Below are 142,355 nucleotides of genomic sequence, written 5' to 3'. Positions count from 1 at the left end.
CCTGGGGTGATTAACAGAAGATATAAACAAAATCATTAATAATAAAAGGTAAAATAAACAGAGTATAGTGTATAATTATTACAACACAAATAACAAGATGTGAAACATGCAGAAGATGTGTTTGTTAATTGCCCCTCAGTGTGAGTGTATGAGTGAGTACTGTCCTGTAGTAGATTGGTTTATTGGTGTATTCCACGGTGGTGCAGTGTTTCCATATAAGATCTGGACTTATTGCAACTCTGATTGGGATGAATTATTTATTTAAAAAATAAAAGGAATAGTAATTTAGGTCAAATAGTAAATAACAAATGAATAAATAGTTATAAAAACCACAGTAATTGAACACCAGAATCAACTCTACCCCCTGTACCACAAAGAATCATTTCATCTCTGTAACCCAACCATAAGAATTACTTCCATTTTACTCCCTCACTAAGCTTTCTGACACCCATAGAAAGGTCTTCTTTAACCGCACCCACAATCAGCACCATGAGAGAAAAGGAAGCTTAGAATTGTTGACGGGACACAGAGGGACCCTCCTGTATTGTCATGTACTGGGTCAAGCCTTGTGCTTCATTCTGCTAGAGTGCAAAATGCTCACAAAAGCTAAACAGAAAAGAAAGGGATCTATTATAAAAGCTGTACAGGAGGAGCTGGCAGCTCCAAATACTTATCCCAAGTGCTTGATAGAACACTGTGTGTGGTGAGTACCATTTTATACACTTGTTTTAACATGAAATGGAAATTATGTTTTTGTGTAATACATTGTCTAGTCTTAAATGAAAATGAGTGTAAATGAACTGCATGACAAAAGTCTTTATTTTCTATTGGGTAACAAAATGTAAATTGACACTGAGATTAGATAGGACACTCAGATGGACACTGGTGCCACAACTGCAAAGCTGCCATGTCTGTCCTCGTTAATCATACAGTTTTTGGTATACCAAAACATTTTAATGTGATCACAGTTATGTCTTCAGCTGCAGGTGCCTGTGATATGGCTTATATGTGGGGCATAGTGACTCTTTTCCTAATCATACCAACTCCAGGTAGGTGTTTTGATAACTTGGTTCCTCTACACACACACACACACACACACACACACACACACAGAGAGAGAGAGAGAGATTCAGTGTGTTCTTCCTATAGAAAATAAAAGTGATATATACAATGTAGTCCAGTGGAGAAAGTGCAATGCTTTATTTGTACACATGAAATATGTGTGTGCAAATGAGACATACAAGGTAGCTAGACAGCTGGAGTTCCGGCTGAAGCTTCATCTGATTCGGTTGTTTATTTGTTTAAAGAAACTGAATTAACAAGTGGAATCACCTTAAGTTGTTGCCTGTTGGCCTGAAAACTTACTACCACACAAGCCCCATGTGGATAAGATTGTGCACTGTAACTGTAACTGTGCACTGTAAATATAAAACTCTTACCTTACCAATAATGTCTCATTGTTTTTAAACATCTTTTTAATTAATAGACTTACTGGCACAGAGGATCATTGGAGGCCAAGAGGTCGTTCCTCACTCCATAAAGTACCAAGCGTCCCTTCAATATGACAGAACGCACTACTGCGGTGGAACCCTGATTCATCAGCAGTGGGTGGTATCTGCTGCCCACTGCTGGAGGCCGTAAGTACAACACTTATATTTACCATGTTCACCATCTTTGCAGTGTTTATGTTTACCATGTTTAGCAATGTTTACCATGTGCATCATGATTAACATCCTCACCATACTCTTCTTTAATGTATTAATATATTCAAATGTTTATAATGTTCATCATCTTTATCTGGTTCTTTGTGTTCATCATGTACACTGCATTTTTATAATCGCCATATTTAACATTTTTACCATAGTTACCATTTTGTCCATGTTCAGCAGCGCCATTTGCAACATGCGCACCTGTATCCCTGATTTTATACAGTAATACAAAAGGGAAAAAAAACTAGGTTCCTTTGTTCTTGACCTGATGCAATAGAACCTGAGAAACATCTTAATGCAGGATTCTTTGAAGAACCACTTTAAACTGTGCCACAAAAACAGAAACACTATTTTACCAAAAGCCTTTCAGTCCTCGCACCTCTAGCATGTGGGAAAATATATTATGTTTTGGTTTGAGCTAGCTGGGTACATTATAAAAAATATTGAACCATTGTTTAATACAGCTTTAATAAAGCTAAATTAACCGTACACTGCACAATATGGTTCACCCATATTCCTAGTAAAACCTTAAAAATAGTCCTAATAGAGCCACTTCAGCAATTGTCTTAAAATGGTGCTACATAATTCAGCCCTAGTAACAGAGCTGCACACTAAACATTACATTTAACTAGTTTGGGTAGAAACAAAAACTGAACTGAGCATATATAGACTGGACACAACCTATAAATATACCATCCATCCAACTGAATACAGGACATCAAACACTCACCAGTCACTCCAACACTCAGACCAAGGGGCAATTTATAGGGTTCTTTAAAAACCTTCCACCATAAAATTGCCCAAATTTTACTTTATTTCTTAGCTTGTTAAAAGTATTTTCTTTTGTATTTGCAATTTGGTGTATCATTATTAATTAGATTTGCAATATGTTGGACAGGAGTAGCATCATTCAGGTTGTATTGAGTGCTCACAACCTTGCTGCTGAGGATGGATCTGAGCAAGTGTTCAATGTGTCCAAGATCATATACAACCCAACCTACAACCTGAAAACATACAACGGTGACATCATGCTCCTCAAGGTAAGAAGTGTAACAAAACTTGTTATGTGTTCATTAGTCTAGTTTAGAATAGCTGAAAAACATTAACACTACCCTAGCATGTATAATGCGTAAGATATGTAGGCATTTTAGGGAAATGTGCCCCACTATACCCAGTTTATTGCACCAATGAGCTCTGCTGCATACAAGTGGTATATGAAGGTTCACTTGTATGCAGATGAGGCTGTATGAGGTAAGAATTTATAATGATTCATAACCAGACAGACCCAAAAATCAAAGAAACAAAACAGGAGAGGTGGAAATGCAAGTGGACACTTACCATCAATGTAGGGACAATGTGCCTTTATTCCAGTAAACAAAATAGACTGCATGTTTCAAATAGAGTTTAAATTTTATCCTTCAAAGTTGTGAAACCAGCTTAATATCAGCAGGATCCATAACATCAGTTAAATACATGTACTCCATCTACTGGTGCATGTTAAAATGACAAGGAGGGGAATCATTTACTCTGTTCTCCTCCCAGTAAGGTTTCTCTACAACATAGCAGAAGACCTTGTAGGTGACTCTTGACTCACAAGGTCACGCGGAGCCAGTGGGCCTAGCACGTGCATAATATGTCTATTTTTTAACAATGACCAAAGTTTTTAAGTTTTAAGTTACTTATGGTTAATAATCTCTGGCCCACACCCTCCAGGTCCTTACAGACCTTTAGTTCTGCTCACATTCTGCCAGCACAAAAAGGTTTCCTCTGTAGCATGATCTTCACACGTATTACAGTTCTCTGTAACAATACACTGCTGGTAATTTGTTTTCAATGACCTGGTCATTCACTTCCCAAAAACATGCAAGAGGTGAACTGACTTCTTAAAACATTTACAGATTTGAGTTCTTGTAGTTCATTGTGACGATTTCTAATACATCCTGGGTCAATTATATAAATTCCAGAGTTTGATTCTTAGCAATGCCACTAGTCTGGTTGGGTAATCAACACACATGGAATTTCCTCCTTGTGGCTGCTATGGCAACTCCTACTGTACTTAAACTAGACCTATTAATATGGGTACATACAAGTGACAATCTGGAGTCAGTCATGATCACTAACGAGTATGGCCCAATATGGCAAAAAGGACAAGTCATCTAAGATTTTAACTCGGATTTAAACAGTTCCTTGGCCTTCCTGGCTTGTTTTTTGTCCTGACATTGTGGTGTAAATTGCAGAGGTGTGCCTTTCCAAACTATGTCCAAAACATTGACTTAACAGGTGGATATCTAGACACATCTCAATGATAGTCTGAGCAAACAAGATGCACTTGACCCTAATTTGGGGAGCCACAGCTTAGGGTCTGAACATGTCTGTGAATAAGACATTTCAGTTTTTGATTTTTAATGAATTTATCATTATGTGTGATAGACTGATGGACAAACTAAAAAATTCAAAATCAAATTTACAACACAATAGTGTGCAAAAAGTTAAAAGTCTGAATACTTTTTAAATCAACTGTACATGTTTCAAGTGTATAAAAAACTTTTAACCACAAGTGTAAATAATTAAAAGACACATTATTGTGTTGTACTTTTTAGCTAAGCCGTCCAGCCGTGCTAAACTCATATGTGCAGCCGGCACCTATTCCAGATGACACTACAGCTCCGCTGGATGCCAGCACCAAGTGTACAGTGAGTGGCTGGGGTGTCACACGGATCTACAGCTTCTACCTGTCGCCTGTGCTGCGTGCTGTTGATGTGGATTTCATCCCCAACTGCTATTACTACTACTCTGTCAGAGTTAATGAAAACATGATCTGTGCTGGCTCTCGCTTTGGCGGAAAAGACTCTTGCCAGGTAACCTGAATCCTAAGTTATGGTAGAGAGTTTTAATTCAAGTAATATTCCAAGATTCCATTCGGATCTTATATCATATCTCATAATAAACTAGCAATTTAGTGCATGACCTTAATATATATACACCCACCTGTTCACAGGGTGACTCAGGTGGACCCCTCATGTGCAACGGCATGCTGGAAGGCATTGTGTCCTGGGGCATTGGTTGTGCCAATCCCTACTACCCAGGCGTCTACACCAAACTGAGAAACTACCAAAAATGGATCACTGGGGTCATCAACAGCAACACAAATGACAACAATAACAAATAAGCAATAACAAATTAAGTATAATTGTAGAATGCAGGAGTTAGAAATGATGCATGTATTGTATTCCACTGTGACAAATAAAAGGAAAATGAACATAAAGTCTTTTAAGGTGTTGGGCCAACACAAGCCACCAGAACACTGCACTCTTTTGTGGAACAACCTGTTACTGTATAGACAGATTTTTCTTCCACTCTTAGGGTTGTCAGTCAGCTATTGGTAAATTTTAGGGCAAAGACAGCCAGAAAGCTGCTGGTAATACATTAGCTGATGAAGTTGCCACATGGTCCGCAAAAGCGGACTCACAGTGTCCATATGTTACTACTGATCATGTTTATTCTGCTGTCACATTCTTTAGCCCCCTGACATTCTAATAGTGACATTGCTGATCTAAAAACACAAGCCACACCCAAAGACCCCACATTTTGGGCAGAACACATCTGCTCCCCAGGCTCTGTTGTCTGATAGGAGATCATGGACAGCATTTTAAAGTTATGTTATATACACAATATACTGTACATCAAGTTACAAATCTTCACCCAGGTTTAAATCACTTAATGATGCATTCCCACCACCAGAGGCATCATTTCAGCATCTCAAAATGTATTTTACCCACATGCCAGCCTGTGGACAGATAAAAAGTCTACTTGTGATAAAGATAAAACATTCTTGCACATGAGAGACAATGCTGATATGATAGTACAAGCTTTTAAATAAAGAGATAATACCTTGATATGACAATTTGTTGGACATCGATAAGGATCAATTAATGCTTATGTACTGGCATAGTTTGAGTCACTTAAGCAGGAAATGAGTTACCTGATTACGCTCTATACATGCCATATGAAAGTATGAGATCTAACGAGGGCCAAAAAATCTTTTTTAAATTGTAAATTATTATATTGGTTCCCCTTTGATTGTGAATTATTATACAACAAACTTAATAAAAATGACCAGCATTCTGGCTAATGTGTCATGTAAACACGTTTCATCCTGGAACAAAGTGCTTATCAAAACTTTAAATTCTATGATAGTTGGAGAGGCCATGTATGAACCGCCGTGAGATGTTGTTGCTGTACCCAGAACTGCTGTATTAACCTAATTTAATCCAAAGTGGATTCAATGTTGTGGCTTCATGTCACAGTGGATTCATGCATGCAGGGCTTTACATATGATGTATTATAAGCTATGTGTTGTGTGTATCTACCCAAACATAATAATCTTTACATTATAAAGGAAGTGACTAGTCTGTGACTAAAGTCAGCAAGCAGGTTTTAAAATCCACACTTGATGTTCTGGTAATCATTACATCAGTATGGCACACCATTACCCCTCCCTTTCATGGTAACAAAGGCACACTTTCACATTTACTCTCTCACACTCACACATTCATCTCTGGGCTGGAGTGTGCAGGAGCTGAAACACATCAAGTGAACATCATCACTATGGCAAATGTCAACTGGAGTCCTGAAGATCTGATCAAAAAATCTCACCAAGCAAAGGAATTTGCCTACAGTCTATACAGCAAGTTCAGAGTTGGAGCAGCACTGCTTACACATAATGGGACTGTGTTCACTGGTAAGAATTTACACCAGTGGGCTATATATACATGCATCGGTTCTAAAATTGTTTAAATAATATGTTTATGTTGTTAAACAGACCAGGTGACATTTGCAAAGAATAAGGCAAAACAATTCATTCATAATATTCATAACTTGATTAAATAAATTAGAATGTTCTTTAGTCTTTTTCAGTATTAAGTTTTAAGTATAGCTTTATGTGCCTTATATTTGTACACATTTTTCTCTTACATAATCTCAAAACAAAACTCACACTAGTGACAGCTATTATTTCCATCAAAACTAAAAATGTGTTTGTTGAGTCCTCTTGTAAACTCAGTATTTAAATCTACAGTCAACTTTTTGTTCTCATCTGCCATTAATTGTTTCAAGTTTTTTTCCTCAATCTATTCTTTCAATGAGTTGTGTGTTTGTGTTTTCACACTGTATGAACAGTTATAAGTGGTGGAATTGTTTTTTTCCCCCATTTTCAGGATGCAACGTAGAAAACAGCTGTTATAATCTGGGCATCTGTGCTGAGAGGGTCACTATCGCCAAGGCTGTGTCAGAGGGACATCAAAACTTCAAAGCCATTGCTATAGCCAGGTTTTTATTCTATTAATGATCCCTTTAATCTTTTGATTGAGTTTTTTTATATGATTTAATATTTAATTAATAAAGTAGTAGCTATTTTACTAAGTTACATTTTGTATAGAATCCCTCAAAAGTATTTAGAGATATAAACTTCCTATGACATAATAATAATAGATCTTAATAACAAAAGAGTTTATAAGCCATTTTATTAAAAGCATGAACTACAGGACACAGTAATTCAGTAATTCAGGACTGTAATTCAGTGCATTTAATTGCTGTTTAATTCAGCGCCTTTAACTGCTGGAGCAGCTAGTTGCTTTACTTTACTGACTGACTTTAGTTGGAAAGCTTAGTTCATATGATGTGCTTAGAAAATATGTTTAAGTAAAACCAAGTAAAACTCTATTGTTAGGCCTACATTAAATAAAATACAAACTAAAATGCTGTAATAGTTTAAAAGTAGCATTTTAAAGTTTTAAATAATTAACTTAGGTGTCTATAAATGAACTATAAAGCTGCTTACAAATTATAAGCATTTTGCGCTTTGTTTACTGTGAGGCCAGGTGCATTCTACCACTTACCAGAGCGTTTAACCCATTCACATAACATGTAATAAAACCGCTGATGTACCAATGGAAGTGGCACCACCTCACTCCATGGGAAACAATAGCACAGCAGCACAAAAGGAGCTTTGCCACAAATAATGTGAATGCAGCCCAAGTCTGCCGACAGCTCAGTTTAAGAGGTTACATTTTTCTTAGAATATAATGTGATTTGTCTGAACCTGTTTGAACATCACATGTTCATTTTACATTGTCTGTTTAATTAAAATCTTTTTGTTACAGTGACATGGTGGACAACTTTATCTCACCATGTGGTGGCTGCAGACAGTTCATGAGAGAGGTCAGTTAATTAAAAACCCTTCTTTTCACTTCATGAATGGTTAACCAGTGGTAAATTAACCAGTGTTGTTGTAAAGACTGTAATAAAGTCAAGACCAGGACCCACACCAATAATGTTCAAAACAAGACCATGAGTAAGGAATAAAAGATCAAGACCATTCACAGTTTACAGCTGTTGTGGTAAAACCTTTATATATTATGAAAAGCATTTACTGAACCTATTCATTTAGAAAAAATAGTTTACCAATGTGAACTGTTTGGGGGCATTGTTTGGCTTTCCACAGCATCTTTGAAGCTCTCCATAATGGCTTATTTTCTTGTCCTATTGTGTAGAGTACCTGTAGTAAACCATGACTTAAATGTCAGCTCTTGTACTGTGTCCTTTTCTTCAGTACTGCAAAAAATAAGAAACAAAATGAAGATGATAGTTTAGCCTTAGAAGTGCAACAAACAGCTTGTGTTTTTACCTAAACAAAATATCTTAATTCTTAAGCAAAATACAAATCCTCCTTACAAACGTCTATGTAGAACCATATCTATTAACAATTCTATTGTTATATGGTACCCGTGTTCCCATTTGAAGTTTTATACTGTAATTCTATTTTTACTTACATGATTATTATTGTGTTGCAGTTTGGCCTGCAGTGGGATGTTTATTTGACAAAACCAGATGGCTCTTTTAAGAAGATGACTGTGGAGGAGCTCCTTCCAGTCTCATTTGGACCTGATGATCTTAAATATGAAAGGAAACAGATAAAAAGCAATTAGATTTTTTTTTTGCAAAATAAATATGCAACAAATTGAAAATATTTCAGCATTTTGCCTGTGCATGAAATGTGTATGTCAATGTTGTCAACTATTAGCTGTAATCCTCACTGGTATTAAATATTAAAATAATATTAGAATGGATGTTGTGCTAAGGAATTTTTTTAATGAGATACAAAAGTCTGGTATTGCACTACTACTCAGCAGATTCACATTAAGCCAGGACAAGCATATTCACTGACCCCTGAAATCTGAAATGCTTCATTAGTTTTACCCCTTATATAACAATGCGGTGTACTTTCTTATTATAAAACAGGGCAAATGTGCCTCAGAATGTAATATGTTGGGTGGATTCTAAGAATATTGAGGCACAGTAGTAGGTACAGTATTGTTTTGTTTACTGTTGAGCTTACCTTTTAAAAATTAAATAAGCTTACCTTTTGAAAAATTTAATGTTTGTACCATTTGATCACAAAGGTCTTGTTTATTGTGCTTTAAGAATCTGCTTTTGAAGCAGGGGGCTTACAAATGCCAATAAATTTTATCTCATTAACTTTGACAAAGAGACCACTGGTCCATGCACTTTATTCCATACACTTACAGGACGTTGTTTGTACCAGTTGTTTGGGGACATAGTGTTGGTTAAAGGGGCTTCAAAGGCCATTCCTGGCTGAATCTACGACCTGCTTTTTGAGATTTGTCTGGCACTGGAGGTCTGGCAACATTCTCAACACCATGGTTAAAGAGTTTGTAAGAGGTCATCAAAACCCTGAACAGAGTTTTAGTTCCCCTGGCTGGCCAGAGCTGCTGAGCCTCATCATAAAAGGTACCATTTTTGTTTCAGTAGGCTGGGGGGTCACTACGGTTTTGAAGGTAGAGCTGGCACTGGAAAAGGGTTACTACCATCATAGGAAGTTGGTTTACTTAGCGGACAGGTTCATGGAACCAAACTCCATGTATGGAGGGGTGCACAGGGTCATATCTGCCGACAAACGTCTTGCTGTGTCCTTAGTCTGGTTGGTCATTATGTAAAGGACCTGGGAGTAGGGGGAAGGACATGCAGGTTGGCCATCTGAATATTAACATTTATAGAAAATACTCAAACAGACAATGAGCTATATACAAGACACGGGGAAACTGAAGATAAGATTTGAACCCAGGTCTTTGGTACCCTGGATATGTGCGGCACCCACAATACCTGCTTCGAGGTATCAGCTTAAATAAACTTGTATAGGCCACCTGTGACGCTCTTGTTTTGACGTTACCTGACAAACAGGTATCACGTGACTGAGCGCGTTCACTTTCAGCCAATAGGAATCAAGTAAACATTGCCCTTGATATGTACTGAGAGAGCTGAGCGTTAGTGTGTGATTGTGATTATATATGAGAATTAAATCAGTCATTTGGTGAAACATGTCGGTTAAACACGCTCTCAGTCGCGGGTTGGAGCTGGGCAGGTCGCTTCTCCAGTTGGGAATCCTGAAACCTGCCGCCCGAGTGGCGATAAAGTTCCGCGGTGAGCGACTGCGCGTACCTCATCCAGGCCGCACCGTACAGCCTCGGACTTTCCTGCCTGCTCGGTACCGCTATTACCGCACCTCCCTCAGCGGCATTGCCGCTCAACTCCAGTCAGCCGGTGTTAGACGATTTTTCGGGGGCGGCCCTCCTAGAAACAGAGCCGTGTCTCTGGCTTTCGGAGTCGGGTTGTGTTTGATAGATCAGCAGCTGGAGGACAACCGGAGGAGCGCAACGACATGTCAGGAAATTCAGGTAGGAAAGTGAAACTAAAAGGAATAAAGGTGCAGTCAGTAATCTGTGGCTTAGACATGGACCTCAGTCTGTAGGTCTGGAGGGTGTTTTACTGTGTTTTTTTTTTTACTTAAATGCTGTGAAAAAGGTCAATTGGAAATAGTTTTTAAATGAAAGAAGTAAAAATCTGAGACATATTTGTTATTCCTTTTATTTTGCTGTATTTGTTCGGAGCAATTTTACTTGTTTTTTGCACTGTCGAGCTGTTCCATCATTTAAATCAAGCCATAGATTAGTGGTTAAGGCACTGGACTGGTGATCAGAAGGCTGCTGGTTCAAGCCCCACCACTGCCAGGCTGCTGCTGTTGGACCCTTGAGTATGGCCCAATCGCTCAGACTGTATACTGTAACTATAATGTAAATCGCTTTGGATAAAAGCGTCTGCTTAAATCAGTGGTTTTCAACTAGGGGTCTCGGGGAGCCTAGAGGGGGGTCCTGTTGCATTTCATTGAGGGACATGAAAATCAATAAGATATTGGCATACTGGAGATATCCTGTGATGCCATATCAGTCTTGTAGAGAATGGGCGCATGTTTGATTGGTCCACCTCAAAGTGCAAAGATGAACGGACCGCCAATACAGGTGATTCCAATTCGGTTGTTGTTGCAGATCCTGGTGAATCTGACCCAGATGAATAAGCTCCCACTGTCAGTTCACCTGAAGTGAACTCACTACATCGACCAAAATCATTCACTGAATTTTCTATGAGCAAGAAAACAGTACCTTTAGCCATCCTCGCTAATTGCTTAAGAATAATATGATGGCCCCTGTCAAGGGGGTCTCAAAAAATAAGTATGGGCGTCTAAGAGAAAATAGGTTGAGAATCTCTGATTTAGATAATTTAGGAAGGTTCAATATACAACTAAAATTACGCTTAATTAGCAGTTTGTAAAAATGGTCATAGTATAGTAAGACAAAAAACCCAGTGGGAAAAAATCAAATGTGGCACGATATCCAGCTAGTTTTGTTTTATGAGACAGTTTAATGTTAATACAGTAAATGTTAATGAATTAAATTGTCTGTTGTTGTCTCTACATGAAGGCACTATTCAGGAAGAAGAAGCACCAGACACCTCTAAAACCATTCACGTCTGGATATAAACTAGAGGATTATAAAATTGGGACGCAGATAGGAAAAGGCTGCAATGCTGCTGTGTACGAGGCCGCTGCGCCATTTGCACCCCTTGCACAGGGCAGCAAGATTTCCCTGGTGGAGCTGGAAAAAAATGGAGAAGAAAGCAACATCACAGCACCCATAAGATGCTCCAGCGCAGGCAGATATCCACTGGCTATGAAAATCATGTGGAATATTGGGGTATGTTGTCACTCTACTGCAAATGATCCAGAGTGTTTAAAGCTTTAATTTTTATTTTGTTAGCAGTATTCTGAAGGACATTAACCTGTTTCTTAAAATATTTAATTGCAGGCAGGTTCCTCTAGTGATGCGATATTTAAATCCATGTCCCATGAGCTGGTACCTGCAATCCCTCAGGCTTTGATGAAGGAAAAAAGTGAGCTAGTACTGAGTGGGTAGGTCTGGTCTAAAATTTTGGGTTATATTACCATACGTTCTGTTGCCAGCTGTTTTACTTGATGTTCTGTTTGCAGCCATTTTGGGACGATTCCCAAGAGGGTGACGCCTCATCCTAACATCATCACAGTGTACAGAGCTTTCACTGATGATGTGCCACTGCTGCCAGGTGCTGTAGAGGAGTACCCTGCAGCACTGCCTGCCAGACTTAACCCCACCGGCCTGGGCAACAACCGGACACTCTTCCTCGTCATGAAGAAGTAAGGCAACAAAATAAACAATACTTTTTAAATATATTTATTTTATATTAATACGTACATCTTTCTGGCACAGCCATTCTTTCATTATTTTATATGTGGGCATACAATTACTGAATGTAGCCTATTTGTAATTCTGTACAACTTCTTTCTCAACCTCCTGTATCCCATTTATTATCAAAAGGGACCCCCATAGAACGCCCTTTCTGTCCAGATGATGACACTGCTGTGGTAATGACATGGTAGTGTGTGTTGTACTGGTATGAGTGTTTAAGGTGTGACCCATAAGTGGTCATGCTGGGAGAAAAATATAACTCCAACCAAAAATATAAAGCCAACAGCATCCTGCGATCAGAAATTGTCCACTGATAATCCACACACATGGTGTTCCTTTGGTGGAAAATTGGGTATAGAGGGATGACAAAGTGTACAGAGCAACAGATAGGCTACAGTCACTCATTGTATGCCCATAAAGTTCATCTATATGGTAGGTGTAGCTTACAAAATGAGTGAACTTAGGTGATGCAGATCAGTAAACATAAAACACAATGTAGTATTTCTAATATCCTGCTCTGATTTATTTTGTCCTGTAGTTACCCGTGTACGCTGCGCCAGTACCTGGATGTTTGTGTGCCAGGTCACAGACATGCCACGATGATGTTGCTGCAGCTGCTAGAAGGTGTGGATCACCTGTGCAGACAGGGCATCGCACACAGAGACCTCAAATCAGACAACATCCTCCTGGAATTAGACTTCAGTCAGTGCGCCACATGCTTATCCTAAATAAAGATACGATTGTGTTGTACTACTGGTATAAATGTTACCTATATTTTTAAACAGAACTGTACTTAATTTATGCTTGTCTATGTTTCCTCTGTTTTTTTCTTAAGATGGCTGCCCCAGGCTGGTCATCTCTGACTTTGGCTGCTGCCTGGCAGAGGAGGGTTTGGGCCTAAAGCTGCCCTACAACAGCAGCTGGGTGAGCAAAGGGGGGAACTCCAGCCTCATGGCACCTGAGGTAAGATGCACTTAGCATTACTATTCTATTTATAGACCTTACACAGTTAGAACATGGTGGAATGGAAAGAGCCATGCAGCTGGTAACAGCAGTGCCTGAGTTCTTTAGGTTTTGGGCACACAAATAGAGAACCTAGCTATTGTGGGAACACGTCAGTGCGCCTGTAGTTCACATGTGACTGAAGACAATAATTACATGGTCATATAGTGTACTTTCTGCAAAATCAAGGTGCATTTTGATATTTTTGGTAAAATTAACCAAATGCAGAATGGTTCTAATCCAGTATAACTCTCCGTAGGTTGCCAAGGCCAATCCTGAACCAGATACTGTGATTGACTACAGTAAGGCGGACGCTTGGGCAGTGGGGGCCATCGCCTATGAGATCTTTGGACAATCCAACCCGTTCTACAGCCCAACAAACCTGGAAAGTCATGGAAAGGAGAGGGAGCTGCCACCACTGCATGCTGATGTTCCAGCACATGTGCACCTGGTGGTGAAACTGCTTCTGCGACGGAACCCTAACAAGGTGGGCACTCCTTCACCAATTTTCCTTATTTTCCTGAGCTACCATACAGTCCTGTTACTCTGCTGAAGCAGGCTTGGCAGTGTTCAAGAAGGACACATTTTTGCAGCTTACAGCACCAAGTCTTTGATTCACTAAGTCCTTACTCTTTTTTTCTGTAGCGTTCCAGTGCTCGCGTAGCTGCCAATATCCTGCACCTCAGCTTGTGGGGCACACAGGCACTGACCACCCTAAATCCATCCAGCATGGCGAAGATAGCTGAGTGGCTGCTGTGCCAGTCAGCTGTGGTGCTTCTTAGGGGCTGTGGGCATGTAGCCAGTTCAGTGGAGACTGAGCTTCAGAGAGGATTCCTCGCCAACCTGAACCTGGGGGAGCTCAGAATGGCAGTAGTTTACCTTATGTTGGACGGCTACTTTAGACAAGCAGAACTGTCTAAAGAAGCACTACATGATGTTAAGCTACTGAAGTAATTGAAGTGTTTCCCTTAGAAATAGACTTGTGCAGCTTGTCGTGTGCTCTGACATGATTAAGTCTAGGAAACGTTTTTGCAAAAACAAACATGACTACACCCACATACTTTTTAAAACTCACTTGTTAAATTTTGGAAGGCTAAAAATTAAAAATACAATTAAAACAACATCCCAAAATGGACAAACAAGCCAAGTATTTAAAGTGAATGTCACAGGGCACTTGGGTGGTGCAGCTGTGAAACAACTGACCAAAGAAATTCCCCGACCTCTGCTGGCTAATCGATGGCACCTGCACAGAGACGTTGAATAATGGAGGTCAGTGAGTGAGTCTCTGTACGCGATACTGATCCCTGTGTGAACCTGCCTTGTGCAGGTGAAAAGAAGCATTTGGCAACCACACACATGTCGTTAGAGGTGTGTGTTAGGTTAAGCCCTCCTCAGTCAGGGTAGAGGTTTACATCAGTAGAGGAGATAGAACTGGAAATTGGATATGACTAGATTGGGGAAAAAAGGGACAAATGCATGAATAGAATAATAAACATGTCCCAGAAGTAGGCTTACTAGAAGGTGTTTTGAAGCTCTGGTGTATTTTTGTCTTATGGCTGACAGCAAACCGTTTAGGTCCCGTTTATCATCATATTTCTGTGACTGTAACTGCACACTCTGATTTGAGATTTATTTTAATGTTACAGTGCAGTCTGCTTTAATTATATTTACTTTTAATAAGTTTAATGTTCTCTCCACACTGGTGAGACAACTTCACACTTAATTTATGTTTTCATATTTTTTGAGCCATGCGTGCTTGGATTTTTGTTGAAGACTGGTAGACGTTTACACAACATATGTGAGTTTACTGGCTGTTTTAAATTTACTGGCTGGTTTAACACAACCTAACACTGCATATTGTGTAGTTATACCACTGGTAATTAAATATAATAATTAAATATATTAATAAATAAAAAAATGCTCAGGTGCAGCACCAGTCTATTACTCTAGCTCACTACCACTAAGATCCAGGTTCGCACCTCAGAGGTGCTTTTGGCTGGCTGGGCGTCTACACATACATGTTTAGCTATGTGTGGCGCCCAGTGTTTCCCAGTTGAACCAGACTCACCCCAACCTTTGAAGTTTCTCTAGACTTTAAATCATGTTAGAGGTAAAGCCCTGCATGGTATATTTTTGAACTGCTATGAAGTGTGGGTACTGTCCTGTCAGAGCTTCTTTTTGATAATTTTAAAGTGATGCACTTTATGTACTTACGCACTTTCACCACTTTGGATGGGGTACACTCTGACCTTGTATTAAAAACTTAAATTATATATTAAGGTGTATTAAACATTAGTTAGCCAAATTGTTCTCAGTTTTGTGGGTATTTACAACTTATTAAACTTATGTAATTGAAAAAGCGCATAAAAAACTTGGTTAACAATATGGCAGTTCTATTCTTGTTCTTCGCAACACTGAATAAAACAAACATAACAGGTTCTGTTTTTGTGTCGTGTCATCTGTGAAAATAATCCCAGTTTATAAACCATGTCTGTGAGTACCTTGCTGGCGCAGCAGTGAAATACAGTAGCCCACTTCTGCTGATACTGGCAAATCAGGCATCTACGCAGACATGGTTGTCTATGTCTGGGGGCGGTGGCAGGTGGCCCTTCTGTAAATTTCATTTTCTTTGATTAAAATTAATTTAATTCAAAAGACTTCACTGTTTATACATTAATACATTTCAAAAAAATTTTATTTTCATTGGCAAACATGATTTCAAAAGTTAAAGATTTTATTTGTGATGTATTTGACGAATGTTACCCTTCATTTATTTAATCTGTGCATTTTATGTATATGATTAATATGCGTGTAATATCATATTTCGTATTTCAGTATCACATATAAAAGTAAGCTTCATATTTTTAAAGTAACACAAAGAGACACAAAACAGTTGTTATTGTGTATTAAATTATTTAAGTAAACACACTGTATAAACATTTAGCAGCAATAACAGCAGACACCTGCCTGCAGTGGACATGTATCTGTTCTCAGTGTTATTGAATTACTATTTTGATTTTATGATATCAATAGAACATCTGATTAAAATGCACATCACTAACTGAAACACCATCTGTAAGTTCTCACAAATGCTCTTGTAACTAAATGGATGTAAATGCCATATGCTTGAATCACAAACAACGCAAACAGTATAAGGGTTACTGTCCAAGGTTTTAAATGCGAGGTTTGGTTATCAAAAATATTGCTTTTTAGAGTGCAGTATACAGAATAATGTAGTTTGAATGAACTACATTTCCCATGATGCTTAGGGAGCTGTAACGCCCACATGTGCAGTACTAAAGTTCAGTCCGGTTCAAGTTCAGTATAGAGCTCAGTTCAGAAACGATTTATTAGAATCAGCACTGGTATTTAAAACAACTGTGCATCTTTTTAGATAGAAATCATCAGTGTTTCCGACATGTTGAAGTTAGTAAAGCTGCGTGTTGGTGCGTTTCGGTGCAGCTCTGCAGTTCGGATTAAATGTGCAGGACAGAGTGTGAATGGAGGAACTTATCTGAGGAGACAGATGTCCAGTAACCGGTACAACGTTCCACCGAGTGCTGAGCATGTAGCACGAGTGTCTGGAATCGCCACCATGGCCAAGTTACCCTATCAGTCCACAGCCGAGGGTCTGGACGCTGCATTCATCGGAGTGCCCATCGATACTGGCACCTCTAACCGACCTGGTGCAAGGTTTGATCATGAATCACTTTCACCTCACTGCCTGAATGTAAGCATGAATATCATGTCATGAAAACGCTGAAATATTTCAGTATTTACAAACCACAGGATAAACCAGATGTTCCCCGAGTCCTAAAAAACTTTACTCATTATTCAGTATTGTAAAAGAGTGGCTTCTGGTTTAGAACATGTGCATAATTTAATGGTTTGTGTTATGGAATGTTACAGTATTCAGGGGCTACGAAAAATTCTGGTTTCTAAGTGATTGGCAACTGTATTCATTCATTATAATAAAAATAACAGGACATCAAGGTGGTCCAACAAGTCATCCAACTTTCCTACAAAGAGCTTCTGCGCATGTGCATGATGCAGTCACTTAGTCCAAATAATCCTATTATTTTGCTTAAACTCTGTGTGCACCAAAAAAATGTTAAAATCTTTAGCATTTATTATTGTTATATTTATAATAGGTGAAAAATGGCTTCAAATGTTTTAACCAAAATGAGCATCTGATCAAATCCACCTGCTTAAACTTCAAGTCTGATTAGGTTCAATAGAAAGAATAAAATTTAAGAAAATCTGCACTTTTGTACAAAAGTGGGTAGCACGGTCGCCTCACAGCAAGAAGGTCCTGGGTTTGATCCCCAGGTGGGGCGGTCTGGGTCCTTTCTGTGTGTTCTCCCCGTGTCCACATGGGGTGCTCCGGTTTCCTCCCACAGTCCAAAGACGTGTAAGTGAGGTGAATTGGAGACACTAAATTGTCCAAGACTGTGTTTGATATAACCTTGAGAAGTGATGAACCTTGTGTAATGAGTAACTACCGTTCCTGTCATGAATATAACCAAAGTGTAAAATATGACATTAAAATCCTAATAAACAAACAGAGGAACGGACATTTGAAATTGAATTGAATTGTATGTTTGATTGTTAAGATTGAACCTTTTTATTCAAATTATTATTCTGATTTCTTAAAAAAAATGCTAAATAGAAGCTCTAGAAATAGAAGCATTTTCATTGGTGGTCTCAGAGTTTTGTCCCCTACTGTATGTTATTTAAATCACTTATACTGTCTTACATGTATATGAAATAATTTAGAAATATGGATATGATGGTAAAATCTCTGTTTTCTAGGTTTGGCCCTCGTCAGATCAGGGCAGAATCTGCCATGCTGAGGCTTTACAGTGGTACAGGTGCAGCACCCTATGAGTCCCTGAATGTTGCAGACATTGGTGATGTCAACGTCAACTTGTATGACCTCAAAGACACCTGCAAACGGATCCGGGAGGCATACCGCAAAGTCCTCACAACCGGCTGTATACCCCTTACACTGGGTGAGTGAGAGATTTTCAACTGATTAGGCCATCAATTCAGGCAGAACTGTGATTTAAATGAATGTTATATTTATTTTTTTATGCAAATAAACCAAATAGGTCAAATACTCAGCAGCACTAACACACCTTCTGAGAACCTTTACAGCTTAGTAATGCAATTAAATACGATATGAAACTACAACTACATTACTATGCTTGATAACAAGCATCACAGCACATCCTCTGTCCTTCTCAAACCATGTATCATTCCATTTCCAAAGTATGTGGACTCCCCTTCTAATTTTTAAGCTCATGTGTTTAATCCACATCCATTGCTAGGTACATAAAATCACTTCTAAGCTTTTAATTTTGTGGCAATAGTTTAGGAAAGGCCCATTAAGTACTGTCATGTCTGTGCCTCTGGACACAAAATGTCATGAAGACATGGTTTGATGAGCACGGTGTGGCTGAACGTTTTGGATGAACTGAAGTTACAGTCAGATTGAACTTTCATCTTCTGTTCTGTGTCTCTGAAATCTCTCCTTTAATGATTAACCCTGTTGCTGTATTTTAGCCACAGATGCAGCAGGTCAGTCAATGGTTTGCTCTAAAGTAAAGGTGTTTGTGTGATGTGACCCTCTGTTTATTTTAACAGGGGGCGATCATACAATATCGTACCCGATTCTACAGGCGGTAGCAGAAAGGTAGGTGGTCACAAAAAATTGTGAAAAATTATGCAATGATAGTAATAATGTATTTGGTAAACAGACACGGTCCGGTGGGTTTGGTTCATGTGGATGCTCATGCTGACACCGGTGATGTACTTCTGGGGGAGAAGATTGGACATGGCACTCCATTTAGGCGATGCGTGGAGGAGGGACTGCTGGACTGTAAGCGTGTGGTTCAGATCGGCCTCAGAGGAACCGGCTACTCACCTGACGGCTACACATGGAGCAGAGATCAGGTCTGACATCACACTGATAATCATTAATCATTAATTTTTTTTTTTACTTTTATACATGTAATGAAATACAGTTAAGGTCTAAAGTTTGCATTTTAAGTAACATGGATAGTGAGATAGCATACTGGACTAGGAACACACACACTTTTAGCACTGGTTGTAGGTGTTCGGTTAGACACCCTAAAGCACAATGAGGCAGACACAATTTGTGTTAGTCTTACTTTAGTCTTTAGTCAGTAGACACTTTCTGATCACAGGACACAGTTTAGCATTACTATCCAGCTGCTAATACTGGTGTTTACAAGCTTGTCTTGGTAACAGTGAGCATCTAAAGTGCTTCAGGCTGCCTGACCTAGGCAGTGTCTCTGTAGTTACACTTTTTCCTAATCCTTTGCCTTTCCTGCAGGGATTCCGTGTGGTGCGGGTTGAGGAGTGTTGGCACAAATCTTTAGTGCCACTCATGGCTGAGGTTCAGGCTCAAATGGGCACAGGACCTGTATACATCAGCTTTGATATTGATGCGTTGGATCCTGCGTATGCCCCTGGCACCGGGACACCTGAGATTGCTGGCCTCACACCTGTTCAGGTAATGGCAGTCTATACAAGGGCGTTCCAGTCAGTAAATGTTTCTTGTTGCTTTGTCCCACAGGACCAGACATTTTAGACAGGTTTTACATTTAGGTAAGATGTTACAATCAGAAGAAACTGGAAACTACTAGATTGGGGGAAAAGGGAACTTTTTTCATTCCAGCTTTCCTGGAAACAGGGTTTGTATTCCAACAGTATGGCAAACATCAAACACACTATTTACTGTGCTAGTGTGCAAACTGAGATGAATCCACCTTCAGTTTGCATTTACAAGCCATTTAACTGGTTTGTTTTCCATATTTTGCTGAACATTTTTACTGAATACGGATGAATTTCTGTGTATATTTAGGGGTTGGAGATCATTCGTGGCTGCCGAGGTCTAAACATTATAGGCTGTGATTTGGTGGAAGTCGCCCCACCATACGACACTACAGGTAATACAGAACGTAATAAGATCACAATATTGGAAAAACAGTCCATTTTTTTTAAACACAATGAATTGAAGTACTATTGGGTTATACAACAAAACAACAATTAGAAGCACATTAGAAGCAGGTTTTGGAGTTCATGTTGCTAATATTTTTAAGAAATTGAATACATTACCTTAGCTAATACAAGTATGGAATGCTGAAATCAGACTTTTTGTACAAACCACAAGGTTAAGAATCTGTAATTAGTGTGAGTAATATGCAAAACAGAGAAAATCATTTTATCAAAATACATTTTCATGGCACTGTAGTGACACGCTTTTTATTGTTGTTTTTTTCTTTAACAGGAAACACTGCTCTGACTGCTGCTAACCTGCTTTTTGAAATGCTGTGTGTCCTTCCAAAGATCAAATATCCCTGATTTAAATAAAGTGGTAAAAATATCTGAGATTAGAGATCTTAACAGAAACACAATTAAATAAACTTTTTCTAACATAATTTATCCATCAACAATTTCAAATAAAAGCAGACACACACACACACCTAACAGCCTATACACAGGAAGTGCATCCAATGATTTTTAACTACTGTAAAGAAATCCAGAAAAAAAACATATGATCAATGCATTTATTTATTCTTTCTTATTAAAACCATTGTTTAACCACAATATGAAGATAGTACACACTCTGCCATCCAGGCAATTACAAGATCAAATCTTCACAATGCCAAAGCCCCTTATTACTGAGAGTCTTAGAGAGCCTAACTATCCCTGTTCTCTGTGAAAATTCAGATTCATTCAGAGTGACACTAACCAAGCTGTTATATGCTTGGGGAAACTTGAATAAGACTGCAGGGGATAAAATGGGACACTCTTGTATATAAGTTATGTTTATAAACTTTCATTTTAAAGAGATTTTAGAAATGCTCGATGCGAATATTAGCAAATGAAATAAATAAAACAGGCTACAAACACAAATATGTGAACATCCTGAACACGTCATGGTGAGTTACCGGCTTGACAGGGATCAATCTAAAACATGGCATCTTATTCACATGTAACTTGTGTTTATTTGATGAATATAAGTAACATTCTGATAGTGTTGGATAGACAGATGTTTGGACCAATATTGCAGTATTATAGTATGGTTATGTATCCAATCTTAGTACAACTAAATATTAAAGTCAGCATAAAAAATTGCAGCAGCAATAAGCCCATTAGACCTTACCCCCCTCAGACACAGTGTGTGAGGACGCCTGGCCTGTTTAAACTCGGGGCTCAGCGGTATGGTTTACAACATACTTATGACCATATAGTGTATTTTCAGAAAAACACTACAGTTTTCAAAGTAAAAGATCATATTTTTATATAGTGAAAAATAAATGTACACATCACTTTTTACTATTTTTATTAGCATTTCACATACTGTCCAAACTTTCTGGACAATAAATAAAAGTTTGCATTATTCAAGTAGTCTAGTAAACACACAAAGAAATATCAATTGATTTTCAAGCCAGTGATGCTAGAATTAGTACAGTTATAAATCAGATTTCGTGCAAAAATGTCTAATTGGATTTTAAATGTTTAATAAGTGTTTTAAAAAAGGAAACTCAAGGCAAGGCAGCATTATTGCACAGGCAAGACGCTTGTCTTCTCACTCTGTGTATTCAGGACATGACATTTATATTTACACGTATTACACTTATTAAAAATGTTCTAAATACTAAGGACCTATTATTATGGTTTAGTGATTAAACTGAAGTTGTAGGAGAGTCTTCAGGTGTACAGTGTTTCAGTTCATGCTACATTTACAGGTTTGCTGTTCCTGCATGTGTGAGGTGCATGTAGGATTTGGGTTCAGGTTACACTGAAATGAGTTACGTTCACTGACGTCCTGACTTAAAGGTACGTTAAGTAATCACGGCTGCATTAAGCTGGATATCACAACAGGATGTCAATGTAACAATAAAAGTTAATGCTTTTGCTGACAGATCAAATATGGAGTACAATCAGGGCACCATAAAACACAGAATGTTGTTTCTAAATTACTAAAGGAATTGTGGTAACGAACTTATGTGAAGTAGCACAGGATCACAGTTTTGTGATTAAATGCTACATACCTCACGTCCTTTGGGGTGAAAGATCATGAGATATGTTGTGCAAGTATTAAAGACCATTTTCAGATCCACATACTGGACCTAAAAAGCGGTCTAATGCCAACCCACCAGCACAGAGATCTTGGAAGTGCTATCGGGCAGCCTGGCTGGGTCTCTTTCAGTGGGGGGTTGAGGATATGGGGTTTCCTTATTGCAGCTGTAACTATGATCTCTGGTGTCTGTCTTACCCTTGCAAGAAGGTATAGCATGACTCTCTGAATGAACTGCTCTCTGTGAGCTTCTGCTACTGAGGTAATGAAAAAAAATGTGAAAACAAACAATAAAGACTGCATGCATGTCTGAGGGAGTGCAGGGGTGGTGCAATAAGCAGCAAGTGACAAAGCGGGGAAACAACCCCCTCTAGTCTAAAACTATAGCCAATCAGATCATCCATCTTTGTGTTACCCAAGTCCTAATTCCTAGCTTAGGCTGGACTACACAATATCAATATTATACCAAGTTGTGGCACAGTTAAGAACAGACCTGTAACCATTTTTTGTTATTCGTGCTTTTAAACAAACAGTTTTGTAATCGGTGGGCTGAAAATCCAAACAGCACAGAAGCAATGTCCTAACGTGTAGTTCATAGTAATGTTTACTTTGCAAACAAGTCTCTTTTTTTGTGCCAGCTCTTTTAGGTGAGCTAGTTCATTCTGGTTAGAGTCCAAGGCTGTTGCAGCAAGAACATAATAAGACTTTTGACTAATGTATTAATTTAAGAGATTTACATGGCAAATGGGTCAGCTACTATCAGTGTCGCTTTAGCCTGGTCAGGGTCATAGCAAGTCCAGTTCCACTGGGAAACAGTAGGCATAAGACAGGAATATACTTTTTTTATAATTAATATTTAAGGTCTCATTTTATTTGTAAATATTTAACTACTAAACCTTAATGTGACCATAAAAAGTAAATAATAAATAGAATCATGCTTCAGTTCGATACAGATCATATACATGATGAGCCAAAACATTTGAACCACCCATCTTACATACTGTCAAAACAGCTCTGATTCGCAGAGACATGGACTTCACAAAACATCAGAGGGAGTTCTGTGCTATCTGGTACCAGGCCATGACCAGCAGGCATTAATGAGTCATCTGGCATCCATGAGTCCAACTACCTGTTGGCGGTTCATGGCTTACCCCTTGTATCTACAAGTATCTACCATCAGCCCAACATTTAATATTTCCCAACACAATTGTTATCCAATATTTTTTGCTTTGGCTCATTCATGTGTGTATTGACATTACTTTTTATTACTCAAGACTAAATTTTCTTTAGCTGAATTTCAGGTTTCTTATGTTGAGCTTATTAATGTCTGGTGGCCAATCTTCATTAATTGCACATTGCACCAGTAAGAGCACAGTTTTGCTCAAAATATTGCAATGCACACAACATTATGGGTGACATACCAGAGTTCAAAAGAGGACAAATTGTTGGTGCACGTCTTGCTGGCGCATCTGTGACCAAGACAGCAAGTCTTTGTGATGTATCAAGAGCCACGGTATCCAGGGTAATGTCAGCATACCACCAAGAAGGACAAACCACATCCAACAGGATTAACTGTGGACGCAAGAGGAAGCTGTCTGAAAGGGATGTTCGGGTGCTAACCCGGATTGTATCCAAAAAACATAAAACCACGGCTGCCCAAATCACGGCAGAATTAAATGTGCACCTCAACTCTCCTGTTTCCACCAGAACTGTCCGTCGGGAGCTCCACAGGGTCAATATACACGGCCGGGCTGCTATAGCCAAACCTTTGGTCACTCGTGCCAATGCCAAACGTCGGTTTCAATGGTGCAAGGAGCACAAATCTTGGGCTGTGGACAATGTGAAACATGTATTGTTCTCTGATGAGTCCACCTTTACTGTTTTCCCCACATCCGGGAGCGTTACGGTGTGGAGAAGCCCCAAAGAAGCGTACCACCCAGACTGTTGCATGCCCAGAGTGAAGCATGGGGGTGGATCAGTGATGGTTTGGGCTGCCATATCATGGCATTCCCTTGGCCCAATACTTGTGCTAGATGGGCGCGTCACTGCCAAGGACTACCGAACCATTCTGGAGGACCATGTGCATCCAATGGCGGTGACAATCTCAGGATGACAATGCACCAATACACACAGCAAGACTGGTGAAAGATTGGTTTGATGAACATGAAAGTGAAGTTGAACATCTCCCATGGCCTGCACAGTCACCAGATCTAAATATTATTGAGCCACTTTGGGGTGTTTTGGAGAAGCGAGTCAGGAAACGTTTTCCTCCACCAGCATCACGTAGTGACCTGGCCACTATCCTGCAAGAAGAATGGCTTAAAATCCCTCTGACCACTGTGCAGGACTTGTATATGTCATTTCCAAGACGAATTGACGCTGTATTGGCCGCAAAAGGAGGCCCTACACCATACTAATAAATTATTGTGGTCTAAAACCAGGTGTTTCAGTTATTTTGTCCAACCCCTGTATATTGGCCCTATCACTCCTACCCATGTCTCCCTTCTGGTTTTAATAGCCCATCATACTTATTGTACCTTCAAAAGACCTGAAGTCAGGAAGTCAGTGCAGCATCGTGGATGGATAATGCTACAATTTGCTTCAGTCGTCTACAGCATTGGTGTCAAATTAAGCACGCTATAACTGTGTGAGGTCCCAAAATCAGCCTGCAGTGCCACTCAAAGTCTGCAGGGAGTGTCTGCAATGGGGGGTCACCAAAGAACAAACTCTACCCTGCTTAGTAGTCTTACCGATCCATCCAGTTTATATCACCCAGTGTTTTAGCAGCGAGCCTCCTAGCTCTACTTACTGACTGTGATCTTGTCTAGGCCGGGCCAGGCCGGGATGTAGTAGTGAGGCAGAGTGCCCTCCATCAGCCGCTCCATCCACAAGCCAAGTCGGTCCAGTTTGTGGTGGATGTGGAGGGTGGTGGAGCGTGAACGTGCCCCTCCTTTTCTGTGCTGGTGATCTTCTCTGGAGCTCGACCTGGACCTGGATTGCTCCGGCTCCTCCTCGGCCTTCCCATAGGCAACCTCACCTGTGTAGACTGGCTTAAACAAACACAGGTACTTTTTGTGACCGTTTAAAGCCAGCACGTAGCCTGTGTAGTCCGTTTTGCGGTTGCTGCCCTCCTCTTCCTCGTCCGCCTCTAACTGCATGGCATCCTGGGCATATTCCAGCAGAGTGGCCATCCACTCACTGTGCTTGTCCACATTCAGGAAGGAGAAGTGCAGCGTCTGGCTCCTGGAAGCATGAGAAAAAGCATTGTTAGGGGAAAAAAATCCTCAAGATGTATTAAAAACAAAAAGTGTGTCTGTGACAGCAGCCTGGACACGTGTCAGAGGGGACTTGTAAAGATCTAGCTCTAGCTTGATCAGACTGGGGTTTGTGCAAGCAGATTCACAATCAGGACTTGACGATTTTGAGCTGCATTGACTTGTAAAAAGGTAAAAGCTTAATCTTACACTAAAAATATGAACTGAGGACAAAGTAGGTGTCACACTAAAATGGTTTAATTCTGGTTTAAATAACATGGCAACATGGTTTAATTCTGGCCTTTAATCTCCCATGTTCTTCCTATGTCCACATTGCTTTCCTTCTTCGCTGTTTCTTTTGCCTTTGATTTGGATAGTTTCTCATCACCAGAATCACTGAAACCATAAACATGTAAAAAATAAATAAAATAAATAAACAAACAAATAATAATCATGAATAAATAGCTGTTTCAAAAAGAGTACAGAACTGTAAAAAATCCCACCTGAAAGCCTGAATAACCACTGTGCCAAACAGGATGAACAGTGCAGAAAAAATCAGAGAAAGCAGAGGCATCATTTCCCGCCTGCAAGAAGAACATTATGTAGAAATAACAGTGTTTCCTGGTGTAACTGGGCCTGCCATGACCCTGATCAGGATACAGCGGTTGACAAAAATAAAAATAAAAGATTTATATTTGTTACTTACCAATTATTGTGAAAAAGATCATCAATGATTTCAGATAGGTAGTCATATGCTGTAGAAATCCATCTGATTAGAAACATCTAGAAAACAAGCACAAAAAATGTTTCCAATTCTTTTATGATCTAATGTATTCACTATTTATCTTTTAAACATGAATATCATCCTTTCAGTGAAGCAGAAACATTACATTACAGCTGTTTCTTAAAAAAGCAGAACTAATCCAGTTACTGTGAGCTAATGGCTGTGTAGTCTTCACAAGCCCTCGGGGAACGTAAAACAGGCCAAGACTAATTTCTCATTTAACATGGTTTCGTTATAAAAAGAAAAGGCCGAGACACTGACTGAAGCGAACTCGTTGTTGAGCTCTGGCAAGGTGGCATCATGGGTAAGGATGGAGGGATCTTTCTGCAGCCGCTGCAGATCCTCCAGCAGTCTGTGTTTGTCCTCTTCACTGCCATTCCAACCACCCAGCACAGGCTTGTAGAGCACCTTACCGGCTCCGTTACGCCGCTCTAGGATCACCACCTGCACAAACACACATGTAGTGTTTTATTTTTAGTACCGTTTTGACTTTTAGAATAACAGTAGAACATTAAAACTACAATTCATCTAAAATTATGTAGTAACCCCAGGTAAACGAGACATTTTTAGATCAGGGTTTTCCAACCTTTTGCAACTCACCCAGCTTACCCAAAGGCTTTCAGGCACCTAAAGATAATTCATTAATTTAAAATTTTTTACCGCCACTTTATCCTGGCCCGGGTCACAGTGTGTCCGGTTTTCCTGTAATCACAGTCAGCATCTCTAGATAGGTTCAAGCTGACAGGAAAGCTATGATAACATGACTATCCACTCTAACCAAGCTTTGCCAACATAAGACATCTCAGAACACACAACACATGGTTCAGGACATATGGTTACCTGTGGTGGAGTGCTGTCTCTGTTCTTCAGAAGTACAGCACACAGAGGCTGCTGCAGACGCTGGTACACATAAGCAAAGCGCAGAACATCTTCAGTGTTGGCAGAAGCCAGAGACAGGAATGCTTTGTTTCCTGGTACAAAGGCTTCCTCCTCGCCAGTGATGAGCAGAACACAGTATCTGTAAAGTAAAACAGCAAATAAGCTTTGAAAATGCATTGCTGCACAGGGCAGAGTGATAGCTTTGGGTAAGGTACTTTCTGCTTACTTTCTTCGCTTCTGGTTCACCAGATGAGGAGCAAGTAAGAATTTGTTGTTGGAGATGAATTCGTCAATGATTGGCTTTCTCATCCCTTTAGCCTGTAAGAAATATGGACAAATTCTTAAATCCCATGTTTATTCATTAAAGACATAAAACAATAACAGACTGTTTTATTTACAATTGTATATGACTTTGAGCTTGATGAAAACCCTCTTTAACTAAATGTTGTTTTGAAGGAAATGAAAATATGCTTATAACAAATGTGGGCATTCATGTGGCATTTTTTTCATTTTCTTTGATTAAAATTCATTTAATTCAAAAGATTTCACTGTTTATACATTAATACATTTCAACGTTCTTTTATTTTCACTGGCAAACATTATTTCAAAAGTTAAAGATCACATTTTATTTGTGATGTACGAACAGACGAATGTTACCCTTCATTTATTTAATCTGTGCATTTTATGCATATGGTTATTATGTGTGTAATATTTTAAACATTTAGTGCATGACATATTGAGTTTCAGTATCATATAAAAGTAAGCTTCATGTTTCTAAAGTAACACAAAGAGAACAAGTAGGACACAAAACAGTTTTTATTGTGTATTAAATTATTTAAGTAAATACACTGTATTAACATTTAGCAGCAATAACAGCAGACACCTGCCTGCCTGCCTATGAACTTCTCCTTTTGATATTTTATAATATCAATAACACATCTGATTAAAATGCACATCACTAACTAAAATAACACCATCTGTAAGTCCTCATGAATGCTCTTGTAGCTAAATGGATGTGAATGCCATATGCTTAAATCACAAACAGTACAAGGGTTAATGTCCAAGGTTTTGAATGTGGGGTTTGGTTATCAAAAATATTGCTTTTTAGAGTGCAGTATACAGAATAATGAAAGACTCTGATGAGCATTAGCAATTCTCTCGCCACTACAGTACTAAAGTTCTGGTTCAAGTTCAGTATAGAGCTCAGTTCAGAAACGATTTATTAGAATCAGCACTGGTATTTAAAACAACTGTGCATCTTTGATAGAAATCATCAGTGTTTCCGACATGTTGAAGTTAGTAAAGCTGCGTGTTGGTGCGTTTCGGTGCAGCTCTGCAGTTCGGATTAAATGTGCAGGACAGAGTGTGAATGGAGGAACTTATCTGAGGAGACAGATGTCCAGTAACCGGTACAACGTTCCACCGAGTGCTGAGCATGTAGCACGAGTGTCTGGAATCGCCACCATGGCCAAGTTACCAGTCCACAGCCGAGGGTCTGGACGCTGCATTCATCGGAGTGCCCATCGATACTGGCACCTCTAACCGACCTGGTGCAAGGTTTGATCATGAATCACTTTGTGCATAAATATAATGGCATTAAAACGCTGAAATATTTTAGTATGTACAAAACACAAGGCAAACCAGATTTTGGATGTACAGAGTTTAATGTTTTGTGTTATGAAAAATTCCTGGTTTTTGATTGGCTGTCAGATGTATTAATTCATTATAATAAAAATAACAGGACGTCAAGGTGGTCCAACAAGTCATCCAACTTTCCTACAAAGAGCTTCTGCGTCCAAATAATCCTATAACTTTGCTTAAGCTCTGTGTGCACCAATGTTAAAATCTTTAGCATTTATTATTCTGTTATATTTATAATAGGTGAAAATGGCTTCAAATGGTTTAACTTAAATGAGCATCTAATCCACCTGCTCAGACTTGTCTGATCATTAGGTTCAATGGAAAGAGTAAAACTTAAGAAAATCTGCACTTGTACAAAGAAATGGGGGTGGCACGGTGGCTAAGTGGGCAGCACTGTCGCCTCACAGCAAGAAGGTCCTGGGTTCGATCCCCAGGTGGGGATCCAAAAACATGCAAGTGAGGTGAATTGGAGACACTAAATTGTCCAAGACTGTTTGATATAACCTTGAGAAGTGATGAACCTTGTGTAATGAGTAACTAATGTTCCTGTCAGGAATATAACCAAAGTGTAAAACATGACACTAAAATCCTAATTAACAAACAAACAGAGGAACGGACATTTGAAATTGTTTGTTTGATTGTTAAGATTAAACCTTTTTATTCAAATTATTATTCTGATTTCTTTAAACAATGCAAAATAGAAGCTCTAGAAATAGAAGCATTTTCATTGGTGGTCTCAAGAGTTTTGTCCCCTACTGTATGTTATTAAAATCACTTATACTGTCTCACATACTGTATATGAAATAATTTAGAAATATGGATATGATGGTAAAATCTCTGTTTTCTAGGTTTGGCCCTCGTCAGATCAGGGCAGAATCTGCCATGCTGAGGCTTTACAGTGGTACAGGTGCAGCACCCTATGAGTCCCTGAATGTTGCAGACATTGGTGATGTCAACGTCAACTTGTATGACCTCAAAGACACCTGCAAACGGATCCGGGAGGCATACCGCAAAGTCCTCACAACCGGCTGTATACCCCTTACACTGGGTGAGTGAGAGATTTTCAACTGATTAGGCCATCAATTCAGGCAGAACTGTGATTTAAATGAATGTTATATTTATTTTTTTATGCAAATAAACCAAATAGGTCAATTACTCAGCACTAACACAGCTTCTGAGAACCTTTACAGCTTAGCAATGCAATTAAATACAATATGAAACTACAACTACATTACTATGCTTGACAACAAGCATCACAGCACATCCTCTGTCCTTCTCAAACCAAATATCATTCCATTTCTCAGAGATTTAGGTTTTGTGTTTTTTTACATCATGTTACAGACTATTGGCAAAAGTATGTGGACTCCCCTTCTAATTATTAAGCTTATGTGTTTAATCCACACTCATTGCTAGGTAAATCAAATAAATTCTAACCTTTTAATTTTGTGGCAATAGTTTAGGAAAGGCCCATTAAGTACTGTCATGACTGTGCCTCTGGACACAAAATTTCATAAAGACATGGTTTGATGAGCATGCTGTGGATTAACTTTTTGGATGAACTGGATTATTGATTGTGGGCTTTATTGAGATTCATTCTCATGAAGTATTCTTTATAAGTTACAGTCAGATTGAACTTTCATCTTCTGTTCTGTGGTTCTGAAATCTCTCCTTTAATGATTAACCCTGTTGCTGTATTTAGCCACAGATGCAGCAGGTCAGTCAATGGTTTGCTCTAAGTTAAAAGTGTTTGTGTGACGTGACCCTGTTTATTTTAACAGGGGGCGATCATACAATATCGTACCCGATTCTACAGGCGGTAGCAGAAAGGTAGGCAGTTACAAAGCATCTCTTCTGCAGACTGCACTATAATTGTGCAAAAATTATGCAATGACAGTAATAATGTATTTGGTAAACAGACATGGTCCGGTGGGTTTGGTTCATGTGGATGCTCATGCTGACACCGGTGATGTACTTCTGGGGGAGAAGATTGGACATGGCACTCCATTTAGGCGATGCGTGGAGGAGGGACTGCTGGACTGTAAGCGCGTGGTTCAGATCGGCCTCAGAGGAACCGGCTACTCACCTGACGGCTACACATGGAGCAGAGATCAGGTCTGACATCACACTGATAATAATCATAATAATAATAATAGATTTGTAAAATATTTTACCTTTATACATGTAATCAAATATAAGGTTAAGGTCTAAAGTTTGCATTTTAAGTAACATGTATAGTGAGAGCGCTTACTGGACTTTTTTTGGTTGTAGGTGTTCGGTTATAAACACCTCAAAGCATGAGGCAGTCAACACACAGTTAACGCAAACTAGCCCATTAAGTGATTAAAGCTGAGTTTTTCCTATATAAATGATACCATGCGGCCTGACCTAAGCAGTGTCTCTGTAGTTTCACTTTTTCCCTAATCCCTTGCCTTTTCTGCAGGGCTTCCGTGTGGTAAGGGTTGAGGAGTGTTGGCACAAATCTTTAGTGCCACTCATGGCTGAGGTTCGGGCACAAATGGGCACAGGACCTGTATACATCAGCTTTGATATTGATGCGCTGGACCCTGCGTATGCCCCTGGCACCGGGACACCTGAGCTCGCTGGCCTCACACCTATTCAGGTAACAGCAGTCTATACAAGTTTCACTCTCAAGGCCTGTTGTTGCCTTGTCTCACGGGACCGGACATGAGCTCAGAATAAAACAACAGGTTTAAGTAAATATTTTAGGAATAGTCAGTTAATTTCTGTTGGAGACATGAATGCACAAATGAATTTGGCCAAAATCACACTAATTATTTATTTGTACTAATTATCACTATTATTATCAATTACAATTATAGATGAGGCGTCTTTACAAGCGGCAGTGTGTAGCTCTCTATACACAATATTGCACTCTGTAAGAAAGAACCAGTTTGTGGCTGTGCACTTATCAGGAGTGGGGGGCTGCAGCAGCAGTAAGATATTGCAATCAGAAGAAACTGGAAACGACTAGATTGGGGGAAACAGGGTTTGTATTCCAACAGTATGGCAAACATCAAACACACTATTTACTGTGCTAGTGTGCAAACTGGGATGAATCCACCTTCAGTTTGCATTTACAAGCCATTTAATTGGTTTGTTTTCCATATTTTGCTGAACATTTTTACTGAATACGGATGAATTTCTGTGTATATTTAGGGGTTGGAGATCATTCGTGGCTGCCGAGGTCTAAACATTATAGGCTGTGATTTGGTGGAAGTCGCCCCACCATACGACACTACAGGTAATACAGAACGTAATAAGATCACAATATTGGAAAAATAGTCCATTTTTTTTTACACACAATGAATTGAAGTACTATTGGGTTATACAACAAAACAACAATTAGAAGCACATTAGAAGCAGGTTTTGGAGTTCATGTTGCTAATATTTTTAAGAAATTGAACACATTACCTTAGCTAATACAAGTATGGAATGCTGAAATCAGACTTTTTGTACAAACCACAAGGTTAAGAATCTGTAATTAGTGTGAGTAATATGCAAAATAGAGAAAATCATTTTATCAAAATACATTTTCATGGTAGTGACACGCTTTTTATTGTTGTTTTTTTTCTTTAACAGGAAACACTGCTCTGGCTGCTGCTAACCTGCTTTTTGAAATGCTGTGTGTCCTTCCAAAGATCAAATATCCCTGATTTAAATAAAGTGGTAAAAATATCTGAGTTTAGAGATCTTAACAGAAACACAATTAAATAAACTTTTTCTAACATAATTTATCCATCACATATAGACAATTTTAAATAAAAGCAGACACACACACACACCTAACAGCCTATACACAGGAAGTGCATCCAATGATTTTTAACCCTTTAAATGTGATTTATTTGAACTAATAAAGAAATCCAGAAAAAAAACATGATTCCTATGATCAATGCATTTATTTATTCTTTCTTATTAAAACCATTGTTTAACCACAATATGAAGATAGTACACACTCTGCCATCCAGGTAATTATAAGTTCAAATCTTAACAATGCCAAAGCCCCTTATTACTGAGAGTCTTAGAGAGCCTAACTATCCCTGTTCTCTGTGGAAAAGGTGGAATTTGTGTCTCTACTGGCATTCACAGTGACACTAACCAAGCTGTTATATGCTTGGGGAAACTTGAATAAGACTGTAGGGGATAAAATGGGACACTCTTGTATATATGTTATGTTTATAAACTTTAATTTTAAAGAGATTTTAGAAATGCTCGATGCGAATATTAGCAAACGAAATAAATAAAACAGGCTACAAACACAAATATGTGAACAGCCTGAACACGTCATGGCGAGTTACCGGCTTCACATGGATCAATCTAAAACATGGCATCTTATTCACATGTAACTTGTGTTTATTTGATGAATATAAGTAACATTCTGATAAAGTGTTGGATAGACAGATGTTTGGACCAATATTGCAGTATTATAGTATGGTTATGTATCCAATCTTAGTACAACTAAATATTAAAGTCAGCATAAAGAATTGCAGCAGCAATAAGCCCATTAGACCTTACCCCCCTCAGACACAGTGTGTGAGGACGCCTGGCCTGTTTAAACTCGGGGCTCAGCGGTATGGTTTACAACATACTTATGACCATATAGTGTATTTTCAGAAAAACACTACAGTTTTCAAAGTAAAAGATCATATTTTTATATAGTGAAAAATAAATGTACACATCACTTTTTACTATTTTTATTAGCATTTCACATACTGTCCAAACTTTCTGGACAATAAATAAAAGTTTGCATTATTCAAGTAGTCTAGTAAACACACAAAGAAATATCAATTGATTTTCAAGCCAGTGATGCTAGAATTAGTACAGTTATAAATCAGATTTCGTGCAAAAATGTCTAATTGGATTTTAAATGTTTAATAAGTGTTTTAAAAAAGGAAACTCAAGGCAAGGCAGCATTATTGCACAGGCAAGACGCTTGTCTTCTCACTCTGTGTATTCAGGACATGACATTTATATTTACACGTATTACACTTATTAAAAATGTTCTAAATACTAAGGACCTATTATTATGGTTTAGTGATTAAACTGAAGTTGTAGGAGAGTCTTCAGGTGTACAGTGTTTCAGTTCATGCTACATTTACAGGTTTGCTGTTCCTGCATGTGTGAGGTGCATGTAGGATTTGGGTTCAGGTTACACTGAAATGAGTTACGTCCACTGACGTCCTGACTTAAAGGTACGTTAAGTAATCACGGCTGCATTAAGCTGGATATCACAACAGGATGTCAATGTAACAATAAAAGTTAATGCTTTTGCTGACAGATCAAATATGGAGTACAATCAGGGCACCATAAAACACAGAATGTTGTTTCTAAATTACTAAAGGAATTGTGGTAACGAACTTATGTGAAGTAGCACAGGATCACAGTTTTGTGATTAAATGCTACATACCTCACGTCCTTTGGGGTGAAAGATCATGAGATATGTTGTGCAAGTATTAAAGACCATTTTCAGATCCACATACTGGACCTAAAAAGCGGTCTAATGCCAACCCACCAGCACAGAGATCTTGGAAGTGCTATCGGGCAGCCTGGCTGGGTCTCTTTCAGTGGGGGGTTGAGGATATGGGGTTTCCTTATTGCAGCTGTAACTATGATCTCTGGTGTCTGTCTTACCCTTGCAAGAAGGTATAGCATGACTCTCTGAATGAACTGCTCTCTGTGAGCTTCTGCTACTAAGGTAATGAAAAAAAATTTGAAAACAAACAATAAAGACTGCATGCATGTCTGAGGGAGTGCTTGATAGTTTATGGCTCTTCTCAGTTAAAGCAGGGGTGGTGCAACAAGAAGAACTTGCTAAATTAAGTTACAAAGGGGAAAAACAACCCTCTCTAATCTAAAACTATAGCCAATCAGATCATCCAGTCATCTTTGTGTTACCCAAGTCCTAATTCCTAGCTTAGGCTGGTTTACACAATATCAATATTATACCAAGTTGTGGCACAGTTAAGAACAGACCTGTAACCATTTTTTGTTATTCGTGCTTTTAAACAAACAGTTTTGTAATCGGTGGGCTGAAAATCCAAACAGCACAGAAGCAATGTCATAACGTGTAGTTCATAGTAATGTTTACTTTGCAAACAAGTCTCTTTTTTTTTTGTGCCAGCTCTTTTAGGTGAGCTAGTTCATTCTGGTTAGAGTCCAAGGCTGTTGCAGCAAGAACATAATACAGACTTTTGACTAATGTATTAATTTAAGAGATTTACATGGCAAATGGGTCAGCTACTATCAGTGTCGCTTTAGCCTGGTCAGGGTCATAGCAAGGCCAGTTCCACTGGGAAACAGTAGGCACAAGACAGGAATATACTTTTTTTTTTATAATTAATATTTAAGGTCTCATTTTATTTGTAAATAATTAACTACTAAACCTTAATGTGACCATAAAAAGTAAATAATAAATAGAATCATGCTTCAGTTCGATACAGATCATATACACGATGAGCCAAAACATTTGAACCACCCATCTTACATACTGTCAAAACAGCTCTGATTCACCGAGACATGGACTTCACAAAACATCAGAGGGAGTTCTGTGCTATCTGGTACCAGGCCATGACCAGCAGGCATTAATGAGTCATCTGGCATCCATGAGTCCAACTACCTGTTGGCGGTTCATGGCTTACCCCTTGTATCTACAAGTATCTACCATCAGCCCAACATTTAATATCTCCCAACACAATTGTTATCCAATATTTTTTGCTTTTGCTCATTCATGTGTGTATTGACATTACTTTTTATTACTCAAGACTAAATTTTCTTTAGTTCAGGTTTCTTATGTTGAGCTTATTAATGACAACAAATTTCCCATGACTACTCTGACAGTATCTTTTAAGACTGTAATATATATTGGTCCTATCCCTCCTACCCATGTCTCCCTTCTGGTTTTAATAGCCCATCATACTTATTGTACCTTCAAAAGACCTGAAGTCAGGAAGTCAGTGCAGCATCGTGGATGGATGATGCTACAATTTGCTTCAGTCGTTTACAGCATTGGTGTCAAATTAAGCACGCTATAACTGTGTGAGGTCCCAAAATCAGCCTGCAGTGCCACTCAAAGTCTGCAGGGAGTGTCTGCAATGGGGGGTCACCAAAGAACAAACTCTACCCTGCTTAGTAGTCTTAAAGCTCAGCATTGCCGATCCATCCAGTTTATATCACCCAGTGTTTTAGCAGCGAGCCTCCTAGCTCTACTTACTGACTGTGATCTTGTCTAGGCCGGGCCAGGCCGGGATGTAGTAGCGAGGCAGAGTGCCCTCCATCAGCCGCTCCATCCACAAGCCAAGTCGGTCCAGTTTGTGGTGGATGTGGAGGGTGGTGGAGCGTGAACGTGCCCCTCCTTTTCTGTGCTGGTGATCTTCTCTGGAGCTCGACCTGGACCTGGATCGCTCCGGCTCCTCCTCGGTCTTCCCATAGGCAACCTCACCTGTGTAGACTGGCTTAAACAAACACAGGTACTTTTTGTGACCGTTTAAAGCCAGCACGTAGCCTGTGTAGTCCGTTTTGCGGTTGCTGCCCTCCTCTTCCTCGTCCGCCTCTAACTGCATGGCATCCTGGGCATATTCCAGCAGAGTGGCCATCCACTCACTGTGCTTGTCCACATTCAGGAAGGAGAAGTGCAGCGTCTGGCTCCTGGAAGCATGAGAAAAAGCATTGTTAGGGGAAAAAAATCCTCAAGATGTATTAAAAACAAAAAGTGTGTCTGTGACAGCAGCCTGGACACGTGTCAGAGGGGACTTGTAAAGATCTAGCTCTAGCTTGATCAGACTGGGGTTTGTGCAAGCAGATTCACAATCAGGACTTGACGATTTTGAGCTGCATTGACTTGTAAAAAGGTAAAAGCTTAATCTTACACTAAAAATATAAACTGAGGACAAAGTGGGTGTCACACAGCATCATGGGTTATGAGGATTTGGGTTTAATTCTGGCCTTTAATCTCCCATGTTCTTCCTATGTCCACATTGCTTTCCTATGGGTGCTCCAGGATCCTTCCACCTCCCAAAAACACAGAAAAGGTGAACTGGCTACTCTTAACTGCCCCTAATACAGGTTAAGTGAATGGGTGAGTGTGTCTTGGTTCACCAATTTTGTACATAATGTTCAATGAATAATAGAAGACAATGAGTAAAAACTGACCCAGTGAAGGAGTACACCTCCTTGGCAAACTTGCTGAGCAGGATGTTTTTGGTGCCATCTGTAAGCACCAGCACCACGTTGATGTGTCCAGGTCTCAGCTTCACCAAATTACTGGTGTAAGTGATGTCTGTCAACTCGGTCACCTCCACAAAGTTCTTTTTTGGTGGACGGCTGCTCAGAAACAACAAAGACCACAAAAGCATCAGTTACAAGCCTCTGGGCATCCTGTGCTATTTTCACTCTAACAGTTTGTTGCCTGTGTAAAGTATTTAGAGTGTTTGTATTTAGTCCAAAATTATGTGCAGTCTTAAATACAGCATTCAAATGAACTACTTTCTAATTATATAGAAACATTTTTCACTTTTTAAATACCTAATTGCTAAGAAAAATATTTAATTTATATATATGATAGGTCAAGTGCAAGACAATAAAGTTGTTCAGATGACTTATGTCACTTTCAGAAACAGGAGTAAACACAACTGACATTTTTATAGTCTCTGAGGATTTAAAGAAAAATAAAACAAAATGTAATTTTCTTTAGTTAGTTAAACTATTATTTTAAAATGACATTAACAACTGAAGCACCTGGAGGTGGTGGTTGTGCTCGGTGATCCGTTTGCCATCTTCGCTGTTTCTTTTGCCTTTGATTTGGATAGTTTCTCATCACCAGAATCACTGAAACCATAAACATGTAAAAAATAAATAAAATACATAAACAAAAAAATAATAATCATGAATAAATAGCTGTTTCAAAAAGAGTACAGAACTGTAAAAAAATCCCACCTGAAAGCCTGAATAACCACTGTGCCAAACAGGATGAACAGTGCAGAAAAAATCAGAGAAAGCAGAGGCATCATTTCCCGCCTGCAAGAAGAACATTATGTAGAAATAACAGTGTTTCCTGGTGTAACTGGGCCTGCCATGACCCTGATCAGGATACAGCGGTTGACAAAAATAAAAATGAAAGATTTATATTTGTTACTTACCAATTATTGTGAAAAAGATCATCAATGATTTCAGATAGGTAGTCATATGCTGTAGAAATCCATCTGATTAGAAACATCTAGAAAACAAGCACAAAAAATATGTTTCCAATTCTTTTATGATCTAATGTATTCACTATTTATCTTTTAAACATGAATATCATCCTTTCAGTGAAGCAAAAACATTACATTACAGCTGTTTCTTAAAAAAGCAGAACTAATCCAGTTACTGTGAGCTAATGGCTGTGTAGTCTTCACAAGCCCTCGGGGAACGTAAAACAGGCCAAGACTAATTTCTCATTTAACATGGTTTCGTTATAAAAAGAAAAGGCCGAGACACTGACTGAAGCGAACTCGTTGTTGAGCTCTGGCAAGGTGGCATCATGGGTAAGGATGGAGGGATCTTTCTGCAGCCGCTGCAGATCCTCCAGCAGTCTGTGTTTGTCCTCTTCACTGCCATTCCAACCACCCAGCACAGGCTTGTAGAGCACCTTACCGGCTCCGTTACGCCGCTCTAGGATCACCACCTGCACAAACACACATGTAGTGTTTTATTTTTAGTACCGTTTTGACTTTTAGAATAACAGTAGAACATTAAAACTACAATTCATCTAAAATTATGTAGTAACCCCAGGTAAACGAGACATTTTTAGATCAGGGTTTTCCAACCTTTTGCAACTCACCCAGCTTACCCAAAGGCTTTCAGGCACCTAAAGATAATTCATTAATTAAAAATGTTTTACCGCCACTTTATCCTGGCCCGGGTCACAGTGTGTCCGGTTTTCCTGTAATCACAGTCAGCATCTCTAGATAGGTTCAAGCTGACAGGAAAGCTATGATAACATGACTATCCACTCTAACCAAGCTTTGCCAACATAAGACATCTCAGAACACACAACACATGGTTCAGGACATATGGTTACCTGTGGTGGAGTGCTGTCTCTGTTCTTCAGAAGCACAGCACACAGAGGCTGCTGCAGACGCTGGTACACATAAGCAAAGCGCAGAACATCTTCAGTGTTGGCAGAAGCCAGAGTCAGGAATGCTTTGTTTCCTGGTACAAAGGCTTCCTCCTCGCCAGTGATGAGCAGAACACAGTATCTGTAAAGTAAAACAGAAAATAAGATTTGAAAATGCATTGCTGCACAGGGCAGAGTGATAGCTTTGGGTAAGGTACTTTCTGCTTACTTTCTTCGCCGGTGGAACTGTTTGATAGGGCAGAGCTCATCAAAGAGCTTCTGGTTCACCAGACGAGGAGCAAGTAAGAATTTGTTGTTGGAGATGAATTCGTCAATGATTGGCTTTCTCATCCCTTTAGCCTGTAAGAAATATGGACAACTTCTTAAATCCCATGTTTATTAATTAAAGACATAAAACAATAACAGACTGTTTTATTTACAATTGTATATGACTTTGAGCTTGATGAAAACCCTCTTTAACTAAATGTTGTTTTGAAGGAAATGAAAATATGCTTATAACAAATGTGGGCATTCATGTGGCACAGTGGTAAATTATGTTAGCCCACATCCACTGTGATCCAGGATTCGAATTTAGTAAAACATCACTTCATTGTTCAGCTACACTTTTGGGAAATATCCAATGCATCGTACCTGTATGAAGTCAGCTGGCTTATCTGTGTTCTCCTTAAAGGCGAGCATGGTGGGAGCATAGGTGTTGATGTTGTACTGCTTGAGCAAGTTGGCAGTCTCAGAAAGGCCCTGGTCCACATAACCAAACTGCACATAGTCCTTATAGGCAAAGGCAGTCAACTGTGTAAAACAGTGCACATTGATACATTAATGATTTGCATACAGGGACGGGTGATCGACTTACATACTGAACAACGAGAAGATGAAAAAGGGACTTTTGTTCAATCTCTGTCACACAGAAAACAGCTGACGTACAAAAGTCTCAGAAATCATATTTACCTTAAATAAAAAAGGAACTGTAGGCATTTGGTCAAAAAGCAGAATGTGGGGCTTGTTAAGGTCATGCCAGCTGTTCAGGAAGTCACGGTCATTACGATCGGTGACCTGAAAAAGTAAATACAATAATAATGCCCTCATCAGTGTGTCACCAACACAAGCAGCTTTATACAGATAATTAGACCTAAAATTGTCTGAAACCCTTTAGTGACTAAAGAAAAAAACATCCACTAGTATGTAACTACAATGTGCTCACCTTTTCCACCAGTCTCTGTGGAAGTAGTTCCTCCACAAACTGCACGATGTGCTCCTTGGCCAGTGCATAATTAAAAAAAGTCACTTTTCCATTGATGACACCAAGTATAGATGGAGTGCGATGAGCGCCTAAATGGTTAGCCAATCGTCTTTCATAGCCGACATCCACCACCCCTATTCCTACCCCTACAAACAGAGGAGACAAAAATGATCATAAAAAACACTCTTTTATTTGTGTAATTTATCCCAGTGATGGACTGGCATCCTGTGTGGGGTGCGTCACTGCGCTATGCCCAGTGATTCCAGGGTAGCTGGACTCACTCGACCCTGACCAGTAATAAAACATGAAAATAAAAAATAAGCCAACTTTTAAAATACAATTTTTAATAATCTTCCATCACTTCTACTGATTGATTAACTGTTTCTTTTAACAGTTTGATAGTAAAAGCAACCTTGTAAAAGCTCTTTTAGTTTATTACTCTACTGTGCTCAGTGCTTACCGAGTGGTTCCAGCTCCTGCACGGCCTCCTTCCACACAGGATCCATATGGACGCAGCTGAAGCACCAGTCTGAGGTGATCTTGATAATGTAAGGTCTTTTGAAAGTGTCAGGCACGACTTCTTTCACATACTGGTTGAAGTGCAAGGTATACTTGCTGTCAGCAGCGCTGCGACCATGACTGCTGAATGGGAAGTTGAAGAAAGACTCATCGAAGTAGAAGTTGTCGTGAAAGTGACGGAAGCCGTGCGGACTGTAGGGATTTGAGTCAGTCTGTCGGTAGCGATCATAATTGGATCTCTTCTCTTCATGGGATAAAATCTGGCCAGTGATGACAGATATGCAGACGTTAGTACCTTCTCAGCTTATTTAAATATTTATTAAATAAAACACCTGAGAATACACTGTATTACCTCATACGACTTGCTTATTTTAATGAACATGTCCTCCGCCTCTGGATTCTTGTTTTTGTCTGGATGCCTGAGAAGGAAGATAGAAGATAGATGAGTCCTCTAAAACAGGTCCCTTGGTTTAAAAAATTTGCTTTAATTAATATTAATAATTTCTACAACCAAATTATAAAGCTTCTTTATGTATTAGAAGTATTGCATGTTTTCCTATAAACTGTGTAAAAATAAGTAAGGATATATGAAAAGTGGGTCACCCTGATATACATACATAAATTTTTTTTTCCTTCAGCTGCTCTTACATTAAGGGGTTACCACTGCAGATCTGGTCAGCACACCAGACTTCTCTGGTAATGACATAGTTCTAACGTTAGTGGTTTGAACCCTGGATTCCCGGATCTCAGCAATAGTGGGATAGCGTACTTTACCACTGCTAGATTTAAATGGATACCCTTCATTAACACATGCGGGGCTGCTTACGTTTGCTGTTTAATTAAGTGGTCAGTTAAACAAAAATTCCATCTATAAAAGAGAAGAAATATGTACACAATGAACTTAAGGTGAAAAGATGGCAAACCAGTGTTACCATTCTTTGGCGAGTCGTTTGTACACTTTCTTGATTTCTGTCTGGCTTGCACTTGTGGTGACTCCAAGGATCTTGTAGGGGTCAAACTCTGCATTTTCATCAGCTCCAGCCTGGACAGTGCAGAGGACCAGAACAAGGTGAAGGGTCATCCACAGCATCTTTGGGTTAGCCATGAATCCAGGCTGCAGGATAGAACAGAGACAAATTACTCATGGTTAACACTAACAGTAACGGCTTTCCAGTGATTCTGGGGAAGCTGCACCCAACCCAACCCTGAGCAGAAGAAAGCGGTGGTAAAAACATGATAATGAAAATAAATAAGCTGACGTTTTAATGAATTCAGATTTCAAACAATCACTTTTTAGAATGAAAAATGAATGCAGATCTTAGGCATATATAAAAGCTGGTACTGAGAACGACCATATTGCACCTACACTGGTGTTCTGTACTTTTGATAGGCTTAGTTCAAAAGTAATTCTCTTTAACATTATTATTAACATTACTTTAACATTATTCTCTTTAACAGTATTGTGCTTTACAAGCTGTAATATATATATATATATATATATATATATATATATATATATATATATATTATTGTGTGTGTTTAGTTCTGGACATCAAGTTTTCACCTTTTCTGCCTTCTTTTCTTTATATTATGTTGTACATGTTAAGGATAAATGGTTAGTATGGTTTTATTGTATTAAATATCATTTATTTTGTGAATGTTTGTTATTGACTAATGCATTATTTGTAAAACACTGAGTAAAAAGGCGTCAAAAAAGACCAACCTGGAGGTAATTAAAGCAAATAAATATTACAACAGTGTGTGTGTGTGTGTGTGTGTGTGTGTTTTCTAACACTGAAACGTGATTTTGTAACATTTAGACTTTGAAACAAAGATAAACGACCTGTGCGGATTACTGTTAACACTAACAGTGTTCCATACAGGCGGGCAGGCAGTGAATACTAGCTTCAGTTTATACACCGACCTGTCAAAAACAAACAAATTAACCCAGTAATAAAGACCGCTTACCTAGCTGTTACGTCGTGACATTTGCGTGTGCTTGCGGTAGGTGTGCTGAATCAGTCACAAATACAGAATACTGAATGTGACCTTACGCTAGTTACTATGAGGCTACTAGCGGCTAGGCGGCTATCTGACTCAACGCTATAAATAACGTTAATAAGGCACAGAGAACTAAAGAGCTAATTAGCTTAATTAAAACGCATCTGCAAGATAAACCTGGTTTAAATATTAATTTTAAACAGCTTGTCAAACCCGCTTGGACACTGAAAGAGAGGTTTTATCGCTCAAACCGCATCCTCAAACCGTCACCGTTAAAGATGCTGAGTAAACTACAGGCTGGGGCCGAAACACATACTTGCCTACTCAGTAGTATGCATTAATAGAACACCGCCTTAAAGTACCTCTTCCGTTAGCATACTAGTTTCATATACTTCGTAGTATGGTAGTGTAGGACGCAACCTGTGTGTGACGCAACCCGTGTGTGAGGATAGTAGCTTTTCAAAATAAAAGCACATGATGCGTAGTAATAAATACACTTTATGAATATTCATTAAACATTCATTCCTTCATTCTTTCGTTGTCTGTGTTTTTACCACCACTCCAACCTGGTCAGGGTCGCGCTGGGCCTGATTCATTGGGCGAAAGGCAGAAAACACTCAGGACAGGTCGCCAGTCAATCACAGGAGACACACACACACACACACACAAATTTAGTAACTCTAAATGGCCTGACTGCACGTATTTGGACTTGTGAAAGAAAACCAGAGCACCACGACTAGACCCACATAAACACAAGAAGAACATTCTGAATGGCGTCAATCGGACTAATCTGGACCTGGTGCAAACATGGACGTATTCTATTCTGATTGAGCTATAAATATTATTATTTACAGATTATTAGGCTGCATGTAAACATGACTACTGTCACACAGGTGTCACACAGGTGTCAAAACTGGGTAAAATTCGAATGACTAAGTCTAAAAACAAGCAGGAAAAGCACATTTAAAAAAAAACACATGTTAAATCCAATTTTATTTAATTGGTCTTTGTAATGTTGAGTACAATACAGTACATTTGCATTGTATTACACTGATTACTTAGTGGTTCCTCATAAGTATATTGTACAAGTTTAAAAACAACCCAAAAATCTACAATTAGATAAACTTAAGTATTATACAAATACATTAATTACATTCAAGATAGAACATTACTGAATACTTTTAACAGCTTGAAAAATAGAGACTATCCCCACTGCTCACCATTCCAGTAGCAGAAAGGTCACATTTATGAGGATCCTGAAACTCAAGAAAATAATGCAGTCACCACCTGGTCTCATGCAGCCAATGAAACCCACAGGTAATGCTACGTTTAAAAAAATACAGTAATTCCATCTACTTTACAAAGTACAGTTTAATCCCAAGCCAACAATCCTAGAGGTAGCAGAACCCTTAAATGCTGCTTGCATCACATGACTTGCTGGAGCACCATTTACCACAAAACAAAAATTACACAGAGACTTAAAAACTAAACAAAAAACACCATATAATTGGGAACATCCCAAAGGCAATGAATGCAGAGGTGTGTTCTGAATATGGAATAAACTCTAAGGAATAAAATACTTGTGCATATTTTACTGTTCCAGTGCACAACAAGGTCCATCTTCACTTCTCAGAGGATCTCAGAGCCTTTACTTCATGGCATGTATAAAAACACCAGATAAAGGTTGCAGTGAGAACACATCATATTTATCAAGTTTAATTACACGCACAGTAATAATCTGATCATGAACGGATTTCTGCAGTCGTCAATCGTCGTATAGCAGCTCAGAAAATCAGATTAAGCCAGCTGTTGAGATCAGAGCTCTGATGTGTATCGGATTTCCCCAAATGCACATGTGCAGAAACAGTGCTCGCATATGCCAAGAAAATGATGCAACTAGACTAGGGAAAAGTTCACTACATACATTACCACCACAATGAAACATGTACGAGTTAATAAAGCAGAACTGGTGTCAGATTAGAAAAACAAAAAATGTATTACATAATTAAGCAAAAAGTTTAAAATTTAATGTTCAAGAACTGTTTGTATTTTATGCTTTGACTGTCAAGTACTATCTTTATTTCTCTGCAGCTTGTGTAGACATCGTCCATTCTAGATGTTAAGGCACCTCTGAGAGTAAAACTAATTTTTCTGTGGTGGTTGGCCACATACACCATACATGCACCATACGACTGCTGTGCCAACAGAAAACTCTTAATATTTAACTTTTGTATTTTTTTTTCACAGTAAGGTCAAGGAGGTTCCAGACTAAGTGACCACAACCTAATCTATGGAGAACTAGAACTGTGGGCTGCAGCACAGTTCTTAAACAAAACGAGTTTTTCCACAACCAAGTGCATGCAGGGTCAACTTAGCACAACGTTAGGAATAGTTTGGAATGATGAGATGTTTAGTCAGTCTATTTGATCCCACAGAGCATGAATGAGTAGTCCAAAAGAACAATGGCATACTAGCTCTGACAACACATCAGGATTAAAAAAAAAAGTCTGTGGTACTGATGGTCAGAGAAAGCGTGGGCATTGAGAAGTGTACCACTGGCTTATTGAAGTTTGCAACAGGGAGAGAAGCTGCTACAAGCAACACAAGACAGAAGGAATTGGAGAAAGGTAACCCATCTGTGCAGCCAACCATTGCAAAAATGATGACGTATTGTGACATGACTGAGAATGAGCCAAATCCTATATGTGTCGTATCTAAACAGGACTCTTTGGTGCAGGAACTGAAACATTTGTTATTGCATCAAAAAAGTGCAATTCAAGTTTCCACGTTCTAGTTCGTTGTGCACTGGAAAAATGCTATCAAGCAATAACTGTTAGTTTTGGAACATGAGTGTACAGAGCAAGAGACAAACATTCAAACACGCCTACATTTCCAATCGAAAGACCTCCCAAAACAGCGTGCATGGCCACATACTTGTGCGCTTCCAAGATAAATGCTTTTCCATTCAGGAAGCAGCTCTGCTGTATCACTTTAGTCTGATCAGTTAAAAGCAAAACTGATATCACTTGTAAGAATAAATAATGTTAGCTGTGTGATTAAAAGCATATAATATATAATAAAGAATTCCGACTGACTGATTCCTGCCAAGGTTAGTTTTGAGAGGTACCATTAAGATCCATTCAAAACATTCAGTCACTAAGGCAGCTGCCTTCAGGATGTAACCTGCTACTATGCAAAAACAATCCATTTCACATGCTGTTTACTTAAACATGAATGAAGTCGGTAGATGGTTAAACCTTCAAAAACACAAAATAGAAAAGAAAAACAGTAAGAATAAAAAAGCAGAAAAGTGAGGTAGGGCTGGGCAATATGGCTAAAAACAATATAACAAAACAGATGAGCAGTAATATGAAAACTTTATGCTTTGAGAATCATTTATAAATAAATAAAAAGGATTTGACGAGCACAGAGGACATGCCAAAGCTTCTATCAGTTACCAAAAGGCTTCAATAAACTTTTGATTCTGCATTTTTGCAATCATGTTCAGGTTTTGTGCATGTGTGTGGATCTATGCATAGGAGGCTGGCAGCATACTTATGCACAGATTTATTTCAACGTTCTTAAAATTAGTGTGGCACAAAGCCACAAAAAACATAAAACGCATTACACTGCTACTGCACGTATACAGGCACCTAAACATAGAGCATTTATTAAAAAAAAAAAAAAGGTCAGAATTAGGAGTTTCTTTTAAATGTTTCAATGCAAATAATTTCAACTAATAATGCATGTTTATATCAGCATAGCACTCGAGACATATGTGATCGAGCAGTTACTGTATTTTTAAGAGTTAAACATTAGGCAGTGGCCGGTTGTTGTGCTGATTAATGTTTTACAAAAATTAGACTGACATAAAAATGCCCGTCCATACCACTCGCCCAACCAGCGTCTTACATGGAGGAAAATGAGTGTGAACGTGCAAGCTTGTGCACAGCTTACTTTTAAATGCTGGACCAAAGTGTGAGTGGCAGAATTGATCCTAGCAGACACTTTGATCCTGAAGTACAGGTTTCTAATAAAAGAACATAAAAGGTGCATGGCTGCACCAATCCTGGCTTTAACGCAACAAAAATGTAATACTGTGAGTCAGTTAGAAGAAGCCTTTTGACCTTGAAAAACTGATGACAATCTACAAAGAGAAGTGGGTCAAAACCAAATCCAAAATTTCCCAAATCTGTAATAGCAAACAATGCTTTTATTTTTAAAAGTACAAAGTCAAACGACATGATGTGCAGTTAAAACACTGTAAATATAGAATGAGAAAAAATCAAACTGCATGAAAGAAATGAACTGAAGGAACCATTCTAATTAAGGTGTTTCCAACTTCTACATTCAATTTAATTTGTAATTCTTAGTTTACATTAGCAGTGCACAACCAATATTTGTCCTTTTTATTGTACTCAAACTGCTCAGTTCAATTCTGGAATGTACTGCGCTTTGTTCTGTCCCGACACCTGAACACACCTCCTGGCTCGCCCAATTTAACACACACTTTTAATCATATAACTTAGTGTATCATGATGTTGAATTATCGGAACATCAATACCATATCATACTGCCCAGCCCCAATGCGTAGGCAATATAGACACAAAGAGAGAAAAGACTAGCGCTTTTATCATGTTTAAAGAACGGAGCGAGGTGACACTCGCCCACTCAGAGTGCGCCCTTTCCTTGGCAGGCTTTAAAGCGCACTCTTCATTTTAGCGCAAATAAACTTAATAAAAGCTCACTAGTAAAAGAAAAGAGGCAGAAAGAAACCAAGAAACAAAACAAGCACCCGGAAACTAACACCATCCTCAACATTAAAAAAATTATAATAATAAAATCCCAGAGACTGAGGTAAATATATTAGGACAGTGAGTTAATGAGTTAATATAGTTCCTGTCTAGTTAAAAATCAGGGTTCAAGTGACTTCCCTTTTCCTATTCAAGCTTAAAAAGCTGCAGCCATGGCAGTTAAGGACGGTCATGTAAAAACGCCAACATGAAAAAAAATCTACTTTAAATTCCTTCTAAAAATAAATAACGTGAACTATTCTTAAACTGCTAATCTATTCTCAAAACCACTTTGCCTTTTTATTTAGTATGTCATACATTTTCCCAAATAAAAAGCAGTTATTTTACTATTCAACCCAAAAATAAAAAGGCAAACATGTACACAACATTGATTAATGAGTGATCATTAAGCATGTGAGTGTGTGTAGAATGTAGCTCACTATCTGAATGGGCATGCGTTTGTGTGTGTCATCGCTGAGAGAGCATTTCCGTAGGAAACAAGCGAATCTGCTCAGCGTCAGACACGGGAAAGCCGAACAGCCTCAGTCAACCCTGAAACGGCTCCGGCCGAGCAGAGAAAAGCCAACGTGATCAGAACAGGATCAGATGTGTCCTCCCCCTTAGCTGTCCAGGCTCAGGCAGAAGAAGGTGTGTTCGGTCAGCAGCGTTTGGTTTCTTGGTTCGAGGTGGGTCTCAGCGGCGATTGGGTTGTGTCAGCCGGCTGGGCAGAATGCTGGAAGAGCTTAGACCTCTGCCGCAGTCAGGCCAATTTTCTCCTCGTCTAGTCAGTCTGAGGCCGGCTTCTTCAGTGAGAAAGCGTAGATCTTAAAGTGACTGCTTAGCTGCTTCACCTAGATTAAGAGAGAGATAAGCATCTAAAATCAGCATATGGAAATACAAGTCTGACCTAACACAATGTGATTCTAGATCAGGGGTCTGTTTTAAAACCTAGTGAGCTCTCCACATAGACAAATTTTACATCATCCTACACTCCTGAGAAGAAGGCTGTTCAAATTCTTAGATGCCTTAAAATGCTGCCTATTAAAGTGACTTATTTCAAAGCGATGATCTAACTATATGATGAAGGAGCATCCAATGCTTCCTTAGCAGTAAAGGCAATGCCAGCATTCAGTGCGGCACAACTTCTCTTACCAAATTTGAGTTCTTTTCAAATGTAAATAAATTCTCATTTTTAATTCATATAAAGGTGTCATTTATTTGCAAACTCGGGCTCGTCAGTAACAGTTTAACAGTTTTCGGTACACAGAGGGAGATGTTAGCTGGCATGTTAGGGGGTTGTGCCACCTCAGCCCATCGATTTGAATGGCCTGAGGCTAACTGTGTTAGTTTAATCTGAATAATCTGCCTCATAAGTCAATGTCTTATTAGAATCCTCTCTACCTAGGCAGCTGCTCAGGTAGGCAGCAAGGCAGCTCACTAGGTTTTCGAAAAGACCCCAGGACTATTAATTTGAAACAAGTTACATCATCTGCTCGAGTCCGAGAGCAGCACATGCACGAGTGCTTGTGATTTATTTTCGCCCACTAGGTGATGACATGTGCACCATACATGATCGTAAATCTCCAAAACCTGTCACACATACTTCTATGCATTTGCACCCGGAGTGAAATGTTTATACTCCATGTTGTACACATTCTGATGACTCGAGACAGGAAGCAGATCTAAAAGCTATTTTTGTCAGCATGTAAATGAAACCTGGCGTCAAGCTGGCGTCAAACGCGCAATGACAGCGATTCTTCTTAACTACAAACAACAGTAAATTTGAGGGAATACGCACCACTGAAACACCATAGTGGATGTGTATGAGGATGACTGCAGTTGTCCAGACGTACAGCAGCACACTCTCACTCTGCTGCACTACACCGGAGAACACCAGCAACACCACCAGAGCCATGGGAAGCAACAGCCAACTCAGCGGCTGGCAGCGCGTGTTACTCATCTGACACACGATTAGGTGACACTGAACACACACACACAGAGAGAGAGAGAGAGAGAGAGAGAGAGAGAGAGAGAGAGATTATGTTACAGATCATGATGAATTACAACAGTTTGTACATCTAATTGCTTGCATTCATGAGCACGAGTGCCTGAGTACTCACAAGGGTCTACAACCATGGGTACTCAAGTGTCATCAGTGACTTTTTAAAAACATATGCTTGATTTTTTTGGGGTTTGCAAGCACAAATACAGATGCACGGATAATTCCTTTCTGCTGTAGATGACGTTTTTAGAACTTTGCGCAAGCATCTAACGTTGAGGAACTGATCACTCAGGCTTGAAGCAAAGCATCAGCCATTCAAGTGTCACAACCCAGGATATGTGACCACATTTGCAAGCGAATGATTTGTTCTTGCCTGCATTCAGGATGTTAGCAGATGTGATGTGGCACAAAACAAGTAGAGCTCTAGATGAACAGCAATTCTATACATACCACAGAACAATGCTGTGAATGTATCCTAGAGAGAGTGTGTGTGGTGTATATGTACACTCACAGTGACGTTGGAGAAGGCTGTGCCCACCATAACGTAGAAGATTCGAGGATGCAGCTCTAAGATGTTGTTTGGTGACAGGAAAATCCACAGTGCGGAGAGGATGAAGAGAAGTATGGGTGAAAAGAAGGGCAGCAGAGCTTCATACATAGAGCTGTGTTTTAATGAGTTACTGCGATATGCCCTGCACAAATCACATAGGTCTTGTTAATGTTACAATTACACATACATAAACACACACCCCGAAGGTAAGTGTTATTAAATTAACTGAATAAAATGTTAAATCCTGGTTCAACTCACTTAAAAACATTGTAGAAGCTCATTGGTAGAGTTACAGCAAACAAGCAACCTAGAACACAAAATAGAGCCAATTTGGCCTGTCAAAATTATTATACATTCTACCATCAGCAGTATAATTATTTAATTGTTATTATCTGAGGTGACCACAATTAGAATTCAGGTTTTAAAATCCCTCAAGCACTGGATGACACTTGATCAGTTTCCATTATTAGAATAAGAAATCATAATGTTAATTTAATTAGAGTTTGATGGGGAGAAGGGTGCAGCCGAGGGATGAGGAAGAACATGAATTTCTGGCATTTATATTTTATTTTTATGCTGATTGATAATTTTCTAGGTGCTCAGGTGGCACAGCTGCCTATTACAGTAGCCCACCACCAATAAGATCCAGCAAGAAGCTAGCTGGGCATCTATACAGATATGATTCACTATGTATGGGTGAGGGATGGGTGTTTCCCGTGAAACCGGACCCACTGTAAACCTGACCAGGGAGGAGGAGTAAAACTGTAATAAAATGCAAAAGTTAATGATGTGTCCAGGACCACCAGGAACATGGAATGTTTATATTTGTCACATATACATATACAGGTGTAGAGTACAATAAAATTGTAAGCTGGGGGTCAGAAAGCAGGGTCAGCCATTGGAGATGAGAGGGTTAATGGTCTTATTCAAGTGGCTTTGTGGCAACACAGGGTCTCCCACTCATGTAACCAGGTAAATTAGAGCAGCCACACAAACTTCTGCATGTTTTTGAATGGTAGGAGGAAACTGGGAAACAGACACAAGTGCCTCTCAGACAGTGATAGGATTTACAGTTGACACCACGACCTCATGACTCACACAACCTGCTGGTATGACATGTTTAACCAGAACCTTGGCATCTAAAAACACTGGTGATGACCTTTGTAGGTTTCGTAATAAAGTTAAAGCTGACTTTGAAGTGAATCCTTCAATGATTAGGATCAAACTCCATGTGATAAAATACAAGTAGCATCATAAAAAGGTTGCATTACATAACTTAATGCACTGTTCTTAGATACATTTATATGATGTCATCAGACAACACGACTCGCTAGATAAATAAGGAGATTGTACGGCACCAATGGAAACCAAATATGTGAATGAGTCAGTGTGAAAGGGACCAACGAAAGCAGCTCTCACCCAGGATCATGACAATGAACAGGTCCCTGTAGTGAATGTTCCAAATCAGCGGCTTATACCACGTCTCCACACCCACTACTGCCGTGACTATGTACACAATAGAGATCGTCTGTGAGAGAGAAACATAAAGTGGAGAGGGGGGTAAATTATTTATTTATTAGAATTTTTACATCAAATTTTACTAATTTTAGCTACATTAATGACAGGACAGGTAATTACTTGTTACACAAGATTCATGAGTTCACTAGTTCAATGTCAAACACAGTCATGGACAATTTTGTGTCTTCAGTTCACCTCACTTGCACATCTTTGGACTCTGCAATCTCCACACAGAAAGGACCCGGACCACTCCACCTGGGAATCGAACCCAGGACCTTCTTGCTGTGAGGCGACAGTGCTACCCACCGAGCTACCCCAAGGGGTAAATAAAGGGTGGTCAAATAAAATAAAGAAAAATTCAGGATGTGAAAATATTTGCTTTTTATTTACATTCCCACTGACTTTTCCTATTGTCCCAACTCTTTTGAAAGAGGGGTTGTAACTATGGTAAATCATCTCTACTTCACTTGCATACTGCATCGCAACTGACCTTTCTAACTTTGCATAAACCACGCATCCTCCACTAAGCCACTCGGTTCTACCGTGTGCACAGGTGTGTGTGTGTGTGCTCGTTGTTCTCACCACTTGGCTGAGGTCGTAACCCCAGGGCAGGAAGAGCACGCCTGTGTTGTATTTCTCCCAGTGTGAAAGGATGAAGGAGAAGAGGACGACCCAGAGCAAACCGTAGAGCGTAAGAACACTGACGCCGCTCTCACCACGCCCAAACACTGAGTACATGGAGCTGACGAAGAACACACATGCCCAGCTGTCCAAACCATGATCGAACAGCTCACCCAGAGGAGTGCTGGAGTTCGTCCTGCGTGCCTGCTTTCCATCCACACCATCTACACATCAGAACACATTCACATGATAAGCATGATTGCATATACATTAAACACTTTGATATAGTGATTTACATTTACTAACGTCATGAGTAACAGAGGACCACACAGGGCATCATGTGACTCCTTCTAGGTGGTTCAGCTATTTGTGAGAATTAACCACCGACTTTTTGGAAGAAGCAGTTGACGTCCTGTTCATCTGACCACTAGTAAATGTGTGTACAGGAGCTGTTAGTGGTTTTGACTGATGAACTTGCTGCTAATTTTTTTATCAAATTAAAGGGAACTCAAGTCTAGTATTTAAAAATTACCCCCACTCTTACACATGTAGCTACACCAACCCACAACCTCATTCTATTGCTATATAACGAGGTTGAAAAGGGTGAGCTTGGTGCACACAGTTACACATACATACATACCTAAAGTGTACGCCACAAAGTTGAAGAGGCCTGCCACAATCCAGACCCAACTTGGCACATGAGCGTTACCTTCAGCTAAAACACACACAGAGACAAACAAGTCATAAAAAGCAGGATCAGTTAAGTGTCATAGTTAGGTGTGTCAGTAAAGCCTAGTGCACACTATGCAACTACAAAAACTCTGGGGGAAAAAAAAACTTTGGGATCACAAAATAGTGCACACTATGTGCATTTGTCAGCCAACACAAATCCAGGCTGTCGCTGAGAATTGTGCAGAAACAAAAAGTATTAATGCAAAAAACAAGGTGTTGCAGGGAAAAGAAAAGCCTGGGTTTCCAGTTTGAGCCTATTATCAAGGCAGCACTTAAAAGGTTCAAGTAAATGCTCTCATCTATCATTCTGGACCTCATACAAGAGTTCGCACCTTTTTTTTACACCGGATGCCCTTGAGTGAATGAATGGTCTAACAATCAATCAAAATCAAGAGGCTAAAGTGTAAGAGTTAGAGCGTTTTACATATTTAATGTAATAATTTAACACACAATATCCAAAGCTTGCTGAATTAGGGTGCACACAGAGCGGGAAGACTGGTTTTAACTAGGCATGAAAATTGACCATTTCCTTTAACCAATAACTGACTGGGTTAATGTGTGCCAATTTAATATAAAACACAACACTGAGCTTCGTATTAACAGGTCAAACCTGCTTTATTGATTAAAAAACAGTTTACACAAAGTCATGAGTAAACAGTTCATTACAATCACTAACTAAACATGCTAATCTAAACAAATAGAAGTCGGTGTATTAAAGCTCTGGAGGAGAGTGAGAGAGAGAAAGAGTGAGAGCGCAGGAGACTAAGAGAGAGAGAAGGACAGCTCTGTATATTAGCAGTTACTGTGACACTAAAGCTGCAGGTTATGAACTGTAATTGTACATATACACTCATTAACACACTCGCATCCTTACCTGAGGCGTAGAAGCTGAAGTCGTAGAAGGATAAGATGGCAAAGTTGAGTACCAGAAACATGAAGCCAGTAAAAGTGATGAGGTTAGGGGCCAACCAAGTGGGCATGACCTAAGAATGGGTGAAAGGTCAGATTTGATGCATATTATTAACAAGAATGAGTTTGCACACCTTGTTTTCAACCTAACAAAGTGCTGGAATATTTTGAGTGGCTTTTTGTAAATGGCCACAGAACATTTAAAACAATGATGATTGCTTTCAGGGTCGGGTCCATGAATTGGCTTTTTTGACACTTATTAAACTCTGCTCTATAATCTGTGCTCTTATTGCAACAATCAAGTCGTGTATGTGGACCAAATCCGATATGCCGACCCCTAAATACAGGAGCAGCCAAAAGAAGAAAAAATAGCAAGAATCCTAGTTCAATCTTACCTGTCTTTTAAGATTTAAGGAAAGTCTACTCTGGCACCCAAATAATGTAATGATCTTTTCTAGTAAGTGAAAACAGCTGAGCATCTTAATTTCTTACAAGGGCTAGAAATCCAACTCTTAACCAAGTACTTATCCACAAGTATTATTGGCTGTATGTTAAAGCCTGTTCAGCAGGATCTTAACTTTCATCACAATGACTGACTCTCTTACCTTCACCATGGAGTTCCAGAAGGGGTGCATGACATAGATGGAGAGTGGGTTGGTATCCACTGCGCTGTACTAAAATCACGGAGAGAAAAACAGGCAAGTCATTCACACAGAACACACAAACTGCAATTGTCTGTGTGGTCCAGTCTATTCTGAAAACCACCAACAAACAGATCCACCATGAATTGAATTAAAATCTGCTGAAACGTGGTTAAGTTTTACATCACCGTGAGCTTACAGATTAAAGCACCCGCTCTGTTTTTGACCCAGGATTTTTTTAAACAACCCACAATAAACTGATAAAGTGCTTCAAACATTTAGTCACAGAAAATAAACAGTTGCTAAAATCTTAAAAAATTCAACTGGCATTACATGCAAGTCTTTTACAAGTGTATGTAGGTTTGTTAAAGATAAACGAATATATTCTTGTAACCGTATCTTGCCCGACAAAAGTCAAAGTACGATTAAAGATATCAATTATTTTCGATGCTTGATTTGAATTAAAAGAGAAGTTACAGATCTCAACACAAAGACACGATAAAGTAAGAGTGTATGGTGTATGCAGCAGTTGTGTTTTTTATAATATAATAATAAAGTCTGCTTCCCTCAAGTGTGTACAAATCCTTTCACCCTTTTAAAAACATGTAAGAAAGCAAAGTTTAACAAATGTTTAGTAAATACATTTCAAACCCTGGTCTGATAGTGGTTAGATAATGGTTTCACCAGCTCTTTACATGTCGCTTTTTTTTCACCACCAACCCACAGACCAGCTGCTGTGTGGCATGAAAAAGAGAAGAGAAGCAATAGTTTTGTAGGACAGCGAATAAAAACTTTATTCACTTTTTTAAACCAGTAAATGTTCATTGACGGTTAACTGTTGTTATTATTATTATTATTATCTGCCAAGTCGAGTCAGACTCCTGGTGACCACAGGGACAGTGTTTCTACAAAACATCTAGAGTCTTCAGAGTTTTTACTGGCTCATTCATTAGTTCAATTTTGCAAACCAGTCACCCGCAACACAGAAGTGCTACAATTAAAGGTATTAAATGTCTTATTTGTATAGGTCTGTTTTCTTTATTTTGTGCATGTAACTCAATATCATGCATATTGTAAACAAGTGGTGCTGCTAGAATAAAAAAAGACTGGTACCTAAATTACTACTCTTATTACACATGACACTGTAGTGCATATAGAATTGAAGTGACTGGGTGTTAATACTTGATTAATTTAAGGTTTTTATATATATAATTTCTGCGTGGTTGATTTGAGGTCAATGTAGATCTGCACCCTGTTCCAAACCTCAGTCTAAAATAATGCAACACACCTATATATGTATGGGTGTGTTCTAAAAAGCAAACAATTACACACTGACATAAACTTTATGATGGAAAAACTTGAATGCTGTCAGGATTTTAAAAGCCTGTTTAAGAGACAGTAATCTTAAGCATAATGTGACTCTGGTCACTGTTTTTGAGAAGTTTTGCATTTTCTGTCAATGTCTCATTTAGTTTTCTCCCACTATCTAAAAAAACATACCAAAGGTATATTGATTCATCTTTATTTCTCCAAGGTGCAACTGATTGGTGCCCCTTCCTGCATGCGTTCCTGCCTTTGAGTGACACATTACCCACTGCACCCTGTCAGGAGGAAACTAAGTATATATCAGATAGTATATGTGAAAAAACATATTGCACTATTAAAATGTACTGCACCCCAAATGTTGGCTTTTCTCCAGTATATGAACACTACACTGTATGCTTTTAAACAGGCTTATCAGATGTGAGTGACATGCCTTAGATATTCAGCCATGCTGTAATGCAACGTCACACTATTTCCTTACGCAATCTGAAAGCAGCACTTTTTTTTTTTACCATACCTGTATGACTACACTGAATCAGGGTTGATAAGGAATGATAATGGTTCTTTCAGTTTCTACAAACTGTATAAACATGAATAATGGATTTATTAACCTGTGTAACTTTTCCCACCGCTCAACGGATAGTCTAGACAAAGAGCGTGACATTAGTAGGGTAAGTTTTAGACCATTCACTGCCTCATAATCTGACATTAGGCAACCTGATGAAGACAATGCACTCACAGAGACAGCAATAAAGCTGTCCCGAGGTCCCTACAAACTTCTTGTGCAGAACAATTACAACTGTACAGATTTACATTAAATGTTTAGAGCAACAGTCAACAATATTTATTTATTTATTAATTTATTAGGATTTCAACATCATGTTTTACACTCCTTGGTTACATTCATTCATTACACAAGATTCATCAGTTCATAAGTTTATTGTCAAACACAGTCATGGACAACTTTGTATCTCCAATTCACCTCACTTGCACGTCTTTGGACTGTGGGAGGAAACCGGAGCTCTCGGAGGAAACTTACGCAGACACGGGGAGAACATGCAAACTCCACACAGAAAGGACCCGGACCGCCTCACCTGGGGATCAAACCTAGGACCTACTTGCTGTGAAGCGTGTCTTTGTACTGTGGGAGGAAACCGGAACTTCCGAAGGAAACCCACACAGAGAGAACATGCAAACTCCACACAGAAAGGACCCGGACCGCTCCACCTGGTCAAACCCAGGACCTTCTTGCTGTGAGGCCACAGTGCTACCCACTGAGCCAACGTGCCGCCTAGTAGTTAAGATAACATGTTGTATTATAACTACCAAAGGTAAGTGTGTTAGGGTGGGACTACAATGTTAAAATAAGTTAAGAATTTAAAAGAAAATATCGCAATAATGGGGGGGGGGACATTATAGTGTTAGTTACTAACTGGTACATGTTTCACTGCATAGCAACAGGCAACTTGTGGAACTATTTTTTTTGGCGTAGTTAACTGTTTAACTGAAATCCAGGTATTTTAAACAATATTTTGAGTCCTTTGCAAATTTGTTGTTTAAAACTAAGATAACACTAAAGATTGTCGTGTTGTGGCTAATATCACGACTGCGATTGTCCACGCCCTTCACTGTCGGTTCGTCCCTGCGACCGAATCACAGCCGTGTTGTTACTCGCCATATCACCATATATTCTCTCTCGTGTTCTGTTACTTAAGTATATTTCTAGTAAATCAAATACAAGACTAAAGTATCGTGTGCTTCTGGTGTGTTCTTTACAATTTAAATGTAATTCAGGCAATTTTTCCCCATGTAATGTAATAAATACAGACGGAGCGTACATGAACAGGGAATGATGTTAATGATACTGAATGGCTCTGTATGGATTACTGTTAACAACTGCAGGGATCCATACAGAGGTGCAGTCAGTGTTTACTGGCTTTTATTTTTAATTTGAATAGTCAAATTTGATTACCTGAGGGCTTAGAATACAGATAAGACCTTCCCTACTAAAATATACCTTTGTTCCAGTTGTTGAGTCGTTAAACTGACGTGTAATTACCACTTTGCAAAATGTGTAAATAATTGTACGGAATACCGTGAACTAACATCTATAGTGGAAGGAATGAAAGACCCGATAAAAAACCTTTAGTAAATGTTACTAAAATGATGTGACATGTTCAATATACAGCGTTAGTTGAATTGAATATGAAGCTAAATGACTGAAATAGTTTTAACGTGTAGCGTTTTAATACATTTTATTCTGACATAGACAACATGCTAAATCAGCTGTGAGAAGCAAAGCTAACGCTCGGTTAGCTACAGACACTCACACACCTTATAGCACATGTTCAGTTTAGCACTGTTAGCATTCCAGCCCAGCTAGCACTCATTCAGTTTACTATCATTTTAAATAAGACTCGACGAGTCTCACCTTGTATTTATCAAACCCAGCCAGTTGCTCCTTGCTGACATAGTTGTACAGAGCCATGATGAGTGAGAGCAGCTCAGCGCCCACCGCAGACCGACCAGATAACAGCGTACGAACACTACAGAGCACTGAAGCTCACCAGCTCCACACATCAGCCGGTGTTCTGTCGATTTGTCCTACCCTATCGAAACTTCCTACCGTAGCGCAGATTTATAGATCTATCTGTCGATTTGTCCTACCCTATCGAAATGTATTCCTGTAGTAAATATTTAAGTTTTATCGATCTATTCTTATTAAAATTATGTCTATCATATTATAAATTATAGGTATCTTATTATAACTAGTGGTAGCACATCTCGATAGGTATGTATCTTATTATAAACAATAGGTAGGACATCTCGATAGCTCTATATCTTATTATAAACAATAGGTAGGACATCTCGATAGGTATGTATCTTATTATAAACAATAGGTAGGACATCTCGATAGGTATGTATCTTATTATAAACTATAGGTAGCACATCTCGATAGGTATGTATCTTATTATAAACAATAGGTAGGACATCTCGATAGCTCTATATCTTATTATAAACAATAGGTAGGACATCTCGATAGGTATGTATCTTATTATAAACTATAGGTAGGACATCTCGATAGGTCTATATCTTATTATAAACAATAGGTAGGACATCTCGATAGCTCTATATCTTATTATAAACAATAGGTAGGACATCTCGATAGGTATGTATCTTATTATAAACTATAGGTAGGACATCTCGATAGGTATGTATATTATTATAAACAATAGGTAGGACATCTCGATAGGTATGTATCTTATTATAAACTATAGGTAGCACATCTCGATAGCTCTATATCTTATTATAAACAATAGGTAGCACATCTCGATAGGTCTATATCTTATTATAAACAATAGGTAGGACATCTCGATAGGTCTATATCTTATTATAAACAATAGGTAGGACATCTCGATAGCTCTATATCTTATTATAAACAATAGGTAGGACATCTCGATAGGTATGTATCTTATTATAAACTATAGGTAGCACATCTCGATAGGTATGTATATTATTATAAACAATAGGTAGGACATCTCGATAGGTATGTATCTTATTATAAACTATAGGTAGGACATCTCGATAGGTATGTATCTTATTATAAACTATAGGTAGCACATCTCGATAGGTATGTATATTATTATAAACAATAGGTAGGACATCTCGATAGGTATGTATCTTATTATAAACAATAGACAGCGCATCTCGATAGATCTATGTCTTATTATAAATAGTGTTAGCACATCTCGATGGGCTTATATTTTATTACAAATGATAGGTAGCACACTTGATTTATTGACCTGTCTCTCAGACATTTATCTTAATTTTTAATTTATTTATTAGGATTTTAACATCATGGTTACATTCATGACAGGGCAGGTAGTTACTCATTACACAAGATTTATTAGTTCACACATTTAATATCAAACACAGTCAGAGACAGTTTTGTATCTTCAATTTACCTCACTTGCATGTCTTTGGACTGTGGGAGAAAACTAGAGCACCCGGAAAAAACCCCCCACATACACATGGGGAGAACATGCAAACTCCTCACAGAAAGAATCCACCTGTAAATGGAGCCCAGGACCTTCTTGCTGTGAATCAACAAAGCTACCCACTGAGCCACTATACAGCCCATACATCTCAAATAATTGTGTAATTTTTAAACTAGTTTATTAACAACAACACATCCTGAGTCTCTGGTGGATGTGTCTACATTTTTTACATATGTATTTTGGGTGTGATTTGTTATATTCTGCACATTAAAATGTACCCATCTACTGTCACACTGCACCTGAGTAAAACAGGTAACAATGCTGTACAAATCAGTAAATAATGTTCACAATAACTTTTTAATAATAAAGGTAAAATTAGATAAAATATATCTGTATATCTGTATAATATAGCTGCTCTAAATATCTATCATTTCAATCATGCTCTTGTCAGCTCTGTCTTGCAGCATGGAGCAACTTATGCAGTAATCCTCTGCATTGTCTTAAATCACCACTCAGCCCTGCTGTCATGAAGTTCACTTGGCTTTATAATTCCTATTAATTAATGGAGACAGTGGCAAAATCTGGTTTAGCAAAATTCTAACTAGTTTAAAATGTTCAATAACAATATTACCTCCAGCTATTTATACATGCATATGAACTTGAGTTCATCCTGAAAAACTTATCATGTATAAGCACTCTGTAGTTCTAAAATTACTGACTGTAGTTCATCTGTTTCTCTACATACTTTTTAACCTGCTTTCACCCTGTTCTTCAGTGGTCAGACCCCCCACAGGACCACTACAGAGCAGGTATTATTTGGGTGGTGGATCATTCTCAGCACTGCAGTGACACTGACATGGTGTTAGTGTGTGTTGTGCTGGTATGAATGGATCAGACACAGCAGTGCTGAGTTTTTAAACACCTCACTGCTGGACTGAGATTGGTCCACCAACCAAAAATATCCAGCCTACAGCACCCTGTGGGCAGTGTCCTGTGACCACTGATGAAGGTCTAGAAGATGACCGACTCAAACAGCAGCAATAGATGAGCGATCGTCTCTGACTTTACATCTACAAGGTGGACCAACTAGGTAGGAGTGTCTAATAGAGTGGACAGTGAGTGGACACTGTATTTTAAAACTCCAGCAGCACTGCTGTTTCTGATCCACTCATACCATCACAACACACAATAACACACCACCACCATGGCAGTGTCACTGCAGTGCTGAGAATGATCCACCACCTAAATAATACCTGCTCTGTGGGGGTTCTGACCATTGACGAACAGCATGAAGGGAGCTAACAAAGCATGCAGAGAAACAGATGGACTACAGTCAGTAATTGTAGAACTACAAGCGAGTTCTTTTGGCTATGTAGTGTGTATATGTAGTGTTGGCTATGTAGTGAGTATTATATGTATATACAGTATATGTATGTATATACAGTATGTATATATATATATATATATATATATATGTGTATGTGTGTATGATGTATGTACATTTTGATTTTGTAGTAAATAATATTCTAACCCGAAGAACATCTTAATCTCAAATAATTAGAACTAAACTGACAGGGGAGCAGCAAAAAATAGTTGTACATATACAAATAACTGAGTACATAAAAAACGTAATAAATGCTCAACATATTCATTCAGTAATTCACTTTAAACTCAACTTTAACTTCAAACAACCGTTACTGTACATATTGAACTGCTAATAAAGCACAAAACTGAAAAATAACCTAATACATTTTGTGTTGTCATAATGTTAAGGTCGCAGATGGTTATTTAAAAATGATTGGCTTTTCTAGATGTATGAAAAACGCATCTAAAATTACCAAAGGCATGTATAAACGTGGTTAAATACAACGTTAACACAGCATTATTAAGATACACAGTTATTTAACTGTAATCAATCAAGTACAGCTCATTTAAGCACTTTGAATATTTTTATATAGCTTTTTTTTTTAAAGTCACATAATAACATCATTACATACACTTAAACTTTAAACTTTTTAAAGAATTAAAACGAAACCATACGTTACTAACCGCTAGAACAAATAAATTAGGCAAAGGTAGCACAGAATTATAGGCGTTCCCCGCAACGAGTCAAAACCGATGTGCGCATGCTCAGTAGGACAAATCGATGGGTAGGATAAATCGACAGAACACCGGTCAGATCATCTACATCACATCCGCTCTCAGACTCTAACACACACTCACATACACTATCACTATCACTATCACTATCACTATCACTATCACTATCACTATCACTATCTCTCTCTCTCTCTCTCTCTCTCTCTCACTCACACACACTTACACACAACAAGTCACATTCACACTCTTTTACACAAAACCCAAACTGTAGCTCACATGTACACACATGCACTCACAAAATAAAAGTCATTGGGCGAGTACCAGCAGGAGGAGGATCAATAATAATACTAATAATAAAAATTAGCTGCTAAATGTATCAAAATATTGTTTGAATTTATATATATATCCTATATAGTCAACATGTGGAGAAAATTGAAAGTCTAAGATTTTTTCTAAGAAGTTAAGATTAAACTACATTTCTAACTTCTTAATGAAAAGTACAGCAGTTTGACTTTAAAAGTTCAACTTTAATGTCAGTTTTAAATTGTAAAATAACACTTAAATAATTCAATAATAAATCAAAACAAAAGATTGTAAAATAAAACTTAAATGTTTCAATAATAAATTGTAAAATAAAGTCTAACTTTTAAGTTTAGTAAAACATTAGCTGTCTAAAATTCAATATACACATTTTAATTTATATAAGTTCATTGTAGGTTTTCTAAAAGAATGTGGAATTGTGTAAAATATTCATACAATAACTTCTGGTGGTGTGAATAGTCGTAGAATGACATTAAGCTTTGTGCTATGGCTTCGTAATTCTTCATTAGGGATTATGATTAGGCACAGTTGGTGACAAATCTGTACCCATACAAAAAGTACATTGATTACAAGAGTCAGAACAAAAACAAAAACTGTCACCTTATGCTGAACGAAAAAAGTGCCTGGAAAGTCAGAAGAACCACCGAAAAACAAGGAATATGTGTGACACTGTTCACAACTTATCAAAACGTGCAACTTGTATCTACATAAAACATTTAAAGCTTGGATAACAACAGTAAATAGGATTAATTTTATATTTTACATTTAAGTTGTGCAAAGTAAAACAATACTTAATCCATTAAACCAACAAAGTCATTATGTCACGTGTCATTTTTCAGTTGTAATAACATTAAATGAATGTCAATCAGTCCAACACCAATTACAAGGCAGGGGCATGGGGTCAACATTTGGGTAATGTTTGAATTTTAATGAGGTCACATAAACACCATGATGTCTTTGAGCTCTTTGCGGGTGAGATCTGGTACAGTGGCGTCGGAAGCTGGGTAGCCGACAGGAAGCAACATGAGCAGTTTTTCGTTGGCTGGACGTTGCAGGAGGAGCCTGAGCTGAGGGCCACAGTTCAGAGGTGTGGAGGTCACAGTCACCAGACCCACATTCTAAAAAAGGATTGGAAAAAAAGAGTTATCAGTCACCCACCACATGAATGAAAATTATGCACATGCATACAGTTTTATATGACCTGTATGACTTTTATGTGCCAATATACGTATATGGGCTAGTTTGACTGTGCCTTTTATGAAGTACATGGAACTATATTATGGTTGAAGCCCCTATTATCTGGCATGTTTCCTTTAAGAGCATACTAGGATGTTAGTTGCTTAACTATATCATGCAGTACACACATTTTTCTATAATTTGTCACCTGTATATGTGTATGTTATCTAACCTGCAAAGCTGCCAGCAGAAGGCCACATGAGATGGAAACACTTATTTCATTGTAGTACTGAGTCTTTTTTCTTCCGTTTGGCAGAATACCATAGGTCTGCTTGAAGACGAGAATCAGATATGGTGCTGTTTCTAAATATTCCTTTACCCAGTTAGTCCTGAACAGGAAAAAAAATCAGTTAGGGTTCCTAGACAGCTGGGGCTGCACGGTGGCTAAGTGGGTAGCACTGTCGCCTCACAGCAAGAAGGTCCTGGGTTCGATCCCCAGGTGGGGCGGTCCGAGTCCTTTCTGTGTGGAGTTTGCATGTTCTCCCCGTGTCTGTGTGGGTTTCCTCCGGGTGCTCCGGTTTCCTCCCACAGTCCAAAAACATGCAAGTGAGGTGAATTGGAGACACTAAATTGTCCATGACTGTGTTCGATATAACCTTGTGTACTGATGAGTCTTGTGTAATGAGTAACTACCGTTCCTGTCATGAATGTACCCAAAGTGTAAAACATGACTTTAAAATCCTAATAAACAAACAAACAAACCTAGACAGCTGTTTGACACCAATTCACTGCAACTACATGTTTGACTGTTGGTTTAATTTAATGTTTGATTATCCTTATTGTTACCATTATTCCAGCCCCTTTATAAGCATCTCAAGAAAATGCAAAAGATATAATAATAATAATAATAATAATTATTATTATTATTATTAATAATAATATAAGAATTAATAATAATAATAATATAATAATTATTATTAATAATAATAATAATTATTATTATTATTATTATTATTATTATTATTAATAATAATAATAATAATCATATAATAATTAATAATAATAATAATAATAATAATAATAATAATAATAATAATACCCAGCACAACCCTCATTAGGCTGAAACAGTTACTAAAGAATTTCAGTGAGCCATAATTAATCATAAATACAGAACTGTACCACAAGGGGGTGCTGGTGTTTAATACTGTCTCATTTTAGGAAATCCTTTGACAGAAACCTTCCTACCAAACAGAAACACTCTATCTATCAGGGAAACACAGTCCTTACTTCAGTCTGCGCAGATCGTGAACCCATTTATCTCCCATCCTCTGTTTGTAGTTGATTTCCTCCTCCTCCTCCACAATCTCTTTGATCTTGTGTTTGGTCTCATGGTCGGCAACCACCACAAAGGTCCACGGTTCGGTGTGAGCACCGCTGGGAGCCGTGCCTTACAAACACACATGTGCACACAAACATATTAAAAAAAACACATATAGCAGAATTTGAATTAAAAAGTGAACCAAAAATAAACTCATTCATTCATTCATTTATACGTTTTTATTTTAGTTTCATCTTTATCCGAGTCGCAGTGGTTCTAGTGACAGCCAGAAACACTAAACACAAGACGGAATTTTACCCTAGACAGGGCTTAAATTCAACGCAGACCACCAAACTCTCATGCACACAACCCATTTCCAGCAGCCAATTCCTCTTTTTTTTCAATTTCTCCCCTTTTTCAACCAACTTTTTTAGCATATCCAATTACCCAATTGCATTATGCGTCCTCTCTGATGCCGATCCCGCCCTGATTGAGAATAGTAGCCGACTGCATCTTTTCACCTGCACGAGACGAGTTCATATGTGGATCATCTTTGTGTTTGGCGAGCCTCACCCTGATCAACGCATGAATATTTTACATAGTTTAACAACGTCATGCTGATGTCAGCAGTATCTGCTGGTATTGAGTGTGGTGTAGGAAGTACCTGCAGTGCGTATCACATAATCGATCACCTCTCGAGGTACAGGTTCTGGACTGATAAAGCGCACTGACCGGCGCTCATTCAGGAGTTTGTAGAAATGTTTGGAGCGCTCCAGCATTTCTTCCTCAGAGTAACGATGAGGCGTGTATGGAACATGAGGAAGATCCTCTGACTCTGAAACTGCCCAATCATCGTCCTCTGCAATAAAGGAAAAGTGAGACTGTGTCAATCAACTTTGATTAACCCGGACATTTGGATGTCATAAAATCAGCATAATAAACTGGGTAAAAAGTTACATTTTAAAAAGAAATTACATTTATTTGCTGTAATGACAGTAAGCACTGGAGCTAACATGGACTTTACAAGTTTTAGCAAAATCTTATGATATCCAAGCAGGATTCCAATAATCATTTTGTGATGTTACTGAATGCTTGGATTTCTCTGTTATCAAATCCCCCCATAAATGCTTGACGCTGTTAAGGTCAGGAGACTGTAGAGTCCAGTCAGTACTTCCTGATGTACTTTGGAAAGCTTTGAGGTTTGATATTTGTAATGAAAAAATAAAAATGCAAAATAGATGCAAAATCACTAGTGGTGTCAGACCTTTTGCCTCTGCTCTATATATTTTTATAAAAACATTAAACAATCATGCAGGGTTAGAAACCTTATAAGGAAAGTGAGATTATTGAACACTTAAACACTTCATGCATTTCAGGCCTTTCCAGCAGCATGAAATTAAACACTGAATGCTCTTTTGTGCAGGACACTTTTATAGAATCAAGATCCCATGAAACTGACGTCATGCTCCACAAGTATCCTCTCAGGGGCAAAATGGCATTTATTAGAATGCAGAAATTTGCATGAGTACACATGTATACAGGGCTTTGTACATTTACAGTAGGCCAACCAGGAATTCCTACAACTTTCTACATATAGCATATCAAATAATTAAATAACTTAATGTTTTTATGTTGACTTAATATATTCTAGCAAAACATCAAGTGACCTTAAACTTGCTGTACATTACCCTTTAATCTGACAGAAAAGGTTTGGTTGCACCAGAATTGGTAAGCAAAATGATAACTAAAATAACATTAGTTTAAAAAAAAAGTCACAGTAATAAGTGATTTCTGATACAAATACATTTAGCCATAGTAGCCAAGAGCAGAGTTCCAATACATTGAATATGTTGACCCATAAAATGTACACAATACCACAGCTGCTTTGCTATTTCGAAGAGGTGGTGCTTGACTCGGATCCACAGCTGATACAAAATAGCATAAGCACTAACTATAGCACTGTGCTCTGATTTCACATTTTTTTAGACTGGCTAGATGTTGTTTGTAGGAAAAAACTGCTTGACTTCCATAATTAAATGCAAAATAAGACTGTGTGTCCATTATTCCAGAAAGGATGAGGAGTGGTGTACTTGTGAGCTGTGTGAAGTGTAGCCTAATGGCTATTTAAAACTAGCCAACAAGCAGGCCAACAAACAACTAAATGGTCAAATAAACACATAGTTATCCTAATAAGTAATTCTACCAAGGTTCTAAACTTGTCCTTATATATTATTCATGTTAATCTTGATAAATGGCTTTGAGATATCCATGGTTAGTGTTAATAAGTGGGATGAGGTGGGGTTTTTGAGAAAAGAACCTTAAATCAACAAGTAATAAATGTAGAAGTTCAAAATAGCCCAATTCTCTCTAAGAAGGTTGGATGGGGTGTGGCTTTCTTGCTGCTTCAAGAGTGACCTCTACTATCTCGTTCAAACACCAGCACAAATGAATAACAGAGAGAGAAGCCTGGCTCTTCATGTCTGCTTAGGCTCTCTGCAAGAATCTGCGGATGGCAAATTCACACATCGAGACACACACAGGAGGTGTGTGCTACCCTACAGTCCTGTTTGAGGGTGTCAGGTAATCACCCCAGTGCGCTGAAATAGAGTAAATCCACACTGACAGTGCAAAAAGAAGAAGGAAAGGTGTAACTCCAAATTGGATTGAAAAACAGATATCAAAACAAATGTAACAGCTTACAAAGTAAAAGTCTTCATATGACAAAAAAACTCTGATAAAAAGCTGCAAATAAGAAATGCTGAGTTATTATTGGTTTAAAGCATTGTAGTATTGGTTGGTACCATTGTCTCTGCTGCTGATCTCTGTATCGTCCTGCAGGTCTTCATCCACCCAGGGCCGGGCTTTTGTCTCCGATCTCTTACTCCTGAAAGTCTTTTTATCTGAGGAGGATTGTGATCTCTGTCTAGATTTAAACATGAAGGCAATCACCACACATAATATAGCCACAAACAGTGGAGTCAGAGCTGATATAAGAGCCATAACAGAGCCGGGACTGTACAGGACAGAATCCTGAAGAGAGCTGAACAAAGTAACCAGTGTTCAGACAGTAGAGGTAAAGTTACAGAGCGTAACCTGTTAATGATTTACCCAAGCTCTCTCTCTCTCTCTTTCTCTCTCTCTCTCCCACACACACACACACACACACACACACATGTTCCAAATTACTTTAAACCCCCCACAACTAGCGTACTAAATACCACATATCCACAGTGGAGTAAGTGTGCTTATTGGGGTGCTTTAAATGCAATGTGGACCCTTGACATCCAAAAGCAAGTATTTTAGCTTGCACTCTCTCAACACATGTATTGGGTGACTTCACTTTTCAACTTAACAATGATAATGGCAGGTCTCTGATTAGCCTTGAGTGGCCTAGACTGTGGCCAAAGTGGCTTTCACAAAGTATTGAATAAAGGTTCTGAATACATTGTAAATAAAATTTATTGTTCCAATGAAATATATCCATTATTAATCAAATCCACAACACAATAAAATGTGAAAAACATCACTGAGTGCTGTAGATTTGAGAATGTTGAATAATATCAGTATAATATCGTATCTATAGGCTGTTAGATAGACAGACTGATGGAATGCTTTTTAAATATAATATGTTTAATTTAATACTTTATGAAATATGATTTGACAGCATGATCATCAGCCATTCAGAACAGCTTCAGAATAATTCTCAACCTTGCTCATGATGTTCACCCATCATTAATGCTAATTACATCCCAGTGTCAGTGTAGGGGGAATTTAATGCAGCTCATAATCCTAAAATGAAAATGGATGAACTTTTCTGCCTGCACAAATTTCAGCATCACATATCGCATCCCAGCATGCAATTTCACGCCCTCCAATCTCAGCAGAAACAGCAGCAGGGAGGGATGTAAACTGTGTGTGAGAAAAGAAGCTTTCTTTCTTTGTCTTGAAAAGCTGCAGACAGACAGGGATTCCACACAGTAAGATTTCATTTTAGTGAGTTTTACTTTAAAGTTGGTGCTTTTCAAATCTAAATGAATAAAGCAGCAGCATTAATTAATTAATTAACAAAGGCATAAATTGCTAATTAATTACTTGATTTTTTTTTCTTCAATCATGCTTCTCTTTTTGTACATGTGCCACTTTCTTTTTTAATCATTTCATTTTTTATTTCACTCCTAAAATCACTGGGCACAATGCAGTAACACACCCTGAACAGGACGCCAATCCATCACGGGGCCTTGACCCAACCATCACCTCTCTTTTGGAAATACACATAGCTGCATGATGCAATACCAAGAATCTGTGCCCAGATTCTAAAGTGTACTTAAGTAGCTGTGGGTTTCATTACATAAGTTGGTTAATAACTGTCTGTAAAATATTAATCAGCAATAAATTCTGAATTGCTGCCATTGGTGGTTTAATGTAACACCCATTATAGCTGCTCTTAGATACTCTTATGGCCCTTTTCAATTGCATAACAGCCTACAGTACAATATATATAAGCATTTAAATCCAGTACTATCTTAAGTGTAGCGGCTAGTATAGACACATATTATACATGTATAAATACAAACATCACCAAGTGACCATAGACTTTCATTATAGTAGTATATGACTAAACAGGTTTCCTGTTTCTTTCTTATCACAGGGAAAATGTGAATAGTAAAATCCTTGTCCATGATAATCACACTTATGCTACATATGAAGTAAAAACTGTAGAAATAAGGTTAAAACTGTAAAGTATTTCTAGGCCTTTTTACGCCTGTCTAATTATGGGAGTGATTCATGGTCTGATTTTACTGGAGGCGTGTAGATATGTGTAGGTCACTGAAGAATCTGTATGGCATGTCTGATGCTGTATGGACAGGGGGATGGGGGTTGGGACCAAAGAAAAAGAAAATCTTGTACACAAATAGAAGAGGATACTTTTGAGAGAAGGAGAAACTAAAGTCAGCTAATTTAAAACTACAGTATTTGGTAAAAGAGAACTCTCACATTACAGTAATTTCTAAATATTAATAAATCTTTATTAAAATGTATTCCTGAACAAAACCATGCTTCCCAAATATTGCTACCTTCCTTTTGCTTTCTTATAAACAAAATGTAACTAAAAAGATACCATTTACTTTTTTACTTTAAGTTGTTTAAAAGTGTTAAGCAGTTATTCCAGACTGCCTGGTTTAATAAAGTATAAACGTGAGGTGCCACAGAGGCCAAAAATCCTTAGTCATTTATTAAGATTTTTATTACACAAAAAAATCATGCAATGGCTTTAAAAGTAGCTACACAAATAAAAAATGTCCATAAATACTGCTAAAAATTTAGGAAGTCTGTTTTAATTCAGTCCCCTGACCTCAACCCTGTTAAAACCTTAAGGTGAGATGAAAAATAAAGGATGTATAATCCTGGAAACTGTTAAACTGTTAATCCAAAAATTATTTTGGATTCAGAAGTGTTTTCAGATTCTGATTTAGTAAAGCATATGGTTCTGTTAAACAGCTGTGAAAAAAAGAATGATTTTTTAATGACGGCTTTGTTATTTAACTGAATGAATTTACTTTGATCAAAAGTTGGATTTTCATTTTATGATTTATGTATATTACACTAATGGTACCAATAGCTCTGGGGTTGACTATAGGTAAGTAATTAATAAGAAATGCATTAATTTAATCGCTATAAGACCCTTCTTGACTAACATTGTTTATGTTTGGTAGTTTAAGTTACTGGATTTAATGTCAGTACCGACAGTATGCTAATCGCTAGTTTATGCCGATCAGCGCATGCGTGAAAAGTGAACGCGCCTGTCATTAGATTCGATCCCCACATTAACCTTGAGGCCACAGCGCTGCTTCTCGTGAACGCGCCTTGAAAAGTGGGTTATGAAATTTAAAGGGACCGCGTCCTTATTTCCATTTTAATGTGTAAAATGTTTCATCACACAATAATTAGATATACAAATCAAATACCGTCTAAAAACCCATTCCATCCCCCAAAACGGTAATTGTTAGTGCCTAATAAGAAATTAAAATGTAATAAACACTTTTTATATGTATTTGTACTTTATTCAAGAGATGTCTTTAATACAAAACAAGTATGTAAATGCCTTTAGTTTTAAAATGATTTTTAAATACATAAATATAATAATCGGCTTCTTTGTAGTTGACAGTACTGTAAAATAGACGTCAACAACCATGTTAGCTGATGTTTATATGAGTATTAAATAATTGGCCAGTCTAGTCAGCTTGCTACAGCTCCATGTTATACCACTCATAACAAATTTAAAAACATAAAATAAATACAAATACGTCTTGTAAATACTTTCTATTTTTGGACGACAAAAACGTGCACAGTCAAAAAATACATTAAAAAGCAGAAACGTACAATATTAAACACATGCAACAGATGCTGAATTTTTAATTCAAATTAAATTCAGTCTTTTTTACTTTATTGTAATTAAAACAACATAAAATGAACCACACTGCATAATAAAAAAAAACACAAATAAACACACATATTGCAGTATTACAGCCAATGAAAATTCATAATAAAATATCAAAAAGATATAAAAACAAATATTGTAAAGTGTTGTGCTAAAAAATTCTATTCAAACATGCAAAATTAAACATGTCAATAACTGAAAATTCAAATACAACAGTCCCAATGCTTATTGAATTCATTACAAGAATAAAAAGACCCTAAAAAAAAAACTCATTTACACACAAATACAGATCAGACCTTCTCACCAGCTTACAAAGGATACGTTCACACTGCAGGTAAAAATCACCAGATCTGTTCTTTTCCTTTTTATGGTGATGTACATACAAAAAACAGCACAAATCAAAACTAATCAGACCTTTTTAAGAACATTTGAAGATCTGGGCCACATTAAAATGAGATCATTTAAATAAAATACATATCCAATCTTCATTAATGCAACCCCAGTCTTAAGAACCTGATCTGAATTCATGTGAGTTTTACACTCAACATGATTTTTATTTAAATTAATTTATGAAAGTTATTTTGTTCTGATATATTAACACCAAAATGATTTATCAGTAGAGCATCAAATAAATGTTTAGTGATTTATATGATTCACTGGTAAAAAAAAAATATATATATATATTTTCGATGAAGATTTTAATCATAAACTCTTAAAGTTAAGCTTAAAATTCTTTAAATAATTTTACCCACAATAATTTTGTTTTGTTATCGTATTGCACTAAAATTAAATGAGAAAAAAAAACTATACGTTTTTGGGGTTCTACTTGATGTTAACAAAACTGAATGAACTTCCATTAGCCCTTTGTTATTTTGATATCATAACTCTTTGAGAAAGTTTAAACACCTCTAAAGGTTTTAACAATATTATTTGCTACATGTCTCCTTTCATTAAAGTGTCTAACAAATTCACTCACAAAGCTTATTATTAAATCCACATGTCTACTTTGGCAACATGTCGTTGTCATCTTGGTTTGTAAAATGAAGCATATTCAGCCCCAAACTACTATTTATTTTATTGTATATCAGATAACACATTTTAAATGTAGTAAACTAAAATTAGGTTGATTTGTAAAAAAGTATTACCCTTGATCATATGCCACAGTATACTATATAATGTTATAATGTAACTTCATCCCTAGTGTATAATAGGATGGTGGTAGCATCATGTCAGAAGTAAAAGCAGCAAGGACTAAAAGTCTGGTCAGGATTGATGGGACAATAAATAAATCACAGTCCAGGGAGATCTTGAATTTAAAGAAATTACCCATTTGCCAAAAAAGACATTCAGTTGCACTGACCTAAATCAGCACTTGAGTATTTATAATGAGCGGTCCTGTAAGTGTTTTAAATGTAACCATATCACACATCTGTAAGGAATAGCTCAAAGCTGTAAAATGTGTTCACATATTCAGACCAGACTATGCAATGTACTCAAGAAGTGAACATTTCATTTTTTTAATATTCCTATGTAGATCCAATTCTTTGTTATTTGTCTTAACTAGGAGAATTGTGTAAGTTTACATCTCAAACAATTCTTTAACAGAACTGAATTTAATTTATGTGCATTTTTAAGCAAATGTATTGCAGGGTAACACACACACACACACACACACACACACCTACCTACCTTGTTATTATGTTAATATATGACATAAACTGTAGTGTATTAGTGACGTAAATATCAGGAAGATGCATCAAAACACATCTAAACAGGTGATTTTGTCAGCAACTACAGTACCCAGCATGCCTTGCTGCCAAAACCATTTCACACAATATCTTTAAACTAGAACACACTGATAACTTATCTAAAATCAAACAATGACTTAAAAAAAAAAAAACTAAACTAAACTGTACCGTATACAAAAAAGAAATGTTAAATTAACAGAATCAAAAGTTGTTTGATTCAGTTTAAACTTGATCCAAGCAGTTAAAATAAAGTTAGAGGTTTATAAAACCTTGAGGTTTTAGAAGGCTGTGCTAAACTGATGCTACGATCTATATTGGAGTCCTGGTTGACCATTTGCAATCTGGGATTTGTAGTCCAGATTACAAGTAGCGAAGAAACTGGGCTGGGTGAAAAATTTTGGGAGTTGCAGTCTTTGTTGCTGGATTGTCGTTGGCATTTTATAAGCCCTTTAAATGTTTTTCTTCTGTGGGGCACCAAGTCTTCTCATTCCCCTTATCCTCCCGAGCAGTTCCTGTACGAAAGCCTACAATAGAAAAAGGTCACAATAGAAACAAGATTAACTGCTTGTCAGATGCTATTGGTTCTTTCATATAAAACCAGTTTACTAAAAGGGATTTGACTCATTTCAGATATTTTTAACTTACATCAGTTGGCTTATAGCAGTCTGTGAGAGATTCCTGGTAGGACACAAAAACAAATTTCAGCACCATTATTTTAACATAACATTGACCAGTTCCATCTAATCCTGCAAACCAACAGGACACAGTATTAGTGGATACTCAAAGCATTAACATATGACATGATTACATTTCATTAGTGTAGAAACACTTACCTGTAGTTTTACAGCCCTCTCATCTTCGCTGTTTACCTCCAGTAGATCATCAATGTCAATCTCAACCTCAGGCATTTCCTCATCCTGCAAAACAAGCAAAATAATTTGTAATAAAAATTAAAAATATATACTGGGTTTTATGTCTATTTTCTGAAAATAAATTGTATTTATTTAATTCCATTTAAGCCAACACTGCCATAACAGGTAGTTTGGGTCCAAAAGAGCTACGGTCCTGGAGATCTGGACTTTGTTCTGTTTTTCACACAAAACAACATGTATACTTTACCCATGATTTTTATATACTGCAGCTTAGAAACTCCTACAAAGTAAGATTTAGGCTTCTGACAATTCATTTGAAGCTGCTCTCAGCTGCAAGTTCTCACCATACAGTCACATTCTGTGCCAAAACAGTGGGTTTTCATGAAACCTCTCAAACGTTTTCAAAACACCCTATAAACACTCTGGAGATGGTCAGGGCACATGGGGCTGGGGTTAATCTGAAGGCCTATTAATCACCATAGTGATGACACACAGACACACAAACACACACACAGACAGACACACACACACACACACACACAAACACACATACTATGACTATAAATACACATCCTCTCTCCATCTGAAGTGAGGTGTGGAAAATCCAGGGCTGTTTTTCCTTTAGAAAGCTGTTTGGGATGGAAGATTGATAACTAGGTGTGAAAGAGAGGAAGACTGAGAAAAGTTATGGACAGACATTGGTGGTTCTATGCTACTTGTACTGGGGCACACGCAGAAGTAAGAGGGACACAGCCGTACCTTTTGGCTTGCTGATCGGTCATAAGGGCAGGACAGTGTAGCTGGTACAAAGGCAGTTACACACTTTGTTTTGTTTGTTTATTAGGATTTTAACGTCATGTTTTACACTTTTGGTTACATTCATGACAGGAACGGTAGTCACTCATTATACAAGGTTAATCAGTTCACAAGGTTATATCGAACACAGTCACGGACAATTTAGTATCTCCAATTCACCTCACTTGCATGTCTTTGGACTGTGGGAGGAAACCGGAGCACCCAGAGTAAACCCACGCAGACACGGGGAGAACATGCAAACTCCACACAGAAAGGACCTGGACCACCCCACCTGGGGATCGAACCCAGGACCTTCTTGCTGTGAGGCGACAGTGCTACCCACCGTGCCACCCCCATTACACACTAAATGGATTTGATTTAACACTAAAGTGAGTGTATCTTGGCCATACCTATAAAGAAACTGACATTAGAGTTTTCTTTGGTTTTGGTTTACACTTTCTTGAACAAATAATAAGGCTTACTTTATTTAGTTTTGCATCACCCTTTTCCAAAACTGCATTTACATTCCTTCCTCAGATATTGTAGTACTAGGTACATTTATAATGAGAGAACTGTGTAATTAGTTTCCTTCTGCAGATCCTAATTTAATATTTCATTGTCTGTATCACAACAAATCAAAACAAATAACCTCGAGCCATCATTAATTTATCCACTACATGGCTTTCTTTTAAAATATTTACATATGTCCTTTACTTCATGTGAAAAACCTTTAAAAAACTGGCTCTGACTGAAAGCCAGTCCAGTTTTTAGTGAAAGAAATTTAGTGCCTGTGGTGAATTTGCAGTTGCCTAATGACGCCCCTGTGGACAGAGAGAAATGCTTTTGGAGTAATCACTGATGTTTCTGCTTCAAAACTACTTTAGTTTAGTGTGCCATTTCTTTACTGCCTTATGTAATCATACTGCAAATACAGTCACCTGGCCAGTGGCAAATTCTTATGTAGAGCACTAACATGTTTCTTTGTTGTTCCTTCGCTTCTTGAGCTGGCAGCTCAACAAAACAGTAAAAGTCACTATTGTAGCAGCAAAGAGCTCATTCCTCATCTTGCCTTGCTGAACTTAGACATGGTCAATAATAATATAAATAATAGAATGCAGAAAGACCCACTCGACATACAAATGCTCACTTCTGATATAGTAACAAGCTGCTTTATTTAAAACTATAGTTGAAACCACTTAATTAGAACCACCCAGGTGTAGGTTTTCTTGTACTGTGATGTCAAGCAGATTGGGTCAACGCCAAACCACACCACCTTTGCTAGAATAAAAGTGTCACTGACAGTACCGGTTTAATAGCTTTTTTGTAAGAGTGTATAAAGAATTGCAGCAGATTGGCATAAAGAGCCAGAAGCAATAGAAACTGAATCGGCCAATGAATGAGAAGAACAGCCCGAGGGTGTAAGGAAATTAGAGGTGTCAGCAGCAAATCTTCTTTCATGCCAAGTGAAATCGAATATGTGCATCACCAGGGCTGGGAACGCACAATCCACTTAACAACCTGACGTGGCTGAAGATAAAACAGTGACTGCACCATTTATAGATACCACTAAGACTTTTAGGACATCAAACCTGCAGTGTGGGAAACTTTATACTGACCTAATGGAGCTTTAATGCTTGTAATGGGTGCATTTCATATGGAAAACCTAATGGTTTAAGACAGCAAATACGCTACTGGATAGCAACTACACTACTGGTCAGAGTCAAGAAGCATGCACAACATACAACACTGACACTTCACTCCCTGGGTAGCACTTACGTTAAAGACTGCCCTCAAGAAAGTGTTTCCATCACCAAACCAGTTTCAGGTAGATACTGGTAGATCATTTCTATTCCCAGTCATCAATGTGCTACATACCTGATTTTTCATCAACAGTCCATCACTCTCGCCTATTTTAAGTGACTCCCACATATAACCTACAGCTCAGGACACATTTAAACTGGGCTGATTGGAAACTGGACCCGAAGTGCCTCAAGCTGTACTATATTTAAGAAAAAATCTGACATGCACAACCCACCTACCATCCCACATTTGAATTTAGCCTCTTTGTTAGCTGTCTCATGCTGCATTAAAATCTCTCATACAAAATACTGTCTGAGCCCTTTTATAGCTGACACATGCTGTTATCTAACAAACAATCAAATAAAATTCACCTGTACAGATGTGTGAAAACAGATGTGTGTTTGTAAATGGAATATTTGCACTTTACAAGCCTTTGGCAGTCAGATATGTTTGAAATAAGTCTGAATGTACAGCTGAATGTTGTCACATCTGTGTGTGTGTGTGTCCCTAAACACATAAATCCATATTAGTTCATTCAGCCCAGCAAAGTGGGGCAGCCATTCAAATAAGCTAATGGCAGCAGCTCAGAATCAATCATCCATGATGTTCAGGTGGTGAGCCAAGACTGGATGTCAGGCACAACAAAGGCAAAACCAAACCTCACCACAGATGGGCACATCCTGTTATGGAAATACTGAAGACCATTTCAGGACAGACACTCTGTAGTTGTGTGTGCATTTATTCTGTAATAAGCTGAATTTGCAGCTTGAATTAAAGGAAAAACTGGTAGCTGAGCCAGTAGGGCTGTCACAATGCATTTTACCTAGCATTAATAAACCACCGGCTCATTTCACTCTGATATACAAAGTAGTTTTTATTCTCTGATTTCACGTGGAAACATGATGAGCCAAAATAAACTCTCTCATGTTTAAATAAACTTAACTTTATATTCTGATATTTCCCAGCTCTGTGTTGGAATCAGTTTTGTGAGCATCTACATGAACATACAGCTGTACAGAAAGAAAAGCCGAAGGGAAGTGATGAGGAAGTGGGTCAGTAATTAGTGCCTGTATTAGTGAGGGATTTGTGCGGGGCTGATAAGGGATGACAATTGTTTATGTGCATGCAGAGCAATGGGATGGTGTGATTACCTCCAGGTGGGGTGATGAAGTTCTTGATGATGTTTCTTATTTTTGTCATTTTTTTCTCTTAGTGTTTTTGTTACAACTAATAAAACAAACACCTATTTACAAAATAAAGGACATCTAGCACAATAAAAGCATGCAATATTTACAGGAATATCATTTTGGTGAGCACATCCACAAAGCAAATATAATATTATTTATTCCCAGGTATATGACAAATGTTTACCAGTTTGACTAACAGCAGTGATAGCTCAGTGGTTAAGGTACTGGACTTGTAATCTAAAGATTGCCGGTTCAAGCCCCACCACCACCAAGTTGCCACTCTTGGGCCCCTGAGCAAGGCCCTTAACCCTCAATTGCTCAAAAATTGTGTTCAGTCATAACTGTAAGTCGCTTTGGATAAAAGCGTCTTCCAAATGCTGAAAATGTAAATGTAAATGACTAAATAAGCCTGAGATTATTTACCTTCAGTCACTGTTTGTGGGGAGTTTGGTGTGTTCTTATGTTTGTATGGGGTTTCTTTAAGTACTCTGGTTTCCTTCTAGCTTTTAAAAACACACTCAAGGTGGATTGGCTGTTCTAACTTGCCCCTAGGTGTAAGTGAATAAATGAATTGGTAAACAGTTGGTGCCCAGCGATGGATTCGTGTCAGTTGTTGTTTTAACCAATGGCAACCAGGATCACATAAAGCAATCACTGAATCTCAACAAATACCTAGCAGACAGTGTACATGTAAATGATCTGTCAGAAAGTACTCTGTTAATGTAGCCACATTTTAATTAAACTATCAGAAAACAATTAATAAGTCTCCCCAATCACACTATAGCCACCACTTCACCACCACTTGTGACGGACAACACATGCTTCTCCAAAACATCCAACCACCTTGACTACCACTGCATTATTGATCACGCAAACAGCAATACCATTCCTTCCTCTCTGTGCATCACTGCTCAAGTGAATCATGAAATGTGATTAAACTGATGCTGGTTTTAAATCACACACATGTACTATGTATGTCATTCTGGGTGCTTGGATCTGCACTTTGTTTTACACATCATTGATAAATAAGCACCAACGCCAGGAACCGCAACACAACACACACAAAACCTTTCAAAATAACTGGCATGAGGTTTAATAATGTGCCAGTGCTTGCTCATTCTGGATGAGCATCAAATATTGTGTGCTTATAAAAAAGGTCAGGAGTTTAAACACTTCTCTTTCTAAATTTAAGCAAATAATCACCTCATATACACAGTACTACTTACACACACCACATTAGACACACACACAGGTGCCGACAGGGCATAACTCAGATTAATCAGATGTACAAACATTACACAGATGCACAAACAACATTACACCCCATCTTTCACTCTCATACATGATGCACAGTGGTCCTGTCAACACCTAAACGAAGTAGCCAGAACCTTGTGGCATTAATACTTCAACACAAGGTTATAAATGTTCACAAAATTCAACTCTTATTGTGACAAACTGCCTGATAAGGCACCGCTGCTTCTTTCTGCTGCTGATCAGAGCTGATAAACCGATCAAGGCAAGCTTCCAATCTTTCACCTGCTCTGATGTCTCTGAGTTTTTTAATATCATGTTCAAACTGAAGTTTTTTTTCCAGATTTTGTTTCTTGGCATCATGATGAAACTCCAGTTCATTTGATTAGAAAAAAATAAGAGGTTCTAAGAATCAGAGCATTTATAAAGACACATTATACACCGATCAGCCATAACATTAAAACCACCTCCTTGTTTCTACACTCACTATTCATTTTATCAGCTCCACTTACCATATAGAAGCACTTTGTAGTTCTACAATTACTGACTGTAGTCCATCTATTTCTCTACATACTTTTTAAACCTGCTTTTACTCTGTTCTTCAATGGTCAGGACCCCTACAGGACCACCACAGAGCAGGTATTATTTAGGTGGTGGATGATTATCAGCACTGCAGTGACACTGACATGGTGGTGGTGTGTTAGTGTGTGTTGTGCTGGTATGAGTGGATCAGACACAGCAGCGCTGATGGAGTTTTTAAATACTGTGTCCACTCACTGTCCACTCTATTAGACATTCCTACCTAGTTGGTCCACCTTGTAGATGTAAAGTCGGAGACGGTCACTCATCTATTGCTGCTGTTTGAGTTGCTCATTTTCTAGACTTTCAGCAGTGGTCACAGGACACTTGTTGCCTTGCCTTACTTTTGGTGTAGCTTTCAAAAATGGTCCTTTTTGAAATAGTAACTAATAATGTTAGTTTTCTTACATTAGTGCTTTTGGTGTACTTTTGCATGCCTGGTCACTTTTGTCATAGTTTTCTAAAATTCCATGTTTTGTTGCATTTGTTATAATCTTCTAAACTTATAGCTAGAAAGCTTTTATTTCTGACTTGTTGACAAGTTTTTGGGCCTTGCATGTCTGGTCATATTTGGTATACCTTTCATTCTTTGAGCTTTCACTGTAGTTTTTTAATTGTTTATTTTTCTAACCTTGGTAATTTTGGTGTATTTTTCTTGCTTTTTTTGATCGTAAAGTAGTATGCAAAATGTTTCACACTAATCTAAGCTAATAAAGTATAAACACAGATTTGTAATTCAGTGGCCAAAAGCTGCTCTCTAGGGCTGCACACATGCATTGATGTGATTCAAACTGCAGGTTGAAAACCTCTAATCCATCATGCTTCTGTTCTGATGTCCTTGACTGCATCTGACATTATTGGCACCAAACTGAAGGAATATTTACAATTACAAAAAATGAGAAATATGAACACAGATCGCGAGAAGCATTACTAAAGATTCTTTATATATGGATCAAAAGTAACATACATGGCATATGTTCCAAACTAAAAAAATTACCACATACACAATATTTGCATGTGTGTGTGGTGTATGAGCCATTACCAGCATCAGCACAAACAATAAACAGGTGACGACAAGGGATATATAACTCAATTAATCAGTTGAATAATCCACATCCATCAACATGCTGACAAAGGGAAAATCCATCCATCTCAAAGCAGCGGTTCATTAGATAAATACACACTGCCTGCAGCCTCAAAAAACTTGCAGATTCAGAACACAAATTCAAATCATTCAGTATCAATGAAATGATTAATAATATGTATACATGTTAACTAGTCACAGTATTATTTATATTTTTTGTTTATATTGATCACAGCTTATTGCTTCCACACCCAAGGTTGCTTTACACTCTTATAAGCTAGAAAACAAAAAATGACACAAAAGTACAATGAAACCATCCACAGAAAAGTTCCTCCAAAGGTGCCGTCATGCTTTGGTTGTCTTGAGTGTTAAAACAAAAGGAAGAGCTCTCTGTGAAAGCAGCGTCCGTTTGTCATTTGCTTAAACAAATCATTTCTACATCACCTCAACAAAGAAAAGAATTCCCAGCAGACAGGCAAGTGTTCCATCCAGGAAAACACCCAGATTCAAATGCTTTTTGGTGTTGCTTTGGTGTCGTTTTTTGATCATGCATGCCTAGTCTCCTTTGTTGTATTCTAACCTCAGAACTTTGAATGTGGGTTCCAGGACTTCATGCCTTGTTTGGCATTTTTCGTGTAATTTTTTTACCCTGACATTTTGAGTATTTTCTTTATCTTTGCACGTTTGGTTTACTCTTTTAACTTTGGTGCATTTGGTTTAGTTTCTTACGTTGTAGCTTTTTGTGTTATTTCCTGACCTTTGTACTTTTTTGGCAGATTTCTAAACACACTTTTATGGTTGTTTCTGACCATTTTAATTTTATTTAGGCATTGGTACCTTTTCTTTAGCTTTTATGCCTATTAAAAATATATGTAACAGATGCTCTATGTTAAAAACTGTGATATTTATGGTAAAAGAGTTTGTATTAATATGTAAACTGTTCCACCACTAGATTAAAAGACCAGCTACAAACCGTGTTGTACAGAAAATTTGACTAAAAGTATGAGGTTCTTTGTGCCACCTTATTGTGAGGTTAAGCAGCGTTTCATCTACAGGAACACACTGGAGCAGTCGGGTCGATTTATTCGAGCTTTCCACTGGAATACCAAGTACCTTTCAATTCCACTGAGACACCTTAGGTGAGACACCCATCAAGACACAGCCAACAGCAACATCCACATCCCCCCATGCACACACGCAGAACCAATTTATATATATATATATATATATATATATATATACAGTACATACATATACATATGTATATATACAGTACATATATACACATATATATATACAGTGTATCACAAAAGTGAGTACACCCCTCACATTTCTGCAAATATTTCATTATATCTTTTCATGGGACAACACTATAGACATGAAACTTGGATATAACTTAGAGTAGTCAGTGTACAGCTTGTATAGCAGTGTAGATTTACTGTCTTCTGAAAATAACTCAACACACAGCCATTAATGTCTAAATAGCTGGCAACATAAGTGAGTACACCCCACAGTGAACATGTCCAAATTGTGCCCAAATGTGTCGTTGTCCCTCCCTGGTGTCATGTGTCAAGGTCCCAGGTGTAAATGGGGAGCAGGGCTGTTAAATTTGGTGTTTTGGGTACAATTCTCTCATACTGGCCACTGGATATTCAACATGGCACCTCATGGCAAAGAACTCTCTGAGGATGTGAGAAATAGAATTGTTGCTCTCCACAAAGATGGCCTGGGCTATAAGAAGATTGCTAACACCCTGAAACTGAGCTACAGCATGGTGGCCAAGGTCATACAGCGGTTTTCCAGGACAGGTTCCACTCGGAACAGGCTTCGCCAGGGTCGACCAAAGAAGTTGAGTCCACGTGTTCGGCGTCATATCCAGAGGTTGGCTTTAAAAAATAGACACATGAGTGCTGCCAGCATTGCTGCAGAGGTTGAAGACGTGGGAGGTCAGCCTGTCAGTGCTCAGACCATACACCGCACACTGCATCAACTCGGTCTGCATGGTCGTCATCCCAGAAGGAAGCTGACGCACAAGAAAGCCAGCAAACAGTTTGCTGAAAACAAGCAGTCCAAGAACATGGATTACTGGAATGCCCTGTGGTCTGACGAGACCAAGATAAACTTGTTTGGCTCAGATGGTGTCCAGCATGTGTGGCGGCGCCCTGGTGAGAAGTACCGAGACAACTGTATCTTGCCTACAGTCAAGCATGGTGGTGGTAGCATCATGGTCTTGGGCTGCATGAGTGTTGCTGGCACTGGGGAGCTGCAGTTCATTGAGGGAAACATGAATTCCAACATGTACTGTGACATTCTGAAACAGAGCATGATCCCCTCCCTTCGAAAACTGGGCCTCATGGCAGTTTTCCAACAGGATAACGACCCCAAACACAACCTCCAAGATGACAACTGCCTTGCTGAGGAAGCTGAAGGTAAAAGTGATGGACTAAACCCAATTGAGCACCTGTGGGGCATCCTCAAGTGGAAGGTGGAGGAGTTCAAGGTGTCTAACATCCACCAGCTCCGTGATGTCATCATGGAGGAGTGGAAGAGGATTCCAGTAGCAACCTGTGCAGCTCTGGTGAATTCCATGCCCAGGAGGGTTAAGGCAGTGCTGGATAATAATGGTGGTCACACAAAATATTGACACTTTGGGCACAATTTGGACATGTTTACTGTGGGGTGTACTCACTTATGTTGCCAGCCATTTAGACATTAATGGCTGTGTGTTGAGTTATTTTCAGAAGACAGTAAATCTACACTGCTATACAAGTTGTACACTGACTACTCTAACTTATATCCAAGTTTTATTTCTATAGTGTTGTCCCATGAAAAGATATAATGAAATATTTGCAGAAATGTGAGGGGTGTACTCACTTTTGTGATACACTGTATATATATATATATATATATATATATATATATATATATATATATATATATATATATATATATATATATATATATATATACCACCCTCCACTGCAACCTCAGCCACTATCCTGAATACAATTTACAATCTCTGAGCATAAAATATTAAACCTTTACCTTAAATAACACACATTCACGCTTCATCAAACACAGTGAAATGCAATCTCTCATACTCTCAGACAGCAAGATATACAGTATGTCCCCGAGGCTCACCCTCAAAAGTACAATCGATCCAGATCCAAAGAAGCGTGAGGGGGATTAAAAGACAAACTCAGAGTACTGAAAGCACATAGCCAAAGCGCACACATGAAATATTATTGTGGCTAACATTATCAGTGCTGATGCCACTTCAATCCACTGACCTTTTTAATAAAGAGATGCACCTACGCACTCTGATCCACGTACACACTCCTACACACTTGTCTCGGACATGCACATCCTTCACTGTAGTGAGTGACCCATGTGGGTTTTTTCGAGGCCGATGTGAATACCAATATGTTAGTAGCTGTAACTGAATATTTAGGAAATTATTTGCAAAATTAATGTTTAAAAAGTACCTTATGGCAAAGATTAAGACTAGTGTTTTTGCTATGTAATATGCTACCTGTGCATGTACAGTGTATCACAAAAGTGAGTACACCCCTCACATTTCTGCAGATATTTAAGTATATCTTTTCATGGGACAACACTGACAAAATGACACTTTGACACAATGAAAAGTAGTCTGTGTGCAGCTTATATAACAGTGTAAATTTATTCTTCCCTCAAAATAACTCAATATACAGCCATTAATGTCTAAACCACCGGCAACAAAAGTGAGTACACCCCTAAGAGACTACACCCCTAAATGTCCAAATTGAGCACTGCTTGTCAGTTTCCCTCCAAAATGTCATGTGATTTGTTAGTGTTTTTAGGTCTCAGGTGTGCATAGGGAGCAGGTGTGTTCAATTTAGTAGTACAACTCTCACACTCTCTCATACTGGTCACTGAAAGTTCCAACATGGCACCTCATGGCAAAGAACTCTCTGAGGATCTTAAAAGACGAATTGTTGCGCTACATGAAGATGGCCAAGGCTACAAGAAGATTGCCAACACCCTGAAACTGAGCTGCAGCACAGTGGCCAAGATCATCCAGCATTTTAAAAGAGCAGGGTCCACTCAGAACAGACCTCGCGTTGGTCGTCCAAAGAAGCTGAGTGCACGTGCTCAGCGTCACATCCAACTGCTGTCTTTGAAAGATAGGCGGAGGAGTGCTGTCAGCATTGCTGCAGTGATTGAAAAGGTGGGGGGTCAGCCTGTCAGTGCTCAGACCATACGCCGCACACTACATCAAATTGGTCTGCATGGCTGTCACCCCAGAAGGAAGCCTCTTCTGAAGTCTCTACACAAGAAAGCCCGCAAACAGTTTGCTGAAGACATGTCAACAAAGGACATGGATTACTGGAACCATGTCCTATGGTCTGATGAGACCAAGATTAATTTGTTTGGTTCAGATGGTCTCAAGCATGTGTGGCGGCAATCAGGTGAGGAGTACAAAGATAAGTGTGTCATGCCTACAGTCAAGCATGGTGGTGGGAATGCCATGGTCTGGGGCTGCATGGGTGCAGCAGGTGTTGGGGAGTTACATTTCATTGAGGGACACATGAACTCCAATATGTACTGTGAAATACTGAAGCAGAGCATGATCCCCTCCCTCCGGAAACTGGGTCGCAGGGCAGTGTTCCAGCATGATAATGACCCCAAACACACCTCTAAGACGACCACTGCTTTATTGAAGAGGCTGAGGGTAAAGGTGATGGACTGGCCAAGCATGTCTCCAGACCTAAACCCAATAGAACATCTTTGGGGCATCCTCAAGCGGAAGGTGGAGGAGCGCAAAGTCTCGAATATCCGCCAGCTCCGTGATGTCGTCATGGAGGAGTGGAAAAGCATTCCAGTGGCAACCTGTGAAGCTCTGGTAAACTCCATGCCCAGGAGAGTTAAGGCAGTTCTGGGAAATAATGGTGGCCACACAAAATATTGACACTTCAGGAACTTTCACTAAGGGGTGTACTCACTTTTGTTGCCGGTGGTTTAGACATTAATGGCTGTATATTGAGTTATTTTGAGGGAAGAATAAATTTACACTGTTATATAAGCTGCACACAGACTACTTTTCATTGTGTCGAAGTGTCATTTTGTCAGTGTTGTCCCATGAAAAGATATACTTAAATATCTGCAGAAATGTGAGGGGTGTACTCACTTTTGTGATACACTGTATCTATTTTCATTTATACACACTATTTTTAATTAACCACTTTCTTAAATTGGAGGGAAGATGGCTGTTGCAGTAAGACAACAATTCCAAACATAAAGCCACAATAAATTAGGACTGGTTTCTAAAACAATTAAAGGTGCTGTCATATCAATATCATAACTTAAATCCTACTAACAAGTATGGTGGCTTTTAAAATTAAGAGTCCATTACCTGAACCTTTATAACCTTGTAATTGTACTTTGGCAAGCGGAATGGCCAAAATAAAACCACAGTGCTGCAAAAAAGCTAATAATTGCCAACCATAGATGACTTAAAGCTGTAGTTAACACTAATTGCTTTGTACAATTATTTACTTTTAAAAACATATTTCTTATGAATATAAAGTGATTAAATATTTGTTTCTCCTCACTGTATATAAAGGTTAACAAAAGTCCCCAGAGTCTTAATGTTCTCTTTTAATGCTTATGACATTTAGCTGAAACACTGTGTGCTAGCAAACTGAGTCTGTAAAAATAGATAAAGTCATCAGTACACAGAGAACAATGTGCAGCACTTTCAGCCTCTTTAAACGACTTCTATTGACTGTGAAAGTCATTTCAGTTAGGAAAAGAGAAACATTGGATTGTAGTTCTACTCAGACATGGTGAAAGACAAAGACACAATATCTGTCTGGCAAATAATACAATGTCTTGAAGAAGTATTCACCCCCTTTTTCCCTTTTCAGATTAAATAACTGTCCTTGAAATATCTTATACATTTATCAACACAGAGAAAGATATTTATATTTAGAAACATGAGCTGAGGTGAGACTGCAGCAGTAAAACAGCAATCTACTGTAGCTTGGCATGTCATAACATGCAATATAACTGCTGTTTTTTATAAGCATGTTAAACACAGAACGTATTCATTCTGGTGTTTGCTTGCTTGTGGTGTTAGAATAGAAGCAAATCTCAAAGCATTTTTAAGATAAACCCTCTCCACCAACTGCAGAGTTTTCACAAAGTTTGCTGCTTCAATGTTTTAGATCTTTTTGTCAGACGTTTCTATGGCATACTGAGGTACAATTATAAGCATTTCTTAAGTTTTCATTAAGTTTATGCAAAGACTCAATATTTACAGTGTTGACCTTTCTTTTTCAAGACTTCTGCCATTCGCCCTGGCATGATAAATATCAGCTTCTGGGCCAAATCCTGACTGATGGCAACCCATTGTTGCCTAATTAGTGCTTTGAGTTTATCACAATCTCTGTGTTTTTGTTTGTCCACTCACTTTTTGAGGATTGACCCCAAGTTCTCAATGGGATTAAGATTTGGGGAGTTTTCTGACCACTGACCCCAAATTTCAATGTTTTGTTCACCAATTGCTTAAGCATTTAGTTATCACTTTTGCCTTGTGACATGGTTCTCCATCATGCTGGAAAAAGCATTTTTCATCATCAGATTGTTCCTGGATCATTGGGAGAAGTCGCTCTTGGAGGATTTTTTTTTTTAATTATCTCAATCATGTTAGAACTGTACCATCCTGCTGTAACTCTCAAGTGATCTCAGCTGCACCTGAGCAAACACTGACAGTGGACTCAAACGGGAGTGTGAGCTAAAAAAGTTAAACATGGTGTTGGAGTGGTAGTGGTGGTAGTGTCTTGGTGTGATGATGTTTCTTCAGTTAATAAAATTGTTTGTTCGCATTTGTGGCTCCTGACAGAAGATTATTTACCACTGCTGGACTGTTTGTGATCTGCCTCCCAGTTTTGTGGCTGTTTGTCGCAGACAGAGGAAACTTCAGAGCTGTCTATTTATTTGGCTAGAGATCTAGCCAGCCTGTTAGTTGCATGCTAATATTACCTAAATACAGCAATGCAGGTGTTTTTACATACCAGTAGGGTACTGGTGAAAGAAAAAACCAATGCTTACTTAATATTTTTTTTTAATGATGTGCTAGCTGAAATGATTAATGTTAGCCGCTAGCATACACTATTTCACAGCCATGTGCTACTTTGGACAAGCAGAAGCTAATTTAGCATTAATATCACTGCATTAACTACTAATGGCTACTTCTAAGCTCCGCAAGTTATGAAACTTAAAATTTAAGCTACACAAATAAATGCCTATAAAAAGTGCTGCTACTCAGGTTTTCCAGCAATCCCATAAGGCTATTGTGGTTCAGCAAACTAAAGATCTATTAATTTCCCATTAAGCTAATGACCTGTAGGAAAATGCAAATCTAAAACTCTAAAGGAAGTAAAAATGTGATTTATTATAATGTCCCACCACTACACCACACATAATAGCTTTCCTACACTCTGTCTTCCCTGTTTTGTCCCATTTAAACAAATGTAGCTCTAGCTGTGACTACACCGAATTATTTAAAGTATTTAAAATGAAAATATTTAAAATGGAAAAGATTTTTTAAAGTCATATTTTACTTGACTGGAAAACCACAGAAAACACACAGCTCAGACTGGTCAGTTAAGGCTTGGTATCTTTTCATTACCAAATTTTTCTCCTAATCTAGTTGTTCCCAATTACCTGACTGCATTTACCTCTGGTGCTAAAGACCTCCACTCCTTACCAAGGAGAGCTGTTTTGAACACATGCCCCTTCTGACCCTTCTTTTTGCCTGCACCAGGTTGGTTTCCCATAGAGATCTGTATCGCACACGGAGAGTCATGCACTGATCTCCATTATCCCCCGTCTATGTGCAGGTGTCATCGACCAGCCAGCAGAGGTCGTAATTGCATCAGTTATGTGGAATCTCTACGTCTCTCCCTCCCCTGGACAAGCCATTTATTATCCATATAGGCGTTCAGGCAGCCGACAGCAGAGCTGAGATTCAGACTAGCAAGTCAGCACAGGTGGAAAAGCATGTTTTACCGCTGTACCACCTGAGAGCCCCTTTTCATCATATCTTGAATTAGGATTCATGTTTTTAATATCCTTGTACCCCTAAAATCTAACTGGACTAAATGTAGGTCAGTTAATGTTAAAGGAAAGCAGCAATTCATGCACCCAGAGACACATTAACACATATTACATCCTGCTGTACACACACTACATCCTGCTATACACACTCCATCCTGCCATACACACTCCATCCTGGTATACACACTCCATCCTGCTATACACACTCCATCCTGGTATACACAATCCATCCTGCTATACTCACTCCATCCTGCCATACACACTCCATCCTGCTATACTCACTCCATCCTGCCATACACCCTCCATCCTGCTATACTCACTCCATCCTGGTATACACACTCCATCCTGCCATACTCACTCCATCCTGCCATACACCCTCCATCCTGCTATACACACTCCATCCTGGTATACACACTCCATCCTGCCATACACACTCCATCCTGCTATACACACTCCATCCTGCTATACTCACTCCATCCTGCCATATACACACCATCCTGCTATACTCACTCCATCCTGCCATACACCCTCCATCCTGCTATACACACTCCATTCTGCTATACACACTCCATCCTGCTATACACACTCCATCCTGCAATACACACTCCATCCTGCAATACACACTCCATCCTGCTATACACACTCCATCCTGCCATACACACTCCATCCCGCTATACACACTCCATCCTGGTATACACACTCCATCCTGCCATACACCCTCCATCCTGCTATACACACTCCATTCTGCTATACACACTCCATCCTGCTATACACACTCCATCCTGCCATACACACTCCATCCCGCTATACACACTCCATCCTGCTATACACACTCCATCCTGCTATACACACTCCATTCTGCTATACACACTCCATCCTGCTATACACACTCCATCCTGCCATACACACTCCATCCTGCTATACACACTCCATCCTGCCATACACACTCCATCCCGCTATACACACTCCATCCTGGTATACACACTCCATCCTGCTATACACACTCCATCCTGCCATACACACTCCATCCTGCTATACACACTCCATCCTGGTATACACACTCCATCCTGCTATACACACTCCATCCTGGTATACACACTCTATCCTGCTATACACACTCCATCCTGCAATACACACTCCATCCCGGTATACACACTCTATCCTGCTATACACACTCCATCCTGCCATACACCCTCCATCCTGCCATACTCACTCCATCCTGCTATACACACTCCATCCTGCTATACACACTCCATCCTGCTATACACACTCCATTCTGCTATACACACTCCATCCTTCTATACACACTCCATCCTGCAATACACACTCCATCCCGGTATACACACTCCATCCTGCTATACACACTCCATCCTGCTATACACACTCCATCCTGATATACACACTCCATCCTGGTATACACACTCCATCCTGATATACACACTCCATGCAGGTATACACACTTCTATACACACTCACCTCGCAGTCGTACAGCTCACTCAGCTGCTCGATGATCCACTCCTCCAGTACCAGTCTTTTCCGCAGCTCTTTTCGGTCGTACTTCACCGTTACTTTGCCCTGCTTTCTCGACACCGGGCCGCTACCCGCGCAGCCCACACCGGGCACCGTCTGAAAGAACACCTGGCCCGTTGCGGGTGAAATCGGGGCAGACGGTTCGGGACTTAGGGCAGACATTGCAGACAGATCACAGTGAACAGCACTGAGGTTCTTCCAGCTCGGACCAGCCGCTCTTACGCCTGCTATTTAAAGCTCCCAGCGAGCTCTTAAAGCAAGTGGGCGGTGTTTTACATGCAAATTACCTCTGTGTGCGTGCGTGATTGGTCAGCAGTTTAACATCCGTGCGGTGATTGGCTGCTGCAGTGTTGTTGCTGCAGCATGCGCTCTGAGGACACAAAGACGCCAGCGATTTGGACAGTGTACCATGTGATTATACTGTGAATTAGACTGGTGCTGGTGCCAACACTGCTTCAGGGGACTGGGGATCTGGGTCCCTATTTATATCACTATTCACGTATTGACGCCCTGTCCATGTTGAACCAGGGACTCAAAGTGTTTCTAAATGGCACTGGACAGACCTCGACCCTGATCAAGATAACGTAGTTACATGTACATTTACATTTTCGGAATTTATCCACAGTGACTTGTGACAGTAAACTGTCTAAGCAATTGAGGGTTAAGGGCCTTGCTCAAGGGCCCAACAGTATCAACCTGGCAGTGGTGGGGCTTGAACCGGCAACCTTCTGATCACTAGCCTAGTACCATAACCATTATGATTAGTACTTGAGTGAAGCTCATTACCACCCACCATTTGAGCTCTCAAGTTTGAATCTTCCGGCAGGGCACCCACACAAGACACAACTGGCTACATCTTGTGGGAGAGATGGTTAAATGGATTCCTCATTGGTACTGCAAGTGCATCCTCTGCTGGCTGGTTGAAGGCGTCTACATGAGAGATGGTTGATGGATAGTACATGACCACTGTTTTCTGTAAGACTGACTCTAGCAGGTAAAAAAAAGGCGGTCAGCGGTCTCCTCCATCAGGGTGCATGGTCTGCACCACAAGATACAGTTGGACACAACTAGGTTTGGAAATTTGGACTTTACAACCATTCTTTTCAAATAAGCTGGAAGCACTTAAAGGATTTTGTGAAGGGAAATTGGACGAAATTAAATGACATTTTTACTTGTTCTTGCATTTGCTTTCTTTCTTTCTCTCTCTTCCCTAAAGGGCAAAACACAATTTCTGCTTTGGGGCTGTGCCATCTCATCAATAGGGGTTTCATTAAGTTATATAAGCTAACACACACACACACACACACACACACAAACACACACAAACACACACACACACACACAAACACACACACACACACAAACACACACACACACACACACACACAGACACACACACACAATGACACACACACACACACATACTCTCTCGCTCTCTCGCTCTCTCTCTCTCTCTCTCTTTCTATCTATCTATCTATCTGTCTGTCTGTCTGTCTGTCTGTCTGTCTGTCTGTCTGTCTGTCTGTCTATCTATCTATCTATCTATCTATCTATCTATCTATCTATCTATCTATCTATCTATCTATCTATCTATCTATCTATCTATCTATCTATCTATCTATCTTTCTCACACACACACACACACACTAAAGAATCCCTATCCATATTGTCACTGAGTGAGGGCACTTGGTTAAACTCTGTATATGTACTGGCAAGTGTATTACAGACCAAGGGCCAGTGATCAATGAAGCAGCAATTTATGTTGGTGCTGCACAGCTCCAGTGACCTGGGTTCCCCAAAACATGCTTTTCCCCCTGTAAAATTTGATACAAATATTATTTAAAATTTGGAATTATTTTAAAGCTCTGGCATTATTTAAATTGGCTTTTAGAATATGTATTAAATTGTAAAACGCAAAATTAAGCAGTGATTCGAGGGTCCTGGGTGTTTTTCTGCCTTGCTTCATGCCTAGGATGTAGGACTGTATGAATATAACGAGATGAATAAATAATAAAATCTATTGCAGTGTTGATTTTGTACCACTAGGTGGTAGCCAGTAAGCAATTTTCCACAATAAATTGGCACTTCTTTTTAGAAAACCTTTAAAATGTATTTTTATGGACTTGTTGGTCATTAAATGATTGTAATTACACAAACAAATTATTAAAATACTTAAAAAGTTGAAATATGTCACATATTCAATATGTTTATTCATTTTATATGCCCTACACTCTATTAGGGGTGGCACGGTGGCTCGGTGGGTAGCAGTGTCGCCTCACAGCAAGAAGGTCCTGGGTTGAATCCCCAGGTGGGGCGGTCCGGGTTCTTTCTGGGTTTGTATGCTCAATTCAATTTATTTATAAAGCACATTTAAAAGCCGAAGCTAACCAAAGTGCTGTACAGCAGAATACAACAATAAAAGAAAAAACATATATATAAATATACATTGTTAGATTAATAAATATAGAATATACAAAAATAAATAATTAAATAAAACAGCGGGAGTAAAAGAAACACCTGGTTAGCCATCTTCATATGCCAGAGAGAAAAGATAGGTTTTAAGACAAGTTTTAAATAAGTAATGAATTCCACAGTCTGGGTGGGATGTTCTCCTCGTGTCTGTGTGGGTTTCCTCCGGGAGCTCCGGTTTCCTCCCACAGTCTAAAGACATGCAAGTGAGGTGAATTGGAGATGCAAAATTGCCCATGACTGTGTTTGACATTAAACATTGAACTGATGAATCTTGTGTAACGAGTCATGAATGTAACCAAACATGACGTTAAAATCCTAATAAAGAAAAATAAACTATCAGTGATATCCGTTTCACAGCTGAGAATGAGCAAGAATCGATTCTTTATTGCCATTTTTCGAAATCGAGTTTAAATAAGTTAAACATTGGCTTTTTAAAATATTAAACCGTTTTTAATTATTAATTGATAGAGATTGTAGAATTGAATAGAGAATAGAGTTTCGGGGAAACTGGCTCTACCGCGACCCTGACTAGGATAAAGCGTCGGTACAAATGAAATGACAATAAATGGAATCGACTCTTGGTATCGACTCCGTCGATTTTAATTACCAGCATACAGAAATGAATTAGAGTCGACTCCATTATTTGAAGAATCGAATGATGACGGGTCATTCTCTACCTGTCCGCTAGGCGCGCGGGACTGTTGACTGTGCGCTCGCTCGAGCCACGGAATCGGTTGGTGTGACGTGAGGGGAAATGGCGGAGCAAGAGGACGGAGATGTGTTCGGCTGTTCCAGCCGAGGTAAGTTACAGTTTAAAAGAGTAAAAACACCTTTTAACAACTGTCGGTTTAAACCTCGACACCTTTTGACTGCTTTGCGACTATTGACAAACACTTTATACACTCTTTGAGGTAAATTTTCTTCGGGTTGAACCGGGCTGAGGGGATTAGAAGCCGAGTGAGCCGGTCATGGAACCAGGATTAACCCTGAAAGCTGTATTACTAACATTTTATTTGTATTTTTACTCAGGATAGTTAAATATAAACGTCATTTTTGTGATTTTGGAACGCTGTTTGATTATAAGAAGCGTTTACCATTTACTTATCGTGCAGCTCTATAGACACCTGTCAGTTCTGTGTTATTCCTAATAATAAATGGGCTTACACAACCTGGCAGTAATAATTGTGAAAATTTAGTTGATTTTTAACGTAGTAAAGTGCATTTCAAGAGCTGACAGTAGTATTTACAATGTCAAGGTGTTTGTGGCTCCTCCACAAGTGACTCAGTGCACCTGCTCTTACAGCTCATATTCAAATAAAGCACAAATGTATCTCAAAATCGTCTAAAAAACCCTGACACTGATTACTTCAAGTAATTTATGCATTTGTGTTTGTTTATAATAGCTTATTGTAGCTTAGTATAACGAAATATTGTTATGAGACACTACATGGTCAAAAGTATCTGGACACCCAACCATGAGCTTGTTGGTCATCCCATTTCAGAACCATAAGCATTAATCCTAGCATTTATAACTGCCCTAACTCTTCTGGAAAGGCTTTCCGCATGTTTTTGGAGTGTGTCTGTGTATATTTGTGCACGTTTTGAGAAAAGAGCATTTCTCCCCTAATGGTGTGTCAATGCCGTTGAATCCAGGGCTCTGTGCTGGTCACTGCAGTTTCTCCACACTGTATTTATGCAGGAGCTGGAAAGGGCTTTACCCAAATCCCATCTTATAAATAGGACCCCACTGAATTAACAGCCTACCTTAACAGTTGAATGTAAACCTAGAACATCCAGTGACGGTGCGAGGCTTCATGTTCGAAAATTCTCTTCCATTTTTGACTACTCTGCATCCACTTTGGTCAGGTGTTTTCCAAACTCAGTTACCTGAGTCGTGTTTTTAGCTGCTTTAGATTTCGACACCATGGACATTATGACTAACTGATTGCTAAATTAATTGCTGTAGTATTGCTAGGACTTCTCATAGTGCAAATTAACTGGTAACGCACTTGAATGCTCCGTGAATGAAAAATGTTAAATTGCGAATTTCACAGCAAATTGCATATTACACGGGACCCAGTTTTCAAAGCCGTAACTTATGTAGGGCTTTATATATGAATAACTATTGCTTTTGGCTGCTGTCGTTAGGTGTTGCTACAGTGGGTCATTTATCCGCATATTTAATTTGGCACAGTTTTTACACCGGATGCCCTTCCTGACACAACAGTCCTATTTAGCTAAGCATTGGCTAGGTTCATGTAATGCCATGTTTCTTGTATTTGGTAGGCCAGGAGGGTATTTGAACCCTGCATGATTTAAAAGATTTGCTACTGAAATGGCATTGACTTTCAAATTAGACACAAAATAGAACAAACTCCAAATTAAATTAAAGCACAAGTCCAGTGATCAAACCCTCATCTTATTGTGATCTGAATAAACTGTAATGATTATAGGCTTAAATAATGTTCTGTGTCAATGCTTTATTTATAGGAGTTTTTTGGATTTATAGGATATTGCTGGGTAAATATATATTATGACATGAAATAGGCCTTTAATCAGGCAGGAAATAGTTACAGCTCACATAAAAAGCACAAGCTTACTGCTTATTAAACCCATAAGCGATTGTTGTCTGAATCAACACTAACACTGTCTTGTTTACATAACACAAGTTTTAATGCTTTATTTATAGTCATAGTGGTGAAACAACATATTGTCGTGTATATATTGAGTAAAATAAGTAAAAAAAAAGTTATGTCATTAGCCATATTTGTTTTTTACCTACCTAAACTTGCATAAAGTTAACCTAAGGCTAAAGTAATCAGAGAAGATATAATACAGTTTTACAGAAGCAATTTTATAATGAAATGCTATTTAGAATTATCCAAAGAGATTCTGTTGGTGTGTGGGGCCAGTGATAGCTCAGTGGTTAAGGTACTGGACTAGTAAACAGAAGGTTGCCGGTTCAAGCCCCACCACCACCAAGTTGCCACTGTTGGGTCCCTGAGCAAGGCCCTTAACCCTCAATTGCTCATTGTGTAAGTCGCTTTGGATAAAAGCGTCTGCTAAATGCTGTAAATGTAAATGTGTTCAAAATGCAGCTCGATTGCCCACTGTTAGAAATTCAGCAACATTCAGGAGCCAGGAGACCGCCAGTCTTCAGGAGTAGAGTCGTTTATTGACACATACAGATAGATGTATGGGCACAGCTTGGAAGACCGACAAAAAATCTAACTAGACATAGTTTTGGGGAGCCTTTTCTACACTCGAAGTGAGGGGAGGAATTAGGGAGAGGAGGAGGAGGTTAACAAAGGTTGGGCTAGTGTAATAAAAGGGTGTTGGTTTTATAGTGCACAATGGAGGGGGTCAGGATACAGGATAACAAAAGATGCGAGGAGACACGATTAGGTGTGTAGGAGACAGGGAGTGGGGGTAATACAGGATGGGGGATCAAACAGGAGGGCTCACTCAATATACAAAATGTAAGAAAAGGAGGATAATTTCTCTTACCACCTTTAAATGTCTTCTAAAATTTAATTTTATACAACATTCTGTGTTTTAATATAGAAGAAAATGTATTTTGAAATGCAAAATGATTAAGAGGCACTTATCTAGATGTATGAGTCTAAAAATAACTTGTAATTTACCTAAACAAATATGTTGACTATTGCACTACTGCTGTAGGGTTTTATGGCATTTAATTCTGTTCAGTATTGTACAGATACTGTGTTTTACCCTGAGCAGTCAAACAGGGGTGGTGGTTACCATATTGTAAATCGATTATACTCCCTTATTTGTCAGATAAATGTTTTCATGGGGTTTTTTTACATCTAGGTGGTTGTGCCTTGGGAAGCAGAGTTCGAGGTTTTTGTAGACAGAAACAAAGTATAAAACAGTAGTTATATATTTTAAAAATCAGGGGGTTTTTTGGGTGAAAAAAACACTTGAGTGGCCAGTCTAAAATTTAAAATGGTGGTGAAAACCCTGGTTTTCTCTTTTGCATCTGCATAGCTGTGGCAGTAAAGTTTTACTTGTTCTTAGGGCAAAGATCAAGATTACTCAAGTCTTCCCTTCCGCTCTAGTTGAATTTGAACTGTGTGTGTATCTTTACCTGGGTGTGTTTAGAATTCTGTATAGTATTTCAGCCAGAAAAAAAAAAAATCCCAGTGGTGATACTGAGCTGCTGAATTGTGTACTCTCATGTACCGATTTACTGCCAAACAATCCATATTTACTCAAACAGCAGACATAAGAATAAGTTGTTTATTTATGGGGAACAGTATTGTACACACACTGGAAACAGCCTTTATAGTTTAATCATCTATTAATCGAAGTGTTTGCATTGTGCAGTGTACTGGCCTGCAGCAGTTATTTCTTGTTATGGGAGGATCTGATTGACTAGAGCACTTTGATTGACCTGACTGTGTTGCATGGAGCATTGTCCTGCTGAAAAGAACTTTTCTCAGTGTTCTTTCAGAATAATACTGTACATGGCTTGATTCATGTTTGCTTCACTAAGACAAACATGCTTTTGCTGGAATCAGCACAGATCCTCCACCAAACCTTGCAGTGATTGCAAGACAATGTGGCTTGCAGGCCTCTTCAAGTTAACATCTAACTGTTGGACGACAAAGTGTTGTGGAACGCTAAAAATTGGATTCATTAGAGAGGACAACCTTCTACATTTCAATCCTTATAGTCGGGCGGCACGGTGGCTAAGTGGGTAGCACTGTCGCCTCACAGCAAGATGGTCCTGGGTTCGATCCCCAGGTGGGGCGGTCCGGGTCCTTTCTGTGTGGAGTTTGCCTGTTCTCCCCGTGTCCGCGTGGGTTTCCTCCCACATTCCAAAGACATGCAAATGAGGTGAATTGGAGATACAAAATTGTTCATGACTGTGTTCGATATAACCTTGTGAACTGATTATTCTTGTGTAATGAATGAGAATTCAATGAGAATTCTTGTGAACTACCGTTCCTGTCATGAATGTAACCAAAAGAAAAAAAACATGACGTTTAAATCCTAATAAACAAACAAAACAATCCTTACAGTCTTTGGCAAACCTCTGAGTGATTTTTCTTTGCTTCTCATTGATAAGGGGCTTTTTTCTAGTTTTTTTCTAGCTGTTTGCTATTCTTTTTGACACTTTAACAACTCACTCGAATGTCACTCAACAACCATAGGGTTACAGTCATCCCAGTTAATGGAAAGTCTCCTCTGCCAGTAACTTTGTTCTCCCAACTGCCTTTCATTCCCTCCACTAAAGCCCCGGTTCCTGCTTTACTGTGGGTATGGTGTTCTTTTGATGATGTACAGTGTTGTTTATGTGCAAAAAAGACCATAGCACATTTTCCCACATGCTTTATGCAGACTTTATGCAGGTTTTAGCAAAATTTAGCCGGGCTTAGATTGTTTTTTTCTCTCTCTTCCTCACAGCTTAGACACATCAAGCATATGAGACAGTGTTGTCATAAGCCAATCATTGCTGTGTAAATGCCACCTAGCCAAAAACACTGCTGAGATATGAACATTGATTTCTGCAACATGCACAATTATGTTTAATAGTTCTGATGGTTGGAAAAAGCTGAAGGACACGTACTGCTCAAATCTCTTAGGGTTTATAGGTTGGGTTTACGAGTATAACCACAGAGCAGCTGTCCTGTAGCATAATTGTGTGTGCGTGTGCTCGCGTGGGTGTGTGTGTGTGGGCATAGATGCATGCAAATTTGAACAGAATAATGGTGAATGGTGATTGGTCTCAGGAGTGATGACCAGCTCCTGTGTGCAGTTGAAGTGAACATTATTGCCCTTGTGGACCTGCTCACACTGCATATGGTTGCTGGGAAATGGTTATGGCAATGCAGCATATTTTAGAGGTACAATTATATGCAGACGTTTTGCTTTCCTTGGCCAAATTACGTATTCTGTTAATTTTCAAGTGAAAAGAAGTAAACACAAGATCTGCAAGTTTACTGTTTACATTTGTTGCAAATTTTCGTGTGTGTATTTAATGAACTTAACATGGAAAGCAGTAAATGTGGCATGTGCAATTGTTTAGATTTAGTACTACTACTACTTTACCCAGTGGTTGTTTGATTATTAACATCTCTTATAATGTTTTTGAGATTTTTCTGGACTTCTTGCTTGTAATGTAGGCACAACAGGGATACCAGCCATGAAGTAATAATCATTCACAAGTAATGAACAAGATTATAATTTTTTTTCTACCTATTTTTGACCCGTGTATTTACATTTTTAAATGCAACTTTTGATTTTGATTGATTTTACCAGCTCTGTATTTTTGGGAACAGCTTAAAAATACAAATCTGTATAATTAAATATGTCTGTTTAGTCAGTTTCTTGGGAAAACAACACTTGGAATGGAACTTATCATCTTGGTTTAAAATATGCATTCCGATTGCTAAATTATTTCCGGTCATGGCTTTTTTGTTTATGGAAATGTGTAACCTTACTAACATTTTGGCCAAATGTTATGCTGTGTTTCATTTAACCATGCCTACAGCCTTGTAAAATAAAGATTAAGATGTTTGGTATTTGCTATAGGCTTGTCAGGCTTGTTAAAACATTCAGCAAAATTAGAATTTTAATCTGGTGTATTTTTTATAGCTGCTGTATATTTGTAGTATATCAGTCTGCCTTAAGTCATGCATTGTTGTACTAGTGGTCATTAGGTGGCCGGGTCGACTTGCATTACTTTCCTCCACACTGAATATTTCAGTAGGAAATAAAGAGATGTGTGCGTGAGAGAGAGTGTGTGTGTGTACATGAGAGATAGAGAGAGAGCAAGATGGAAAGAGGACGAGCAGTGCAGACCTTGGGACAGTAGCAGCATCTCTATGGATCAAATACTGAAACTGGAGCCTGTTCAAACTTGGCACTGAAGCTTCTTTCTTTCAGCCAGCATTTTTCTTCTTGTATATCTTTTTTTTTCTTTTTCTGTATCTTTATCATTTTCTTTCCATCACTTTCAGTTTCTTTCTCTATCTGGTCACTTCTAGTTCTATTATCTCATCTCTCTCTTCCTTTCTCACACTCTTGCTCTCTTCATCTTTCTCTCTGAGCACACTCAGATCAAATAAGCAGGCTGCTGCCTGAGTGCTAGCAGTTAGCATTAGCGTGAGTAAGCGCAGGACAAGAGAGAGAGAGAGAGAAAGGGAGGAAGGGAGGTACAGACAAGTAAAAATACGAAGAACACCCTGAAGAGGTGGAGAGGATGCCGGTGCCCCCCAGGCTAAGGAAGGGGGGCAGCAGGCCAGCCATCACCCACCTCTCTACCATCACTGAGGAGGATGAAGAGCAGCGGTGTCGCCGCAAGAAACGAAGGAAAAGAGGTGAGCAAGAAGGTGGAGTCACAAAGTGATGCAGTGTTTAGATTAAATAAAACTACTGGGATAAAGAGATGGCTTTTTGGAAATTAGAAAGTCAGTAGAGAGAGAATGATGAAATGAAATATCCTTCAGGCTACAGGCCAGTGATTAACAACCTAGGTCATAGTGATCTACTTTTCTACAGAATTAAGTTTCAACACATGTATAACAATGAGCTAACTAAACTGGATATTAGCAACCCATAGTTAAAAGTAAATCTTTTAAATAATCAGTGTTGATACAATTTTTCTGTACTCTTTGTTCAAATGTGTATAGGTGATATTCACTGATTAGCCAAAACATTAGGACCAGCCCCTAAAATATTTATGGCAATAACTGTTTTGTGCATGTGATGGTCAGGCATATATTAAATCTTGGGTTGATGGTTGTTACTCATAGTACCATGTTGAATGATGCAGAAATGATCAGGCATAAAGAACTTTGTGACTTTGAAAAGAGCCAAACTGTTATGACCAAAACACTCTCAGGTGTTTTATACTTTTGCCCATGTAGTCTAGCTTTAAACTTCAACTAACCCAGAACATTAAGGATTTGGGACAGTAAATTTTACTTTGTACCTTAAATGAAAAAAGAAAATCCGGCAATCCAGAAACTTCATCAAAAGGGAAAGTTCTGTGTTTTAAGGATTATTACCCAAAAATGCAATATGGTTCTGTGTTTTTCATTGTTGTATATATATGTTGCTTCTATATATATTAAGGGTCACCGCAGTGGTAAATTCTGCTCTGCATACCCGGTTTGGCATAAGCTTTTGTAATGCTTGATGCCTTACCTGACACAACCTTCTATTTAAAATCTTTTAATCTGGTTTGGGTTAAACCAGCACTTAGAGCAAATTGACAAGTGTGCCTCCCAATGGCGGTTCTGTTTTAATATGAATATGTAAACAACAGTTGGCTTGGTACCTAGTCAAAAAACTCTGCACTCCCCTTTCCTACAGAAAGGGGCATTTGGTCTAAAAGGAAAAGCCTACCTGTACTTTCTGGCGGCACGGTGGCTAAGTGGGTAGCACTGTCGCCTCACAGCAAGAAGGTCCTGGGTTCGATCCCCAGGTGGGCGGTCCGAGTCCTTTCTGTGTGGAGTTTGCATGTTCTCCCCGTGTCTGCATGGGTTTCCTGCGGGAGCTCTGGTTTCCTCCCACAGTCCAAAGACGTGCAATTGAGGTGAATTGGAGACACTAAATTTTCCATGACTGTGTTCGATATAACCTTGTGAACTGATAAATCTTGTGTAATGAGTAACTACCGTTCCTGTCATGAATGTAACCAAAGTGTAAAACATGAAGTTAAAATCCTAATAAACAAACAAACATTCTGGCTCTAACAACAGTAATAGTTGTTCTAATACCAAGTCAGCAGTTTATATTATAATTGATTTATCAGTTAATCTCTTGACTTGTTATTAGTAATATATATAAACTTAAACACGCTGTTATATATACTTTTGTGTTTTGCACAATGAAGGAATGGAAACTATTGTAATAGACATTGTAATGGTTGTTAGATTTTCCTATGTAACCAGTTAGGTACTAATCTACCACACCCTAAAGGATGCATGACTGTCAGTGAATGTGCAGATCTTTTTTTTCCCCAAAAAATGCCTTTAGATCTTTATTCAGCATGTTTGTAATGTTTTGCTTGTTTTGGTGTGTGTGTGCGCGTGCGTGCGTGTGCGTGCGTGTGCGCGTGCGTGTGTGTGCGTGCACAACTGTGGCAGTGCCTGAGGGTTTGTTGTGCTTTTATCCAAAACTATGAGATGAGATTCATTGTTCACACTCATTCAGGCTCTGTATGAGGTTTTAAAGCTTCTAGCTAAACATTTTCACTTCATACATCTCGTAGGGAAATTTGTCCTGGTTACCTGTTCTGTTCCTGTGTGGAGAGCTTGGTTTTATTTGGCTTCTGGGTGTTGCTGTGTGCCTCCAAATAATAATGGCTGACAGGTTGAACGGGAAGGTATCATGTCACATGACCCAAGGGAGGAGGATAGCTGTAGTAATGGTAGTAGGTGAGGTTAAATGACCATTCAGGCTTGATAGTGGCAGACAAACTGGTTGGGTGGAGTAATGTCTGTTGTCACCTTATGAAAAAAAAAAAAAAAGATCATAATTTGCTTTCATTATCAGTTTAAATATGTGGGAGTAAATGTGCATCGGGATAATTATTTGCATATTTGTGATTGTTTCTAGATTACTTAAGGTACTTATCACTTAACTCATCATATTAGCTCTGATCTGATCATCTCAAAATACCACTGAACCTTACGATGAAGCCAGGTTGTTGTAACATGCAGAATGTGCAGCAAGAACGTTCCTAAAAAGATGTCTAAATAACATTTGTTACTCCAGAATGCATATGTACCCATTGGCATTAATGATGGTGGTAGCACATCTGGATCTTGATAAATGTCTTTTAGTTTGCATAGTAGGATCTTATCCTGCGTTTGTAGCTGCAGCGACAAACTGTGCTATAGTATAAGGGTTGTCTGAAGTATTCTTGAGGCCCACATAATGTAATAAATTACAGAAGTATGTCAGTTATAATGCAGTGCCGATTGAGAGATGGAAGGTCACAGGCTCTCTGTATTGGTTTTCAGCCTCGGCCTTCATGCACAGAGGTTGTTAATTTTTTTGCTGAGTCAGATTTCAGCACAACACCGGTTCTCTACATGCCATGTATGTTGTGGGAGAAGGTAAGCACTGCTCATCAATGGAAATAAATTTAAATGACTTTCATTAACATTTCATTTTTATGAATTAAACAAGGACTTTTAGTTATTGGTTAATCATTAATCATTATTTACAAATGTTAATTAGTTTTAATATTATCATCGACTCAGCAGTTATGTGAGAAAGCAGACTTGGTTGTGTGGACTTTTCACAGCTTGCGATTTACAGTGTTTGTCAAAATCGAGCTTTGGGTTTTGTCCCTTGTGATTTGGCAAGCTTCATCTCGGACTCTGTCTCAGCTTAGCATTAGCCGTCACTAAAGTGCTTAGCTCTGGACTCACAGCCCTCCTGCTTCTGTACACGCATAAATGCACGCACACAGACTTTGTTGCTATTTGGACCACTGTACATTAATCTCTAAGTTAGATGGTCTAACATTGATTATTAAAAAACACACAAACACACACACACACACACAAATGCACACACACACATTTCACACATACACAGTGGTGTATTAACTCCTAATCCTATGCTCCGTCCCCCGTCCCCGTCAGTCACTGGGGGTGGGTAAAGAGCCACCGTATTGCTCTCAGGATGTTTTATGTACTATTAGTGACCGAACTCAAATTAGTGACTGTAATTTTAGTCGTTACCTGATGCTTTTTAATTCTGGATAACTTAATTTAAAGTCAGTTCCAGAAACTATGAGAAATTGTTTCCAGAAACTGGAACTCAAGATCTTGAGGTGTTTTTTGTTTTGTTTTTGTTTTGTTTTTGTTTTGTTTTTGTTTTTGTTTTGTTTTGTTTTGCTTTAAGAAGTGTGTTCAGGAATTAAACCTAAATATTAGGAATATTCCGGCCCCATGAGTAAGGCTGAAGGTAAGAGGTTTGACTGTTTAACAGCTTAATGTTGAAGGATAAAGCATAAATACTGTATCACAAGTAGTGTTGTACCTTTGACCACTGGAAGTGTGAGGAAAATGGTCTTACCAGATTTATTACCTGGTTTTCATATTAACCAGGCATGAGCTACTGAATGAATGCTTTCATATTTAAAACTCGTGATTGTAGTCCACCTTTATGTACAGTTACGACTTACTGATTGTGCTTTTCTCTTCGTCATGTTTTTTTTGTGAGCATATGTGGTGTTTGTTAGTCAATCACAATGATTACATTTAAGCTGAAGCTTAGTTGTGACACAGTTGTGATCTACAGTTTTGATTAATATGTTCATATTATAATAATAAATGTACACACAAAACAGCCCTTTAGCAGCACAATATATAAAGATTAATACACTTGCTTAAATAAAATCAGCTTTGTACATATACCACACAATAAACAATGTTTTAATTTAATCTGATATGTTGTTATATACTGTATAATATACTATACTTTGAAATCAGGCAGTGTACGTGACAGTTGAGTCCAACGACCTGAATCAGTTTAACAATAAATGCTGATCGTGTTTATGTGCATCTGAGTTTGTGTGGTGCCTTGTGTTAAAATGCTGCCCTCAGATCAACACTCCCCTGACCAGGTTGAACTGATTATTAAAAATAACTGAATTGAAGAGTATTGGGCTGAAAAGACTAAAGCAAAACAATATTACAAATAGTTTATAGTTTAACGACTTTAACTGGAAAAATTATGCCATAATTACACAATTCTACAGAATAATCATTGATAATAGACCTTATATTTGTTCTGCAGGACAGATTATTTTTTCTTAATATATTCTGAATCCCAGCACTGTTGGGTTAACCCTCTCTGCTCCAGGGGCGCCGTACAATGGCTGAAACCCTGGCTTCCAAACAAGCTGGGATACACAGAAAAGCATTTTATTGTACTGTACTTCTGTATATGTATATATGACAAATAAAGGTATTCTATTCTCAAAACACTGAAATATAATTAAATCAATCACAAATGATCGTGACTAGCTAAACTTATCAGGTAAATGCAATGCTGTGTTTGTAAAGCCTTAAAAAGACAGGAGGTATGGAATTTATTCATGTGTGTCTGTGTTTCTTCATGGTATTTTTCTGTCAGGAGAAATTTGAAGGCATGTGAAATGTATAAAGCTTAGCAGGATTAAAGATGGGGGAGGATTGATCATGCGTCACAGTTTAGTCGGCTATACACCCATAAAAAAATCTCTACTCTAGGTTTTTCTCTAATAAAAGGTTTAAAGTGATAATTCAACTAGAAATAAATAGAAATTTACATTTCCCCAAACTTCAGCCATAATTGTTGACGTCTGAAAGGTACTTAATTAGTTTTGAACTAAATAGACTTGGACAGATTTTGTGTTTCATTACATCATTTAACTGTGTGATTAAGCAGTGTGATTGAAGCAAGTATTTGGAGAAGCACAGTGCCCAGAGGACCAACACATCTTAACACTCATGTCATTTATTCAGAATGTAGCTGTGATCTTGATATTGTATGTGTGCCCATGTACCCTCTCCCCAATTCAGTTTTGAGAGTGTTATGTAACGAGTAGTAATCTTTTACATAAACAAGAATTAGTCCATCCTGTTTGACCTTTGACCCCTGTCTGGTTTGCCGTCTGACCTCTGCGTTACCGAGACTTACACCCATCTGCACATGAAAAACTGTCTGCATTTTGGGGCGGTCCGGGTCCTTTCTGTGTGGAGTTTGCATGTTCTCCCCATGTCTGTGTGGGTTTCCTCTGGGAGCTCCGATTTCCTCCCACAGTCCAAAGACATGCGAGTGAGGTGAATTGGAGATACAAAATTGTCCATGACATGACTGTCAAATTCTGTCATAAATGTACCCAAAGTGTGTAAAACATGACTTTACAATCCTAATAAACAAACAAACAATTTAATAGCAAAATATGGTTTGAATGGCACACTGCATGAATCACAGGTCTATGTACACGGGTCGAAGCATATTTAATATACAGCACATATAGTATTGAGTACTGATTGTACTCTTATACAAAAGTTTTAAAAGTTCATGTTTGTCTTTATTTGGGAAATTTTTTTAAATATCTTTATGGCAGGGTGTAATGGCTTCATACTGAGAGCTGTTGGCAGGCAATGAGAGTGCCAGCACGGTGGATGTTCTGTTAAATCCTCCTTAACCCAGATAGTCTGCACCAGGAATAGCCGTCCTAATGCACTACGCTATCAGACGTTTAGCATTTCAGCACAAGACTACATTTTGTTAAGGTTAACAAGCTTACAAATGATGCTGTTGGATTGTAGCTTCTTAATCTCTGTTTATTCACCATTTTAGAGAAAAAACATCAATGCCGACCGTGTCACATTTTACCTGTTTGCTGCTTGAATTTGAAGACATGAAAAAATGCTCTCTCATGTGTAAAGTTGAAGACTAGTGATGTCAGTGTTTGACAGTTAACTGGTAACTGATTAATACTGTTGGCAAAAGTATCATCTCTATTCATTTCTAAGATTGTCGTTTACTCGTCCACTATTGGTTTGATGAATTTGGCAAAATTGTGTCAGTCTTATAACATTTGTGTCCCTTAATTTTGCACAATGTTTAACAATAGTATTAGTTTAGTTGTAATGATCTGTTTGATACATTCTGAATGTTGAGCTGGTTTTGCTTATTGTGTTTGTTTGTTTTACTGCTGTATATTACTGTCTTGATTTTATTAAGCTGTTATGGAACACTATAAGCTTGTTGGTTATTGATTAAAAGAAAATAACATTTGCATCCCTACTTTTAACCAGTAGTATGCCAAATAAATGGAAGTATTTTGATTCCTAATGGTATTTTGAGAATGTGAGTTTAAGTCAAGTGACACATTTTCTGTCTTTCTCACTCCTTACTTTGTTTATACCTACAAATGAGCTAAAGTAACTGGTCTAAATGGGGGTTTTCTTTATGACAGTGTATGTACTGATGCACCATATTGACCAGTGATTTCTGCTCTGATTATAAAAGTGCAGCTTCATTTCCTGTTAGCTCATGATCGCAGCATCAGGAAGAGCTGCAGCATGTGAAAGATAAAGTACACACAGTCCCTCTGTATATTATATAATAATTCATTTACTCTCTCGGCAGCAAACAATTTAGAAATTGCAGTGAAGTGTTAATGAGCTCTTTGTTTTTTATTCAATTCCTCATAGACACTGAACTTCTTAGACATATCCATTAGGAGACTTTTTATTTTGCTACGTTTCTTAGGAGTTGGTAACTGATGATTATAAATGGGACAGGTATAGACAGAGCTTGTATTAGTGAGTAAATGAGTCTTGCACATATCTGGAACATGAGTGTCCCCAAAGAGGCTTTAGACATTTAAGGAAAAGGGGAATATGGGGCAGGCAGTGTTCATTTTAATCTGCTTCTCAGATTCTCAATCCAAATATTCACAAACAGCAAGTGTGACCAAAACATAACATAACAGATGTAGCCTGTTTGTAGAGGTGAAAAGGGATCAGACGTCTAAATGGATCTAAATGCTTGCATGTAATGTTAAAGTGTTGCTGGCACTTATTTGTTTGAGACATCTACAGTAAGAAATAATCGCTTTTTGCAGCATTGTGGTTTTGGTAACCACTGTTAGAAAGTTTGTATAATGAATGCTTTCAGCCAGCAATGCTTTCAGACAGAATTAAGCTGTCTATAAAATTACCATGATCTCTGCAGTTGGATGATCACCAGATCAGTTGCTGTTGACTTAACGTTGTTTCACTTTTCTTTTTAACAACGTTCTGTAATCTTTTGGGAACTGAGGACACCAGTTGTGATCATTTCAGATGAGCTTGAACCCAGAGAAGTCAGCACTGTTTCTAAATGTTGATACGTGGCACTTTGCATAGTAGCTCAAGTTTACAAATCATTGCTTTATGTTTTCATTTACATTTTACTGACTGTTCCACAATTTAGGTTGTGTATATATTAGTGATGTTATTGATTAACAGGTTACTGACAATTATACTGACAAATAAGGCTGTGTTTAATTTATACAATCAGTTTAAAATATTTATTTAAGTTCATTTTCAAAAGCTGATGGTTGATTTAATCTCAGAGACACGGTACAGAGTGAGAGTTCAGACTGCTGACTGCTAACAAACCCACTCTCACCCACGCATGTGCCAGATGACATTTATGCATTCACATAATGTTTACACACTTATTTAGGGAAAGAGTGCTGCATGTTTAATAACTTATATTATTTAAATTATAAACAATTGAACTTTTCCATGTTAAAATCCTGAATGGAAGCTGTATAGTGTAAATTTGGAGTCGGTTTGCATGTTAAACTCTGTACATGTGGGTGTGTTTCTAACTTTATTTAATTCTTTGCCCCAGTTATACTGCCCAAACAAAGAAACTGAGGTTGTATAAAACTGTACATTTTTATGAAAGTTCCTAACAGGGGTGGATTTTTCCTACTTCAGTATATTAATTTAAACAGGAATTCCTTGTCTAATGTATGCTTCATTTTGTCTTGCTTTTTTCCCCTTTAGAATCTGACTACAATTTGAAGAGTGATGAGAAGAAATCTTCAAGTCAGCCAGACTGGTCCACCTCTGGACACAACACGTACAATATTTACAGCACTAGTGATGCACAAAATACAGGAAAAACAGGTGAGCGATTCGTGCAGTGACAAGGTATATCACTGTTGTCAAGTGCTTTGTTGTAACATAATGATTCAAAAACATTTGAAATATGCCAGAGGTAAAAGGTCACTGATGGATGGACAGAAGCTTTACAGGTTAGCTTGTAAAGCTTTAAAAGTGTAGTGGCATGTTTGAGAGTTGCAACAGTCACAGTTGTCTGTGTCCTAGGAAGGAAGGGCCACATAGGGAATTACCTTCTGTCCAATGCAAAAGTGACTCCTACTGTCAATAAAACTCACACTACATCAGTACAGTACATTAGAGCAGCACAATCGTCTTCACAAAACTTTATAAAATTCACATCTTATATTGTGGTTGGTCTGTTTATTTGGTACACATGGTTTTCTTATTGTTTCAGCAGAACCTTTGGGGCTTAAACTGGACGAGAGACAGAGACTGGCTCGAGAGAGAAGGGAAGAGAAAGAGAAACAGATAGGTACAACACATACACACTTAATTTTATATAAATGTTTACTACGGCTTCTTTTTTCAGCCATCGGAGACGGCTTTTATAGGGTAGAGAACATGAAAGACTTGTTCGAGAAGATTCTGAACTTTTTAGACAGACTTGATATAAAATAAATGATCTGAACAAATAATGATGTACAGTTTCAATATCTGTCTATGCCATAAATATAGCCAGTATGTTGCTGATATGGCAATAAACCCAAACAAACAAACAAACTGCTTCTTTTTTATTTAATTCTATTTCAGCATTTTTCTTTTTTCCCCCTAATCATATTCAATTACCCAGATATGTCAGTCCACACCACTGCAGACTGTTGAAGAATTATTTGTGTGGGATTCTGACCTCTGTGACCGTTCAGGAAACCCACTGTCTGTCTTGTTTCTGTGCCAAAATAAATCTCACGGCACACGAGATTAAACGCCATTCAAATGGCATCTCTGATTTAACTGCAAACACGCACTCGTTCTGCATGACTAGATGAACGAGGCAGGTTGCTGTGGTGAGCTTTAGTCATTATGGAAACTTTAGGCGGTCAGTTGCCATGGCACCTGGGTTATGTAAAGGGTCTAAAGCACAAGCTGAGGTTTTACGATTTTACGGTTTTTATGATGTAAATGTAAAAATGTTATGATTTTCCAAATTAAATAAATAGCCTAAACAAATAAACTATGGCATGCCAAAATGTACCTGATAACTAATACTAAATAATACTACATGTGAGCTTTCAGCTGTGGCCAATCAAGGCATCAGAATTAAAACTAAATCGATTTTTCGACATGTCAACATACCTGGTAAAGAAAGAATGCTAGTTGAAAACACTCACTCTCTCTTGACATTTACCTGCTAATATTAGCTAGCTAGGCCAGAGTGTATTTGCTCTCTGATGTGCACCGTGTGGCTCTGAAATCTTACGTACAGTGTAGGTTCTGGGCTGATGGAAGTGAGCTAGTCACCCAGCTAATGTTAGCTCACTGGCTACATAGGACCTTTTTTTCCTCTCTCTTTTTTTCTTTGTACAATGGCCTTGTCTGCATTTACTCCTACTCAGTGTCATACAGAAACATTCAGAAGTGAAACAGGAGAATTTTAGGCCTGGAGGAATCACAGCTCCAGTTCAACCTATGAGGCACTTATTTCATATTTTGAGTTGTAGAGGGTCTGGCGAACCCCGAAAACAATGGGCATGAGACACAAAATACTTCCTAGGCAGGGTGTCATTCCAGTACATAGCAACACACAAACCATGGGACAATTTAGTGCAGTCAGTCCACCTTCTGCATGTTTCTGGAAAATCAGATATAAAATAAAACTCAAACACTTCACAGTAATTGCTGGACTAAAACAACCTACCACTTGCTCTGACTGTGTGTGTGTGTGTGTGTGTGTGTGTGTGTGTGTGTGTGTGTGTGTGTGTGTGTGTGTGTGTGTGTGTGTGTGAAGCTATGAAAGAAGCTCAGTTGCTTGAGAGGGAGGAGCGAGCAAGGCAGTATTATGAGAAGCAGGTGGAGGAGAGGAGGAGACGATTAGAGGAGCAGAGGTTGAAGGAGGAGAGGAGGCATGCTGCAGTGGAGGAGAAACGACGGCAGAAACTAGAAGAGGAAAAGGTAAGCATTTTAGGGCAGATGAACACATGTACACATGCTTTTTGGAAGCTGGTGTCAGAGCGCAGGGTCACCCAAGGGCCCAACAGTGTCTACTGCCAGAGCCCGGATTTGAACCCACAACATTTTGGTTGGTAACCCACAGATCTACCCGCTGGGCTACCACTGTCCTTTTGTTTAATACGTGGAAGAAGTGCTAGCTTGTTTTTTCTGAATATTTTAGCTTTGTGTGCGTATGTGTTTCAGGCACGGTATGAGGCGGTGATGAGAAGGACCATGGAAAAAAGTCAGAGAGCCAGACCTAAGTCAAACCGCTGGAGCTGGGGGGGACCTCTTACCACAAGCACCTCACACAACAGTGGTAAACACCAGCAACCACCTGCACTCCAGTTTTTCTGTGTTAAGATTTGGTGACTTTAAGAACTGCTCATCAACCCATTTAGTTTATACTTGTGTATTAGGGACAGTATTATTATGAAAGAGACCAGCCCCATCAGGATAAAAATGATTTCAACACATTCATCAGGTTTTAGTCAAAACAACTGTGTATTAAATTGCAATACAGTTTGTTTAGCTTTCTTCTTTTAAGTTAACACAAAACATGTCAGCAACATACCTTCCACAGTATAAGACTGGAATGGTCAAGTGTTCAGGAGTGTACTCTTCAGGACCTTTCTTCAGTCTGTTTATGGTGCGTGCTTTAAAACAGCCACACAAACAAACAGTTCAGTCTGATCATGTTTCATGTTAAGTCCTCATTTTGAGTAATGTACTGGTGTTTGTGTATATATATACATACACACACCCATGCATGTCTGCATGAACATATTGTGCTCTGCTCTGCATCATTCAGTGCACACTCACACTTTGCTGACTCAGAACCCTCCCATCTTTTGTTTATTAGTTTTTTTTGTTTTTTTTATGTTTATTTTCTTGTTGCTCTTTCTTTCTGTCTCATTCTCTCAGGTTTCAGTGACTCTGCTGCTCTCCTCCCATTGGACTTGGCTGGGATGGAGCGCTATCATGGTGCTTTTAGCTTAGCACGTCAGCAGCACCTGCACAAACAATGTGAATATGACTTGGAGTAGAGCAGCCCAGTAGTCCTTAGCATGGTGCTGTAGAACCTGAGTAGTGCTAGTGAAGCAGCTATGTGATAGAGTTGGATGGTTAGGGGTGTTGGTTAAAATTTACTTTGATTTTACAGTATAATAATTTAAAATTAAACAAGCGTGTGGTAAAAATGAAAGGAAAAATAATAATTAATGATGTAAAATGTTTGTAAATGGTACATATTTTTAAAGCATGATCTTTAAATGCTGTGTTGTCTAGTGTCTAACAAGGTATATCAGCCAGACAATCCCACACCCAGTGTAAAATGTGCTGGTGGTAGCATCCTGTTAAGAAGATTCCCTTCAGTAGCAGGTTGTGTTTAGGCTTGACTGGAAAACAAATAGTGCCGTGCCTGTTTCAATCTGCCAGAAAGTGTTTCTGCACTGCACCGTGTGCACACTATGTGTTTGGTCCTGCATCTCATGTTATTGCCTGTCTGTGTTTTCAGACCCTGACAGAAGATCGGTCTCCACTATGAATCTATCCAAGCACATAGACCCAGTTATAACCAAACGCCTGTCTTCTTCTTCTGCCACCCTGCTGAACTCACCAGACCGAGGTAAACTCAAACAAGCATTCAGCTCTGTCCCTACCACAAACACACATTCAAACTTTCTGACAATCAGTATGCTCTCTTTAATTGTATTTGCATTTATATGATAAGGTTATATTCTTACAAAGAACCAGCCAGCTGGTACAAAATGAACAAAGATTTTATTTAAAAGCATCTCAAGAATTATCAGGTGCTGCTTAAGGTATACATGTAAATCTTAGAATTCTTACTTTTTATCCGTGTTATAATACTACCATATTATTTTATGTAATTCACATAATAAATGTTTTGAATGTAATTATAATGAATATTGATGAATGTGAAATGAGATTTTCTCTAGAAAATGATCTATAGAACACTTTGTATTGTGTCAGATCTAAGGAAAAAGTCTGAAGCTATTTATTTATGCCAGGTTGGTTGTATAAACTTTAGGTTGAATTAGAATGAGAACTGCAGTTACTATGTATGAAGCAACCCTTACAGATTTCATTAGCAAAACTTAATTGGAAAGACCTCTCAGAAACAAACAGGAAGTCTAATGGTCTGATGAGTCCAAAGTGCACAAACAAGCACTAAATCAGCCAAGTTACATTTATACCCAGTGTAAAATATACTGATGGTAGCATACATAATACTAATGCATAATACAGATGCATTTCAGCAGGAGTAATTGGTACCATAAGCCCACTTCCCTATCAATACCATATTGTTAAGTGACTTAGTCAAACCATGTCAAACTTATGTGGCAAGACCGAAGAATTGCTGTACACTACCCCTTCCAAATCCTTTCATTAAGCTGTGCAAAATTCATTTAGACTCTTATAAGTATGGGTCATTATTGCCTCTGAATGTTGCTAATCCGGTAACTAAACAAGGAGGATAAATACTTAATACAGCATTAAAATTCTTAGACACAGCAGATGTTAATCCATTCATACAGAGCCTGAACTCTGGACTAGCTCTGTATCACAATTATCATACAGCATAATGAATAGTAATAGGAGGTTTTAATCTATTTAATGGCTGCCGACCTCATTTTCTGTGATTAATAAGTGTATGATCTGGTCTTCTATTGCTGGTTAAAGCTTTACTGAAGCGGACGTCTCTCTCTTCATCTTGCTTAGTAAACAAAGTTCACTCTAAAGTTCGTGCTTCCAGAGAGAAGATCCAACAGGACAGACCTGCAGGTTGATTTCGGGAGAGACCCAGCATTTTATTCTCTGTTTTTTAGAGGAATCACATTCACTTTTTTACTACCTGGAATCTTGGGGTGTATACAGAGCTTTAAATGTTAAGAAATACTGCATTAATCTCAGTACTAATTAATAACATACTGAACATAGTCTTACTCAAATGTTAGGACTCTTTCGGTCAAATTGAATAAAAGAGAACATTTGCTATCTGGTAGTGTAGACAGGGGCATTTTTACTCTGGTGAAAAAAATCCCTCAGTATGCAGCTCTAATTGTCTGCTGCCGTGTTGCTTTCTCCTAACTACATCGACTTCACCCACTTTATTAGCTGTAGTTTGCTAGCTCTAATAAAACTCAGCCACTGTCAGTCTCGCAAAATGTAACAAAGATGACTATCACTACACTGTTCACATTTCTAGGAAGTTATATGAGTATTTAAACAGTTCTACTCTAAATTTAGTAATGTTTTTATAACTATTTATAAATAACTTGGACTCGAAATTGTTATTTAATGCAGGGACTGTGTGTGTATTTGCAGAAAAGGTAACAGAACAGACTTCTGTTACTTGTAAGCAACATCATTCTCATCATTTTAGACAGTATGTGTAGTCGTGATTGATTGGATGAAACGCGTAGCATCCCAGTCCACAGTATAGGTAGTTTTTTGGTGAATGTGTGGGAAATCTTTATACTTGCTTTGGCCTGTTTGTAACTGGCTGCTGCTGTGCTTTTGAATGCCTGTTTTGTGATGGTCTTTGCTCACATATTTCTACATCTAACCCCTGCTAACTACTAGGGCCTGACTGATGTATCAAGCCTTTATGTTATGTATTTATTTTACAATTGTTAAAAAATTTCAGTGTTTTACAGTAATGTGGAAATCAATTCCAATTTAACTGACATACCTATTTGATAAAATGACTGACTGGACTGGACTAATTATCACAAGGTTGCTGGTTTATGTTCTAACATTGTCAAGTTGCAACTGTAGGACTGCTTAGCAGTGACCTTAACCCTCAGTTGCTTGGCTTGTATTCATTCATAGTTGAAGGTTGCTTTGGCGCAAAGCATTGAGCTTGTAAAGGTTTTTTTTTTTTGGTTTTTTTTACATCAGTGAATGTATTCTAATTGCATGCTTATGTTATGGTAAGGCCTGTGTCGATTATTTTATCTGACAGACAAATTATTAATATTTTGATTGTCATTTTATTATAAATATTTTATCTATCTGTATATTTTTTAGCTGTCTATATTTTAAAAAACACCCTTTCTTTTAATTAAATTTTATATTATTACTGTTACTAATGATTATTATTATTATTGTTGTTTTTAATTTAGGATGGACTGTTGATTGCAGTCATTTTAAATAATTATGATTATCTTAAATAGTAATGATTGTAAGGCAGTACAGTGGCTCGGTGGGTAGCACTGTCACCTCACAGCAAGAAGGTCCTGGGTTTGATCCACAGGCAGGGCGGTCCGGGTCCTTTCTGTGCGGAGTTGGCATATTCTCCCCGTGTCGTGGGTTTCCTCCGGGAGCTCTGGTTTCCTCCCACAGTCCAAAAACATGCAGTCAGGTTAATTGGAGACACTGAATTGCCCTATAGGTGAATGTGTGTGTGTGTGTATGTGTATGTGTGTCTTCCCTGTGATGGACTGGCACCCCCTCCAGGGTGTTACTGTGTGTCTTGCGCCCATTGAAAAGCTGGGATAGGCTCCAGCACCCCGCAACCCTAATTGGATAAGCGGTTAAGAAAGTGAGTGAGTGAGTAATGATTGTAATAATTGTGACAGGCCTTTTCTTAATGTGTGTAATACTAAAAAGAGAATGCAGGTTTTGGGCATGCATCGGTGTACTGCATGCATTGGCTGCTTGTTTTGCTTCTCATTCTCCAGCTTTGGCACCATTTTAAGCTTTCAGGTTTTTTATTGTTAATAGAAGCAAATAATGTATCATCATCTAACAGAATGTGTTGTCTCTGTATTGCTCTGGGTTCAGGTATGCGTCGTTTGCCTCTTACTGCATGGGAGGTTAATGTAGTGAGTCGCTTACAGACACCAACTCACTCGTACTTGGCCAGAAGCCGCAGTGCTATGTCACTGTCTGGAGATGCAGGTAACACACACACACACACACTCACATGTACTGTATGATACAATTAATAAACAACTTACCATGCTTTGTGGCATTTATAAAATGCAGAGCAGGACCAGTATTTTTTTTTTACATTTAAATAATCTATACATTTGCCAAAAAGACACCATTCTTCCAATCATGTGGAACTCTTCAGGCATTTAAGTACATTTATTGAACTCTTCTGCTATTAATGTCATAATATATATATATATATATATATATATATATACACACACACACACACACACTGTAGGTGAAAACAGAACATCTGTACCTTTGCCTATTTTAGTTGCAATGCTTTATTACCTGTCTTTGCAATTGCAAGTTACAGTGTTGAATTTGGTCATAAATTGACAATTTATTGTTCACAGTTAAGGTTGTCATGTATCATTTATATAAAAATATCATTGTAAAAAAATCATTATACAAAGTATTGCAGCTGATAGTGGGCGATATATTAACTTTGTTGCAAATGTAATTTTTAATGCAACAATGAACGAATTTAAAAAATGTCTCTTTTTGACCCACATTGTGTGTGTGTGTGTGAATGTGGAAGTGTGAGAGAGGTGTATATTATAGAATAGAGCTTTGCTTGGCTAGATTGCACTTCTTAACCAAAACAACTTTTTGGGGCTTTTCTTGCCTTTCACACTGTTACCAGGGTTACTGTCAGCTTAGTTGCACATCAACGTGTGGGTGTGTGTGTGTGTGTGTGTGGTGTGTGTGTGGTGTGTGTGTGTGTTTAAATCTTGTGTACAAAGGTCGGCTTTGCTGTATTTGTGAGCAAACGTTAGTCTTATGCCTCTGCTTTTGTTGGTACCAGGGCTCTCTCTCTCACTACATAGCATAAACACTATAATACAGTTATATAGCAAAAAAATCCTGTAATATTATACCTTTTCCATATCACCCATCCATAGTTACTCGCTGTTTCCCCGGGGTGCTTCCACAGATAATTACTAGCTGGTAAATACACAGAAAAACATAAGGATTGTGTAAAACAAGCTTCTTATTATTTTGTACTGTAAGTGTTTTAAAGATGGGGTGCATTTGGTTTGGGCTTTCTGTCTTTAAAGGAATTTTCCAATATTTTTAAATCTAATTTCAACAACTGTATGTAACAACACTGGTGGTAGTTTCAGCCACTTGAAACAGTCTCTCCTTACCTGATAGATAGTGTCGTTTTTTAATGATGCTCTGCTCCTCACTCGCAGTTTAACACATGCCATCTACGCCTGAACCATTTCAATGTAAATAGGTGGAGGGTGGCAATACAGAAGGTCTCTGCTAAACAAAAAACTAATTTTTAAATATAATATCCTATTAATTATGATAGTTTAATAATTGAATATGGGGGGAGTTTTTTTTTTAAGGTTCCCTTGTCAATCACAGGCCTTGTACTCTGCAACACCCCACCCCCACCCCCTCAACACACACAAACACACACACACTCAAACACACACTTTAGATGCAGTTGAAGATTAGGTAGGAAAATGTTGGTGTATTTCTTCTATTCTTACTTTAATTCTTAAAATATGCAGAACTAACAGATCATCACTGAAAATCATTTTGAGGGCTAGAATTTGGTAACCTCCTATTTCTGACATCACTACAGTGTATTGCTTCCTCCCCTCAGTGATGATCAGAAGTTCTGCTTCTCTTTCTGTTGCTTTGTAGATGCTAACGCACTTTCTCCTCTTTTTCTTCTCTTCTTCTTCCTTTCATAATATTTTCACTTTTTCCATTCCTCATGACCCACTGTGGATCCCTCATTCTTTTGATTAATGCATTTGTAATTTGATCATATGGCCCGCCTGGCTACTTAACCTTTGACCCAGGTTTAGTGACCCCCGTTTGTCCTCGCTCAGCCTCCTGTCATCATGCAATGAGCTCGCTGTCCAAGTCTCAGCAGTCACGCAGCACTGAGCGACCAGCTAGGTCCGGCCTTAGCCTAGAACGACCTCTCAGAGCTGGTCTGGACGGCGCCACTCGGCGAAAGACAACTCATAACATAATGGTAAAAAAGGATCAATCTAAATTAGCTAGATCACAAATGCTGAATGAGAACAGTATGGGTGTTGTAATTTTTATATATTTAAATGTGTGTTTTGAATGTATGCTCTAAAATAGCAATAATGAATTATTTGGTATGTCAGTGATTGATAAACAACAAATAAGTCATTAGTTAGTTTATGCTGTTGGTTAAAAATTTTCTGTGGGCTGTATGTGATAGGTTGCATTTTTGTGTGATTAGGTTGATAGAAAGGATAAGGACTATGTGAGAAAATCCTGGAGTAATCTGTCCTTTCCCACTTCAACTCTGACCCCCATAAGCACCAAGAGAGCGCCCTCTCCTGGAAGTCAGCGCACCAAACTTAGCCAGCCCTCCCCTGTCAGGTAATTCTACCAATATCCAAAGACACAGACATTCCCACTCTGTTTTTTACTGTGTAACTCCTGATATCTCCTCTACTCTTTTTAGGAGCCCCACTAAACCACCTCAGAAGGCTCCCATATCTAAAAGGTCCAGATCTCCCCCTCCTCCAGCTTCTTTGCCCCTGTCTCGGAGCAGCCCCTCTCTGTCTTCTGGTAACATCCGACCCAACCGGGTCACACCAGAGAGTCAGAGAGTGATTTCAGAGGGCATAAGGAGCAAGAAAGAGGAACAAAATACAATTAAGGAAGGTGAAGAGGCACAAATAGAGGACAATGATGATGAAGAGAAGGCTAAGAAGGCAGAACAAGAGGAGCTGGAGAAGATTGAAAGTCCAGTCAAAGCAGCACCTAAAGCTGAACCTGCCATTGGTGAGAACTTGTTTTCTGCTTAATGCTAAAATGCTTTCACACAGTCAAGCAACACGTGTTTTAGCCACTTCTAATTAATAACAAGTGTTTTTGTTCTGATTCTTGGTTTTTTGCTTTTTGTGTATTTCTCAGGAACTTTTTTATCATATTTGTATGAAAACAACATTAAACTCATAAACCTGAGTTACATTCATTTACTTAAAGAAAAAGAATAGTCACAGAAATTACTGAAATTCCAACACTGTCATGACAAAAATGTATAATGACATTAATCTTTGACTGTATTACTTCCTCAAGCCTTATCAAACCCTTTCCTCACCTCCACGGGTCTGTGTTTCTTTATGTGAATCTTGTACAGAAAGGGTGGCTAGTCCACCAGCAGTAAGACCCAGTGCGGGCACTACCGACCCAGAAGAGGCCTCTCGCCTGCTGGCAGAAAAACGACGACAGGCACGAGAGCAGAGAGAGAAAGAGGAGGAGGAGAGGAGGCTGAAGGAGGAGGCTGAGAGGTATGTGTGCATTTACATGTTAGTATCAGAACGTGTCAAAACTAATTTTACTGAATATTTTCATTAGTTATGTTTTAATATGTCTGTATTACACATTTCCCACCTCAACTTCAAATATGCTAATGTAGTCTCTGCAGAGAGCAAACTTGAATGTTACTCTAAAAAACATTTCTGCAAATTTAAATGCACAATTAGTGTTTTGCGGATTAGAAGTACTTTTTTTATGCACTGTACCTAGCTGAATAACAACAAAAAATGATTTCCTGCAAAGATAGAAATTTTGTGACAATATGCTTATGAATATTTAAATCAACTAAATCATAAAAACATTAGCTTGATTAATTTAATTCTCAGTGCGTTTAGTAAAAAAACCAGCACTTGTGCCTGCACCTACACCTGACACTGGGAGTCATTGTTGCAACAGCAATGAAATTCCCATCAGGCCTTTCCTCTCTCAGACACAAACAGTTGTGACTGTAATGGGTCCAATTTTGTCCAAATTGTTTTATACACAACAATACGTGGAATTTTTTAATCAAAGATGGTGGCGAATAAATGAAACAGATTTATATATTTTTTCTTCATTTTTTAAAAATCTTTATCCTTATTTTCTTGTGTGTGTGTGTTGATGAGTAGGCGCCATCGAGAGGAGATGGCTCGGAAAATAGCAGAGGAGCGAGCAAAGAGGGAGGAGGAGTCTCAGCGACTGGCCGAGGAAAAGAAACAGGAGGAGGAGGAGGAGAGACGTGCAGCTGAGGAGAAACAGCAGAAGGAGAGAGAGGAAGCTGAACTCCTACAGAAACAGGTCAGAGGTGCACATAAACAAATATGGTGAATGGGAAGAAAGTGCAGGACTTCAAATTACAAAAATTTTGGTTATTTAGGTTAAATAATTTATGCAAATGTTTAACCACCCTTTGTGTTACTGCTGTGATAAATAAATTAAATCTATCAATAAAACTGCTTTGTGACTAGAGTTTCCTGGTGAAACAGGGCCTGCTGTGTTCCCTCACCAGAAAAAAAGCTGTTAATGAAAATGAATGAAATTTTATAAATAAAAGCTTGATGAGAATTAACTGAATACAAAGAAAATCTAAACCACACAGGTGAATGAAACATATTTACAGATTACACTCAGTCATAATGTATTGTGTTTGTGTATGTTAAGAAAGAGGAAGAGGAGGCACGGCAGCGTGAAGAGGCTGAGCGTTTGCGTCAGGAGAGAGAGAAACACTTCCAGAAAGAGGAGGCTGAGCGTCTTGAGAGAAAGAAGGTACACTTTATTTAAACAGAATTGTGTTTAAATCCACCTAAGTAGCAGTAATGTATTGATGCCTTCTTCAAAATGTTGCAAGATCAGTTCCAACTCAGGTGCCAAATGCTCAAAGGTTATTTCTCAATTAAAGTACTTTGTTCAAATATTACAGCTGTGCTTTTAAATGAGATCTGAGTCTAAGATCAGTAACACAATGTACAGATCTTCAGTGTACTGTACTACACTAATGTAATAATCTGCGCACAGTTTTATCTTTTAAACCACTATCAAGTGTACAACTACAGCAAGAGGCAATCCAGTTCATTTCTGCTTTTATGGAAAAAATTATAGCAGTAAATCATGTACCTGTTTTCATTATTATGAATTTGTTAGAACTCAGTTGGGAGTTAACTTTAAATGGGCTCATTCCTAATTTATAAGCACTTTTCTTTTTAATAGCGTCTTGAAGAGATCATGAAACGCACACGCCGCTCTGACCAGGTACTGTACGCTAACTATTCACACTGATTTTTACCTGTTACTGAGTATTCATGGAGTATTAAACAGCTTTTATTTCTTACCTGTTTTTAGAAACCCTCTAATCAAGGGAACGGTGAGGTGGCCCAGCAGGAGGGACAGGTCTTGGGTAAGCTCACTTTTGTGTGTTTTCTTTGATATGTTCCACACAGGACAGTGTGTGAGGTTGTGTTGTGTTGTGGTAGTGTGCAGCAGCTATCTGGCATGTTGGGCTGGCATGTTTATTACTTGACATTTCTGTCTAAGCTTGTACTTCCTTCACAGAAGTGAGTTTGGCGCCTGGCATTCCTTTGATTACTGTGTCTGCCCCACAACAAACCTCTGAGAGCTTACAGCACAGTGACCGTAACGGACACCCTGACTCAAGTATCAGCCTAGACACTGGTCGCAGGTAAGTACTGCACCCTTGTGTTGCAAAGTTGCTGGAATGGAATTTGGGAGGGTACATTTCAGGGGACATGTGCTCTGTATGACTTACAAGCAATATTTAAGCCAAACAAAACCCACATACATTAAAATATGCATGGCTGAAGTGTAAAAATGAAATAAACAAAGACATTTTTGAATAAATGGTAAGGTATAAAATGTAAAATTATTATTTTTTTAAATGTAAAAGAAAACAAATGAATGACAGAACAAAAAAGGATTTCAATGATTTCTACAAATGTTTAGTCTGTGAATAATTGAAATACTCACACACTTTAGGTTTTTATTTTTTGAACATTTCTGGCCACTTTTTAACATCTTTGATCAGATAAATCTTAATCGCAAATGTAAGTCTGTGGGTACTTTTAGGCTACTCTAGCCAGCATGTTACACCTAATCATTCAAAGCTTTGCTTTAGAGGCCACTATCTTGACAGTTCAGTTCAAGAGACTTGAAAGTGTGTATAAAGTGGTCAGTAGAGGTCAGTGTATTCATAATTGAAGCTTTTCTAACCCTGTTTACATCTCTATTAGTGTGAGCACAGAAATCCAGCTCAGGGAAAACGGTGTTGTTATGGAGACTCAGGACTTTGAGGAAGTGATCGAGGTGCCCATGGTGACCAAGCTGTCCCGTTCAGAGGGAGACGGCGAGGAGGACCAAGAGATGAAAAAGACGCCGCTACTGGCTTTCAGAGAGAATGGCAGCACTTATAACTTGAACACAGTGGAGCTCAGCCAAGCCCCGCAGCAAACAGGTTAGCACTTAGTGGCATGCACTGTATTCTGTAAAAGCTCTTATGAAAATTTGGAGCACAATTTGTTGAACTAACAGCAATCTAACAGCAATTAATGACCACACACGGAAGCTTATTGTTGTTTAATTATGCGTTCTCCTACACTGTATGGATATTTGTATTTGTACCCCTGACCATGAGCATTTCGAAAACAACTGTTATTAAGATAGAGTGACTTCTATTTAATCCTTTCAGTTACACCAACAGACTTTGGAGTATGTCGGTTGGTATTTGTGCCCATTTAATTGCGCAAATCCACTAGGGATTCTTTGGACTTCATGGCTTTTTTCCTGACTATGCAGCCTACATTGTGGGCCCTTATAGACGAAGGCGTATGCAAGTCCAAACTATGTCCAATTTAAATTTTAACAGATGGACCTCAGTTAAGTTTTAGGCACCACTCAGGGATAAAAGTTTATTTTTGTTCATTTTTATTTGTTTGTTTTTTTTACTCTAAAAAACATGTTTTTACTTCATCGTTATCATATCCACAGCACAGTAAAGGTTTCAAAAAGTCAAGGGGTCTGAATACTTTATGACTTCACTATATGCTAGTTAAATACATTTGGATAGAATAAAACGTTTTCCAAAATGTGTTTTACTTTTGTATTATTAGTTTAATTATCTGAAGTCATTCAGTGTAACAAACATGCAATTACATGAACAATTAACAGACACCCAATACTTTTTACAGCAAGATAAAGGTTTTTTTTTATATATTAAACTGAGTTCTGTTTCATTGCAGATGAAGAAGAAGTGTGACGGTGCTGAATGGGAAAGATTTCAGTGACTGATACCTGCTTGGCTTTTCCCCCTTTAACATTCCCTCTAGTTTGCACTTAAGTACCTGGAGATGTGAGGAGAATCTAGTGTGCCTCCCATCTTCTTACGGTGTGGACAGCTCCATAAATGAATGTCCTTGTGCTTCCTGCATTGCGGCTCCTGCCCTAACCCCTCCCAGGCTAAAGTGGTAGGTTCCAGGAACTGAGAGCTCAGTAGTGGCTGCAGGAGCCACGTCTGTCTAAAACCTTTAGTTTAAATCTGCTGTACAGTCTGATCTAATACTTGAAGATTTTTTTTGTTTGTTTCTATCGAGGTAGCCCTTAGTAAAGTGCTTACCATGCAGACTGTGTCAGATAATGGATGGTTTTTGTGATGTTTAGGTAAATATAATGCAAAACTTCTTGGTTTTGCTCTGAGTGAATCATATATAGTGTAACATTAATTTCACTGCTTAGTTTGATCATTCATTTTACAGAATGAAGAAAAATATGAAAGTATTTTCCCAGTTATATAAAGCTTTAAAATACATTTGGTTGATCGTGCTAGTGTTCCTATTGATGTCCTAGTCATTTTATTGACTCTAATAATTTGTTAAATGAATCCAAAGATCCAACACATAAAACACTTTCTAACATCCGTTTATGGGTTTATGGGCTTCAGACCTCTGGGCTCTGTGAAAAATCTGAATTGTCCGCTTACCCCAGATGTACTTAATCAGCCAAGACATGTTTGTGTCTGTGCATTTGCAATAAACTTTAAGGCTTATATATATATTTAAAAAAAATTCTCTAATTATCGTTTTTTCTTCAAATTAAATCTGTGTAATGAAACGAATTTGGAATCATAAACTCAATATTAGAAATAAAATTCAATTAAGCAGAGTGTATCGTTACACTACTAATACTATATGTAGCTAGTTAGGGTGCGACCTTAATACAAATGTTTGTCCTGAACGGTTGTTGTTGGCTTTTTAATTTTGTATTTTTATATTTGGGGTAAGTGGAATTTTGAGTGGACTTCTGTGCTGCGATCATTAAAGTAAACAAGAAATCAATACAAATATCACTGAAACAAAAGATCATTGTGAACAAATGCAAAATACTCGAAGTGCTGCTACGTTTCGATGCCTTATCAAATTAGATTTTTATTTGTGTAAATTACAAGATCACTGCATCTTATCGATTGTGTTTGGTTTAAGGATAATTTAACTTCACTGTCCAAACATCCATGCCACATATTCACATAGCTCGCTTAGTTCTTTCTCAGGCTTTATACCAAACCACTTTGTAGCTGCTGCTAAAAAACAACCCTGAAAACTGGAAGTGTGGCGCTTCTGGCTCTGTAAGCGACTGGTTGTTAGCTAATTTTGTTGCTTCTGTGATGAAATGCTACAGCACATGGGGTAAGCTAAGTTATTGTATATGTAAAGTAAAGAATTTGTAAATTTGTATGCATTGAATAGAAATTCAAACTTTTATATTGTAAAGATATTAATAAAGCTTGAAAACCATGTGCAAGCATCAGAAACTGATGTATATCCTGGAAGGCACTTTAGTAACTCTGTAGTCTTGTGGGGGCAGCTGGGAGCTCTTGTTAGATACTGTATGTCTCACTGCAAAAGCTAGGAATTTTGCTGAAATCAAGCTCGGATATACCCACGTACTGTTCAGACGCCATCTCTTAAAACTGAAGCATTATAATACATAGCTCAAGTGAAACTTATTTTCTCATGACATTTCCACAACACATTCTGTGGGCTACATTACAGGTTTCTCCAGAATTTTGCTAAGACATAGTCTGACTCCACGAGACCACTAAAACTGAAACCTGCAGTTGTATCCTAAGGAATTAAGCGCAGTTTTGTTATATTCTGGTCACATTACATAGAGATGATATTGAAGGCTTACTTGTATGCATGAGAGAAGTCATATAGCTTAGCATTAGTTCAGTAGTTTCAGAGCTCCTCACACTTATACATCATGTTTAATCTGCTTTTTCATTTCTTTGCATAATCATCACATTAAACAGAAATGTTTCTTCCCAGGCAGCCGAACATGTATAGCATGTACAATCTCAAAATCAATAAAAATGTTTGGAAAACACTTGGCTCTTAAAAATAATTGTCTTCACTTTTTTTGTACGCAAATGAAATGTGAAAAGTGTTTGGATTTTTTTTTTAATAATAAAAGACCTCACTTTGCAGTTCATTTAGAAGGTAGACTTGCCTTACCCATTGGATTGCCACAAACTGAACTTAGAAGTTGAGAAAATAAGAATAAAAGATACATTAATTTTTATGGACTAATGTGTCACTAATGACTGGTTTGGGTACAGGTAAGTTTTACTAATACAACTATTATAACATAACTACTATAAACAAGTGTTTGCATTTTACCTCACTGGGAAATATTATGACACTATGAACTGTTACATTTAGATTAATGTAGGCAGCCACTTCTTTCACTGGCTAGCAAACAAAATCTATTCAGTGCTTGGAAGCCAATCTGGAGTATTTAATACACCTGTTCCGATCGAGGATCTGTTTTTGTACCGTTTTAAATATGCACAAATGAATTTTTGATTTTTATTTATAATCAGTAGGTTATAATAGAAATATTGGTCTTGCATATTGTAGGTAAAACAACATTACACAGCTCTAAAGAGAGGTTTGTGTATTTTGACTTGGCATATTTTGCCAATGTTTTTTTAAAGAACTTAAATTCTTTTAAAAATCGTTTTTATTCAACATGTTTATTGTATGTTTTTGTATTTTCTTAAAACTCATAATAAATTTATAAAAGTCACTACTTGGATCCATATATTTTTTTAAACTTAGCGGTCTGTATCAACATTTGCAAAAATTACTGCCTTGACAATAATGCTGCTTTTATGCTTATAAGTATGTAAACATCTGATCTCACCTGTATATAAAACTTTCACAGGGTGGCTCGATGGCTCACAGCAAGAAGGTCCTGGGTTCGATCCCCAGGTGGAGCTGTCCGGGTCCTTTCTGTGTGGAGTTTGCATGTTCTCCCAATGTGCTTGAGTTTTCTCCGGGAGCTCTGGTTTCTTCCCACAGTCCAAAGATGTGCAAGTGAGGTGAATTAGAGATATTAAATTGTCCATGACTGCGTTTGACATGAAACTTGTAAACTGATGAATCTTGTGTAACGAGTAACTACCTGTCCAGTCATGAATGTAAGTGGTAGCACTGTCGCCACACAGCAAGAAGGTCCTGGGTTCGATCCCCAGGTGGGGCAGTCCGGGTCCTTTCTGTGTGGAGTTTGCATGTTCTCCTCCGGGTTTCCTCCGGGTGCTCCTGTTTCCTCCCACAGCCCAAAGACATGCAAGCGAGGTGAATTGGTGATGAACCTTGTGTGTAATGAGTATCTACCGTTCCTGTCATGAATGTAACCAAAGTGTAAAACAGGACGTTACAATCCTAATAAACAAACAAATAAACAAAATCCTAATAAATATATATATAAGACTTTCACATAATTTGTGCACCCATGCGCTGCACAGCCTAATCAGCTGAATATGCACTCTGGACATAAACACTTTTTTATTATGCAGTGGAGCACTGTTTTGAACTACTGCCCAACAAGAGGCCAGCAGGACACTTTCTGTACAAGTCTGGAGCTGGACCCAAGTGCTGGACCTGTGTGTTGTTGCTATGAGACATACAGGTTTCCGTTTTTCTTCTCTCTGATTGGCTGCCACGCTACTAAACCCAAGCCAATCATCATGCTGCCCGCTTGGCATTAATAAAAAAATCCCCCTCCTGCAGCGTGTGTGCGCGTTGTGAGAACCAGGGCCTTTCCGCCGCTCTCTGCGCTCAGTGCGGTGAAGCCGCTCTCGCTTTGTCCGTTAATCGCCGCGGTCGCTGGTTTGCTGCAGACGCGGCCGGTAATGGTGCATCGGGACCGTGGAGGGGCGCAGGATCGGGAGGATGGAGAAAACAGCAGGGATTAGAGGATCTGTGTCTGTGCTCCGGGAGGATGGGGAGAAGAGGGACACGTCGCCGAACGGAACGGTGCGTCTAATTCGTGCATTTCGTTGTTTTTGGTGCGCCAGGATGATGGATGGATGTGCGCAGAGCCGCCATGAAACCCATTAGCGCCAGTGCGTCTCTCTCTCTCATCGCAGGGCCTCGGATACTAAACACGTATTTGCAACAGTAGCTAAAATAAATATGACCTGCATGTCACTAAGAAACATTATTTGCTACCAACTTTGCGCAATCTTATGTGGCGCAAACGTGTAACTCCTGCACGCGTGTTTATTACTGCTTGTGTTAACAGATAGAGAGCTTGCTTGTAGCTTGTAGCTGCTTCTGAATGTTGTCATTGTGCACAGTGGCATGGATGTGATGGCTCCATCTTTGTGACAGAGCTCATATTCCAACATTTAGTGCAAAACATGGCTGCTTTATTGACCTGTTTGTGCGCCCTCCACATAAAACCATCTGCTGATACGCACACACACACACACACACACACACAGAGAGAGAGAGAGAGGGGAAACAGGTATCCAACCACTTTTGTTATTAATTAATACTCTTATTGCATATATACACTATTGCCATTCAACTAGTAACATTCCAGGAACATAAAGGAAATGATAAATAGTATTGCTACCTTACCTATCGCTGTGGTATAGTTGGTTCAAACTCCAAATCATCCCTGCAAGATGCAAAATATCACTCATAGACTAATAATAAGGAATGAAAGAGAAAATTTAATAGTCATGTTTTTTAAAAAGTTGTCAGATGACCTGAAAGCAGCAGGAGCAACAGACATAATGAACAGTAAGGAGGAATAGGTCTAAACTGAACCACAGTGCACTGAAAAGCTCATCACTGGATCTCTCTGTAGATGCTTAACTGTGTGTATAAACGCCCTAATCGAATTATTAATGTGTTAAACATCATAAATAATAATTGCTGAGTGCATCAATCATATTTGTGGTGTTGTTATTGTTTGTGTTGTATAGATGGACGTATAAGAACCTATAAAGAGCAGCCTTGATCAGGTAACTTTTTTTCATGCACCATGTAAATATGTGCTTTAATTCTTTTGTGTACTCAATTTATTTTCACTAATGATATCATCTTGGCAAGGCTTGCGGTAGATTTAGTTTGGTATGTTCTCCCCTCCTCTTTAAATAAATGTACAGTGGTGCAGAAGGTAGTTTTAATCCAGGGTGTTTGGGAATTCCACCTCTGATCCTTGTCTTTGAGGCGTTTGAAGTGTCCTCATGTGTTCACTTGGATTTCCTTCATGAACTCCAGTTTTCTTTGACGTCACAGATACATGCCTGTAGGTGGATTGGCTAGTCTAAATGGTGTTTAAAGTGTTTAAACAGATCTAGCACTGATTAGAATTAAGGAGTGACTAAAGATGAATTAATAGCACAGAGGTGCAGTAGGTAGTGCAAATATATTCTAGTTTTAGAGTTTTAAGGAGCTAGGTCTTGTCTAAGATCATCATATATAAGTAGTTTGGCATGTCCTCTCGATATTGTCGTACTTTCTTCAGGTAACTTCTATTCAAACTGCTGTAGGTGGATTTACTATTTCAGACTGTGAGTGGGTGGGTGGTTGAGTGAGTTATTTATTAAGTAAATGGGTAAGTGTGTTATATCCTGCAATGGATTGGCATTTTTTTGGATATGCCTTGGGCCCACTGCTGCCCTAAACAGGAATCAGTGGTTGCTAAAGATAAATGAATTGTGATGACTTTGGTATGTTCTCCTCATCTCAGCCCAGGTTTTCTTAGCTCTAGGTAACTTAGTGAAGGGGTGAATGTGTTATGCCCTGCAATGAACTGGTGCCCTGTCCTTGCACTCTGGACCTGCTACCCTGTTAATTTTTTGCGTTCACTGTACTTGCTGCGCCACTGTGCTGCTGAATCAATGTGAATCAGATGTGATCTTGAAGTGTCCTCTTAACCTTTTGAGCATAATCAGTCCATTAACTCGCTTTTCTCTCTCAGACGTCCTGATTACGAGGAGGCTCGTTGGCCCGCGTTGCCACGGCAGCGGTCGTGGAGGAGGAGGAGGAGCGGCTGTTGCGTTGGCGCCACGCTCTGCTGGCGGGGATGGAGTACCACAGCACAGGCACCCTGCCGCTCCTTGGCAGCCCACGTTATTGCCCCGGTGCCAACAGTGCCAGCGGGTACCTCTGTCAGACGGGTCACTGTTGTGGCGAAACTGGCTGCTGCACATATTACTACGAGCTGTGGTGTAAGTGCAAGTCATTTTATATTAGTAGATAAAAGGGAAGATAAGACAATTATTTCCCACAGAGAATTAGATTTTAAGATTGTTGAATGGTGTAATGTTCTCCTGTAGAAGCCATTAATGAGTCTGATTAAGCTTTAGATTTAACAATCACGTTTAATTAACACCCTTACACTTATGATAGAGCTGCACCTCATCTTCATTACAAAAGTGCACACTTCTAGTGCACAAAGAATGGATTTTGTACTCTGTCTTTGTGAGCAAATGTTCACATCAGACTGTGTTTGGCATGTCCAGCACTAGCTGCATAGATCTGATGTGAATAATGCTTGAAGCAATTAGTGCTAGATACTTTTAGCCGGGTTTCCTTATGCTAGCGCAGTCAGCACACTGCTAGCATAGTATTAAATCACCAGTGGGCCAAAGCCACTGCTGCAACCAACCGCAAACACACACATACACACAAATACCCACTAAGAGAGGTTTTGATGAATTAAAATGTTTACATTATGCCAAAGCAACAAGACCAAAATATTCAGTGCATCATGTCATGATATATTGATAAACCCTTACCAACAATCATTAAGTTTAATACAATAATTGGCAAAAGTATATGGACACCTCTGCTAATTATTAAGTTTAAAGCAATGTCCTTAAAGATATGCTTAATAAGTTTAGTGTGGAGAAACTGCAGTGGCCTGCATTCAGAGCTCTGACCTCAGCACCTTCTGGAACACGTTAAACCGTCGATTTTGATTCTCTTGGTTTTTGAAATTGGATATCCAACAAGTTCATGGGTGGGTGTCCACATACTTTAGAGCTAGAATTTAAGCACTTTTAAAATAACTCCAATAACTTCCACAACTCTTTCTATAACACTTCATTCACTGTCAGGGTTGCAGTGGGTCTGATTTATTGGGCAAAAGGCAGGAAACAGCCCGGGCAGTTCATCGGTTCATCACAAGACAGACACACAAAAACACACAGAGGCAATTTTAACCTGACTGCATGTTTTTGGACTTGTGGGAGGAAACTGGAACAACCGGAGGAACCCAGGCCTTTCTTGCTGTGAGGCGACAGCGTAACCCACTGTGCCACCAGGTTGCCCTGTAACACTTGCTGTAAAAGTTGGCATCATTTAATACTGTCATATTTGTCAGACCAGAAGTTTTATACATCCTAACAAATACTGAAGTGGATCTTGTCATCAACATTTAGGTTTAATCTGTTTAGTTTCACTGAATATTGCAGATGATTGTGTAGGTGCATTGTTTGTGGGCATTTGTGCCAACCATTAGCATGTGTGATATCTATAATGTGTGTGCTGCAGGGTTTTGGCTCTTATGGAGCGTATTGATCCTGTTCAGCTGCTGCTGTGCATATCGGCACCGACAGGCTAAACAGAGAGTTCAGCAGCAGCAGAGACAAAGAGAGATCAACCTGATGGCCTACCACGGAGCCTGTAGCTACCCATCATCCATGCTCGACCTAAGTACGCACTTCTCGTTCTCACCCCCACTTACAAATTTGGGTTTTGGTCCCAAATTTATTTGAAATGCTTTATCAGAACTATCTGTTGGATTTTTTTGCTTATTTAATGTATTCTTACAAAATAATATTATAGTCTGACACAAAAATTCTTTAGAGGTGAAAAGACAGCAGGTAAAATGCAAATAAAAACAAAAAGCATGTTTTTAATTAAAAGAAGAGACATGATGCGTTACCTAATCAACTTCATTGATTTTTGATGTTTTCTAATTCCTAAATTACAATTCCAAAACATTGCCACAGGGACAAATTAAGACCAGAGTGTGTTAATGTTTTTAAACCTCTAAAACTGGTGATGCTGCTGACTTGCTTCTAGAATAAATTAAATGACATGGACTTGTGAATACTTTAGAAAACCTATGCAGTAAACACAGTTTGTAGCTGCAGCTTTAAAAACACAAAACACAAGTCATTTATCAACAATACCCAGAAATGCCACTGACTTGTCTGGGCTCAAGCCAGTCTGCGATAGATTCACGCAGTGTTGTTAAAAAAGAGTTTCAAATGTTTGCGCTGTAATGTTGGCGCTCAGGTGGCGCAGCAGTAAAAAACACTAGCACACCAGAGCTGACATTTCGAACTTGTCGGTTCGAGCTCAGCTCTGCCATCTTGCTGGGCTGGGCGCCTACATGAACAATTATTGGCTGTTGTTCATACAGGGTGGGAGCCAGACAGGGACCTCATAACGGAGGCAATTACGACCTCTGCACAGAGTCGAGGGATAATGCTTTGATCAGGGTGTGGCTCTTTGTGCACAAAGCTGATCCGCATATGAACAGCATATGAAAAGATGCAGTCGGCTACTGCACACATATGGGAGGGGGCGTGTGTCAGTCTCGCTATCTTCAATCAGGGCAGGGATTAGCATCAGTAAAGAGGAAGCATAATGCAATTGGGTAATTGGATGCGCTAAAGTCGGGAGAAAAAAGGGGAGAAAATGCATAAACAAAAATATTAAAAAAGGTCATGTAACATGGTGGTAGACATGCACTTTTCCAAAAATGTTTCTATTTAGAATGGGTGTATCTAAAAAAACTGGTCAAAAAGGATTTAAAAATCAGTGATGTCATTTTTATTGCTGTCCCATACTTAAATAATATCTCCAGATTTTGTCGTGTCCACTCTCTTCAAGAGTGCTGTTAGCTAGTACCTGTCTCTCTTTACATATCAAAAACATAACAGAGGTCTAGAAGCTATCCATCATTAGCATGGGGTAGGAAAATGTAGTTCATTGTATAGCCGTTCTTTTATCACATATTACCATTTTAGACACAACCTTTATCTTACTTAAGCTTCTCAGTCATGATCTTCATTCCACATCTTGTGTGTCTTCTTTTTTGTTGGCAGGTTTTCTGGCTTCACTCAAACTGCCTTCCTATGAGGAAGTAGCAGCTCAGCCCAGCACCCCGCCCCCTCCCTACAGCTCAGTGGCCTACCCGCGTGGCACTGCTCATCCTGGCCCGAGCCATATGCTGTCCTCCCAGAGCTCAGACAACTACACCAGCTGCTCCTGTGACTCCTGCTGCCCATCATCGCCCTGTAGCTCCTCCCCTTCCTCCGCCCAGCTCACGGACGAGACCGACACTAGCCACACCTCTACGCCTTCACACAGCGAAGTGGTGAACCTTAACTCCATTCCTGAACACAGCACAGAGAGACACGATGCCACTGTTTTATCGTCCCCTCAAAATGCACCTGTATCCACTTCCTCAGCTGAGGTGGAGCTGTCTGACTGCGCCTCTCTTGACTGTAATGGAAACAGGACTGTTAAACCAGTCACCAATCAAACCATCAACAACAACATGATCAACGAGCCTGAGGAAATCACTGGCACTGCTAATGCAACTCAACATGCTAACACCAGTGACATTATTAATGCTGGACATAACCCTGCCATTAATGACGCCTCTAATGGAACCCAGACTAACAATGCTAATGATGTTAGCTCGCATCAAACACCTACGCTTAGCCCAACCAGAGACGATATGAGTGGTAACACTGCTTTAGGCTTCTTTCAGCAACCTAGCAATATGACACAAAACATATCTGCTTCTCGTCCTCCTGTTTCTGTCCCTTCATCCCCTCCATCCTGTTCTCCTATATCTCCATCCACCCCTTCTCTTCCTCCACCTTTATCCCCTCTCACAGACCCTCTGGGTGCTCTCTCAGGGGCAGCCCAGACTCAAAATGCACCTCCTCCTCCACAGTCTCCACTCAAAGCAGCATTTTCCTCTGGAGTGGACGTTTTGGAACCAGATCGCCGCGATTCAGCAGTGTGCGATCTTGATGTTGACCAGACGCACTTTCAGCAGCGGCGCTTGACTGGTGATTCGGGCATTGAGGTCTGTCGTTGCCGAATCAATCAAGAGGACGAAGAGGATGAGGAGGATGAAGAGAGGGATCGCATGGAAGCTGAGATGAGCACCCGACCCAATCACGAGCTACACGACAGTGTCGACTGCTCCAGCCGAGCTCAGCCGGGAGAGAGCTGGCCCGAAATGTGTGGCTCCACCCAGCCTACACAGTCGCAAGCCGACTCGGTCTTTATAGCTATGGAAAGCATTTGATGGGCAGATGGCCTGGTGAAATCTAGCATGTAAGGGCTCTGTGTTATGGGCACCTTGGGCTGCGTTAAGGTGCCAACTAGATTCAAGTTGTCGAATTAGTCGATAGAGCCCAAACAAATGTGTGCTGTTTGCAGTGGGACGGGCATCACAGGTTGGTTAGCATAGCATTGGAGGGTTTCTCAGTTAAGAGAAAGATAAAGCTGTCAGTTCTCCTGAAGGACTCAAGTCAGAGCGACAGACTCTGCACTAACATCTACACACACCCAGTACCCTTTGCATAAGACCCTGATCTGGGATGTCGGCATGGTGGTACGATGCCAGCTCATCCGGTCCTTCTGTGAACACTTCTGTATACTGTAGCACATGCAACAATCATTTCTCTCTCACTCTCTCTCTGTGTCTTTCTCTTGCTCTCTCTTTCTTTTGCTTACATTGTAGCCTCTGGTGCAGGATCTGGTTAAGTGTACTTGATAGATGCAATAACACACACATACAAGTTTGTCCCGTTTGCCTCTGGGTAACGTAGTTCACATTGGGTCACATCAACAGCCATTCTGTGCTTTAACAGCCAATCTCTGAGGTTCCTAAATCATGGCTCAGAAGTAAAGATAGTGGACTATAAATAAGACGATCAAGGCTTCAAGTCCCATCATTGCCAAGCTGCTATTACCTCAAGTTGCTTGGATTGTGTCTTTTCTTTAAAGGTTGCTTTGAATGTAATGCAAATGAGTCACACAGTGCAAACACTCTCACGCCTCTACAGTCATTCTAAAACACTGTGGAACAGTGGTCTCAACTGGTGGGTCGGGACCTTAAAAGGTTTGCGAGTTCTGTTATATATTTTAAAAAAGTTTAAAAAAAATTTAGGAAAGTGTCTCGGAATAGTTCAACCCTTTCAAATGAAATGTCGGTTGTGTGGGTACATCAGGGTCCTGTTAATATGGGTTTAATCCTCACCTCAATTCTCTGTGAAGAGTTCCCAGTAATCACTTTTTGTTCTTTCCAAATTATGCCAGTAGAGTAAATAATTGGATGGGTGAGTGATGTTCTAAAATCAGTCTATCCCTTATTAAAAATACCCTAATAAAAATAAACTTACTATTTAAAAACCAAGTGCAAATGCCTGTGTTGGCTATCATCGTTTTGCTTTGTTACGTCACATACTGTAGGTCTTTATGGAAAATCCTTAAGTATTTTTTAATCAGAAGGTGGATAGGATTAGACGCTCCTTTTTTAGATTTGGGTGGCACTGCATTGACGACAGACAAATTTGGGTCCTGAGGTGTAACCACTTGAGTACCACTGCTCTACAGTCTTCTAGAACACAAAAATCAATTGTACCTGTACAACAACAAAGCCTGGAACACCTACAACATTGTATATCAATTTAAACAATCTAGAATCTTCTACAGCATTCAAAGCAAATGCTTTTACACACCCACAACGACATTCATGAACACTATAAATCATCTAGAACAAGCAAAGACAATGCATTAATACAGCAACAAAGCCATTCTGGAACACATCAAACATTCTAGAACACTTTAAACATTAAACAAGCCAGAACCCTCTCGCACTTTCACAAAGTCATTTTGGAACATTCTAGAACATTTTCGTTACTGAACAAGCTAGAATCCTTTATAAGCAACTTATAAGCAAATGCACTCGATCACCAACAAAGCCATTCTCACGCCTACTTTCTAAAACACTCCAGAAAATATCAACAATTTAGAACAACAAAAAACAGTGATTCCTAATGTTTTAACCCTTTCCCTGATTTCCAAGACTGTATTTTTTTTTTTTTTTTTTTTTTTTTTTTTTTTTTTTTTTCTCCTTTTTTTTTTTTTTTCCTTCCCTATTACCTAAATGTAAGCTGGGCTATACTGTATACTGTGATAGAATAGAAGGCTACAATCTGTCTACAAGTGCTATCTTAATTGATACATCTGTATTTTATTTTGTGTATTTGTAATTGTAGATTTATTTCTGTTGAAATTGTATCAGTTGTATCTGTATTTTTAGTTTTCACTTTTTCTCTCAATCTGGTCATTTCCAGTTAACCACTTCACACAACTACATGACAGTGTGACAGTGTAGCACCTAATACAACGCCTCTCCAACACGTTCAGTTCCCAACCGCTTCTTTTCACCCACTCAAGACAAGCTGACACAGAGGGCAGTATCGCGTACGGAGAGTCACGCACTCCCCCTTCATTACTCACCAAAGGCTGTAACTGCTGCAGTAATATGGAATCCCTTTAAGTATCCCACCCGACAGACACAACAAATTATGTCTGTGTTCGCCCGATCGGTCGATAGCACAGCTGAGATGGGCTAGCGCATTAGACCGTGTCCCACCCAAGCTCTGTATTTTTAATTACTTAAGATCAGCTGGAAGCTCATTAGTTAACCACTTGGTTAAGAACCACTTATTTAAAAGTTTTAAATAAACAAATGAAAGATTAAAAGATTACATCCTCTTGTTTTTCCAGAACACCAGCTTGGCCACTCAGATGCTGCAACTCAAAATGAGAAGGAGAAAAAAAACCTCAGGACATTGTTTCTGTTTAGTTCTTGGTTTTTATTAACATTTTCTTACGTCTCGATGTGAAAACATGGAAGCAGCATTGCTTATTGACTCTTCAAACTGCTGTCTACTAAGATATAAATATAAAAAGTATAAATAAGTATATCAATGTAGATGCAGATTATATATATATATGCTCTCTGTGAAATGGTATATATTTTTTACGCATGCTAGTTCATTTGGAGTGTGTCGCAGCATTAGAAGTCGGTGTAAAATGGAACCCGAGGCTGAGAAATCGTGTGTGTTAATCCTAGTGTTACTATGGCATCAGAACCAAGTTACACTCACGTTACTATGACGTTACCATGGTGCTACCGTGGCGTTACTATAACAACAACCTTCTTTAGTCAGAGCAATATGTATGTATGTTTGATGTTTACGTGAGACTGTGAAAGGTGTGAAAATTTTATTCTAAATGATTTAACACTAAACAAGACAAATGAAATAAGAAAAAGTTTGTCTCCTTTCTTGGACTTAATCTCTTGACTGGACTGTGTAAGATGTTTTTGTGTGTGTGTTTGTGTTTGTGTTTGTGTGTGTGTGTGTACTAAATTTCCAAGGCCATGCTGACATTAGCCTGGCACTCTGTTTTTGATTCTAGAATGCATGCTTTATGTAAACGTTATATGCCCAAAAGCATGTGGTCACCTAACCATGAGCTTGTTGAACCTCCCATTTTAAAACCAAAGGCATGAATATGCGATTCATTTCTCTAAAGGATAGACCATTTTGCACTACAAAAAAATTCCAAAAACTCAAAAATTCTATTGTAATTAATCTTATTGTTATGGAAATGTTTTCAAAACATTAGTTTGTTAACTGAGACGTTTCTTTGCACAGTAAAAATAAAATTATAGAATTGATAACAATAGAACTAAACTCTTGTCATAGCTGTTCAATCCCCTGACATCCTACAGCTTATTAAAATTCTGAGGGGTGAGCTGGAGAGAAGAAAACTTAGAAGCCTGGAGGATATAAAGACTGTATTGAGGAGTGCAAAGCAGGACACCCTGGACAGAGCAGCAATCCATCACAGGGTGACACACTCACACCAAGAGGCAATTTTACCGTCTTTTGTTTTTGAAGGATGAGAGAAAGTGAGAATGCACAGCAAACCAATTCTGACACAGCATAAACATGAGAAACCCCTCACAGTGTAATACACATGTTTTTGTCACACATTTGAAATGAACTGGTTATTTTAACAAGACGTATGTAGTTTATTCTAAACAGAGGATACATCTAGAAAAAATATTAGATATGTCATCACAGTTTACTGCCGTAGTCGAACTGTAACCATGTAACGGTGTGGCTGTAGCACTACCCCAGATCTCCCTTGCAGGTTGGGTAGGGAAGCATCACTGGGAAGACTGAAATGGAACTGCTGCAGAAGACAGCTGAGGAAAAGGAAGAGCTCCATCCGGGCCAGTGATTCACCCACACAAACTCTGGGTCCTGCTCCAAATGGAAGGTAACTGGGTGGGTTGATCTTTTTACCTGTGCAGTCTAGAAACCTGTCTGTATAAGGTGGGGGATTACAGTGGGGAAGAATATACACTGTAAGTCAAAAAACATTTATACCTTTGCCCATAACTTCAAACATTAATTAATTTTCTAATTAATTAACTTTCACAGGAACATTGTTACTTAGCATTGCAAAGACAAATAATCAGTGTTGAATTTGGTCATCAAATTAACTATTTATTGACAGTTAAAGGTGTATGTATTATTTATATGAAAATATTTTTGTTTGTGAAAGTGATTATTTTTCCGTGTATTATAGCTACACACTTGAGGTGTGGTTGTATTTCCCTAATATCTGGCCCACACTAAATAGATACACAGTTTATATACACAGTTTATAATTGGACAGTGAGTGGATTGTTTGTGCTACCTGGTATAAACTGGTCAGGGTTGTCCCAGTGTTTGGGGTCGTGGTGGATCGCCCAGATGTTCACCAAAACTCTTGTGCCCTTTGGCACATAATGGCCTCCAAGTCTGCACAGAGTTAAAGATGGAAAAAATGATCATCAACACTGATTACAAAAAGTCAGATTACACTTGTAAATGACCTGCATGTCATGGTTGTGTTGGGATTTTAATGACTTGGGCAACTTTTTTGGTGACTGAATGATGAAGCGATGACTTTGCTTATAATATTAAACAATTTTACAAAACACCTAATATTTGTGTGCCCTTTCATAGTTATATTTATATACTTTGACTATGTGCTTTTGGCACAACTCTGGTCTGATCCTCTGGCCTGGACTTTTCAAGACACTTTACTTAATTGCGTCAAGGTCAGAACTCTGGAAAAGCCAAAGTGTTCCTGGTTTTTAATGCCTTACATTTTATTCTCCAAAAGTGTTTTAGACATTGTGGCTTTTCCTTGATCAGCACCAAGTTTCAGGTAGGCTTTAACATGTTGATTTTGGAAAAGGGTATTCCTTTCTGCACAACAGCCTCTAAAGTCAGAGAAAAGCTTACTTAAATGTGGACTGTGACAATTGTGTTCAAGCTGAATTCATGATTGAAACATTCTTGTGGTCATTGGATTACATCTAATCACCAGGGTGATAGTTTTGGGTGATCTTGATGTGATCAATTGACTGTACAGATGATTTTGTGACCAGAATCTATGATCCACTTTCTGAGACCTGTATAGAGCTTTTATAGAGCTTCCCAGATTTTTTTTTATTGTAACGATAATGGCACAGTATGATCGCTGCAGTCAAAGTACAGTAGTTCTATTCATATCAGCACAAAGAATGTTTTCAGCTAAAGTCATAATCAGTGGGTCTACCAGAAATGCTGGCTATAAGAAAAATAGAACCAATTAATGGCACGGCATCACTAACTTACCCATAAACCCGAGTAAGGAACCCAGAGTACCAAAAAAAAAAATCAATACAAATCAATGACCTAAGCTAAACATCTGCTGTTAATTCTTATATGTATTTGCATTTAGTCAAGTCTCTCTGTGTACCTTGATGGTCATCGGAAGTCTGGCTTTTTGTTGACAATAGTAGTTGCTGCAGTATTACCATGGTTACCTTGTGTCCTGCATAGCAACATGGGGGATGAGGATAGGACTGGCAGGGCGAATCCTCAAGACTTCATTCAACACGCTCTCCAAGTATGGCAGCGTGGACCTGTCAGTCAAAGTAGGATGTCTGTCCCTTCCTACGCACTCGTCCAGCTCAGCATGAAGACGTTCCTGCACCTTAACAATCACACAGACCAAACATGATAGTTGCTGGTTAAGAAATTTAAATTATCAGAATATCAGGCTCATATATTTGTGAATTTGATTTGTATGAATGTGTGTACCTCTGGATGGTGCAGTAGGAACGCTATAGTCCACAGTAAAGTTGTGGATGTAGTCTCTACTCCTGCTCCAAAAGCTTCAGCCGCTGTCATTAAAATGTGATCGTCTGTGACATCACTCTGACCACTTAGGAGAGCATCTAGGAGGTCACGAGGTTCTCCAGGTATAAGGGTCAACTGCCAGGATTAATAAAGAGAGAAATGAGAAACAAGATTTTTATTAAAAAATAATGAGACTGCTACACTTAATACATAATTTGCAGTCTGGATGGCACAGTCTGACAGCTGGTAGAAAGAACACTGCACAGCAACACTTGATCCAATCCTCACTTTCAGTACATCACTGTGGTGAGTATCACATGTTTTTCTCACATATGCGTGGGTTTCCTCTGGGTACTGAAAATATGCTGTAAATCACCGTGTTAAACTGGCTACTGTGGGTTGCCCCTAGGTGTGCATATGTCAATGAATATGTCATTGTGTGTCACCCAGTACTGGATTGGCACCCTGTATGATGAGCCAGGAGTAAGTAATCCTACTAGTAATAATAGGTAATAGTTAGCATACAGGCCCATGTATTAATTGTTTGGACTGTGATTGTACATTGATTGGGATTAGATGCTACTGTTTGTGTTAGTAGTATGTCACAAAGCTGTTAATGCTGGTATAAGTAAGCAGGATTTATAGGTTATGATATTTGGGTGGGACAGTTTGTGACGGGGAAAGTGACCATGTATATGAGATTTTCAGGTGGATCAAAATGCTTACCAGAGTCTCTGTGGGTGTTAAATAACTTTAATAAAAGGTTAAGATCAATTTTAATAATAGTAGTGATGTATGTACATACTTTACCTTGTGCTCTTCTAGTTTCTTAGTAAGTAGTTTGTCTCTAATAAACACACATTCTCTCAGCCTGGTCAAGTCCTTGTTGGGAAAAATCTGTGAAAATAACATCAGGCAGGTCAGAAGGTATTTTGTTGTGTTTTATAGTTTATTTAGACCCCAGATATTTCAGATGTACTTTCAGAGGGAAATATAAAACCAGCCTATACTATGGGTGTAAACAATCTGTAAAAAATAAGTCTGATCCAAACCTGTAACCATGGAAAAATGTCCACCAGGCTTCCACGTGCAATGGTCTGCACAATGCCGTCATTATAGTCTAACACCTGCTGAAGCTCAGGATCCTGAGGGCTGTATGTCGAATTAAAAACTAGCCTGCATACCACATTGGTAACTGCTCTCATCATGAACGGACTCAGATCCACAGACTGGCCCCTATAAGCCTGAAGATCTGAACACAGACTTTCTGCAGCATCTAAAACTGCAAACAAAACAAGCAAATCTATGTACATGCTGGTCATAATAGAAACATAGTATACAAGCAGTGTGCTTAACGTGTGAAGGTATAGTACCGATGGTCTGCAGCTTGCTGGAGCCCTCTCCAAACAAGGCAAAAGAGGAGTGTACTAGTTTGCGATGGCTCTTCCATAAAGTGCTATAATCTGCAAATGCGATGTCTTTCCCTCCTCGTGTCAGCATATCTGTGGTAACCTTGACAGACCAAAAAGGACAAGGTTTCAGAGAATGATGGACTGGTGACTGGTGTATGTGTGAAAAGAACCAAGGTTTTTAAAACAAGATTATGTCTCTATATTGTTTATGACACGGTTCTGATGGATCTTATGACAAAAATGTATTTGAAATGTGACCCTCAAGTAACTTGAAAAATTATTCACATGCGCACAAACACCTTTGATTTATCCTCCATGCCTTACTGCTTATTCGTTTTATTAACAGACTGAAACTTCAAACTAATTTAGTAGCTCTACGTGACATTAAAAAAGATTTATTTGCACTCACCATCTTGGGCCTTCCAGCAAAGTCTCTGCCCCTGTGCAGGAGCACCTCCCTGGCCAGTGCCACCTCACTTACTACCAGTGTATAGTGCGGCCCCATGTACAGGCTGAACAGATGCCCATAGCTCCGTGCCAGTTTGGTGAAAAGCAGATGTGGAGGAAGAGATGAGCGAAGGTGGAGCAGGCTGCCCAGGATTGGCACACTTGGCAAACAAGGCAGTGACGCACCCCGTCTGGAAAACCAGCACCATCCCAGCAAACATTTAACCATCACCAGAAAGAGAACAGAAACAAGGCAGCAGAAAATTAAGCTTAACTGAGAAATCAAATATGTGACGTCCATGGTAGGTAAGAGAGCATCTGATGTGTGAATAATATAATATAAAGTTCCAACTAGACGTTGTATGGAAATATGTGTATGTCAATATGTGTTAAACCAGGAGAAAAGCCCCTAGTTCTATCCATTTATAGCAGGTTAGCCACAAAAGGAGGAGGGATATTACAAGAACCTTCTTTAGGGGTTAAAGGTCATGGATACTATGAAGAGGACTGGCCTATTTAAAAAAAAAAAACTGAGGGTTATGAAAGCAAAAGAACATAAACATACTGATAAGCTGATTTTGTACATGCATCTCTTTCTTTTGCTCCCTCTCTGTATAGATGGTCTGTTCATAGATGTTTGTCTGTCCATCTGTAGACAAAGCAATTGCAATTAATGTTTCATAAAAAAGTTTCCAAAAGCATTTATTGACTAATAGGCAATTTTAGCAAAATAAATTGCCAATCCTGGCATTCTTGTAATTCAGCCCTATAGTACTCTGGTATGACACATCTATAGCAGAATATGACACAAACTGTGTCATAAAAAATGGATTCTTATCAGGAATTCATGATTTAATATTGATTCTGTCTGCTTTAAACGGTTTTTCTCTCCGTGGTGCTGGAGCAGTGTTGCTTTTGGCACATGGTCATTACAAAAGTCAATGCATTTGTGTCAGAATTACTCTCTTAGTGAAGGCCATGCTCATGCGTTAGCCAAGGACACACACACACACATAGAGAAAGAGAGAGAGAAAGTTTAAGAAAGATAGATTAGTAGGAACCCATTCTTTAAAATCTCTGAAATTGACCAGTATGTCAAATGATTTATTATATAATGTAGTCTTAGCATCACTGTTGTGCTGCTTTTTGCAAAGCGTATAAAATTCATATAAAATTCATATCCGGTAACCATAATCATACTGGCACTCAAACATGACTGATTAAACATGATTAAATATGTCTATTTGTCAGTGAAAAAGACACGACATCTGTTGTTTGCTAAGACAGGCCTGCTAGCTTGCTTAAGCAGAGGCGAGCTGACATCCACACATGCCAGAAGGTGGGTAGCCAGACACGTGCTCAGTGGGTGGAGTTATTTTAAGAACCTCAGCAAAATGTTGGTGTTGACAGCTTGTGCTTTGTGAATAACCGGGTCTCCCCGGTGTCTTCCCACACCGCAAAGACTCATAGCACAGACACAAAGCCTTTATTGTTTGGATTGTTTAGAAATATAAATATAAATAAATAAACATATATAAGTGA

At 38.7% G+C, this 142,355-nt stretch overlaps 12 protein-coding genes, 2 long non-coding RNA genes and 1 pseudogene across 20 annotated transcripts; 8 read left to right on the top strand and 7 right to left on the bottom strand.

Annotated features, from left to right (window-relative positions):
• The first annotated feature begins 985 nt into the window (after positions 1–985).
• On the top strand, positions 986–4,965 carry LOC134333129 (trypsin-3). The gene is made up of 5 exons (XM_063014975.1): positions 986–1,049; positions 1,487–1,637; positions 2,608–2,749; positions 4,310–4,567; positions 4,708–4,965. Exons 1-5 carry the CDS (start codon positions 998–1,000, stop codon positions 4,876–4,878), a joined length of 774 nt encoding a protein of 257 aa, XP_062871045.1. The 5' UTR covers positions 986–997; the 3' UTR covers positions 4,879–4,965.
• Positions 4,966–6,300: 1,335 nt separating this feature from the next.
• Positions 6,301–8,912, top strand: cdaa (cytidine deaminase a). The gene is made up of 4 exons (XM_063015029.1): positions 6,301–6,450; positions 6,926–7,037; positions 7,871–7,928; positions 8,561–8,912. Exons 1-4 carry the CDS (start codon positions 6,318–6,320, stop codon positions 8,693–8,695), a joined length of 438 nt encoding a protein of 145 aa, XP_062871099.1. The 5' UTR covers positions 6,301–6,317; the 3' UTR covers positions 8,696–8,912.
• On the bottom strand, positions 7,803–13,587 carry LOC134333171 (uncharacterized). Of its 3 annotated transcripts, none has more exons than XR_010015349.1 (3): positions 12,907–13,587; positions 8,540–8,659; positions 7,803–8,321 (listed from the first exon to the last, which is right to left on the bottom strand). It is a non-coding gene; the product is annotated as an uncharacterized LOC134333171 (long non-coding RNA). The 3 variants fall into 3 exon arrangements; XR_010015350.1 differs by lacking the exon at positions 12,907–13,587 and adding an exon at positions 12,064–12,133; XR_010015348.1 differs by lacking the exon at positions 12,907–13,587 and adding an exon at positions 10,227–10,304.
• On the top strand, positions 10,037–15,783 carry pink1 (PTEN induced kinase 1). The gene is made up of 8 exons (XM_063015027.1): positions 10,037–10,462; positions 11,543–11,815; positions 11,927–12,030; positions 12,109–12,291; positions 12,882–13,045; positions 13,179–13,306; positions 13,605–13,832; positions 13,991–15,783. The coding sequence occupies exons 1-8, from the start codon at positions 10,106–10,108 to the stop codon at positions 14,297–14,299; spliced, it is 1,746 nt and encodes a 581-aa protein (XP_062871097.1). The 5' UTR covers positions 10,037–10,105; the 3' UTR covers positions 14,300–15,783.
• An 886-nt stretch (positions 15,784–16,669) lies between these two features.
• On the top strand, positions 16,670–20,756 carry LOC134333060 (agmatinase, mitochondrial-like). The gene is made up of 7 exons (XM_063014856.1): positions 16,670–17,038; positions 18,158–18,357; positions 18,992–19,040; positions 19,105–19,300; positions 19,704–19,883; positions 20,235–20,319; positions 20,661–20,756. Exons 1-7 carry the CDS (start codon positions 16,764–16,766, stop codon positions 20,732–20,734), a joined length of 1,059 nt encoding a protein of 352 aa, XP_062870926.1. The 5' UTR covers positions 16,670–16,763; the 3' UTR covers positions 20,735–20,756.
• A 170-nt stretch (positions 20,757–20,926) lies between these two features.
• On the bottom strand, positions 20,927–28,750 carry LOC134333918 (dnaJ homolog subfamily C member 16-like). Its single transcript, XM_063016083.1, has 7 exons — positions 27,601–28,750; positions 27,336–27,513; positions 26,757–26,939; positions 26,418–26,494; positions 26,215–26,295; positions 26,006–26,107; positions 20,927–25,700 (listed from the first exon to the last, which is right to left on the bottom strand). The coding sequence occupies exons 1-7, from the start codon at positions 27,681–27,683 to the stop codon at positions 25,259–25,261; spliced, it is 1,146 nt and encodes a 381-aa protein (XP_062872153.1). The 5' UTR covers positions 27,684–28,750; the 3' UTR covers positions 20,927–25,258.
• On the top strand, positions 28,512–32,913 carry LOC134333061 (agmatinase, mitochondrial-like; annotated as a pseudogene).
• A 747-nt stretch (positions 32,914–33,660) lies between these two features.
• dnajc16 (DnaJ (Hsp40) homolog, subfamily C, member 16) lies at positions 33,661–43,108 on the bottom strand. Its single transcript, XM_063014854.1, has 15 exons — positions 42,872–43,108; positions 41,836–42,017; positions 41,256–41,322; positions 40,845–41,163; positions 40,346–40,530; positions 40,093–40,197; positions 39,775–39,933; positions 39,353–39,483; positions 39,088–39,265; positions 38,509–38,691; positions 38,168–38,244; positions 37,965–38,045; positions 37,767–37,856; positions 37,182–37,352; positions 33,661–36,677 (listed from the first exon to the last, which is right to left on the bottom strand). Exons 2-15 carry the CDS (start codon positions 42,006–42,008, stop codon positions 36,236–36,238), a joined length of 2,361 nt encoding a protein of 786 aa, XP_062870924.1. The 5' UTR covers positions 42,009–42,017; positions 42,872–43,108; the 3' UTR covers positions 33,661–36,235.
• Positions 43,109–43,879: 771 nt separating this feature from the next.
• selenoi (selenoprotein I) lies at positions 43,880–58,556 on the bottom strand. Its single transcript, XM_063014855.1, has 10 exons — positions 58,425–58,556; positions 54,635–54,703; positions 53,995–54,103; positions 53,029–53,103; positions 52,350–52,612; positions 51,669–51,777; positions 50,508–50,556; positions 50,211–50,391; positions 49,496–49,678; positions 43,880–48,548 (listed from the first exon to the last, which is right to left on the bottom strand). The coding sequence occupies exons 1-10, from the start codon at positions 58,479–58,481 to the stop codon at positions 48,441–48,443; spliced, it is 1,203 nt and encodes a 400-aa protein (XP_062870925.1). The 5' UTR covers positions 58,482–58,556; the 3' UTR covers positions 43,880–48,440.
• Positions 58,557–62,597: 4,041 nt separating this feature from the next.
• iyd (iodotyrosine deiodinase) lies at positions 62,598–67,934 on the bottom strand. Its single transcript, XM_063015299.1, has 5 exons — positions 67,708–67,934; positions 65,571–65,765; positions 64,876–65,035; positions 63,821–63,977; positions 62,598–63,530 (listed from the first exon to the last, which is right to left on the bottom strand). The coding sequence occupies exons 1-5, from the start codon at positions 67,904–67,906 to the stop codon at positions 63,348–63,350; spliced, it is 894 nt and encodes a 297-aa protein (XP_062871369.1). The 5' UTR covers positions 67,907–67,934; the 3' UTR covers positions 62,598–63,347.
• A 5,272-nt stretch (positions 67,935–73,206) lies between these two features.
• ppp1r14c (protein phosphatase 1, regulatory (inhibitor) subunit 14C) lies at positions 73,207–90,472 on the bottom strand. The gene is made up of 4 exons (XM_063015947.1): positions 90,241–90,472; positions 73,927–74,010; positions 73,739–73,771; positions 73,207–73,617 (listed from the first exon to the last, which is right to left on the bottom strand). The coding sequence occupies exons 1-4, from the start codon at positions 90,454–90,456 to the stop codon at positions 73,543–73,545; spliced, it is 408 nt and encodes a 135-aa protein (XP_062872017.1). The 5' UTR covers positions 90,457–90,472; the 3' UTR covers positions 73,207–73,542.
• A 3,031-nt stretch (positions 90,473–93,503) lies between these two features.
• On the top strand, positions 93,504–124,742 carry map7b (microtubule-associated protein 7b). 5 transcript variants are annotated; one of them, XM_063015817.1, is made up of 19 exons: positions 93,504–93,566; positions 108,315–108,437; positions 108,829–108,906; positions 110,380–110,543; positions 110,787–110,901; positions 112,099–112,209; positions 113,289–113,390; positions 115,395–115,511; positions 117,371–117,549; positions 117,787–117,929; positions 118,015–118,337; positions 118,696–118,846; positions 119,483–119,651; positions 120,015–120,119; positions 120,561–120,602; positions 120,693–120,747; positions 120,903–121,029; positions 121,598–121,818; positions 122,603–124,742. In XM_063015817.1, exons 1-19 carry the CDS (start codon positions 93,521–93,523, stop codon positions 122,617–122,619), a joined length of 2,388 nt encoding a protein of 795 aa, XP_062871887.1. In that variant the 5' UTR covers positions 93,504–93,520; the 3' UTR covers positions 122,620–124,742. The 5 variants fall into 5 exon arrangements, with proteins under 5 accessions (XP_062871887.1, XP_062871885.1, XP_062871886.1 ...); XM_063015815.1 differs by lacking the exon at positions 93,504–93,566 and adding an exon at positions 99,976–100,112 and having other exon boundaries at positions 108,832–108,906; XM_063015816.1 differs by lacking the exon at positions 93,504–93,566 and adding an exon at positions 99,976–100,112 and having other exon boundaries at positions 117,401–117,549.
• Positions 124,743–126,596: 1,854 nt separating this feature from the next.
• On the top strand, positions 126,597–128,746 carry LOC134333543 (uncharacterized). The gene is made up of 3 exons (XR_010015392.1): positions 126,597–126,676; positions 127,636–127,674; positions 128,637–128,746. It is a non-coding gene; the product is annotated as an uncharacterized LOC134333543 (long non-coding RNA).
• A 4-nt stretch (positions 128,747–128,750) lies between these two features.
• On the top strand, positions 128,751–132,998 carry si:ch73-290k24.6 (mucin-2; the record flags this gene model as incomplete). Its single annotated transcript, XM_063016082.1, has 3 exons — positions 128,751–128,886; positions 130,214–130,375; positions 131,779–132,998. Coding segments are annotated over 3 exons (1,518 nt in total), but the record flags the coding sequence as incomplete, so codon positions are not given.
• Positions 132,999–136,809: 3,811 nt separating this feature from the next.
• On the bottom strand, positions 136,810–141,114 carry LOC134333162 (steroid 17-alpha-hydroxylase/17,20 lyase). Its single transcript, XM_063015018.1, has 8 exons — positions 140,776–141,114; positions 140,328–140,466; positions 140,007–140,236; positions 139,765–139,851; positions 138,916–139,089; positions 138,639–138,808; positions 137,480–137,583; positions 136,810–137,103 (listed from the first exon to the last, which is right to left on the bottom strand). Exons 1-8 carry the CDS (start codon positions 141,112–141,114, stop codon positions 136,859–136,861), a joined length of 1,488 nt encoding a protein of 495 aa, XP_062871088.1. The 3' UTR covers positions 136,810–136,858.
• Positions 141,115–142,355: the final 1,241 nt, after the last annotated feature.

The sequence above is a fragment of the Trichomycterus rosablanca genome, chromosome 19, assembly GCF_030014385.1.
Source record: "Trichomycterus rosablanca isolate fTriRos1 chromosome 19, fTriRos1.hap1, whole genome shotgun sequence".
In the NCBI taxonomy this organism is placed as follows: Eukaryota; Metazoa; Chordata; class Actinopteri; order Siluriformes; family Trichomycteridae; genus Trichomycterus; species Trichomycterus rosablanca.
The sequence above is the reverse complement of the archived record's forward strand: the minus strand, read 5'-3'. Positions and strand labels throughout refer to the sequence as shown.

Coding starts and splice junctions, on each gene's coding strand:
- LOC134333129 (XM_063014975.1), top strand. CDS start 998: ATGGCTTATATGTGGGGCATAGTGACTCTTTTCCTAATCATACCAACT. Junction 2,750..4,309: donor GTGACATCATGCTCCTCAAG/GTAAGAAGTGTA, acceptor TGTACTTTTTAG/CTAAGCCGTCCAGCCGTGCT. Junction 4,568..4,707: donor GCGGAAAAGACTCTTGCCAG/GTAACCTGAATC, acceptor ACCTGTTCACAG/GGTGACTCAGGTGGACCCCT.
- cdaa (XM_063015029.1), top strand. CDS start 6,318: ATGGCAAATGTCAACTGGAGTCCTGAAGATCTGATCAAAAAATCTCAC. Junction 6,451..6,925: donor TAATGGGACTGTGTTCACTG/GTAAGAATTTAC, acceptor CCCCATTTTCAG/GATGCAACGTAGAAAACAGC. Junction 7,038..7,870: donor AAAGCCATTGCTATAGCCAG/GTTTTTATTCTA, acceptor TTTTTGTTACAG/TGACATGGTGGACAACTTTA.
- pink1 (XM_063015027.1), top strand. CDS start 10,106: ATGTCGGTTAAACACGCTCTCAGTCGCGGGTTGGAGCTGGGCAGGTCG. Junction 12,292..12,881: donor CTCTTCCTCGTCATGAAGAA/GTAAGGCAACAA, acceptor TTTGTCCTGTAG/TTACCCGTGTACGCTGCGCC. Junction 13,833..13,990: donor TGCGACGGAACCCTAACAAG/GTGGGCACTCCT, acceptor TTTTTTCTGTAG/CGTTCCAGTGCTCGCGTAGC.
- LOC134333060 (XM_063014856.1), top strand. CDS start 16,764: ATGTTGAAGTTAGTAAAGCTGCGTGTTGGTGCGTTTCGGTGCAGCTCT. Junction 17,039..18,157: donor TCTAACCGACCTGGTGCAAG/GTTTGATCATGA, acceptor TCTGTTTTCTAG/GTTTGGCCCTCGTCAGATCA. Junction 19,884..20,234: donor CTGGCCTCACACCTGTTCAG/GTAATGGCAGTC, acceptor GTGTATATTTAG/GGGTTGGAGATCATTCGTGG.
- LOC134333918 (XM_063016083.1), bottom strand. CDS start 27,683: ATGAGAAAGCCAATCATTGACGAATTCATCTCCAACAACAAATTCTTA. Junction 26,495..26,756: donor TCAACAACGAGTTCGCTTCA/GTCAGTGTCTCG, acceptor CTTGTTTTCTAG/ATGTTTCTAATCAGATGGAT. Junction 25,701..26,005: donor TGGGAGATTAAAGGCCAGAA/TTAAACCATGTT, acceptor TCATGCTTCCAG/GAGCCAGACGCTGCACTTCT.
- dnajc16 (XM_063014854.1), bottom strand. CDS start 42,008: ATGGCTAACCCAAAGATGCTGTGGATGACCCTTCACCTTGTTCTGGTC. Junction 39,934..40,092: donor CAGTTCCTTTTTTATTTAAG/GTAAATATGATT, acceptor TGTTTTACACAG/TTGACTGCCTTTGCCTATAA. Junction 38,692..39,087: donor GAGACAGCACTCCACCACAG/GTAACCATATGT, acceptor GTGTTTGTGCAG/GTGGTGATCCTAGAGCGGCG.
- iyd (XM_063015299.1), bottom strand. CDS start 67,906: ATGGCTCTTATATCAGCTCTGACTCCACTGTTTGTGGCTATATTATGT. Junction 65,766..67,707: donor GATCAGCAGCAGAGACAATG/GTACCAACCAAT, acceptor CCTTTATTGCAG/AGGACGATGATTGGGCAGTT. Junction 65,036..65,570: donor TTATGTGATACGCACTGCAG/GTACTTCCTACA, acceptor TGTGTTTGTAAG/GCACGGCTCCCAGCGGTGCT.
- ppp1r14c (XM_063015947.1), bottom strand. CDS start 90,456: ATGTCTGCCCTAAGTCCCGAACCGTCTGCCCCGATTTCACCCGCAACG. Junction 73,772..73,926: donor AGAGGGCTGTAAAACTACAG/GTAAGTGTTTCT, acceptor GTGTCCTACCAG/GAATCTCTCACAGACTGCTA. Junction 73,618..73,738: donor ACTGCTATAAGCCAACTGAT/GTAAGTTAAAAA, acceptor TTTCTATTGTAG/GCTTTCGTACAGGAACTGCT.
- map7b (XM_063015814.1), top strand. CDS start 99,995: ATGCCGGTGCCCCCCAGGCTAAGGAAGGGGGGCAGCAGGCCAGCCATC. Junction 108,907..110,379: donor AGAGAAAGAGAAACAGATAG/GTACAACACATA, acceptor GTGTGTGTGAAG/CTATGAAAGAAGCTCAGTTG. Junction 117,550..117,786: donor AGACAACTCATAACATAATG/GTAAAAAAGGAT, acceptor TTGTGTGATTAG/GTTGATAGAAAGGATAAGGA.
- LOC134333162 (XM_063015018.1), bottom strand. CDS start 141,114: ATGGACGTCACATATTTGATTTCTCAGTTAAGCTTAATTTTCTGCTGC. Junction 140,467..140,775: donor TTGCTGGAAGGCCCAAGATG/GTGAGTGCAAAT, acceptor TGGTCTGTCAAG/GTTACCACAGATATGCTGAC. Junction 139,090..139,764: donor AGAAACTAGAAGAGCACAAG/GTAAAGTATGTA, acceptor TAATCCTGGCAG/TTGACCCTTATACCTGGAGA.